The sequence below is a fragment of the Vidua chalybeata genome, chromosome 10 (assembly GCF_026979565.1).
Source record: "Vidua chalybeata isolate OUT-0048 chromosome 10, bVidCha1 merged haplotype, whole genome shotgun sequence".
NCBI classification, from domain to species: Eukaryota; Metazoa; Chordata; class Aves; order Passeriformes; family Viduidae; genus Vidua; species Vidua chalybeata.
This window is the reverse complement of record NC_071539.1, coordinates 17517645-17651759: the sequence shown is the minus strand read 5'-3', so window position 1 is coordinate 17651759 and position 134115 is coordinate 17517645. Positions and strand designations below refer to the sequence as shown.

General features: G+C 43.0%; 3 protein-coding genes across 3 annotated transcripts; 2 read left to right on the top strand and 1 right to left on the bottom strand.

Annotated features, from left to right (window-relative positions):
- The first annotated feature begins 14256 nt into the window (after positions 1–14256).
- On the top strand, positions 14257–46744 carry SGPP2 (sphingosine-1-phosphate phosphatase 2). Its single transcript, XM_053952330.1, has 5 exons — positions 14257–14475; positions 28396–28554; positions 37871–38050; positions 40229–40318; positions 45858–46744. Exons 1-5 carry the CDS (start codon positions 14257–14259, stop codon positions 46398–46400), a joined length of 1191 nt encoding a protein of 396 aa, XP_053808305.1. The 3' UTR covers positions 46401–46744.
- Positions 46745–54037: 7293 nt separating this feature from the next.
- On the bottom strand, positions 54038–90105 carry FARSB (phenylalanyl-tRNA synthetase subunit beta). Its single transcript, XM_053952018.1, has 17 exons — positions 90021–90105; positions 88973–89028; positions 87881–88035; positions 87313–87385; positions 86936–87051; positions 86344–86494; positions 85526–85634; positions 83254–83324; positions 81906–81967; positions 81768–81819; positions 80167–80228; positions 79552–79759; positions 79048–79128; positions 75969–76061; positions 74307–74424; positions 68911–69063; positions 54038–54308 (listed from the first exon to the last, which is right to left on the bottom strand). The coding sequence occupies exons 1-17, from the start codon at positions 90076–90078 to the stop codon at positions 54157–54159; spliced, it is 1770 nt and encodes a 589-aa protein (XP_053807993.1). The 5' UTR covers positions 90079–90105; the 3' UTR covers positions 54038–54156.
- Positions 90106–91100: 995 nt separating this feature from the next.
- MOGAT1 (monoacylglycerol O-acyltransferase 1) lies at positions 91101–113828 on the top strand. The gene is made up of 6 exons (XM_053952029.1): positions 91101–91303; positions 100068–100246; positions 100645–100846; positions 103449–103623; positions 107054–107253; positions 110177–113828. Exons 1-6 carry the CDS (start codon positions 91210–91212, stop codon positions 110329–110331), a joined length of 1005 nt encoding a protein of 334 aa, XP_053808004.1. The 5' UTR covers positions 91101–91209; the 3' UTR covers positions 110332–113828.
- Positions 113829–134115: the final 20287 nt, after the last annotated feature.

Here is a 134115-nt window from a genome sequence, read left to right as displayed (position 1 = left end):
ACAAATATGAATTAATATTTCAAGTACATTTTTTTTGAGGCACTGTATCAAATGCTTTAATAAGGTCCAGATACATCAGCTGCATTTCAGACTGCTTCGCCCCTGCCTTTTGTGTTCTGAGTTTTCTTATCTGATATATATCTGCCTTGAGGTCAACTGAAACTCCATCTAATAAGTATATGAAAGTCAGCACTGGAAAAGCTTCCTGTAATTCAGGCATGAAAACTACACAGAATAGATGGGGAAGTTGAGCATAACTGAAAAAATAATGATCATTAAAAACAGGTAAATGCAAAATTAGAATTATATTTACTCTTTTCTTTGCTAAAACAAAGAATGAGGAAAATTGGTGAGGAGTTACAGAAACATCCTAGTTCACTGTGAACACACTGCTGGATAACTCGGTTCCACACAAGTGATGCTATCCCGTGCTGTGCAGTCCCTAGAGAGCATTATATAGCACAACATGTGAAGTGCATGGGCCTCACTCCTGGTGAGGTGCTGCTTTGTTCTGGAACAGCACAACTCCTCTTCACCTCTTCGTGTCTCTAGTGGCACTTGCAGGTTCTGTCCTTACCCTTCTGCTAGCACAGGAACTCGTGTGATGACACGGTGTGATGCCAGTCAGTTCTTGGGGACAATCCAGCTGAACACTTTTTACTTTTTAAGTGAGTTTTTCTCTGAAGCAGCTCAGGGAAGCAGGTTGTTGCCTGGGTGCATGAGGTCTGCAGCCAGTGCGAGGACAAATGCCAGAGGCTGTGTGGTCAGGAGAGGAAATGAGGTGGGACCACAGCGTGGTTCATTTACGTACATTTACCTTACTATGGAACAAAGCCATCAATGGTTCCAACCCTTCTGTCATAGTCCAGCATCCTGTCATGTGTGTATTACAGCTGTGTCATGGGATGGTACAGACCAGAGCCAGGCTTGGCAGCCCCTGGCAGCCTTATCCTTGTCTCTGCAGGACAGTGTCCCCCCGTGGCTCTCTGGGAGGCTCTGGGTTCACCAGGCAGGGTGTTTGTGCCACATCTGCTCCCTGTGATGTGGTGCTGCCCTGGCTCCTCGGTCACTTGGACAGGGAGGGTGCCCAGCCTGGAATTCAAGGTGGCTTCTTACCTGGATCCTTCTGGTGACTGACCCTGTGATTCTTCACAAGCAGAGGAGCTGCACCAGTTGAAAACACCTCTGTGCTGAATTTAAAGACTTCCTAGGCAGGGATTGAAGAGATGAAATATTTCTTCAGATTTTTGGAAAAGTTACCGCATTTCTAGGGATCCAGATGTATTCTCTCTTTTAGTCACTTTAATGACAATGATTTTTTTTTTGGATTGTCAGGTTGTAGGTACCGTTTTTTAGTGGGAAACATGTATTAGTTATTGTAAGAAAATCCCAAAATGTCGCTGAGCTGATTCTGATTCAGACTTGTGTCTGAAACACTACAGGAGATGTTGGATGTTATTCAGCAGAAGTTGTGTTAGAAATTCAGAGAAAAAGTGGCAAACAACCCTTACAAAAGACACATTTTCCCACTTAATCATTCTGCAGCTGGTAAGAATTGATTTTTAGTGTGGTAAAATTGGGCCTGATTTGTCTTGTGCACTGTGCCAGTTTCATGCTGGTGCAGGACTTGGTCTAAGAAGAGTTGTAACAGTATAAATTAACACATCAGTGAGTCAAGCCCAAAACCTCATAGAAGAATCCTCCTGTTTTTCATAAGGGACATATTGACATACACCCCTGCAGCAATAATGTCATGTTAAGCTAGTTTAATTCCCCAGAAAGTCTGTGTTCTTATACAATAGGTGTTTTTCACTTTTGATGGATGGCGAAAGATTATTTTTATGCCCCATCATTGCATAATAGGATGCTGCATCATCTTGTGCTTTCTTCACGTTCACATTTTATTTCATATAAAGTATTTCTGAATAATTTATAATTGAAGTGCTTTTTTACCTTTTCTGTATTGGAACTTCTGTAAAAGCTATTGCATGTTGGTCTATTGCATTCAGTACTGAAAGGAATGTTCATTTTCAATAATATTTGCAGGCAATTTCAGGGAGCTGAAGAAGAGAAAATGGATTACAATTATGAGCAATTCTACATCAGTCACAGCCATATAAAAATATGTTAATCTCTTACTGTATATAATAGGAAAGATGCAGAAGTCGATGCAGGAATACGTTTGACACCACTCTCCCCCAGAAAAACTTTTTTTTGTGTTGTATCTGCTAAATGCTGCCCTATTTCCATTGCCTCAGGAAATGAGAAATGTCTGAAGGACAGACCTTTGCTGACCACTCACCTCTGCTTGTGAGTCTCTGCTTTCTCTTTTCTCCTGGGTTAAGCTCTAAGCTTCTCTTCCTCACGCAGTGTTGACCTGCAGCCCAAGCACAGACACACTCTCGTTGGCATCAGTCTGATGCCAAATTGTACAACAGGTTTATAGGCAATAAAAGGATAAGGGCTTAAACCTGGGGGTGATGCATAATTTTTGATGGGAATAATTCCTTGTTGTTCCCATCCATGTCTTTTCTGTGTGTTTTCAGCACATCCCAAATAGGTAACTGCATTACAAGCTTTTGTTAAGAAACGATGAGGAACCATGTGAAATTGTGAGGGCATGTCCAGTAGGTGCATCTCCTTCCCCAGCTGCTAAGCTTGAATAGCACAAAGAAATCCCCACAGATGTGCTATCCATAGGAAACCCAGCTCAGAAATGTTTGAGCTGATGGCAGATTTGGGCTGGCTCTGCAGTTTGGGCAGAGGTGGCTCTGGTGTTCCCTGGGCACACCTGGGTTTGATCCAGCCCATGGGAATATCAGGTTGGATGGTTTGGGCTCCAGAGCTGTGCACCCCTTGGTCCCTTGGGCTGCAGAGCAGTGACACACACCAAAGGAGTCCCCATCTCTTGTGGTGTGGCACATTACTAATGGCTCCTCGGAGCAGCAACTGTGTTAGGGCACATCTGCCCTGGGTGTTTGCAGGGATTTTATTAATCTTTTAGAAAACATTATTTAAATTGGTGTAGTCTTCCAGGTTGGCTGCAGCTTTTGAAACAAATGTATTTGTATAAAATTTACATTCTCCTAAACTAATGGCACTTCTTCAAACCATGTGGCGATAATATAACTGAATCAAGAATCCAGGAATTTAATTCTTGGATTTAACTGTTGGTTTTGTAAAGCCTCAGAGAAGTCTTTTGTTTTAGCCAGCACTGTGTTTTCTGCACTTCAGAATAATAGTGAAAATTTAATCCAACACTGAGTGCTGAATTAGGTGTCAGTGTGGGGCTGGCAGAGCCTGTTTGGGCTTGCTTGGAGCAGCAGCCTCTGCAAGGAGAGGGATTTCTGCAGAGCAGGGCATTTTTAGATGCAGAACTACTGTGTCTCAGTGGCACCTTGGGGCTCAAAATTATGGTTATGTTGGCCACAGTAAAGCAGCTGGGTAGGAAAATTTATAAAAACAAGATTAATAATTATTATTAATTGTGATTAGAGTAATTAGCGAATGCCAGCATGGCTATTAGCTCTTGGGCAGTTGCTTTTTGCTACCCAAATTGTCCTTGCATTGCAATGACATAGTCTATGGAATCACTTTAACAGATTATTTAGTCCTTTGGGAGCTCTGTTTAGAAGACACAGTACACATTCCAGTTACTGATTTTATTTCAGGGTATCATTGGTAACCTTGATTTAAAATAGGGATGGTTATTGCTGGAGTGAAATCCCGAGCCAGTGAAGCTGGTTAAGAATTTTTGTCGTCAGCTTTGAAGATGCCAAGTTTTTGTCCTTGATAATGATAGGGACATGTTTTTAAGGACATCTTGGAAACAACTACAATTGCTCAGACCACAATATTATGTATATGTGCTTGAATCAATTCAGAATGAGAAACAGACGAAGAATTTGGGATTTTTTTTTACATTCATACTATTGCATATATGCAGATATTAAAATTGTAATTTGTTTGTTTATTTTGAGCTGAAGTGAACACACGGAAATTGGTTTGTTGGGGCTTTTGGTGGTTTTTTTAATAAACTTTAACATCTTCTCACAAGAAATAGCAAATGGAAACATCACTTGACATGAGCCTAAAACCTACCTGGGTCTTTGCAACTCTGGAGAAGCCCAGCCTCTGCTTTTAAAAGAGGTACTAGTTAGAAAAGCAAAAACCAAGTGTTAGGGGTGAATTGGGAACAATTCTAGATTACAGTAAAAAACACTGTTTTGTTGCCTCATACAACAGCACGTACTGAGAACTGTGTGCACTTTGGAGCCTTCCCTCGAGGAAGGAATTGTTCAGGCAAGAGCAGGAAGCAGCAGGCACGGGGAAGATCTTGTGTATGAAGGAAACCCGACAGAGCAGGACGGCACAGCCTGTGGAAGAGTGGCTTAGAGGGGATGCAAGAGCAGGCTAATGGGCTCTGCTGACCAAGCCAAGTGACTCAGACACAGTGGAGAGATCTCCAGCATTACAGGGGGATGGAGATTGCCAAGGGGGTGCTGCCAGCTTCTGAGCTCGCCCTGCCAGGGGTGACTGTGACTCTAGGAGGAGAGGCATATCGGATTTGTTACTTGGCATGCTCCTGCTGTACTGTTCCTGCTGCTGGCCTACTCATTTCATAGTATTGGTGAGGAAGTTGAGAAGCTTGATTCTAATGGGTTGATTAGATACTAAATATTTTTTAACAAAACCAACTAACAACTGGGATGTCTTTCTGATGGGGGTGAGAACCCAGGATGTAACCTTTGGAGAGAAAACTCTTCAATTAGCTAAAAATGCGGTCCTAGCTGAGCCAAGAAAGAGATTCCTTCATCCCAATTTAAAATCTGAATTACATTAATTGAAGAGTGCATGGTTCCTGAGTTTTATGAGTAAGAATAACTGAAAATTGATTTCTTATTCACAATTGTTTTCCCCACAAAAATGTGGACTAAATTTGTAGACCCAGTAGTAAATGCCAGTTTGGAAGAATTCCACTGGATTCGTTGCAGTTATTCTAGTTGCACCTTCCTTAGCCAGTATAGAATCAGGCCCTGCATGCACAAGTTTTCTACTTTTAGACCTGAGGCTGAAGTTCCATTCCAGATCAAGTCTTTCATATGCAGATTATAAAATCAGTAAAAAACAAGTTTAGTTTGGCAGGGACTTCAAAAGAGACCTTGGGATGATTTTATCAACAACAGAAGAGGCAATTCGTTCTCCCTGCTAGAAATCAACATATATCTCATTTTAGGACATGTGCTCTATACTGACTGGGGGTTTTGTGTAGAGAGAAAAGTACCATATTTGAGAGAAGTTTTCTTAGGACCACTTCAAGTCTGTGTAAACACTTCTGCCTTCAAAAACCTTATCCCCTAATCTCAGAGAAACATTTTTACCCAACATATTTAGATCAATATTTTTGGTTTATTTATTTATGTTATCTTGTCTTTTTCACTGCCTAAGGCTTCAAATAAGATTTTAGAAGTTTATCCCAAGTTTCTGTATCAATTCTGCAGGAAGCTTGAACATTGATTTAAGAGTTGTGGTTTGGATTTGTAGATGCTAATGCAAGAAAGCTCTCAAGGGATGCAACTTCTCTCAACTCTTGCACTGCAAGAGACCTCATAACCACTAAGGAAGGGAGTTAAAACCTGATTTTCTCTTCAGCCATTGCCAGGAAAGCTTCCAGCCAGATGGATGATCTGTGGTGGATGGTCAACAATCACAGTTAAAAGTTCTATGTGCTGCTATTGCTTTTCAAAACTGCATATTCCCTGAAAGAGCACAAATAAATAGAGAGATAATGGGGTGGTCATGGATGTCTTCTCTAAAGCAATCCCTGGATTTCTCAAGTCTCAAGTTGGCTTGGCCAATGTAAGAGTCACGGTAAATGCTGCCCTGACACCCCCCCTCCCAGTCAGAGGGTGCAGCAGCTTCCTTCAGGTGTGATTGAGCACCTCTCAGATGACATCTGACGTTCAAAAGTTTAATGCAGAAGAAAAATTTTACTAAGATAATTAAAAATAATATTAAAATAAACCTCCATGCAGTTGACAGAGTTTGCATTAAAGAGAGGTAACAAAGTATGGCCATATTTCTCTCCTGCAAGAAAAAAAATTCGACCTCCCTCCCCCTGCAGCCAGCCATTTGGTGATATTTAAATACATTTCAACAACAAAATATTTGGTCTGGAATGAGGTATAGTGGAAAATCTCTCCTACTATAAGTTATTAGAGGTGAAGGATCATTTATGATCCTATTCTGAAGGGGGAGGAGGGAGCTGCCCAGGCAAGGCCCTGCTCTATCTGCCTCCCCCAATTCAGTGATGTCTCCACGAGGAGGTCTCTAAATGAAGCTTAGCCCTGTATTTCTGTCTTCCACATGGGCCCCTTTTCCTTTTTTCCTTCCACTGGTCCAAGGATGATCACATTTTTAAGGGTTTGCAAACTGCTTCAGAAAGGAAGGGCAGGACAGGCTCAGGCTCTGGAAACACACTGGTCACACCTGAAAAAAACAGTCAGCTTCATTTATCCACATGTAAGATGGCAGGTCCCCTTCTTCATCAGCAGCTGAGTAGTAGTTTCTAGAATCAGGGCTAATTCACAGGTTATTAAAGGATTTCCTACTGCCCTGTACAGTTCATTTCACAGCTTCCACTGTTTGAAGTGGATAACTTGTATTATTTTTACTGAATCAAGGTGAATGCTGTCAGACCTCCTAATGGTTGTTTGTATCTACTGTACCTTAAAAAATGTACATTCTTGGTTTACTGCCAGTCAATCAATGTTACAGCGTTGACATATGGATGTGGGATTTTTTGCTGTCTTTAAAATAGGATCAATGGCATTAAGGCTTGTCATGTAAATAGTAGAAATAAAGCAGAAAAACCCAAGAGCTATTTATGTTTTTTAGGATGACATCTGTAATGTGGGTGGCACAGGATGAAAAGTAGAAAATTGCAAAGCTGTTCATAGTTGAATGAATTGACTGAGCATATATTTTTTAGCAGTTTAAAAGGCATTAGTTATGCAAAGTTCATGCATGCAAACAAAAGAAATGTATGAACTAAAGATAAACCTATGAACTGGCTGCACAAATCTCAATCCATTTATTTGCTCATTTTCCACTCCCACCCTTTTTTCTCTGGACTGTTCACTCCTGAACAGACTTTTTGCTGAAACTCATAAATTGCCTGAACAAACATAATTTAAGAGATCAGCAGCTCCCAGCAAAAGCCTCTGTTGCCCTTCACAGGATGCTTTTTGTTGTCAGAGTCTCTGCAGGGACCAAACAAGCCTGATGGCCAGGCTGACCTGTCCTGGCAGTGCCCAGCTCCATACTGCAAATAGATTTTAGACGAAAGAAAAGAGCCCTAAGTCTCTTGCATTCCAAACAAGTGTTTGACAGCAGTGACTCATGCTGCCATAATGCAGGGATAAACATTTGGAAGACATAAAGCTGCAGCTTTAGGGATGATGGCAGGAGGTTTGATGCATGTAAGGTGCCACAAAGGAGAAGCTATCAAGGGGCAGGGCAGAGAGGCACCTGGCTCTCAGATCAATCCTCTGCTCTGAACAGGAGGAAGAGCCATGGAGAACTGGCTACACAGGGCATTTGGAAGTGCTCTCTGACATGGCAAGATAAATCACTGCTCCCCAGCACTGGTGGGTATCAATTACTTGTGGCCCAGAGGAGGTGCAGGATTAAACTCAGCAGCTCCTTTCCCTCGGCTTTTGTTCAGTTTCCTGTGTGCTGGCTGTGAGTGCCCATTAGCAGCTGACTGTTCAAAGGCAGCACACTGTGCTCAGGCTTCCTGCTGTGCACGTGGGCTCGCACCAAAACTGGCTTTTCCAGAAAAATGGCTTTCTTGAAGGAAAAGGCAGTTGTAAAAAGCAGGGTATTACTCTGTATTTGATAATAATTACTTGAGAACTGTAATCTTGCCTCCATTTTTACACTTGCTGAATGAGGATCCATTGAAGAGCCCATGCCAGGAGAAGTCTCAGAATAAAGCAAGCAAAAGGAAAGGATGTTTGCCCAGCTGTGCCCCTCCAGCAGTGCTCTTGTCTCTTCAGCAAAGGTGTGCTGCCAGCCTGACCATTTCCAGGGGAGCTGGTTGTAAAGGATCTGGAGCTGGTCACCCTTAGCAAAGACCCTCCCAGGCTCTGTTACAGGAATGATTTACAGAACCTGCTGAATTCCCTTGTCTTTGTGCCATCCCTTCAGTGCAGGCCCTGAGTGCTGTGAGCAGAGATCACCAGACAGCAGCATGGGAGCTGCTGCAGAAAAAAACACTGAAAACCATTTCAACAGTTTCAACTGCATTGAGGCAACACTCAGCCCAGAGAAAGAGAAGTTTTTACCATTTTAAGCCTAGACTGTTGTTGATAAAATCAGATTTTTTTTTCCAGAGAGCTGTATATGGTATTTTAAATAAGATAATCAGACAGGTCAATTCTTACGATAGTTAAGTTTTTAAAAATTCTTAGGGGTTAAGTTCAACATTTCACTACAACATTATTAATTCTTCTTCTGCTGTTGCCTCCTAAAACACTGCAATAGCAAAGGTAGCCTACAAATAACCTGAAACATTGTGAACACCTCTAGGAATTTCACAGTAGATATATGTGCAATTGAAGTGTCCAAGTGATATGGTGCAGAATAATTATTTAAATAACATGCTAATCTTCACTGGAAATTAGCAATACCATTTCAAGCAATGCAAATCATAAGCAATTACATGGAATTTTCTGGTTACTTACACAGCAAACAGAAAAGTTAATTATTTCTACTCAAGACAGCAGCCACAGCTTCAGCACATTCCCTTTCTTGCATTATTTTGGAGCTGCTTTCGTCTCCCCGAGTTCTAAACTTTGCTTTGCTTTTGTGCTTACATTCCCTAAAACTGAAAATACAATTACATATACATAAAATAAAGATATTAAAATAAAATTTTGTGAGAACTATTAACGAATGGGTCTACAGTTCCATTTTCCTCCATGGCTAAAGCCGTAGGACTTGGCGAGCAGTTTGGAGCCCAAACAACCGAGGTATTTAACACATATTGTGTGCTGCAGCTTTACATTTTCTGACCATCTGTGCAATGACAATTGCTGCGTGTTCAGTGCATTGAAGGCTGCAGACGTATCACAGGTTCCAATCTTTCTGTATCACTCAGCTAAACTAAAGAAGATATTGCCATAGAAAAATATTTTCTCTTAGTCAGAAAAGGCCTACAAAATGTGCAGATTTGAGACCCATTACAGCTGTGCAGACTCCTGTTGAGATTCTTTCTTTATTAACCTTTCCTGCAATTTTTTTTTCTCTAAAAACATTTATTCAAACTGGATTTTATTTGACCTTTAATAGGCATTAAATCAAAAGCAAAAGCTCAAGTGCTGTGGAAACCATAGTCTTTCATGTGTTCGTTTCCAAGGGCACTTTCTATAGACTTTTTTCATGTCTTCACCATATTTCAAGATCTTCAGTTCTTCCAGCTAATCTAAGAAAGCTCCATTTTCTTGCCTGCAAGGTTAGTGGGTGGTTGGGTCTGACATTCAGTACTGAAAGTCTCAGATCCAAAATAATGTGTTCAGTAGCTTGTCAACTAAATATAATGAAAAAGCAAAAATTTTATAAAAAGAGTACTTGTAACTTGTGGTATTAAAATATACACATTTTAATGGTTTCTTTCTCAGTATAAAGAGTAAAAAATGCAAATTGCCAAAAAAATGGTGAAGGAAGATGAAATTAAGAGTCGGGCTCTAAGTATGTTGAGAAAATGACTGAGGAAATGAAAACACGTGGGATGGAGCTGAAAAGTTGTTCAAACCTGTTTCAATACAATGCTGTGGTACTTGATGAGTTGCTGGGATTTCTGTCTTCACCTCACGGCCAAAGGCTCTCTGTGTCTAGGATTTCTGAGGGTCACTCCTCGCTGTGGCACAGCCCACATCTCACTGCCAAGTTCAGGGGTCCCAGGCCACAGTGTGCTCTTGTTTGTAGCTCTGCCCTGCCAAATCTTCAGCACCCCTCCAGGTACCAGAGATACTGCCAAGGCCTCTCCCTGGTACCAGACACATCTCATCATGCAGTGGCTCTCTACCTACTGCAACAGTTTTAGCAGGGGCTTCAATTTGTTCATGTTCCTGTCACTTCAGTGCTTTTTTGCTTGGAAAACCACAGTTGTGACAGTTGTGTTTGTAACTCATAAGCCACAGCCTCCTCAGAGGGATCTCAGCTGAGGAAACTCCAGTGTGATCTTCCACAGTGAAATGTGCTTGCTGTCTGTAGAGTGACAATAAAGCTTGTGCTCGTATTTTGCTCCTCCAAAGCCATTCTCTCAGCTTGAGGGAAAACAAGGCTTATCTGGCTGTCAGGACTGCAAACTCAGGCTGACATCTGAAAACTGAGCTGTGCTCTCCTAGCATCATCATCCACCCCCAGCCCTGGAATTTGTACTTCACTCTTAATTTTGTTGATGCTGAAGGCAAAATTATCCACCATCATGACAATGACACCCGTTGTTGTTAAGGAAATGCCTTCAGCACAAGGCACTATTCTCAGCTTTCTCAAAAGTTATCTTTTGTATACTCATCTTTCATGCTTTTCCTCAGCCCAGGGGTGATTTTCTTCCCTTGTGAAAATGTAGCTATTAGTGAGATATTTTGGCTCTGGATGAGGCAGTTTCACTAGATAAAGCTCTAAAAGCTTTTTTTTTTGCTACTGGATATTTTATAAATAACTTCTTTTAAACACTCTCAGAATCCTACTCATCTAGTCTTTTGCAGTGACATTGATTCCACTGGTTTTACAGAAAGTTGCCTTTCTAAAACTCTGGAAATCTGTATGGGCCATGCAAAGTGTGGGACAGTTCTTGAATTCTTTTAATTGTTAAATTTGGGGAGTTTTTTCTACAGCAAGTCTTTCAAGGAGCCAAATCCTGAGTATTTTTCTTGCCCATCAGGAGTAATGGGATTTAAATCTCAGGAAAAGGCCATTAGAACATAGTTTCATAAGGGAAAAGAAGGTGATTGAGTCATACTCTTGCTTTGAGCAAGAGTAAACAAGTCGTTCTGTGAGCAGTAGAAATGGTAAAATAAGGTTCCTATATATTTCTACATTTTCACATCACTGCCCTTGCTTCTCTCCTCAAACGCTCCATCCTTTCCATGGCCCAAACACCTCCCACTCCTGTGCTGTGGTCCTTCCTACGACCCTCTGTTCCATCCTGGAAGCATCTCTATTTCCCTCCTCCTGGTCCCGCCCAGCCAGGCTGATGCATCCTATCTGTTCAGCACTAGATAGACAAGAGGTGGCATTGCCTGGAAATAAGTGTATCCTGACTGGGATCACCAGGCAGCTCAAGCTGTGTCTCTGCTGCACTGTCATTTTCCCCTAAAACCACAGGAGCACAAGTCTGGGGAAAGCTCTGCTCCTGTGATGAATGTGGTTTGTATTTGCTAGTTGGTTAAAAAATTGCTTGAGGGGAGGTGTTAGAGGCAATTTAATTAGATTGATCATTATCTTCCTAAGGAAATGTCCAAAAGCCACTAATGTTTTCTTTGTGTCCTAAACCTACGAAGATGGCGAATGATTTAGCAGGAAAACCACGTGAGAAACAGCTGAGGTCACTTGGCTTATTCAGCCTGGAGAAGAGGAGGAGACTGAGGGGAGTTCTCATCCCAGTCTGCAGCTTCCTCACCAGGGGAAGTGGAGGGGCAGGCACTGATCTCTGCCCTCTGGTGCCCGGTGACAGGACCTGAAGGAACAGCATGGGGCTGAGTCAAGGGAGGACTAGGTAAGATACTGGGAAAACATTTTTCACCCAGAGAGTGGCTGGGCACCAAACAGGCTCTCCAGGGCAGTGGTCACAGCACCAGCCTGACAGAGCTCAAAAAGCCCTTGGACACATCTCTCAGGCACGTGGTGTGACTCTTGGGGCTGTCCTGTGCAGAACCAGGAGCTGGACTTTGATGATCCCTCTGAGTCCCTTCCAAGTCAGGATATTCTATAATTCTATGAAATGGGACCTTAAAAGTTTCCTTCACTCAAGAAATCAGTCTGTATTAGGAACATAACTCCCACAAATTCCTTCACTTTCCACAGCAAGAAAAGGGTCACAGACTTCTGTTACCAGCTCATGTAGTACTTGCTCATGCTGATTTCAGGACATGGACAAGGCATATTAAAATTAACAATAAGTAGAAATTTCCCCCTTATTTTTCTCTCTATTAAGTTTAGAGTGAGTTTGGCTAATAAAACCTGAATTCTCATCAGCTGGATGCTGACATCCTCACTGAGACACATTCCCACTAACCTACATGTGCACCTGAAGAGGAATTAGGGAGAAGCTGGCTATGAATGCTGAGTTCTATTTTAACATCTGGTAAGTATTATAATGACATAACTATGTAGGCAGATCAGATAAATATTGACTTGTGGTTGACAAAGAGATGTTTTAAAATACCCACCAAGTGCTGGCCCCAGCCATGCACTTTCATTTCTGCTTTCCTGCTTTCCACTGTGTCCCTGGATGAGATCCTGTCCCACTGGCATCAGTGGCAAGGCTCCCAGCTGCACCAGCAGGCCTGGAATTTTACTCTTCAAATTAACATGTTACAAATTTTTGTACATTTTTCACATATCCAGGAACAGGAAAAAGAAGACAAATATTTCCCACATACTTATGAGTGCATCTAGTAAATTTCACAGCTATTATAAACAAATCCAGAGGCAAACAATAAATAATTCTCCCAGGTAAAAAAGTACAAACACGTAAGATGCACAGGCTGCCTTCCTCCTCAGTCCCTGTGAGCTGGCTCTGCTGACAGGGGAGCCCTGTCATCATGGCCAGGGCTGAGTGTGTGCACACACCAGCAGTGAGGAAAGCACCTGACACATGATGTCACCTGGAGGTTGGGCAAACCTCCAGTGATAGAAGATTGCATTTGGGGAAGATAAAAGAAAATTAATCACACAAACAATTAGATGAGATCTATGGAGTCTGCCCTGGATTGTGGATGGGGGTGATGAAGAGCTGTCCCTGGGATTTCTCACAGGGGCGGTGTGGCCCATGGCCATGGGCTGGCCTGGCCCCAGCCCAGGCTGGGTGATGACATGATTCTGCCATCTCGAGAGCAATGGTACTCAAGGGGCCTGGGTGAGCATCTCCTACAGGCAGCCCAAACTGCAGCACAGGGACATGCTGACTTGCTAAAAAAGCAAAGGAATGTGGCTTTGGTTTCCAAGTGCTCTGGGAAAAAGAGCCTTGATGCAATCTTGCATAATTTGGGGTATTTAAGAATTAAAAAAAAGGAACAAACTTTAAATGAGTGTATGTTGAGCAAATGAAGATTGTGCAGTCCTTGTACAAAATACATTTCTTGGAATAGAAATGGGGTGTTCTAAAAAGAAAAAGGAATGCATTGGTGGAACTAAGGTGCTAAATGTTTCAAAAATATGAATCAGCAGGGATCACCTGTGGCAAGGTTTGCAGCCCCAGAACTTGAGGGGTATCTTCCAAGTGATAGCTCCTCTTTTTCTGTAGGAAACTCCATAGCTATATTTAAGGGAGAAAGTACTTAGAGATGTATCCTTATAGTTGTATGTGTACATGTGACGTATACAATGTAGGCGTGCAAATGTTTGGGAAAAGAAATAAAAGCTCATTCCAAAACCAGACAAAATGAAACTGGGGACAGCTCAGAGTGTATTTTACACCATGAGATGAATTGACAGAAGATGAGCCCATGTAGCATGGCATCCACGCCTAAGTGTTTTTCCCAAAGATCTTGGTGCTATTTAGGGCATTCTATCTTCACATTAAGATAGCAGGAAAAACATCATAGCAGGAAAAAACCCAAATAAAAGGAACACGCTGAATATCCTGTCCTCACCGAGGGGAGGAACGCGGGCTTGGGTGCCGGGGAAGGGAAGCGCAGGGCCCGGCCGGCAAGGGGCGCTCCCGGGCGGGGCAGCGCACCTGTGCGGGCGGGACATCGCACCTGTGCGGGCGGGACATCGCACCTGTGCGGGGCGGGACATCGCACCTGTGCGGGCGGGACATCGCACCTGTGCGGGGCGGGACATCGCACCTGTGCGGGCGGGACATCGCACCTGTGCGGGGCGGGACATTGCACCTGTGCGGGGCGGGGCAGCGCACCTGTGCGGGCGGGGCGGGGCGGAGCGGGGCGGGGCGGGTGCACCTGCCCGCGGCCCCGCGGCCAGCGGGGCGCGCTGGGGCCGCGCTGCGCGGAGGCTGGCGGCAGCATGGCCCGCCTGCTGGGCACCCTGCGCAGCTCCCAGCCCGTGGCGCGCTTCCAGCGCTCCTGCGGGCTCTTCCCCGCCGCCGAGGAGGGCTGCTGCAGCGGCGACCCCGCGGAGGGGCCCCGGGACCGCGGCGCCTGCAATGGAGCGGGCGCGCTGCGCTGCCCGGCCGGCGCCGGCCGCGCTCCCCGCGGCGGGGTGCGGAGCGGCCGCGGCCCGCAGGTGAGTGCGGCGGGGGGCCCGGCTGTGACTCAGCAGAGCCGCCCCGGCACTGTGCGCGCAGGGACGCCCCGGGAGGGTCCCCCCGCATCCCGCCGCCTGCCCGGGCCGGGAGGAGGGAAAAAGGGTTGGGGTTGCGAGCTCGGCTGCATCCCCGCCGGGGAGACGTCTTTGGGCTCTCGGTGCTTCCCCATCGCTGCCGCCCCGGGACGGGGCGGTCGGTGCGAGCGGGAGTTGCCTGCAGAAGGCCTGGGGGGCAGCGCAGTGTCGCCCCGGGAGGCGGCTGGAAGGAGCGGCTCTGTCTGTCCGTGCGGGGCGCACCCGCCGCGGTGCTGCGCTTCGCCGCGCCCGGCCCTGCCCTCTGCACCGCGTGCGGCTGTGCCCGCAGCCGGCCCCGCCGCTGCCGCTCCGAGCGGCTCTGCCCCGCTGCCTGCAGCCGAGGTGCCCATGGAGACAGGCTCGGCTCCCCGCGCTTCCCGCTGGCCGGGCAGGTCGCGGCGTTTCCCGGCACAGTCTGTAATTCCCCTGTGTATCAGAAGGGAACAGGGAAGGGTATGATGCAACCCATGCGTACAGGTCGGACGACCTGCTTTTTCTCTTACTGTAATGACTTGAATTCATTAGCAGATCGCTTTGTGGTGCCTTTTGGAAAGCAGGTGTGATAATGGGCTCCCAAATTCTACCTGCAACATAAACATGGACTAGCCATGAATGTCACAACTCTACCACTCCTTCCCTTCCGTACTATTTTACTCCTCCCTGTTCCACATCCAGTGCTCAGATTCCCATTTCAAGCATTTAAAATTCTCCCTTAGCTGCCGCTTGACTCTTTCTCAATTAGATGTCTTTCAGTCTGTTCACTTCTGAACTACAGTAAGCTCTATTTTGGGTAAACTATGCAGATAATTCACTAAAAGATTTATTGTCACTGCTTTCTTTTGAACAGTGACATAGTTCATGTAGTGATGTTGATATTAAAATCCTGTCCAAGTTAATGCTCCATGAATGCAGCTGTTCACCTTGAGCAATTGTTTTGGGTTTCATGAAGTAAGGCACAATTACCTTTATGTGAAGGTTGAATGTGTTCTGGGTGAGACTCCATGAAACTTGGAGATAGAAGCAGAAGGGTTTGTTTCCACAGAATTATGACACTCGCTTCTGAAACATGAAAGTTAGGTTCAAACACCCCTAAAATGCAGATGGGAATAATAGATTGAAGAGTGTTTCAATGAAGTGCTACAATTATAAAGACAGTCTCTCTCTGTTCCTTTTTATCAAAGCTGGAAATGAAAAGTCCATTTTTGCAAGGCGGGTTTTCTGCAACTTGACAAGAAATATGAAAAGTGAATCTGGACCTCCCTTTAGGCTAAGGCTCAGACCTCCTGCCTTCTTGCTAAATCACCTGGGGCTACCCTGATGTATCTGCAAATAAGCAGGTTTAGGAGTCTCATTTACATAGCAAATTCCTTGGCTATCAATTCTCTATGGATAGTGGCATTTTCTTGCTACTAGCTGCAGGTGTTTGCAGAAAGGTGCTAAAGTGCTGCTGCTGCATCTCCCTCCTGGAGGCTTGTGTGACTTTGTGTGGCATCCATCCCTTCCTGAAACTTGAGAGTTCCAAAGTCCTTGTCATGAGGACAGTTGATTTCTATAAGGTAGTAACTTCCACACTGCTTTGTCTTTACTGTCACAACTGTCTTAAGGATTCTCAGGTTCTCCTATGTAAGTTCTTGGACAACCACTAGGTTATACCTGTAAAAACAGAGCATATTGCATGCAGTGAAGGAGATGTGAATGGCTTACTGGATGATGGGACTGCCACAGCTCCATGTCTCCAGGACGTCCCCCCTTTCTTCAGTGCCAGCTCTCAGGCCCCTACATCTGATATGGGCTGGATCGTGTGCCAGGGTGGCCCAGCTGCAGAGCTGGGAGGGGCAGCTGAGGGCTGGTAGCTGGTGGCAGTTTGGGAGGGGATGGACACACCTGGTAGGGAAGATGCCATACTGCATGGAGAGGAGAGAGGATGTCTCCAAGGAGCAGAGAGACAGAACAGCTCTTCCTCTGGAAGGAGGAGGCTTTTAATCATTGCATACATTTGTGCCAGGAGTGCTGCTTACAATTCATGATCGTCTTTGTTTATGTATAACCTGGAGATTAAGTGTGTGTTTAAAAAAATTTTTAAAAGACACAAGGCCTGATTACAGTGGCCAGTAGCAGCATGAGTGGCTGTGTTTCTGAATCTTTGTAGATCAGTCCTGCCTGCCCCACAGGAGTTTCCATGAGATGAGACAAGGAGTGAAATGCTTAGATGTGACAGCTGTGGCTGCGTGCATTTCTTAAATATTGAATCAGTCACCTAGCCCATATTCTTGATGTTCCTTGGTTACCAGATCATTTAGAATCACTTTTTAATACCTCAAATGCAAACTCTGCTGTCTGTGGATGATACAGAATGGTGCTAGTCCAACACACTAACTGGATTTATGTCCTGGCTTGGACTAGGTATTGAATCTATGGGCTTTTACAACTTGTCTGGGTTTATTACTACAGAAGACAAGAGAGAAACTTCTTGTAATTATCCTGTCTATGGCTAATACTAGTTTCTTTCCTGTGCTGCTTTCTATTATTAGTTTGTTTCACAAGGAATTTATATCTGGAACAGCTAAAAGGTATCTTTTCCTTGTAGGATTTGTAGGAAATCCTCAAGCTGTATATATACCAATATACCACCTGAACCTGGTGTTCTGTGAGTGGCCAAATAAAGGTCACATATATTTAAAAAGTGGAGCTTTGCTTATCTCTAATTTCCTGATGGACTTTTGCTCCTGAAATTGATAGCCTGAATGAAAGGGCACAAAGGAGAAAAACAACCTTCTATTCAAAGTTCTTTGTAGAGATTTGTTTGTCTTTCTCCACTCTTCCTTTCCCAGATGCTTTATCATTCTAAGATCTGTCTTCCTGCCTTTGGGAGAGTGCAGTTCATGTTTACACTGTAGTTATTCCTTAACTGTCAGAACTGCTCCGAGCTGGCGCAATGCTTACAAACTGCCTGATGATGTTTAGTGACTCTATGGTTCTTGCTCATGCCGTAGGTGAGGAGGATAATAACCAGGATAACAGCCAGGTGATGGTAACAGAAACAGAGAAGGTAGGTACAAACTGCACATCCATCTCAGATGTATTACAGTCCCCAAAAATGTGGTCAAGTACTTGCAAGATATAGATGACAACATTGTTTTTGCTGTGATGGGATGGCTGGTAATTTGAAGCATGTTTGCTCTAGAGCTTGAGTCAAGGTCTCTCTTCTGTGGTGGTCCCTTGCAATAGATTTTTGCATCAGCCCCAGATTATTGCGTTTTCTTTTAAAATGGTTTTTCAAGCTTGCTTTGTTTGGTAGCTGAGGTAGGTTCAGCAGGAGAGGCAAACCCTTGTGAAAAAAAGCCCATGAGCACTGCTATGAGAATAGGCTCAAGTGCTAACACTTTGTGCCCCTAGAGAATACAGCTGAACTTTTGGAAGCTCCTCAGTTTGGAGCTGCAGCTGGGGAAACATGAGCTGCAGTTTCTTGTTTCAATGGGCTGAGCACAAGGCTCACGTTCCCCAGCATCGCTCCGTGCTCTGGCGCTCCGTGTTCAGGTCTCCCCTCCCTGCCGTGGCTGCTGAGGGAGCTTGACCATCCTGCAGGTGTCCAGCTCTTGGTTTGAGGTTTTAGTAGCCAGTGAGGGATAGTGTTCATCTGTATGAACAAGGTGGTTTCATCGGAGGGTTTTGGCCAGTCCTGAGTGACCGTCCTTTGGAAGATGACAGCAGAATCACATCCAAGATTGAGGTGGTGTGTGGCAACCCTGTGAGAATCTGTTAGCACTGGGTTGGCCTCTCCTCAGGGAGCAGCCTTGCATCCCCTCTGGAGAACAGGCTGCAAAGACAGGTGCGTGCTCTTTGTTACCATCTCATCCTCAGGATCTTGCTGCAGAATCACCTGAAGCTAAGAGGAGTTGGTGAAGCTTTGCTGATTGCAATAGATATCCTGTGTGGTGCCTGCTGCTGAGAGAGTGGCTGCTGGCACAGGGGCTCACGAGGGAGGGGCTGTGCTGGCAGCCCAGGTCTTTACACTGATGATGATGATGATGTGCTTCATGACTCAGTGCTTCCTGGCTCACAGCCTGAATCATATTTTTGAAGGCCATTGGACCTCTTAATGAGGAGCTGTCAGGATCCCAGGATTAATTCCAGTACTTGGAGGTGAGCCACTTACTGCTTTAAAATTCTGCTGACTGTCTTGGGCCATTACTTCAGATATCAACCAGAATAATAAAAGTTAATCTGCTGTTATTTTTCTCGTTTGTGTCTCTGGAGAAGAGGAGCAGATTTAACAAACAAGAAGCCAGGGAAAATGTGTTCCGGAAAATTCCTTTGGACAGCCAGTTCTTTCAATTTATCTCATTTTTATGCTCTGCAGAGAATGTGTATGGGTCATCTGGGCAGTGGAAGGTGACTAATGACTGCTATGTCAAGTAAATCTGAGGTCTAGAGGGTACAGGTAGTGTTGTCTAAACCCTGAAATTTTTATTTAAAATGTCTGTTCACTTTCCTGCTTTAAAGGGTGTCATATCAGTCCAGTTTGGTTAGCACCTGTTACTTACTTTCCCAAGGTAAACAGCTATTGGTCTAGATGTAGAGGACTGTGAATGCTTTAATACGGACCTAAATTGCTGATTTATTTATTTTATTACTAAATTTTGGAATATTTATTACTAGCAATAAAAATATATGTTTAATCCTTCCTTTTGATGACAGCTGGCAGTTGCAAACCACTGTTAACAGAGTTCCCTGAGCCTGTGGGTTCTGGCACACAGAAAGTGGTCCCTATCAGCCCTGGTCAGGTCATTTTTATCCCCTTTGCAGTTTGCTCCACTGGATGGAATTGTGACTGCTTACTTAAGTCAGCCAGTTTATGAGGTGTAGTGCCTTTAGTGTTCCCCATTGCCATTTTCCTTTGCAAAGTGAGAGTGCTGGGGTACTTTATTTCACAGGAGGAGTCAGTGTCAGACACCTCAGTTGTGACACAGGAACAAAGCCTGGATGCCTGCAGTGGGCTCAGAGGCATTAGCAGTGAGGAACCTGTTCCCTGACAAATACACAGCCCACCCACCAGGACCTGTGGCATGAAGCAAAGGGCAGAGCAAGCAAAAGACTGAAAGAAAGGTCTAGGGAGGAGAAGGGAGTCCTTATGGAAGGGCAGCTGACACCCGTGTCACCTGCAGGTGTGAGGTGCTGGGGTGAATTTTGAGCTGGGACTGACTGAAGCATTAAAGCTTGCAAGCACCTGCCAAAAAGTGCCACCAGCGCTGTGCCAAGCTCTGGTGGCTGGGGGAGTGCCAAGGGGGCTGCAGCCACAGAGTGGCTCATTCAGAGGGGTAGGAGAGCCAGGCCTTGAAGCAGCACTTGGCAGCATCAGGTTGGTCTCCTTGTGTGTTTCTCCATCAGAAACAGAGCTGACCTCAGCATGGCCTGCACTACATGCAGCTAACAATGAGGTAGCAGTGAATTAAGAACATCTTATCTGCAGCTCTCCCCCCAGGGGCGGGCTGGCTGCTGAGCTGTCCTCCCATGTGCCTCTCCACAGCCACAGCTGCAGTTTGAACACATCCCTTCCTCCTTACAGGGGTCTGTGCCTTTTGGGAGCACAGGGACAAGGCACTTGAATACATGTGATGGTACTTAACCCAAAGCTCTATTTGGCACTGCCTTAGGAAACCGCTCTTTGACTTGAACCCTGGAACTATCTGCTGGCAAAAATGTCATTTCACCCTGTGCTGGTGCCTGATTGTAAGAGATTAAAGCAAATAGTTTAGTTGTCTGAAAATGGTATGGCGTTACTCTGTTTGTTCCTGAAGCCTTGCTGCTCTGTGCCTCTCAGAACAGACCTCTGCCATGGAACTAATCTTTGAGCAAAATTAACTGCCTGGATTAATGATGCTGCTGTGTAGAAAAAAGTGATTAATCTATGGTGTCAAACTTCCAAGTTAAAGTTAATTTCCAAAATAAAATCTGAACATGAGAACAAGCTTTTTGCTCTGAAAACAAATGTAACAGTGAAGTCCTGGTTCTCCATGGTCATTGGCCATTCCTGCAAGCTTGTGTTGGATTGGATTAGGTTAGGTTAAGTTAAGCTTCTCTTGAGGATCTTCTCAGACCTGGTGTGCTGGGGCAAAAGTGAGTGACAGTCTGCCTATTCCTCCTCCTCAGTATCCCTGCAGAGCACCTTGGGTATCCAGCAGCCATGCAGGCCCTAGTAACACTCTGACTCATTTGGTTTTGGCAGAAAGTCAAAACTAAGAGGAGGTGGTGCTTGAGGGAGATGGGTGGGTGTGTGGGCAGGGTGACCATCTTATGCTGTGCTGCTGGAAAACTGCTGTTTTGTGGCACATCCTTCTACTCAAAACAGTTTTAGTAACACTGTACTTTTGGAAATATGAAGTACAGTAAGTTTCAGAGGAATCTGATATCTGTTTTGAAGCTTGAATCACCATCGTTCTGAACTACCTAAAATTTGCTTTCTCTGTTTCTTAACTTGCCTTTTCCTCCCTCTGTCCACAGACACTGATGTTACCTAATCCTTAAAATACCTTCCTCAGGCATTTCCAGGTGCAAGCTCTGTGTTGCACCCCACAAAATTGCAGTCTAATTCTCGTAAATTAAAATGCAATTAAATAAACCCGTTCTTCCACTATAAAATGTGGAAGAAGGAAGCCTTTTCCTTCTGCCCTTCCCTTGCCTGACTCTCTTGCCCTGTTGTTTCCATATTGCACAAATTGGCCAATTCTTCCTGGAATGTGGGAGGATGAAGTGCATGAGAAGCTCACCCACCACATCTGTCAGGGCAGCTGAAAGAGCCGTGTCCAACCTGCCCAACCTCTGCCTGGCAAAGCAGGGCTCAGGGGATGAAGGAGGTGAGCTCATCCAGGAGGACAGGTGCATGGCCCTATTTATGCTGGTGTTGTGCAGCTTTCTTGTCAGAAAAATGCTGCTGGTACACATCAGTGATTCATAACAAAAGTGTCAGAACTGGGCTTCTGGGGAGTTACTCCAGCAATTGGAATGATCATGAGAGGAGCAGCTTTCCATAAAGAGTGGGCAAGGAAATAAATGCAGAGGTGTTACCCTCCATGTCGGACAGGTGCCTTCAGGTGTGTGCTCAAAAGTCTGAAGATCATGGTGGAAGGTAGACCTGTTGGAGTTCCTCAAAATTATACTGCAAGAAAAGGGGTGAAACATAATTCTGATCCCATGACACCACTGTGTGGAGGAATGTCAGACTGCCTTGCCTTTTTAATAGCAACAAGCAAAAGCTCCAAAGTACATGAGCTGGTAGGTTTGACTAGATGATCTTTAAAGGTCCCCTTGCAACCCAAACTGTTCTATGATTCTCTGAATCATGGATGTCAACTCTCCAGGCCTCTGCTAAGAAAGGAATATAGGAAGTTAAATGGCCTGTGAGTCTGAGTGCCACGATGGACACCTTTTGATGGAAAGTGATCAGAGTCTTTTCAGAACAGGCTTCATAGCCATGTGGAAATGTAGGTGTGAGAGGCATGATGTCTGTGAGGTGAATTTAGGAGAAGGTTCAGATAGGCTGGAGGATGAGAACAGAAGTCAAATAGTCTTGTCAAGCTGAAGGTATGGTTGAAAATTGACTTCTATTCAATAGGTGCAGATACTTATTGAAGAAGCAGGTGTAGAATGGAGCAATAGATGTGGTAGAGATTTCATGGAGGAAGAAAAAGTTGTTTGAAATCACAGGTTTGACATGGTTCAGTGGTGACAAACCTCTGAAAGCTGCCCACAAAACGAATGACATTGTGCAGGACTGTTCCTTCAGCATTGCTGAAGTGTCGCATCTGATCTTTGGGCTCTGTAATTCAAGACAGGCATGTTAGGTGCTGTGTCTGGAAAATGCTCAGTACCCCCTGTAAGAATTACCAGGTGTTTAGGGAGTGAAAGAGTTATGTCATTTTTTAGTGCTTATAACAACCTTCTCCTGTGCCAGCCTTCACAGGAAGGAAACAATTTGTTCCTTGTCTGCAGTAGAGAAGAAAATAGCCATAAGCTTCAATTTCAGCAAGAAAGTCTCAGGCTAGGTGGCAGGAGAGCAAAGCTCTTGGAGATGTCCTGGAGCAAGCAGTGGAGTTTCCAACTCTGGTTCAGTAAGGACAGGTTAGACAAACTTCCACCAGAGTGTAAGCCATCCATCCTTGGTGGACAAACTGGACCAGCCTTGGTTTAGGCTGTCTGTCAGGAAATGTGAGGCTGTCCTTCCCAGTGACTGCAGGCATGGTCCTCCACCAGCAACCTCAGCCTCTTTAGCAGCCACTCCCCTTTCCATCTGAAAGAGACGTTGGTTTCTTTAAGACAGCTTTCTTTCAGAAGACAACATAATCAATTTTTCCTTCCTTGATTCTTCCTATTAATTGCCTACACAAATGCTCTGTCAACACTAGTCTTATGTTATTCCACTTTATATTTAAATGACTTGGCAGATTCTGTTACTTCTACGTGTGTTCCTTCAGCACAAGGAAGGAGGCTAATCATGTTACTTCCAGAGCAAGATACAAAAATAAAACCTGTAACTCAGTCTATCTCCCAGCTGCTAACCAGAGTGGAAGGAAAACAATATGAAGATTTAAAAAATGAAATCTTCACACAGAAACTGAAGTGTCTTAACTGTGTTCTGGACCCATTCCAGCTTCAGTGTGCTGCTTGATGTGCAGATGTGTACATCTGTCTCAGCTGACCATCCTTTACAGGCTGAAGGGAAGACTTTGGCTGAACACATACTGATGTAAGGCATGGTGGCTGGATGGGCATTGTGCCCAGGGGGGCAGCGTTGGTGGGAGACCTGCACGTACCTTTCCCAGTGTCTATCTGGGTGGTCTCAGCCTTTGGTCTGGCAGACCACAGCCCCTTTCAGCCTGACTGTTTCCAGCCATCCCTGGTGCTGTTGGCTGTACAGCACTACTCTTCTATTGCACCTTGCTGAGAATTTTATCTAATGTCCTTTTGGAATGAGTTAAGAAATTGCTGAAATACTACCAGGATTCTGCTTGATTTTTAGGCTCCCCGCTGGTCCTTTACCTGAAACCACTGAAAGTGCTGTGACTCTCTGGCTTGAAGGTTGAGCATTGTTATGTCTCATGCAATGATTGTCTTGCTTCTGCATCAGCTGATGGTTCCTGGCCACATCCCTGCTCATTAGGCCAGGAGTGCATGCTGCTGTCTTTGCTTGCACAACAGCTGGGAGCTGCATGTGTCCTCTGTGTGCTGGTCAACAAGGACTTGCTGCCAACAGCAGAGCTGGACAAAATTTTATGACATTTAAGGAGTATTTTCTTGGGATTTCTGTTTGTCTCCATCTCCACGTTTCTGAGGTTTTGGTTGGCTCTAGGTGTCCCTCCAACAACACCCTGTAAACCTGGACAGCTATTGAAAACTGGCTGCCTCATGTTCTGCAGAGACTAAAAAATTAATTACTAGTTTCAAAGTATTTAAACAGAGTGGGAAGCTGCACATATGTATGAGCTTGGTTAGGTGTATTTTTGATGCCTTGGGGCTCCTTGTGTGTGCTTTGTGGGCTCTGGGTGCTGTTGTCCTGCCCCTGCTGTCTCCTGACATCTCTGCAATTCCTCCCATGACTCTGTGCTGCTCTTTGCTGGCTCCCCCTCACCCTACCGTGGGTGCTGTGCACCCAGTGAGGGGCTCATGGCCACACCAGGATTTCCCACTGGGCACAGCCCCTGTCCCCTGGCCACCCCATGCCTTCCTCATGGAGCAATGGGTTGCAGTGCTGCTGCTGCCAGGGAAGGTGAATGCATAGGTGCTGGAGTGTTATTGGCTGCCCTGGCTGCTTGTTGGATCTTCAGGAAGCTCAATGTGTTTGACATGCAGCTGTGCAGTTGGATGAAAGAACTGAAGCTTTTGACAATTATGGGTTTTGCTTTTTCTTATTTTCCAAATCTAATTACCAATATCTAATTTTTTTTTGTTGTTGTTGTGACTTGATAGGTTCCTTTTTAAACTTGGTACAGTTAATAAACATAAAGTGATGTAAAGCTCACTGCTTATGCAGAGTACTCCAGTACAGAAGGCTTTTTCCCAGTGGTTTTACTCTAAACAGTAGAGCCCTGTGGGGCTGATTTGTCTGATTTATATTGTCTGTGTACAGCAACATCTAGACTGGAATTTTTGATTTTTTCTTTTGTGCCTGCTTTTTGGTGGCATCTCTATTTTTTACTGCATTAAAAAACCTTAAAGTGAAAAGTATGTAATGTGTTAATTAGGGACTTTGGGAGGGAAACTCCTAATGTTTTGCAAGGCAATTCTGTTGGAAGGGGAGTAAGGGACTTCAAGAACTTCAATTAAACATGTACATCTTCTGGAAGACCCGAAGTAATTGAGAGCAGAGAACAGAGTGTTGGTTAATGGGATCTCTGGGTCAGACTCTGAGCCTTAGAAGTCTGGTGCTGCACAGCTTGTCTCTAGAGACAGGGCAGGAAAAGCTGGGGCCTGTTTTGCTCTCTGACAAGAAATCTCCCAGAGGAATTGCAAGGAATAGTATCTTTGCACAGCTACTTTTTTTTCCCCCCAAAAAAATATATTTTTAATCTATTATGTTAGTGGCTCAGCTGCTGTTCCTTTGTTTCAGCTTTGAAAGCCAAACACTACACATGTATATAATTTCTAAAATGATGGATTCCTCCTATGCTGTGTCACTGTGTGTTATTGTATCCCCAGAACCACCAGGGTGTTGGTTTGCCCTGCTCTGCTGGCCCTGTAGGAATGTTTTGGGGATGCTCCCATGCTCCAGGGAGGCTGGGTGGGTGCTGTGGCAGCACCTGGTGTGGGTGATCCACCCTGTGCAGAGACTGCAAATGTGGGGTGACCTGCAAGAGCCATTTCTGTGCCAACAGCTGGCTAGTTTATTTATGGACACTCACACATCCATGAGAGTTTCTTGTCGTCTGAGCACTCAAGGTTTTTCAAAACAGACATTCTACACTTGGTGAGAAGGGTCATTTTTGAGAAATTACCTGTCTTCTGTATCTGTGAATGTTGAGGCTTATTACATCTTGCTTCTGAAATGCTCTAAAAATTCTGACTTTATCTACAGCCTTAATTGCTGCCCATTAAGACCTCTCTGATCCAGACTGAATAGCAATGGAGATGGGTGGAAGGGCTGATTTGCTGAAAGGGCTTCAGGCATTGTGGAAGGCATCAGGTCACTGCAGTACATTAAGAATAACCAAGTCTAAAGATAGGGGTTACTTAAAATTAGAGATTGAATAAATTTCTGGGAATGTTAGAAGATGTTAACACAAATAATGGATTTTTCTGCACTGGGGTTAGAATGAGAATAAAAAGGGAAGGCACTTCAAAAAGCACTGCACTCTGCCTTCTGCAGGAATAGTGGCTGTAGATAGTAAATGTGAGCTAACTGCAGTCTGAAGGCGCATGGAGGAGGCTTGCTGTACTTACAGTGCTGTGGGATCACAACAAGTGCAAACATCACTTTATTACCATGCGTGACCAAGCATCAAGTGGAGCAATTCTGAGGCACTCTGTGTGCCTGACATGTGGCTGCTGGCATCGTGTCACAGACAGGCTCTGTTTGTCCCCTGCCACACACTGGCTGTGCTCAACCGCTGGTGTAGAGTTAAAAAAAAGTTGCTAAAAATCCAACCAAAGGTGTGTGTGTGATTTCTGATAGAAAAGGAATGGAAGAAAAAAAAAAGAAAGGTTTTAAGAATCATGTGCAAGGACTTGGACCAGCCTTCAGCCTGGAAATGTTTTTTTAATTCCACATTTCTTTTAGAACCTGATAAACCATACTTTCCCCCACAAAACAGTTACTGGAATTAGAAGGTTTTATCCCTCATCCCATGAGGTTGCAAGTATAAAAACATTACCTTAGGGATGTGTCTGATCCTCTCTGAGCTAAAGCACACAAGCACATAATCCCCAATACCTTGGAGATTAATGCTTAAGTGAGGCGTAAGTGGTGCCAGAAGAGGGCTTTCTGTGGGGCTGTGCTAAGTGTCACCAAATACAGTTTCAGGATCTCAGACAGAAGCATTGGAGCTGCTAATTGCACTGGGGGTGTTTTCTAAGTGGCAGATGAGACTTGAGCCACTCAGACTGATTGCTCTGTCATGCAGCCAGACACAGCATAGGGCTGTTATCCTAAAGGGATGCCAGTAACACCTCTGTGACTGATAGATGGGGGAACACTCCTCTGACCCTGGCATTTTCAAAAAGATGACTTTTTTCTGTTTATTGGTGCAAAAATCAATTCAAGTTGTGGGTTTTTTTTATGATAGTTGAATGGATGCAAGTTCTTTCCATCTTGTTTTTGTCATCTCTGTGCAGTTTGCCTCATTTCTGCATTTAAAGCAGATGAAGAGACTGGAACTTCTAATGGCTTTTGCAGTGAGTCACAAGTGCATGTCTAGACTCCTTAGACAATTTTTATGTTTTTTCACTAACATGTAGGATGAGAGCTTCTCTTTAGTAAACTAGTTACACAACCAGCTCAAGCATAATAGTTTTCCTATTCCGAGAGTTTTACAAGCTTATGTCAAAACTATGTCTTAACTTGGTGTATCTGTGTTGAGACCTTCATGATCCCTTCTCAGTCCTCATCCTTAGGAAGTTCTTTTATCTTGTATTTACATAGCCAACATACATATTTTTAATTTTTGGGGAAGATGGAGTGAGACTAGATTGGCTCCTTAACTCATCCCCTGAATCAAAACTCCTGTCTCTTTGTCTATCTGTTTAGCTCCTTATTTCCCAAAGTGACAGGAGGACCTACAAAATGTGAGTCACTCGCTTGTTGCTCCTGCTAACAGTCTGAGACTTCTTAGTGGTGTCTTAGAACCAAATGGCAGCAGCAGCAGCAAACCTTTTCTAGACACATTCAACAAGTGGCCAAAGTCATGGCCTAAGCAATGTGTGCTCTCGTGTTGCTTCCCAGCTCTGGAGGGCTGGGTGTCACCTTTTGGAAGAGAGAAAACAAGAGAGAAACATGTTAGGTGGGGTACATCTAATGAAATCATCTAGCTATCAAACCCTGGTTTGGATCAAATTTCATGCTAAATAAAATGAATAAATAAAGTGCTAAAGTGTCGCTGTTTGCAATGTATCTACTGGTAACACTTGAAAAGACAAGCTTGTGGTTGTTACTTAGAATGTTGCAGTGAAAATCTGACGGTGACAGGTGCAGCTCTTTTCTCTGCCCACTCAGAGCCTTGTGTTCCCCTGGATCTGCTGGTGCAGCTGTGGTTACTGAGCCCAGTCCCACGCAGGAGCTGAATCTTCCAGCTGTGGCACCTCAGTGTGGGGTGATCCCGTGAGATCCTGCCACTGGGAGCACAGGGCTGGAGGCACGTGCAAGAACTCAGTGCTGAGGGCTGTTGTCAGCAGCACCTGGCAGCAAATTTCAGGGACTAGAATGAGGCAAATTTTAAATGAACTAGTTCAGTAATTACAGCTTTTCACCTCAAAATGCATTTCCAGAGAAAGCAATGGTGGCTTTGTCTACTGACGTAGAAATTTCACCCTTAGCACGTCAATACCTTTTATGAAATACACCTGATTACCCTGGAGGAAAGGCTGCTCCCATCTCTTGAAAGTCTTTGTCCAGGTGACTGCTACCTTAGTTAGTCTGAATAGATTTCTGCTCTGCAGGAAATGTAGCTGTGCTATCACTATAGTCTTCATTCTAGTACAAAAGTTGAACTTCATTTCTTGATGCTTCTTATAACAAACTCTTTGGTTTAAGGACTGGGAACTGAAGCAGTTATAATATTTTCAGTGTTTGTTATATTTTTCTATTTCACTAAAATGATGAAATTCTCTCATTTCCAGGGTTGCACACAGAAGTATATTGTGAAGAACTACTTCTACTACTACTTGTTCAAGTTTTCAGCTGCTTTGGGTGAAGAGATTTTTTATATCACTTTCCTTCCATTTACCTACTGGAATATAGATCACTCTGTGTCTAGAAGAATGATAATTGTTTGGTCTGTAAGTATTTCTATGATTAATTTAAGCTTTAATTCTGTATCTCTAGCAAATGAATATTTAAGAACAAGAACAACCCTTCAAACAAACAAAATCCCTTCAAACTAAAGAAGCACCAACACAATTCATGTGTAACTCGTGTTTAGGCAGAAAAGGCACTGCAATACTGAGAGAGGAGGCGAGAGGCATCATCTGACTCAGGGTTTCTTCATCTCTGCCACATCTTGGGCTGACTTTTTTTTTCAGCACAATCACTGACTGAGCTGCTTTTGATACAGTTTGCACAGAACAGTTGGGAAAACACTTCCTTCCCAGTGCATCATAGTATTTCAGGGATTGCTTTTCATCATTTTAGGAAATCTTTTTCTTATTCTTCTATGTAATTTCATATGGTTCTGGCTTGGTTGAAATCACTATAAACCTGATAGTAAGGGGATATTCCAGGCTGCAGTGGAATAAGCTGGGTGTTTCTGCAGCCACTTGAGGGGGGAGAGATCAGATTGTCGGTGAAGGCTAAATGCATTGATTTTTATTAATAGAGAGCATTCACAAATTAACTGACTTCAGCATTGCTTCAGCATGGATTTGGGGTATCCAGATTAATACATTTCCACTGTAGGACTGAAAAAAAACAGGAGATAACTGGGTTCTTCAGGTCAGGACTGGCTGTTCTGTCGCTGCCATTGCTCATCTTGGTATTGATCAGATATTGCTGCCCAAAAAAACCATTTTAGAACAGAGAAGGGAGGTAGGCAGCACCTCTGCTAGGTGGCAGAGCCTGGAGGCACTATCAATCTACACTGATTTAAGAAACCGAATCTTGGTAAAAAACTTAAATATGATATTCAAGTTTATCTCTTTACAGTGAAGCTTCTCTGTGATGTAGTTGATTCTGGCTAATAATATTTTATCTTTTGACCAAATAATATGATAAGAAACAATAAAACCAACTTGAATTGGGTTGTACACTTCAAATACACCTGGTATTGGACATCAGTTGCTCTGTGCCAGTAACCTTAGTCAATACATTTTATAATGAGAACACGAGAAATAACTTGCAGATGAAATTTAGAAGTAGGTGGACACAGTATAACTAGAGCTGGGTTTTGGCCAGGAGTACACCTACAGCTTCTGGAAATGTGCCACAGAAGATGAAAATTGGTACTCACTGCCTTCTTGGTATGCATATAGCTCAAAAACTAAGCCTTTGGAGTTCTTTACATGCATTTCTGTAGATCTGCCTTGTCTTTTCCTTGCAAGGAGTTCATCTGAATATTGGCCAGATCTGGTCTGACTTAATTAGATTATTCAAGCATCTAATATTATGATAATTAATATTATTTTTCACTTACTGAGTTGTGGAGCTGCACTTTATACTGAAAAGGGGAAACTGTTTTAAATACATGGGCTTGCAACAATCTGTATTTTAAAAACGTTAATTATATGTAACTGTGAAATGGCTAAAAATGTCAGTGCAGGCCATGTGGTAATGTTGTGGCATGCTCAGCTGGGAGCAGGGACTGGCACTCACAGTGCTGGTCTGTCTAACAGTCAGAAAACCATAGAAAGGCTTGGCTTGGAAGGGACCTTAAAAACCACCTGCTCCCATCCCCCCTGCTCTGGACAGCACCTTCCACCAGACCAGGTTGCTCCAAGCCCTGTCCAGCCTGGCCTCAGATGCCTTGGTCCTGGGTGTGACATTTGTCTCAGCTGCAAGGGAAACACCAAGGTGTCAGTGGGACAAAGCTGTGCTTTTAACTAAATTGGAGGTTTTTTGGTGATGGACTTCTGAAGAAATGCTTCTGAATGCACGATGATGATGATGTGTGGCTAAGAGCTGTGTTAGATGACAGTAAAAATCCAGGCAGCCTGATAGTCTCTGACAACAGCTGTGAGTGGAGGGCTGGGAAGAGCATGAAGGGATAATTGCAGGACCCAGGCATGTCCTGCAGAAGGCTCTTATCCATCTGGGGAGAGGAGCTGGTATCAAAGGGAGAGCCTTAAGGCCAAGGTGGGAGTAGTGCCCCTTTAAAGGGGGTGCTCAGGATGAGGAGAGATTGTTAGTGAAGCTCTTCAGCAGGGAGAGAGAGTGGACCAGCAATGACTTTTTCAAGAGCCTGGGACAAAGCACACGGATGTTGGGAACATGGCTGGCAGGGGTGATGGTTACACCACTGGCCAGGAGAAGTGGCTCTGGAGAATGAGGGTGCTGAGGGTGGTACTTCTGGTGTTGTTTCCCACTTAAACCTGTGATTTTCTGCTGCAAGTGGGAAATGACAACGTTGGTGTCTCAGGATGAATCACAGGAGTTTCTTCCCTTAAAAATTAAAGCAGCATTAACGCTGTTTACAAAGACTTCCTGCCATCTTATCTGTAATAGTTTATGTGGAGCCAGTCACCCCCATTTGAGAAAGATAATTTCAAATTGGAGCAGGGCCAGGGATGATTAAAGAACAGACTGTTTTCTGAGCAGAGACTGAAAGCTTAGATAAATCCCTAGCAAAATGAAGTTGGAGAGAGAATGGGGCTAGCTGTAAAAACCATGGGAAGGAAGGAGCTTCTTAAAATAAAACTACAATCACAAGAAGAAATATGCATAAGGCTGTCATAAATAATTTCAGTTGAAGCCAAAGGTTGTGAAATAGCTCTAGAAGGGTGAAGGGCAGAAAGAAAAATTATAAAGAGTTTATTTCAACAGCAGCAGAAGAGTGGACTTGGAACCCTGGAATATCTTCTCCAGCTCTAGGTTCCCAGAGCCAGCCACTTGTGCTTTTCCCTTCAGGTGGAAGGCTGTGGGAAATGCTGACTGTTTTTGTATCCAGATGCTTTGGCAGCATACAGCAGCATGTTGTGCTTCCACAGGGCCTTGCCTCTGAGGATTTAGAGTATATATGCAGGCTTTAGCTTTACCTTTGTGAACAGATGGAGGAAATAACTGTATGAAACCTCTGAGCAAGGTGCTGAGTCAGTAACAAAGGTCCCCTGGTGTCTTTGCTTCTCTTCTCCAGCAATTTGAAGTAAACACTCTTGAAACTGCACAGGCAAGGCTTTGATGCCTGTGACTCTTGCAATTTCAGCCAGGAAGTGCAGAGATGAAAACCAGCTTCACACAGTCCCCATATGTACTTTAAATTTACTGCACATCTCAGCTCAGGAGGTGAAAGCTCGCTTTGTTTGTTTGGTTTTTTTTTTTTTTTTAATTTTTGCACTGCTTCAGGTTTGAAATCTTTATTTTGGTGTGGAATCTCAAAGGCAGAGACCTGGAAAAAATACTTTCTGTTTCAGTTTGCTATTCAGCATGCCTGAAAATCTCTTTTTCTGAGGTTTTTTTTTCCACAGGCTTCTTTATGGCCTATAAAACTTTAATTTATGCAATGTAAATAAGAGCTGGCCAGCATGGACTTTGTTGGGGCAGGTGTGGAAACTTTTGGCATGTGCCAGTGACAAGCTGCTGACTCAGGAGTAGGTGGCACCTCTGAAGGGAGGCAGAGTTTGGGTGTCTGGTGATGCCAGGCTGTGTGTGCCCCTCGGGGCTCCCAGAACAGCACTGGCTGGGGACATCTGCCCCAAGTCTGAGAAGGTTCTGGGTCTGAATCCATAGCAGTTTAGCTTTCCATCTTGCTTTTCAGAGGAACAGTTTCCTACAGGCTGGCAGCACTTAGTTACTCAGCAATGATGAGCTCTGAATGCCCTCGCGGGGTAACCAGGAGTTTCCTAATCAGCTGGAGTTCACCTGCAATTGTGATGCCACTGATACTGCTGTGCAGTGATTGAAAACACACTTGGAAGCAAACTTTGGGTTCAACAATTGTGTGTTTGTTAGTTTTAGTGCATTTGCAACACTTCACTGAAACAAGCCTGGATCTGCTGACAAACAGTCACTTGAAAGCCAAGCTCCAAATATTGCACTGCACAAGAACATGTAAAACTGTATTCAGGCACATAACTAACTACATGCCAGGATACAAAAATAAATGGTGTGTGCAAGTTGATAAAGTGTTGATTGAAAGGGTATTTTGCAAGAGCTGGCAGCTGTACTCCACCCTTGAAGAAAAAGTGCCAATAAGGCTTTCATAACTGAGACAAGCTCTGAATCATTTAAGGTGAAGTTTCAACTGGAAACCTTTTGTATTTCAATAGAACTTCTAGGTGTAACAGTTTACAGTTTTAGATGTCAGATGACAAACCAGATCAACGTGACAGTACTTCTCCCTGCTACCAGGAGCCTGGACTCAAATTTCCTTCTCTAAGCCCACTATAAGACAGTCAACTACCTTATAGATTTTGTCTAAAGGCTTCTTTTAAAGACAGAGTGAATGTGTTAGGGTGTTGGCTGGTTGTGCCTCTGGAGGCTTGAGGTTCTACTAATCTTGTTCTGGTTTTGTGTTTCTGAAGCTTGAATTGAGACAAAGTCCTCCTTCCTTAAATATATATAACTTTTTTAGGAAGCTGCCCAAGCTGTGTCTTCCCTGTCCCCCAGCCCCCTGCTGCCCTGTGCTGTGTTGTGAATGCTTTGCTGCTTGTGGTGGGCTGGAGACCTGCCTGTTGGATTTGATGTTCCCATGGTGGCTAAGACAGCCCTAGGGTTTGAGCATCCCACCAGCTGAATGTAGCCTTGAATGTCCCATGGACCCTGGCCAAGCCCTTGGGAAATGTGAAAAGTTCCTGTGCAGCCAGCACAAGGTGGGTGTATTTTCTGGGAAACGATACCCACGCTGGAAATGGCAGGTGCTGGAGCTCTAGGAGAGCCAGCTACCCTCTCCCACAAGGCGTGTGTGCCTCGAGGAGGATCCCAGCCCTGCTGCTGGGGTCGGCACATGGGGAGCAGCCCGGTGCTTCAGGAGGGGAGGGGGTGCAGGACACAATCTGAGGGTGGCCTAGGGGCCCAGGCTGGCAGTGTCTGGGGCTCCCCTGCTCTGCAGGGCTTCCTCCACCTGGGCTGCTGCCAGGGCAAGGGGCCAACAGTGCTGCTCAGTGACTTTCATGGTGTGCTTTGCCGGAGCCAAGCCTTAGTTCTTGGCATTGACTGGGGGGTAGGAGGAGTACCTCCACAAGAACAAGCTCTTCCTTGCCCTGTTCCTCTTTCACTCTGAACCAGGTGATGCTCGAGGGACAAAGTCACAGCTAGGATCTGCTGCAGTGTTTATTTGGTCACTTCACTTGGGGGATGCTGAGAATAGAACAGTGCAGGCTGGGTGCTTGGCTTAATTTCTGTATGGTAAATCAAAGTCATGCCTGCCTCAGCAACCCCATAGAGTCTTTACTTCTGCTTGACTAATCTGCACATGTTTATTAATAGGGCATCCTTCTTTTTTTTCTTCAATATGCTTGGTCACTCCTATCAGTGCACAGTGCTTGTGAAAGAAACCCAAAGTAACATCATTTTCAAACTGTAAATTTCCTTTCTGGGAAGATGTCATACTACTGCAGGCCAGGGTTTCTAGAGCCAGGTTATAGAGTTTCTATTTTGGAGCTAAACCAGCAGATTCAGAGTCAGGCTGCCACACTGTGAGTCTCAGGGAAGAAATTGCCAATGCTATTTGACAGCGTGTCTTCTCTAGAATTTTGTCTTGTCCTTTTAACAGATCAAAAATGAAGATAAGCACACCTGCAAAATCAGAAGCTGAAAACAAATATGATCTAGTCCCCCTTTGTTAGCTGAAATATTACAGAATAAAAAAAGAACTGCTCCTCCTGACCTTCATATGCCAGTGGGAGAGTCAGGTGTGTCCACCCTGTGCTGAGGTTGTAGAGGGCAGGGATGAAGGAGGATGTCCACACACAGCACACCTGCAGCACTGAGCATGTTTCCTCAATCCTGCCAGCCTCAGGGTCTGGGCAGCTGCCATAGGAACATTCCACAGGGGAAATTGCTCTGTGGCAGTGCTGCCACGCCTCTGCACAGGGAGCAGGCTTAGTTGTGTCTGTCTGCTCCATGTGCATCTGCACTGTGGTGGCAGATCTGCTTCCAGAGCTCTTGCTGCCTGTCATAGAAGTTATGCATGTGAGGGGAAACCATTGCAAATGCCAGACAACGCCTGCAGGTGAGAAAAACCTCCTCTTAGATGGTTGACTTACACACCAGAGGCATGGGAATGTCAGGGAAGCAGGTCGCTTCATGGCACTCAGATGCTTAGAAGGGGGGGAGCAGCCTCTCAGCCCAGAGGGATCTCCTGCAGATGTTGGAACAAATGAATAGCTATCCACACCTGTGTGGATGCTAATGCCTCAAATTTTGTTCTGTAGTTGTTCACTAAAGCAAAATCTTTTAAAATACAAAGATAGGTTTGTCTTATTTATCCTGATGCAAAGGCTCAGATGAAGAAGTATTTTTGGAGATAGACCATATATGTGACTCAGAACAAATTAAGAGGAAGCTCTCAGAAAAAGACTACAGGGCTGTCTTGCTGCTATAGCAACTGCCATTTGCCTTTGTGTAGTAAAATGTAATGCTGTTCACCCAAAGTGGCAATAAAGCCTTGCCTTTCCTTCACCTGGAGTCCTGGCTTACAGTAAAGTGTTGCTATTGCCCTGAGCACAGGCCAGCCCAGCTGTAGTGGTAGGCACCAGAGCTTGAGGAAGGTCTTGCTTTAAGTTGCTTACAGTTTTGGGTTTTTTTGGGGTTTTTTTGGGTTTTTTTTGGTTTTTTTTTGTTTGTTTGTTTGTTTGTTTTTTTTGGTTTTTTTTGGTTTTTTTTTTTGTTTGTTTGTTTGTTTTTGTTGTTTTTTTTTTGTTGTTTTTTTTGTTTGGTTTTTGTTGGGTTTTTTTTCCGTTCATTTGTTTTTTTATTGCTGCTTACATTTGTTGCAAGGATTTAACCCGGAAGAGTTCAGAGTCATTTTCATTGCATTGGGAAAACATGGATGTGCACGAGAGAAGGCGGGCACTACTAGTGCCACTCCTGCCCTGCTCGGTGGCACAGGGCTGTCCCAGGGAGGGCACCCGCTGCCCGGGGCAGGCAGCTCTGGCAGAAGCTCTGTTTGCTTTGCCATGCTGTGAGCAAAGAGCCTGTGGGGAGCCTGGGCAGAGCCGTGCTCCTGCAGCCCGCACAGAGCCCGGGCACAGCCGAGCTGCCCCAGCTCCTGCAGCCCGTGGGGTGCAGGTGACACAGCACCGCCTGTGCGGGGTGGCCTTTAGCAATGCGCACCCGCCGTCATTCTCTCGGGCAGCCTGCAAGTTCAGCTGCTGGGGAGTGTTTTAGCCCACCCACAAGTGCTGCTTCTGCCACATAATTCAGGATAATGTGTGTAAAGTCATGTGCACGGTACCCAAATAAGCTAAAGGCAAAGGTACGGTGCTTCCGAGATCAGTGCTTAGTCTGGGCACATTCTGGAGTCCCCTGCATGTTTTATGAAGGTCATCTCACATCTCCTTAACGTCTATACAATTTATTTCCAAAAAGTAGAAGGGTCAGAATTTAATCCGGGATGCCAGGAAGGGGAGGGTGTTGTGAGGATGCCTGATATTTTCACTTACCCATCCCACCTCCAGCATTCAGTCTGTTTTTCACCATCACAGGAGTCCTAGCATAGCCTTCATTTTTGAGATGACTCATTTCCTTTTCTGCAATGCTCTTATGTTCTAGTGCTAATAATACTTCCACAAGTGGAAGTCATTATTACAGAGGACTGCTGATAAACTGGCTCATCCTACCTTGCCTCTCAGATGGTATCACAAATGGCAGCCTCAATGAAGCCTCAATGTTTTTTGTTCTGCCCGAGAGAGCGATTTTTCTTTCAACCTTGGAATTTAATTAACTTCCAAACATGTGCCTGCATCCATTTGGAAACTGAAGGCATTAACTAAATAAAATCACACAGTAGGTTTTTAAAAGACATTTGTTCCTTGAGCCTTTGTTTACTGTGAACAGTCTGGGGCAGGGTATTCACTGCCTGCCCTGTGCTGTGTGTGTCCACAGGAGCGGCCAGGTGTGTCCCACCTGCTGCTGATAATAAAGCAGTAATGTGATTCATATGGTGAGGGATAAAGGATGCAAAGTCACTTTTCCAGGCCCTGGTGCTGGCTGTAAGTCTGTAACTCTCTGGCATGTGCTTTGCTGTAGAGGGAAGGATGAAGGAATGACTGGCTTTTTCCTGGTCCTGACTTGTGAATCCTGAATCCTGCCATCTTTATTTTAATGTGAAACCAATTTTTAAATGGCTGATGGGAGAGATGCAATGTGCCTGGTGACAAATGTGGCAGTGGGTGATCGTGTTGCTGTTCCAGCATATGGCCAACACCAGTAGAAAGGGAAGGATGTTATTTTAAGCCCCCTCCTTTGCTGGTGGAAGCATGAGAAGCAGAAGAACAAGCTGTCTCACACAGCAACTGAGCTTTCATGGTAGACATCGGTTAACCTGATTTTTGTACTAAAAAAAAAAAAAAAGATTGCTTGGCTTTGTTTTAAAGAGCCTCCTCTGCCTGTGTGTGGCTCCATTATGTAAAGGGAAGAGGGCTACAACAGAAAGCAAATACATCCTACAGGGACAGCCTGGTTAACTTTTCTCAGATGTCCTCACTGTGGATGCTGAGAGCCTGCTGCATTTGGGAAGAGGCTGCTAAGGAGCCAAGGATGCCCTGGGCACGGCTGGATGGGCAGCACCTCTCAGGGATACTGGATAGCATTGCCCCTTGCCTCTGCTTCCCTTGCTGACCTGAGAATGTGACATTTCCTCTAAAAGTACTGTGCTGCTGAGCTAATTAACGCAGCCCTCGCTTAAACCGCTGGTGTCCCAAGCAGGGAATGAGAGCCTTTTACTGGGGAGTTAGGCAGGAGAACTGGTAGCTCATGTTGCCTGTCCAGTTTTCCCTCTGCCGCCTCTGCGAGGATGCCGAGGCTGTCATTTAATAACCACTGGGGTGGTGTGGCCCAGCAGGGCTCCTGCACCAGTGGCTGCTGTGGGTGGAGTGGGAGCTGGTGCTGGACACGGCTGTGATTTGAAGATGGGGTGGAAAATTTTCTCTTATGGCTGCTTTCTTTGCGGGAGAGGGGTTGTAAGGGATAGGGAGGAAACTTAAATTTCTCTGGCATAGGGTAGGAGCCAGCTGTCTGTCTCACACTGTCCTGTATTGCTGAATCTCATCAGCCAACCCTCCTTTTGGTCCCACTTCTGCTCAGGTTACCACAGAGTGCAGCAGAACCGCCACTTCCTTCGCTGGCTGAGCTAATGGAAACCCCTTTAATAATTCAGGAGATAAATTCTCCACTTGGAGGGGTGGATTCTGCAGGAAAAAGCACAGAAATACAGGTGGTTCTTGGGTGGGCTGCATGGGGATTGCCTGTGCTGACTGACAGCCCTGTGGCCTTTCCTGTCCCCAGATAGTGATGTACATAGGCCAGGTCTCCAAGGACATCCTGAAGTGGCCTCGGCCCCTGTCACCACCAGTTGTGAAGCTGGAGATGAGGACGAATGCAGAGTATGGGATGCCGTCCACCCACGCCATGGCAGCCACAGCCATCTCCTTCTCCTTTTTCATTGCAACCATGAACCAGTACAAGGTAGGGGTACAAAAACAAAACAGAAGAAGAAAAAGAAAATACATTAAGAAAAGCCTGTGTCTGCTTCCAGCAAGCCACATAAAGCTTGCAAATCCAAAGGTGTTGCTACTTCCAGAGGAGTTCTTTATTTATTTTCACAGATGTGTATTCTTCCCTGTGCTTACCTGTAGCTGATCAATAATAGACACAAAAAGAAATTTAGTGGAAATGTCCTTTCTTATGCATGGACTCCTCTCAGAGCTGCTGGCAGGCTGCACTGCCCTGCTGTAGTTTGGTGGGGTCACTGTGTTTTTGCACGTGGGGTGGCCATGCAGGGAAGGTGCCTGGTTGCCAGCATCTTGTGTTCAGCCCATGCCCACCAAGTCAGTGCTGCACATTGGGACATGCTGGCTCCCAGGGAAACCAAAGGAGCTCTGTGTCACGTGGTTTCTGTATGAAAGGAAAAGCGTTCCTGGAAATCCCCTGGCTCCAACCTGTGTTAGGCTAACAGCACACAACATGATTGGGAAGCCTGCTTGTCAGAGCAGTTACAGCAACTTCACTGTAGGAGCTGTAGACTGCTTGGGGAAGTCTCATAATTTTTCCTCATCATCTTCCTGAAAGGTTTATTTCCTGGAAGCTCATTTCTCCATGATTATTATTTTCATTCTGTTTAATGAATCCAAGCCTGTGTTTCCTGTACTCCAGCAATAATAACTTCCTGGCTGTATTGTATTTAAGAATGTTTCTCAGCCCTCTCAAGGGATAAACCCATGTAATCAAGAGGGCTCCTGCTCCCTGTGTGGTAACTGGTCAGAGCAGCTTGACAGTGGCATGGGGACAAGGAGCCAAAAGAGGGAATATTTGTCAGTCCTGGAAGCCAGATCCATCCCATGTGTCAGGGCTGCCAAGATGACGTGGTCAGCATCACCTTCTCCTCAATCCACAAGTGACCAGAGGGACATGCAGTTCTTCACAGGCTGTCTTGTGCTTCTTGGAAACCGCCATGAAACGATAAAGCTGCTGTCAAATAATTAAATGGTTTAATTGCCTCTATTAAGATAGAAAAATCTCCCAGTACATTATGCTGCTATCTTCTCAAGATGCCCTAATCATCAATTAATGATCTGGACTGGCTCGAAGGCTGCCTGCTGAGGGAGGAGTCAAGTGGCTGCAAATGCTCCAAAGGCTTAGAGAAATGAGGAAAAATAGTATTTTATGAACTGGGAGTGACATCTGCAGCTGGGTCTGAGCTCTCTATTCAGGAGGCTGGAGTATGGCAGGGGAAAGGGTCAGAAGAGAGCTGCTATGCCTAGAATTTCCACAGAGGCATTTTTGTGCTGACCTGTGGCCACCCATGTCAGCCGTCAGCCTCTGGCAGAAGATGGAAACTTTGTGTCAAATTGGATTAATTAACTGCATTTATTTATATTTTGAGTTGGTTTATTTTTTACAGAAAAATCTCCCTTATGGACTGAAAAGAGTCCAGCAGCCCACTCAGTTTCAGGGTTTGAATGAGTGGATTAAGGGCTAATATGTTAAGCTTATTCTTTACCAAATGTGATTTTTTTTTTAATTTTTAAATGTTTTATGTTTAATGATTTATTTAAATGGTTCTTTCCATGTTTTTAGGCTACTCAGAGAGGGTATTAGGCAAAAATAGCTTCATAAGAAGATGATTAAACCTTTAAGTGTCACGGGGAAGAGCAGTTCTCACTGCTCTAATAGCTGGATTGTGGTTTCAGCCCAGACATTGATTCTCCCCACTCAGCCCACTGCTCGAGGACTATCGATCACACTTCTGGTCAGACTCTGCAGCTGTCACAATCCCCTTGGCTGAGCTGAGACTGCAGTGCTACCTCAGGCATGGCTTGTACAGTATGCCATGCCTTTTTCCTTAAGCTCTTTAACACTAACATGGGTTTTGCAGATAGATATTGTAGAGAACAATTCTGCAAATACCATCTATTACCCAGATGTCTCCACAGTGAGACCAGATGTTGCAGAAGCAGGCACCACAGGTAATGAAATGACCTTCCAGCAGGGTTCTGTGTTGATTGAGGGGGACCTTGTCTCAGGTCACATTCATCTCTTGGGGAAAGCACAGCTCAGAAGCCTCTTCCCAGCACAAGATCCTTATGTCAGCCCAGCTGCTTGGTTTAATGGTGTATTTAATTTTTTTTTTTTCCCTTTTCACAGTATCCATTCGAGCTCGGCCTCATAGCAGCGTTCGTGTTTTCGACGTTGGTGTGTCTGAGCAGGCTCTACACAGGGATGCACACAGTCCTGGTAAGGATGTGCCTCCAGCTCTGCTTTCCGACAGCTCTTCGAGGTGGCAGCACAGGAGCAGACGAGTTGTGCCGCTGAGTTTCGGGCTGGGCGCTCAGAGGAGCCGCGAGGAAGCCCCCGGGCTGTTGCAATGGGGTCCGCAGGGGGATTTACAGCGCGGGGAGGCTGCGGCGCGCCTGGGCCGAGCCGCTGAGCTCAGCGTGGCTTCTCCATCGGAGCTCTCCGTTTCGAAATTGTAATTGCCAGGAATGCGCTTGGGCAACCGACGCTGCTCCTTAGCTCAGCCCTTTGTGCAATAGTATCACTGTTTTCAGCGAGAAATAGCCGGGGCTGGTTCAGCCTGGGAGTGCCGGGAGGAATTGCGGCTCGGTGAGTCACGAGGGTAAAGCGTGGCCACCGAGCTGCCCTGCGGGGCCCGGCCGACAGCAGGGCTCTTGTCAGCTTGTCAGCGGGGCACAAGGCACTCAAAAATGACAGGTTTCTTGTTTTCATCTGGAAGGAAATGCTTCTTAAGGGATTGAGATGCACAAATAGTTCGTCTGAAAATAATTGTAAAATAGCTGTGAGTTTATATGACAGACTTGCTGGGCACAGTTGCTTAGAGACATCAGCGCTGCTTTAGGAACTAATTTCAGTGTGCCTGTGATAGCTGGTTCATTCCTGACAAGATGAAACTTTATTGATCTGTTATATACTTTGGACAGAGGGGCGGTCCAGCTTCCCAAATATGGATAAAAACTTTGGGCTATTTCCTCACAGGAGTTTGATATGCGCTGTTGGTTGCATATGCATAAATAATTGAATCTTTTTTACTAAGTAATGATTATGTTTGTAATGAGACTTGATGGCTGTAAGAAAGGGAGCCCTCATGAGATTAAGGTTAGCTATAAAATATAGCTTGACCTTCCCTTTCAGGCCCAGTGGATCAAAACAATATCTTACATCGAGGCTGCAGCCACCCTTTCTGGGCTACTGACCTTAAGTCAATCAGTAAAAATTCTTTGCATACTTCTCTTGCTAGCCCATCATAATGAAAGACCCCTCTAAATTTAGATGGATTTTAGGGTAAAGAAGAAAAAGTCCTTTGTGCTTTTGACATGATAGAAAAGGGCTGTAAAATAAAATTTTTAGAAAAAGCTTCTTTGCTGAAGAGTGAGCAATGGTGCCTTTCAAAAGGGCAAATGTGCTTGGCTGGGGTTTTTATCTGGTGTGTGCCAGGGTGGGGATGGAGCTGGGAAAGGCCCAGTGGTCACAGTTTCCACATGCAACCTCTGTCTCAGCAGCAGCCTGTCACCACTGACTGGCTCTGCTGTGCCACCTGCAGTGATGGCTCTTTGGGGAAGAAGTGCAGGTCAGAGCTGTGTCTGACCTTGGTGGGACAGCTCCTGCCCTGAGCTGACATCACTGGGCTGAGGCACAGCAGTGCCCAGCCCAGCCATCGCCTGAAAGAGCCTCTGGGTTTTTTAACTGAGGCCAGGAGAGAAAGGATGTAATAATGTATTACGTGGTCATAGCATTTTAGTAAAGCAAAGGAATGGGTAACAAATATCCATGGACTTGGTGTAACTGAATTTTTCCTGTTTGAGGAACCAGAGGAGGAGTGACAAGGGCAGTTGCATCGTGCTTTCCTGCAGCTCCTCATCAGTGCAAAATCTCATCTTCTGTAGTCTCAGCCCTACAAATCTGTTTGTATTTTAGCACTGCTGGCCTTGTTTTTGAATGAGGAGGGGTATCAGAAAGCACAGTGATGTCATTAGAAGAGTTATTACCATCAAAGACCTCCTGGAGAGGCAGTCAGCTGGTATGGGAGCTGTCTGCATCCTTCCAGCTGTACCAGAATGAATGCTATGCTCAGGGAAAAGGGAACAAACACCCATGGCAAGGGCTGTTACCAGGAGAGCATCACCCAGCCAGAGAATGGGGTGGCAGCAATGCACTCACTCTGCTGATGGGTAATTGAGTTACAACCACCCATCCCCATCACCTCAACATCAGAGTGTCCTGTGTGTGTGCAAAAACAGGGGAAATGCAGTCTTGTAGGTCTTAAATGATGGAGTCCGAGGACCTGGTAAAGAGGTAATCTGGAGTTACCTGGAAAAGGCAAAGTAAAAAAAAAAAAAAAAAAAAAAAAATTTGGACACACTTTCACACTTTGAAGCAGTGACTCTGTAAGTTTTTAGGGGTTATTTTTGAGAAACAAGAAGCAACTGGAGATGATATGAGTGATAATTGTTGTTGTATGCCCTTTTTCTCCAGAGAGTTGTATTCTAGAAAATATTACTTTGCTTTCCCTCTTAAAACACTGGCCCAATTTTTCATCCCTGCCTCAATGCAGTGAAAAATTTTCCTGTCTCATATCTGCTGAAGCCATTCCCTCCAGAGCCACAGCTGATGTGGGGAGAACCTCGCTGGCACTGCCACTGCCCTGAGTTACAAGCAATAATGTCCTGTGCTAAGCAGCATGGTCACTTTTTATAACCAAGAAATCCTGAAGGGTTTTTCCCCCTGAGATATACCCATTTAGTGTTGATGCATTTATTTCTGATTATGCTTCCCACAGGGGGGTGGGGATGTGTGTTCTGAAGCTCCCACCCTGCCCCTTTGCTGGGCTGTATTTCAGGTTTTTTCATACTACCATTAATCCTGAAATTCTCTTAGATATTTTAAAGCTGATGAACACCCAACATAGTCACAGTACTCCACACACTGTGCAGTACAGTCCTTAGGAGTGGAGTTTAGGAGAGTGAGTAGTGTCTCACACTAAATGAGTATAAGGGAGCTCAGGCAGTAAGTGACCGTGTACCAGACAGAACAGGAAAAGTGCTCTTTATGCTTGGATTGGCAATACCAGGGAAGCAGGGCAGATGTTTGGGGCTGTGTGGGAGCAGGGCTGAGCTGCATGGCCATAGAGGGGCTTCAGGGGAGGTAGATGGAACCTGGGGAGGACTTGTCTGTGCCGAGGGAGCTGGAGCATCCCAGCAGGATGGATGAACCTCCCAGCAACTGGAGGTTTTAAATTCTGCAGGTAGTACTGCACCTTGAGCAAAATCCCTGCCTGCCCTTATTTAAAAATTCCTTTATAATTGCGGGCTTGGCGAGAGGCTAATCTGTTTACACGGGCAGACAGGCAGGAATGTGCTTCCTGGGCGTGCTAACAGCAGCTCCACTCCCGGGAAAAACTCAGGTCCTGCTCCGGGGGGCACAGCAGGGAGAATCCGCAAAGCAGTTGTTCTCACAGAAATCAGAGCATCCCTCCTCTTCCCATCTTGTCCTTAGTTTAACAGGCAAGGGGAGGCATCATTAGTTCTGCATTGCTAAATGTAAGTGTTGCTCTGGATCTTGCCCACCTCTTCTGGGTGTTCAAAAAATCAAACCTGCCCGTGCACACCAGGACCGAAGGGACCACCACAGACAGCCACGGCATGTCCTGAGCTCTCCAGCAGCTTCTAGTGAGGAGTCTCAAAATGAGAAGCCTGGATATTGGTGGATGGGGGGAAAAACAGAATAAACCACTGGCCTCCTCTCTCTCTCTCTCTCTCTCTCTCTCTCTATATATATATATATATATACTTACAAATTGTATACATGTACTGTACTGATACATATATATTTATATATATACTTACAAATTGCATGTAGGTACTACTGTACTGATACATGCATTATAAACCACACAAAATTAACAAATATAACGATGAAATAAGCATTACTTCATAAAAATGCACATTTTATTTTACTTATGAGCAGTGCAAAAAGCATGTTCTCCCCCCAGCCCCATGGGTTGCTTTGTGCACCCAGTTTGGAGACCACTGGTACAATGCCACTGGTCAGGGGCAGAGCTGATTGCCTGGGTCCTGCTTGAAACTTCCAAGAGCCATGTTACTGTACTGGGGCTGAATGGGAGGATAACAAAATTCAGAAAACTTTAATCAGGTTTGTAAATAGGGACTGTTTGCAACTGGGTTGGGAACTGCTGGAGTCAGCTGGGTAAATCTGAGCAAAGTTTTTGTGAGGAAATGTTAATGTTTGGTTACATTTCCTTAACTGAACAGAAAAGCATGTGAACAGCTTTTGAGTTTTGCTCCTTGATCACCCACAGAGGGGTATTGAGGACTTTTTCTTCTAACATGAGGTGGACAAGCATGTGTGTGGGAAATTGATGTACAGAGTGGGGATGGGATTTCTGAGCATCAGTGCTGGGAGCAGCCCCCAGCTCTTTTGTGTTGAGGCAGTTGCTTAGTGTTGGGCCAAACCATGCTGTATGTGTAAGAGTCGACATCAAAACGTGATTTACTGTGAAGTAAAGGTATATAATATAATGGTATTTCACATACTAGATATCTGTGATCAAGTTTGTGTATTTCCATGGCTAGCCTCATGTTTTGGATGAGAGAATAAATGGAAATTTGTATTAGGGATATGCAAAATGGCTGTAGGAGTTGTTTAAAACTAAATGTGCTGTGAATCTAATGGAAGTTGTAAACGGCTGAAGTTCAGCCATACAGGAGTAATGCATTTACCAGAATATCATTAAATATTTCTGTTGTGAGAAAGTCCCCTCATTCCTGCCTAACTCGAAGTGAAGCTCACATAAATAATTTTCAGACTGTGACCAAGCATGGTAGTAATCAGCTGTCATGGCTCGTGAAAAAGATACAATCTTAGAAGAGGACATTTCTGTCTGTGGCTAACTTCAGCTTTTGCAGAGCTTTTTGTGGCTGTACTAACACTGCTGCCTCTACATGACACTAGAAGGGTGGCACAGGGAAACTTATTTTATTGCTTTTTACCTGGCTGCTCCCATACAGAGAGCTTTTGTTAGGGGCTACCTCCTGTCTCAGCTTTGTGGCTGACAACAATCAAGTTCTCAAAACACCTTATTTGCCTCTGTTAATAAATTAGGGTTTAACTATATGCTTGCTTCAGGCAGTGTACTGAAAGCCAGATTTCAGAGACTTGGGCAACAAATTTCTCCTTGCTGTATCCCTGCCTGGAGGTGCCTCCTTCCCACTGCTGGCAGAAACCATGGCACACACACCACGTCCCACAGCTCTGCACTTTCCATCCCTGGAGCTTGTGTTTGTGGGATGGGAGCCTGTCTCTGACAAAGGACAGCATCTCCCCCTTTATGTAAAACAAGCAAGGGATAAGGCACAGTGATGTGATGAAATTGCTTGTAGGCTACAGGAGGGAAAGGGTTTGTGTGAAGGCAGCTCACTGCAACGTCATCCCTGAGACGGAGTTGTGCATGTGCCTTTTCCGAGGTCGTAGGTGGAGAATGTCCTCGAATCATGAGAGCAGGTGAGGAGGATGTGTGTCCACAGACATATACATATGTATAAGCTAAATTGTGGATTGTCATGTTTTGTTTAGCACATGCTTCAGGTTTTCCCTGCACGTGGATAATGCCATCACTGGATTCAGGGTGTTCCTCCACTGTTGGGCCCCACCAATGCAGATACTGGTCTTTTATCATTGCCCAAATACCTGGTTTACCTTCCAGGTCTCACAAAGCCTCTTAAATGTGATTTCTTTACAGGATGTGATCGGAGGAGCACTGATTTCGGCTGTGCTGCTCGTGCTCTTGTATCCTGCGTGGGACACAATAGATCACTTGCTGTTAACCAGCCCCTTCTGCCCATTGTTTTCCATAGTTGTGCCTCTTGTCTTATGTTACAACTACCCCAAACTAGACTATTACAGCCCTACCAGGGGAGACACCACTACGATCTTAGGAGCAGCAGCTGGAGCAACTGTGGGATTTTGGTTAAACAACCAGTACGCTGCTTCAGCCTACACCGGCAAAAACGTTCAGGCTGGACCTCCTCTGATCACCAGTACAATGGTGTTTGTGCTAGCCAGGTTCTTCGTGGGGATCTTGGTTGTCCTGCTGACACGCTGGGTCATGAAGAGCGCGGTCCTTGGCATGCTGGGCTATCGGTACAAGTTCCCCGTCGGTGACCTGGAAGCCCGGAGACGCCTGGAAGTTGAGGTGCCCTACAAGTTTGTGACGTACTCCTCCGTTGGCTTCACGGCCACGGTGATCGTGCCGCTGCTGCACGAGCTGCTGGGACTGATGTGAGCACAGCTCCTCCTCACCGAGCCACCTGCGGCGCCACCGCTTCGGGGACGCGACAGTGCAGGCTGGTGACTTGACCAAAAAGTGTTTTGTGCCTTTCTGCACTGGCATGGTGGGTTTGGCTCTGGCTGGATGCCAGGGGCTCACCAAAGCTGCTCTATCACTCCTCTCTCTCCAGGGAGAGAAAATATAATGACAGGATCACGGCTCAAGACAAGGGCAGGGAGAGATCACTCAGCAGTTTTACTGTCACAGGCAAAACAGACTCGACTTGGGGAAATAGGTTTAATTTATTATCAAACTAATCAGAATAGAATAACAAGAAATAAAACCAAACATTACAACCACCTTCCACCTACCCCTCCCTTCTTTCTAGGCTCAACTTCCCTCCTGAAGTCTCTAGCTCCTCCTGCCCACCATCACAGGAGGATGGGAATGGAGGTTACAGTCAGTTCATCACAGGTTGCTGCTGCTGCTCCTTCCTCCTCAGGGGTCGAACCCCTCACACTCCTCCCCTGCTCCAGCATGGGGTCCTTCCCACAGAAGACAGCTCTCCAAAACGTCTCCAATATGAATTTTTCCATGGGGTGCACTTCTCCATCCAGCAAGGGTCCCCTGACGGATCAGAAGTCCTGCCAGGATCCTGTTTCAGTGGTGGTCTTCAAACCCTTCTCAGGGCATCACCCTGCTCCAATGTGGAGTCATCCACTGATTGCAGGTGGATCTCTGCTCCCCATGGACCTTCATGGGCTGCAAGGGCACAGCTGCCTCACCATGGGCTGCAGGGGAGTCTCTGCTCTGGCACCCAGAGCTCCTCTTCCTCTTCCTCTTCCTCTTCCTCTTCCTCTTCCTCTTCCTCTTCCTCTTCCTCTTCCTCTTCCTCTTCCTCTTCCTCTTCCTCTTCCTCTTCTTCTTCTTCTTCCTCTTCCTTCTGTGATCTTGGTGTCTGCAGAGTTGTTTCTCTCCCATATCTTCGCTCCTCTGTCTGCCTGCACCTGTGCAAGTTTTTCCTCCCTTCTTAACTCTGTTACCCCAGAGGTGCTGCTACTGTCACTGATGGGTTCAGCCTTGGATCTGTCTGGAAGCCAGCTGGCATCGGTTCTGTTGGACACAGGGGAAGCTTCTGGCACCTTCTGAGAGAAGTCACCCTTGTAGCCACCCCCCTGCCCCTTCACATGCCCTTGCCACAGAAACACAAAACAACTGGCCTAAAATATCTGACTTGGAGGAGTCATGGGAATTGCTGTGCACAGATAACTTTGGGTTAGAAATCACTGACCCCACTGTGACCCCACCGTGTCCCATAATTAGACACCCTTCACCCAGGCAACTAAATATGACAAGCACACAGCCAAAATCACTGCCAGAGCAGCAGCAATGGCTGTTTTGCTGTGGGGTTGGGGTTGTTGGGGAGCAGGACTGTGCCTCTGCCTGTCTGGCTGTGGGGCTGCTCCTGAAGCAGCAGAGCAAGCCAAGGCAGGGCTCAGGTTTGGGGCATCAGGGAAAAACTGGCTGGTGGGGTGGGGGGAGATGTGACCAGCCAAAATCAAAATTGGGCAGAGCTCATAGTGTCTTCTGATGGCACTGCCAGACCAGGCTAGTTCTGTGTGGATGGTTTTACTCATTATTACAATCTAAAATAGAAAAAACAACCCAAAACGTAAAAGAGAAGGAAAAGCTAACACAGAATGTTTAATGTGATTTGCAGCAAATTTCCTTGGATATTAATTAAAAAAAACCCACTAAAAGATCCTTTGCCTACAAATGACTGAGCAGAGTTATTATCACAGCACTGAGGCTTGAGTTCAAACTGTTTAACTCCGATTTAGTTCCCCTGGCTAGAGGAAAGGAAAAAATCCTTCCTGTCATGCAGGGGTGACAAGTAGAGTCCATAAACTGCGTTGTGGAAGGAGCTGAGTAGTGAGTCTGGTGACTACAGCGCGTGACAATTATAAGATGCCATCATCTTCTGCTGCTGCACAGCATCACAGTTGGTCTTCCGTGCATCCTGCAACACCGTGTACACTTGTAGAATAGCAGGGAGGCGTGTCCATAGGAAGGGCATCCCTGTAACTCAGGCTGCTTCTTTAAAACAGTATATCTCAGCTGTTGGACCAATGAGCTGTTGAGAAATACAGCAGTGAACGTGGTCTGCTTGGCTAGGAAAATGTACCGTGCTATTGCTGCAGAGCTTCAAGCATGGCCCCTGTGCCTTGCCTGGCAGAATGCACAGTGAGAGCCAGCTTTCTAACCATGTCCACTTGTCTTCCTGGCTGCGAGAAAAGTGAACCTGAAGAATGTAAAGGAGGTGCTTTGCCATCCATTGACTGCCTGGATAAACATAGTCAGTTCCAAAACTGTAGCTGGGGGTTCTGTCTGAGGAGGGCGAGGCATGCAGGTGAAAGAGCTGTGCCACTCTAAACCCAGGTTGCCAATCTCCAGAAGAAATGCAGGCAGAAATTTTAACCATTTTTAGATTTTCTCAGGCTGTGGATAAATTGTTTTATATCAGGTTGTGTGGACTTTACACGTGCATGCAAACAGCTCCAGTGAGCCTTTCAGCAGCCACTCACACCTGCCCCTGAGTGAGTGCTGGACGTGGGCCACCGCAGCCATGGGGTTCCATCCTCAGCCTCTCTCCCTCCCATACACACCACAGAAGCTCTACCATCAAGTTTAAAACACCTTTAAACCCCTTGTATTAAGAGTACTGCATGACACACAGGTGCAGTGCACAACTGGAGCCCTGTGGAGGGGCCACATCACAAAATTGGGAAAAAACTTGGCAGCAAGATGAGCGTTTAAGCTGGGGATTGGAATTACTCCCAAGAAAGGCATTGCTTGACAGGGACTTTCATGCAGCTTTATGTGTAAAATTTCTGTTCTGATTCACAGCTATTTTATGCTATGAAGATTTTGTAAATTATATAGAAATGCTGCACAGGTATTTTTATAGTATTCACCTGCATGTGATTCATGCAATAAATGCAAACTCTATTTGGTTCAAATTTTAAAATAAACCTATTTTGCAGAGTTTGTTGTCTGTTTGTTTTGCATCCTCTACTGGTACTTGTAAATGGCTGACGTAAAGGCAATGAGTCTCAGCTAAAAGAGCTTCCCAAGTGCAAGTACCCACTTCTCTTCCCAAGCTGTCCTGCTTGTCTCCTGCTCAGTCTAGCTCCATGCTTTGGCTCCTCCAGAAGGATCCTGCTTTTTAAAAAACATTTTAAAAGGAGATTACTAGTCTACTAATGACTATTTGTTACAACATTCACAAATGTAAATGAGTGAGTTGCATGCAATTAGTGCTGGGGGACTTTTGGGCACTGGAATCTCCTTCGCCTACAATATCTGCTTCTAATCAGCTAAACAGTTAACTGGAAGCCAATTTAACATGTGCAATGATAGCATGACAACCCATTAACTGCAGACTATTTTGCATTAGTTAAGGAGCCTAACAAGGTTTTGTGGTCAAAAAGTGTATTTGAAACTAGACAGGGCCTCATTCTCCTCTCAGCATCACATCCTGCCTGGAAGTGGTGTCACTCCAAGCGCCCACAGCTGATCAGGACAAGCCCAAATGCTGCAGCATCCCGGGGCCAGCTGGGTTAGGCAGGGCTTACAGCTGGGCTCTGTGCTGAGGCTGTGCTCCTGAGATGCTCATGGGACCATAGGCACTCCTGCAGGGCCAGGCTTGGAGAGGCAAGTCTTCTGACAAGGTGAGACACATCTGTACAGACCTTTCTGTATTTCATTAAGCTGAAGCACCAGCTTCTCATTGCAAATCCGTGTCTTTGCTGTCTTTGGAAATGCTCCTCATCCCTGCAGTGCAGATGCCTCTGCATTTCCAGGGTGGTGGTAGAGAATGAGGTTTTGTGGTTGGTTTACTGGCCATGTCCTTTACTTTGTGAGACAAAGGCACCAGCTGAATCCTCTCGAGTAGGCACACTAGTGTTTTAGAGTAAAACACTGCTTTTGATGTGAATGGAGTGGGAGGTAACTTCCAGAGTATCACAGCCTGGGCTGTTGTGTTCTCAGTCTGTGCTGTCTGCTCTGGTCCAGTGCTACAGCTCTCCCTCCTGTGCCTGCCAACAGCTGGAGGGGTGATGCAAGACAATCCAAGCTGCCTTTGTTATGCTCTCAAGAGGGATGTAGCAGGCACCTCACCCATAGCTTAGTCCACTCTGTCCTGCCTGGAGGCTGTCTTCTCCTGACCAGCTTACTTTGCAAATTGCTTTCTGGGCACGTGGTGCTGACCCAGGCTTCCTCCTCTCTGGGGGCATCCCTGTGTGCTGCTGCTCCAGTGCAGAACCAGCTACTCTGTCAGAAGTCAAATGGATACTGTACCTTTTGGCAGGGTTAAAGCAGCAAGAACTGAATTTCCCTGCTTTAATTTTCCAGCAGTAACTCTGTCATGACCCCAGTTTCCTAATCCATCCAAGTTCCTATGTAAAATTGCAAGCCAAGCTCATCATGTAGTTGATGTAATTTAGGGAACAGAAGAAAACAGTCTCAGTTTTGTGAAACTGAAACTGAGACTGCACCTTCTCAACTGTGCTACAAGGAGAAGTCAGAAAACACAGGTACCTCTCTGAACAGGGTGGAAGCGTGGCTGGGCAGTGGCTGGGATCTTGCACATTTGCTGAGCCACGAGTAAAGCAAGGCCCTCGCTGGCTTCCTGCTCCTGTCAGAGCTTCCCTGCTGCCTCGCTGTCTTCCCACCTGCCCACTGTCCCACAGCCACCCTGCTGTCACCCCGCTGCCACCCCGCCCTGGCAGCAGGCTCGGTTTCAAGGTCACTGGGCGGTCAGAGGTGTCACCTGTGCCAGGCCATGACCCCCTGACAGCCTCCTGGCAGCGCTTTTGCCCAGCCTATTCCATACTCACCTGCCAAACCAAGGCTGATTTAAATTTCAAGCGAGCACAGTGCCAGCCTGGAGATGGAAACAGTCCCAGGCATCACCTTTACATAAACACCCTTGTGCAACAGCAAGGGTAACCTGCAGGCAGCGGGGCCTGGGAGCTGCAACCAGGCTGTCTCAGGGTTCTGCTCTTTGCAAAATCACCACCAAAGCACAGCGAGGACAATCCCAGAACTCAGAGCACATGTCCAGCAGAATGGAACCCAGCAACTGCTCAGACAGCTCACTAAACCAGCTCTGATCTCTCTGTCACCAGCTCCCTAGCCTTTTCTGCTTGTGTTCAGATCCCCAGCAATGACCCAGTACCTACAGGGAGCAAGAGCAGGCCAAAAGTAATCCATAACTGAGGAGCAGTAGTTAAAAATCCCTCTTCCAACTGTTGTTTAAAAAGAAGACCCAAGTTCAAAAGATGTTTAAAAACTGCTCAGAAGTCCTCACCAGCAGCAAAGGTTTCCTTTGCCAGAGCCCATGGCTACAGCAAAGGGTAAAAGCAAATTTCAGTGCTCACAGTGGCTGGCTCCAGCATGCTCAAGTACTGCACACAGCTATGAGCAGGCTGTAAATACCAGATAATTGCTTTGGAGCTATGAAAGATAAAGCCTCGCAATAAATACACCAGACTTATATGAAGTGTCCCACTCATCAGGAATCACAGTTAATCCTGAGCTCAGCACTACAGCAGAGCTTGAATTTCATTGCAAGGCTGCTGGCACCATAGTTAACTGGAGGGGTCAGGGACTCTGAAGAGGCTTTTCAACCTTCCTCTCAAGTCTCATCCTCTACTTTTAGCAAGTAATGGTACTTACCTGGGACAAAGCTCATGGTTTTGGAGCATTTATCTGCCAATGCATGAGCAAATGGTATGAAAAAGAAGCAATCCCTAAAAGCCTCACAACACATGCCACTGCAGCTCAGGCCCTCAGTCTCAGCTTAATCTAGTCTTTACATTCAAAGGACAGCTAAATTCACAGGAGAATTGGGACACCCAAAGAGTCAGAAAATCATGTGTAGAGAAATATATTTAGTGCACGCAAATATGCCCGCACTCTGCTGCAATGCAAATCTGCCTTATTGTCGTCCTAATCCCCGTGCATGACACACCAATAAACAAGGGGGGGTTAATACTTTCCATCTGTGTTACACATTGCTTCCCACACTGCGAGCCTGCCTGGCTGCAGTTGTGGAGGCATCGTGGAGAGAGGGATCCTGCAAACGCCAAGCTGCCGAATCCCCTGGGAGGTTTAAAATGTGAGCTGCAGTTTTCTCACTCTCCGTGGGCACCGGAGTCAGCCGTGCAACGTATGGCAATAGCTCTATTCTCATTTCACGTCTGTCATGCAGAGATAATTAAAATCTACACTTCCCTCTGAGGGGAACCGTAGGGTTTCCAGATGGGTAACTGTAGTGCATATTTCATACTGGATTATCACTTGCACCAAAAAGCCTTGCCTGTTGCCTTCCCACCTGTTGAGATTATTGATGGGGCTGCCATTGAAAAGCCCTCGTGGGCCCAGTGATAGGGGTCTGTGCAGCTCGTAGAACTACAAGCTTACCTCACACTGCACATCTCTGCTTGTGGCAGTCACTGTAACACCCTTCCCAGATGTCCACTCTTGGACAGGCCACTCCTGGCTCTCACAGCAGAAAGGAGCCGCAGTGCATCGGCCTCACACAAAATACTGGCTGTTGTTGCCCTACAGCATTAGCAATGGTTATAATATTGCAAAGGAGGGACAGCCAGCCCCACAAGGCTGCCAGGCAAGAGCTGCTTCAGTGTACTGAGCTGACCACCCACTTGGAAAGGATTGGGCATCACTATGCTGGATGGAGCTTCTCAGTTTCAGAGAGAGCAAAGGCACAATGCACCGAGCTGTGACACAACTGCTGCCAGAAAGCCACGTAGAAGGAAAAGCCTGACCCATGAGAGGTTCTCATGTACTGGCAGGGGTAGAACTGCCAGAAGAGTAACCCTGCCCAAAAGCTGCATGGTCCTGCTGCACAGCTGGGGTCCAGAAAGCCCTGGTGGGGCTGTGCAGCGGGCCCACGCTCACTTCTGCAGACAAACATGCCAGCCTCAGGCAGACAAAGGCTTTGATAGTTCTCTGCTACTCGTGCAAAACACCACTGGCATATGCTCTTAAATGCACTTCCCCATTTGGTTTGGAGCTTCAAAAACCTCTAGGCTGACATCAACAATGAAAAAAATTTAATTCCACCCCCTCCCCTTTCTGAATTTAGAATGATAAAGGACCAACAGTTATGTCTGGAGCAGGCAAGCAGATATTACACACATCTTGCTTACAAAATAGCTCTGGTTTTCATGAAACAAGTTTATTTTCCTCCCCCAGCCATTGATGAGCACATGACAACCGTATAGAATAAAAGCTCAACTCCTTAGTTCTGCTCACATTCACTCAACATTTGCTCTAATCAATTATCTTATTTCATGCAGTAAGAAAAGAATGAGATTCCTGTTATGCAGCCATAATCAGTTACAGTATGAAGCTGTGTCTGTGGAACATTTCTGATTTTGAAAACTAATCATGTGCTCTGCCATTACATTTCTCTTGTAAAACACTGGGCTTTGACCCAACTTATTTCTTCCCCCCTGCCCTTTGAAAACATTGAGGGCACAGCCTCGTCTGAGATCCCACATTCCTTCCCTGCAGAAGCCAGCCAGATTGCACTGCAAAGAACACATTTACTCAGGGAGACAGGATCTGTTTTTCTGTTTATTGGAACATAAAAGCAGAAGCGAGTGTCCCCTGGGAGGCAGACAAAAGAGGAGAGGGTGCTGCATGTGACAGTGGATAAAAGTCACAGATAAAAGTCACGTCTTCACACGAAGGGCTCAATGTTGATCTCTAGGACAGAGCAAGGCATGGTGAGCTCAAACTTGGTGATAACATCAGGATGTATGACTCCAAGTTTCCCAATGCTTTGACCTTTGGCAAAGACCTCAGCACAGCGACCAGGAAAGAAAGCAGTGCCTGTAAAGAAAGTGAGAGAAAAATCAATATTTCTTTGGGCCGGAGGAGTCAATAGGCATTTAACGTGCAGAACAAAGCTCTCAGTATTAAATGGTTCTCTGTGCTGAGATGCTCAGAAGGGGCTCTCACATTCTTGCATTAAGAGTTGTCATGATTGATAGAGAATGAGAAAACAGTGAGTTAAAAATAAAATGTAAAGCCCAAAGCGTGGGCATTTTTCACACTCCAATTGTTTTGACTAAGTTCCTCCTGCAATAGAAATTAGCACAGTTGAGTCAGAGGGCTACTGAAATGAAGAACTTTTGCAGCCTTTAGGCTATTTAACATCTGAATGTCTCCCACCTTAGTCTGTTTAAAGAAATAAAGCTTGCTGTCATCTAAAGGGTAAAGCAGGCATGTCACCCTTGTTTGCCTGTCCCATAATTAAAAACAACCTGCATTCCTCATCTGGGGAAGAACTTTTTAAGCAGTTTTCTGTACACCATAAAACTGTGAAACAATGAACACTCAAAGAAAGCCAAAGTTCATCTTCCTCTTACCTCCAAACAGGTCCCAATTTTAAAATGTTACATGGAAGTTTTTTTCCTAAAAAAGTAGTTAGATTTGCCATGAAGAACTTGGAGCAGCTGTGCAGACTTTTTCATGGAAAGCCTTTCCTACCCAGGAACTTCCCTGTGTGCAGTGGCTCTACCAGCACTATGTTCAAGCTTGTATATTGCAACTAAACTTGCATTTTTTTGGCTTCTGTGCTGAGGTGAGTGGCATTTTTATCTGATAGCCCTTCTAAAGAAAAACCCAAACCACACCAGCCAGTTGCTCCTTCTGAAAGCACCTTTCCAAACGAGTGTGAGGAAGCAAGGCACGGTGTGTGGGACATCCCGTGAGCAGTGCTGCTGGCAATGCTGTGCCATGACGGGGAAGGGGAGAGGATGAAACAAGGCCACTGAATCCTACAGATTCTGAATCCTCAGAAAGCTCCTCCACCCTGTTTTTAATGCTGTTGCCTTCAGTGTCCTCTGCAAAAGGATCACAAGAATTTCCCCACAGCAACTTACTCTCTGGTTCCACCAAATGCTACTTAAGGTTCAGGATCAGCCCAGGACATTTTACTGTGTGTACAAGGAGCTACTTAAAAAGGCAATAATGTCCAAATGAACATTTTCATGATACTCTGATCACTGGTGGTCAAGCCCAGAGATATTCTCTGTTAGCTCCCCAGCGAAATAATTCATTTAAGAAGCGTCTCCTATGAGGTTTGTAGTTGTAACTTGCAGCTACAAGAACAGCAATCAGGTCTTTTTCCTGCCAGAGTTACTGGCAGGTGCAGTGCAAGTGCAAATTAACTTCAAGGTCCACTTCAGTTTTGGCCACCTTGTGAAATCTGACCACAGTAGTAAATGACCACAGTAACATTGCTTAAAGGCTGTTTTAAAAATATCCAGAAGCAGAATCTTTTAAATCATCCAGTTCCAGTCTTAGCTACAAGCACAAATTGACTACTTACACTGGATGTACAACAGTGAAATTACCTCACCCTGGATGCTACTGGCACATGACTCCAGCCAAAGAGACACTTGCCACTGCCAGGCTGCACTATTCAAAACAAGATGAAACAAATTTAGAAGAGAGTCAAATGTCACACATACAGATCACTCTGCAGATTGTGGGTGAAAACATAACCTAAAAATAAAGTTGTTTTTTACTTAGTGGTAAAGGCTTTCCTATTTGTAAATAAAGCTGGTATTGTACCAAAGATGTGAGCAGCACACAGAGACTTTCTTTTAGACACTTGACCGTAAGCTTGAACTGGCACAAGAACAAGAGACAAGCAGAAGTTCTTAATGTTGGTGTGGTACCCCTCTATAAATCTATAGGAAAAAAAGAGCTTTGACAATAGGGTCAGTTAAAAAGCTGTGAGTCTGACTTGTCTGCTCTTCTGAGCTTCCTTCTGTGTAGTCTTGGGAAAATTATTTTATCTTCTTGCACATCTATGTCATGAGACATAATTGTTTTTAAACTTGTTGTAGCTATCTGATGGTGTCTAAAATAATACTGTACTCAGTCAATCTAACAAGGGCAGTTTCCCAGATCTGTGCCACTTCCCATTGTGTGAAACAATGCTGTTTTCATACACAACAAATGCTCTGCTATCCACCACCAGTTGTTGGTCTCCCAGCCCCAGTGAGTTCCAAATATGCTGCTCCAGGCTATGGGTTAGACACTGAGCAGAATTTTCCATCTCATGCAGCAACTGATGGTGGACCATGATGTTACTTTTCTTTGCACTTCCTTGCAGCAAAGAGGGAAATATATAATTAATATCAAGGGGGAACATTTAGCTCCCCAAAGTACAGGAAATGGGATCTTCAAACATCATCTCAATTTCTAGTTAAGCTGACCCTGAAATGTTGGCTGCTTCACAGGGCAGTGACCAGTGTGTCCCATGCTCTGCAGACATGGCAATTGCAGGGTACAATTCTGCGGCTGGAAAAGATCAGACAATAAGCAAATGAAAATGAAAGAACCTGTTAAAAACTTTAGAGCCCCCATCTGTCCAGCCAACACATGGCTCTTGCACCAAAGAAACATGAGCTGAGAAACAGGTTTACAGAGAGTTTATGAACTCTGGTTCATAATGGAACCATTATTATGGTAATTGGCTGCACTACAGAACGCTTCAAAGTATATTCCTGCCTGCCAAAAGGGCCTCCAGACTGCATCCCTCAGGGGGGGATCTAAAGCCTTCCTCATCTTAGTGATTCTTCCTTTGACCACACAGGTGGTAAGGAAAGGAGGTTGGCTCATGCATTGGACTGGATGGTGTTGCTCTATGTGCCTCTGCCATGGAACCAGAATTTGGAGCAAATGGAAACTCCAGGTTAAAAAATTCAGACATTGAAAGGGAAGCAAAGAAGGAAAAAAAATCTCAGAAGAAACATGAAAAACCTGAGTAGAAAGGGAGGAAAGAGAAACAACCATTTGCAGCTGGGGAAGAGCTTTGACCAACCACAAGCACAAAAGGACACCTGAGCTAGAGCAACCTGCTGTGCTGAGGCAAGACAGAGGCTGCAGGAGGACCTGAGAAACCCATGGAGCAGGGCAGCAAATCAGGAGGGTCATCAAAATAACCAAGAAACAAAGGTAGGGACTCTTTCCATCCTAATTTGTGTGTTTCTGGTATTATCAAGTAAATAGCAACGGTGGTTAGGATTTCTAACAAAGCTTGTGTTATGGACTGGGCAGTGTTATGTGACTTCAGCTCTTGAAGTAAAGTAGATGCTTCAGAGTGAGAGTCAAGGTTGTATGAAAGACATGTGCTGAAGCTACTAGCACACATGGGAAATCAGCAAAAAGTGCACACACTGTTACTTTGTTTAAGTCACACCAGAAGCTGAAGCCCAGCTCTCTAAAGCTTCATCAAAGCATGCCAAAAGGAGGCTTTCCAGAGTCACTGGCAGCTGTGACCTGCAGCTTTTGAGCAGGAGTTCACCATAGTTTGTCCTGCCTGTATCATCATGCAGTATCATCCAAGAATAGCATGGTTGTCCCCAAGAAACTGGCCATGGTCAGGGAGGCACAAAAACACACCTGGAGGCCCCACTCTGAGCAGGTGTGTTAGGAAGAGATTGTGTTTGCTGCTGGTGCAATTATCCTGACAGGCTGCTCCTGGTAGGTGCAACTGGTTGGTTGTACCATCAACTACACCGAGAGTCAAAATTCATTTAAAAATTGTAGTTTCCTGTAGTTTTCTGTTTTAAGGGTAACAGATTTATCCCTCTTGACATAGTAAATCCTTTCTGCTCTGCACACAAATAAACTTCACCTTGAAATCTAGTCAGAGATTGTATTGTCCTTGCTGATAGAGACCCAGACAATGCCAGAGGAAGCCTGAAGGTGTAGTAATGGAAATCCACCTCTTAATATGTCAGGTGTATAAGTGGTAGTTAGGAGAAGGGGTGGGGTGAAATCCAATACACCTTCCTAAAGAAGGGATGCCAAAGCCAGCCCTGTCTTATGCTGACACACTACATGCAAGGGGAAGACAAAAGCTACTTCTCATGGCTGCAAGTAAGAATTTAATTTCTAATGTTCAGTGATGTAGAAGTAATACCTTTAATTAAAGCTTCTGTAGCATGTCCTCAAAATCCGTAATTGCCTTTCTGTATTCAGGCAACAGGGTCACTTTGATTGCTTTGGGGTAATTATTTGGCCAATAATCCAACAGAGCATGTAGTCTTTAGCACATTTTCTGGCTAATTGACCCTCAAAGAGCTCTGAGTTCCCTGCACTCTTTGTTGTCAAACACCTTGGACAGTTTCTTTTCTCTACCTTACTCTCCCTTCCTTTCAAAAAGAAATAGATTAAAGCTGCATTATAGACCTGCAGTTGCACTAAGCCTTCAAGCCCACTTGTTTGTTCCTGTAATTTGAAGGAACACTGGAAGCTGAAGCTTAAGAAGGTAACAGAGCAGAGCTTATCTGGCCTCAGTAGTCTTTCATCTTAATTCTCCTCCCTTTAGTGACTCCAGCTGCCCTTTCACTACCTCACCCCGACTCACCTGGGGAAGTATTTTGCCTGTGCTACACTGGATGGAATTTAGTTTTGTGAGGTTAGATTGGTTTTAGGATCAAGTTCTTCACACTTTTGACCGATTTCCTTCTTTTGGCAGATAATGTAAATCAAATGCAGAGTCAGGGGGCACAGTCAGCCCAGGCAGTGTGCTAAAAGGCAGCCCCCTCCTTCTGCCCATAAACACAGCACAGAAAGGCTCCCAGAACCTTATGCGAAACAACAGCAACCTCAAAATCAGATCTTGTCATTGGAATGATTTACCTTCAGCTAATTCTTAAAATCACAGACATCTCAAATCTTCCATGATCTTTGGAACATACTGAGAGACCAGCTGTTCTCATAAGTTGCACATTGTCAGCAGTTCTTCTCCCTTATATTCCCAAGCCCAGAAAACCCACGCTTTGGGATCAGTGGGATATTTGTCAACTTTAGTCTCTTGATTTGTAAATCCCAACTAAAGCTGTGCCAGAACAATTGCCATTTCCCCCAGATCACACCTAATTGTAGTGACACAGCAGGAAATTCAAATTAGTACAATTAAATGTAAGGCATGTGCCTTAATTACCTCTCTCAAGAAAACAAGTAACACTTGACAAAAATCACAGAATCAATATCTGTGTGATGTGAATGAATGTGTCCTTGTCTAAAGGGCATCTTCCATTCTGATCCCTTCCTCTGTTTTTCCAAAAGCCTCCTCATACAGGGCAGAGCAGAACAGGGTAAAGTGACAATCAATTATTTACCTGGACTGCTACACTGGATATCCAAAAATAGAGTTCAGGATTAGAGTCCTTGTGCAGACAATAAGGCTGGGAACACGGACAATCATCCACAGGTTTGCAGTGGTCAGTCAGTAAATCATCTTCTCCTATTACAACTAAGTCAATGGCTGAGTTCCTATTAATTTGTATTTCAGGGAGGGTGTGAGGAAACCTAACTCTTCTATCTCATAAAAACCCTCATATACAACCCTATAAGCTGGATTTGTTTTTCCATCTTGCTGTGGAATGTCCCAGGAGCTTGAACAGAGGTTGTTTGGTGTTGCTGGATGTCAGAAAGTGGTTCAAGAATGCAGTAGGTTTGAGGCACCTCTTTATTCACATCTTTATTCTGTGTTAGCCTCAGACACTTAAAATTATCTGGGTAAATTCATTGTGTTCCTGCCTTTCCTAATGGAAGGTAATACTTGGGTGGATGCTGAGGCTAAGGAATGCAGATATTTGTGGTTCTCTTATTAAATGCTGCACGCAGAAAAAAAGTAAAAAATCTAGAAAGAAATCTATCAAATTCCATGTATTTCTCTAGAAATCAGTATTTGTGTATAAAACTCAAAAATTTGCCTTTGTGGGCAGTTGTGAGAAACAGCAACTCCCCACTGGAGTTTAGTTGCTTTGCAGAGTTACCATTACACAGCTAATTTTGCTATTAGGCTGGTTTATCTGATTTATCCACATTTATCTGAAACGTTATACTTTGTCTAAAAGCTACAACCTAAGCTGATATAATGTTACAGCTATTTTGTCTATAAAACGAAGAAATTCCTAATCCCAAATAAAGCTCACTTTTTTTGAAAAAAGTAAGTCTTGCTATCTCACTTGAGTTAGATAACACAAAGCTTTGAATATTAAAAAACTTAATTTATTTGTGTCCTGTGAGTGTTTTTACCACTCTTTGGATATCTAAAGGAATGATTCATCCTTGCAAACAACAGAATCTGTCAGAAACTAGGAAACAATCAACCATATGCTTTCTGGCAGGGGGTATAACATTCTCTGTGTGCACAGCAAGGCAGCAGGTTTTAGCTTGTTAGGCTCTGCTTTCATACAGGCACTAGAGAATAACAAGAACCAGCACTAAGCCAGGCTGCAAGTCTACTTTAGTGTGTCACAATTGGTTTGCATGTTGTTTAATCACTCCTGTCCTAGACCAAGCTGCCCTCCTCTCCCAGTGACTTGACTGAGATAACCAAGAGCCACCTCATGTTCTGCTTTCACAGCTCCTCCATTTCATGCTTTTCAGAAAACAACTTGACAAACTGTCATGGAATAATACATCCTTCAACAATGAATCTCAGCAGTCACTGGAACTGTTCATCTTTTAGTTTTAGCAACTAAGGCTTGTGTTGCAAAGGAATGCCTCGTGGCTGAAGCACACAGTGGCTCCAGCAGGAAGAGAAATGCCTGAGCTGAGGGTGAGCTCAGCATTTCTCTGTGTCTGTTCTTTTCTAACACATGCACCACAAGCAAAGATAAAGTCAGTTCCTGCACCATGGGCAACAGGTATCTTTGAAGCCTGCATTCACACTGATGTAAACATTTGAGCCAGTATCTTGTAAATTCACATTTAAAATGTTACTGCAGAAATAAAAAGAAAAAAAAGGCAGATTAAATTTGAAGCACCACCCCTCTGCCTTCATATCAAAGTTGAAAAATCACACCAGAGTGGAGAACTGCTAAACCATAAAGTATAAAATTGACATGCTCACATTTGGTGGCATTAGTATCAGTATGGTAGTGAAAATGAAAGGAGATGCATGCTCAGTCTGCCTCCAGCCACAGCAGGCTGAGCAGATGAGAGTGGAATTGAAAGATGGAGCTGTAATGATGGGCAAATGTAGCATTTCCTCAGAGAAGCCAGAACTTCACCCTGAGAAAGAGCAGCAATAGCACAGCTCCTTTCTGCTACTGCTTTGGATGAATAATTTATTTTATAAAGAAGGCTTTGCAATACTGAAAATATAGTTGATGATTAAGAAATAATTTTCTATTTAAAAATGTAAAAAGTTGGAAATTACCTAAATCTATAATTATACAATGCAAAGCTCTGCCAGACATTTAAAATTCTTGATGCAAGGAAGACTTTTATCTTTTAAGACTTATGATGTATGATTAAAAAAGATAATTGCCTTTGGGGGGCAAAACCAAAGGAATTAAACTCTGAAGAGGCCTCTCCAACAAAGGAATAGCAGAAGAGCAGAGTTGTCAGGGAGAAGAAATTGCCATCTTGAGCTCAAGGAACACAAATGCCAGTGATTTATATAGTTCTGGTTGGCAAAAACTGATAGAAAATGAAAACCCTAAACTGTCAGGAGAAATGCTACTACTCCTTGGAGCATGCCTAACCTGTCAGAATAAAATGCAATGGGAAGAAAAATATTGTAATCTTTAATAGTTAATGCTTGCAAAAAGAGGCACTAGAAGACAGCTTGGCAGTAGAAGATAGCTTCTGTCTCTTTCCAAACTGACTTGACACCTTTCCTCACAGTATTTTTGCAGTTTCCCCCTCCCACTGCAGGACACACAGTTCTAAATGAGTCAATTAAAAAAGAGTTTATCTTCTAAAATAATCTTCTGGATTTGAGAGACTAATACTTTCTTTGTTCTGTAATTGAATTTCTTTTATTTCATATGTGGGGGGAAAAAAGTGTGTCAACACAATTTGGTGATGAAAGTTGAAAAGACAAAGAAGTCTAAGCCTGTCAAACCTTTTATTATCCCCTGCTGTGCTAAAATAAGGTACTTTAACTCACACACCTTTTTGGGGATACGGGTTGATACTTGAAGGGACATTCAAGAAGTTTCAGAGAGGAGCTGAAATGACCACAGGAAAGGAAAAAGCCCTTTCTAAACTCATCTCTGAGAGCCTCTTTTTCATACTAAAAATCAACAGTAGAACACAAAGCTAAAGAAATGAGACCTATTTCTAAAATCAAACTCTGAGTTTTGCCAAAAACTCTGTGCTGCTTGGCCTACCAGCATCACTTCCAACAGCAGGACACCTCTGAGGTGTCCAGTGCCAGAGTGTGCTGCCAAATTTTGGTAAACCAGTTTTATCTGGAGATACTCCAAATACTGTAGACTGTCACTTTGGCTACATCAATAATATCAGCAACCCTCCTGTTTCATATCTTTCCTGGGTACCTCCTTGGGTATTAATGCAGTTAAATCAAATTTGAGGCATTAGCACCAGAGTGGGAAGATACCTGATGGAACAGAAATAAGCTTGGCACAAATTTCTAGGGATTTAGTTCCTATAAATCTGAAGACCTGTATTACAGAAAGGAGAGGGACACCAGAGATAATAGACAATTAAAGGGATATTAAGAGAGCAGCCACACCCACTTTATTAGATAATTTAATGCAGTACTGAGTGGTTAGAACTGTCATTCTTCCTGTAACCAAGTTCCCTTGATACTACAGAAAAATCAAGAGAAAAGGATGAGAAATTAATCAGATCTCAGAGTAGGGGCCAACACTGGAAAAGCAACAAGAGCTTGTGACAAATATCCAAGTTTGTGAGATGATTTATAATTAAGCCATTTTAATGATCACTGCTGGTACTTCTGAAACCTCTTGCACAATTAGGGTACTATATTTAAAAGTTATAAAATTAGTCAGTTTTTTTAAAAAAAGCACCTGTTCTTACCTCTCACTATTAGTTCATTAAGCTGTCTGGGAGGTAGGGAGGGGACTAAACAGAGAAACAGTGGAAGATCTTCAAGAACAATTTATTTTATAAAGGAGTACTAGCAGTTTCATAATAAAAAAGAATAATGTTTTTGTCCAAAACCCTATCCATATTTAGTGCTGAAATGAATGTGGTCAAAAATCAGAAATTTCCTTAGAGACAAAAATGAGAGAAATAATTTGCACTTCAGAAAATGTGATTAATAACAGTGGTTGAAATTCATCAAGGAACTGAAAAAAATAGAAAAGATTAATTACTGGCTGCAGTAAAGACAGCATTTACAAAAGACTTAAGGATATTGGAAACAAATTGTAGGTAGAGTACTTTCATTTACTAATAAGACTGGCTAAAGATACAGAAGTGTAATAAGTTTTTAACGTATGTTTCTTTTCATCTAGGGTTGGGGGGAGGTGTTGTCCAGTCCACTGAAAAAATGAGGAATATGTCTGGTTACATCTACCAGGATTAGGATGCTTCTAAAGCACCAGGAGTCTCAGGCATCAGAATTGTGGTGCAATTCTCAGAGCAAATATCCTGCCTGCTCCTGTTAACTTGGAGTTCCAATATTGGAAATTCAGCAGTACTAGGAAAATGTTAATGTGGTGCCAGTATTCCAAGGTGGAATATCTAAGTTGATCCTTGGTGTTAAAAAAAAATTGTGGAGAATTGGCAAAAGTGAAACTAGCTGGAGTGGAATACAGTGAATTACCAGCTGATGTGTTTTATTAAGAATGGATGTTTTCAAACAAATGTGATTATCTACAAACTTGTAATTTGAAAGACTATGCAATGGCACCTATAAGAATGCCAGTTAAGTGGACTAAGAATTGTCTGATACCTCCCAGTATGTCAGAAATGATATTTGGAGGCCTGGTAAAATTGGCACATTTCCTTTAGTTATCTATGAGTAAATAGACAATTATTGACATTTGTGACCAATGCAATGGCTGCCAAGACAGGAAGCTGAAAGGCCAGGATTGCCATTAAGAGCAATCAAGCTACAATTTCTTAAAAGAAGGCAGTATTAATAATGCCAAGCACAATATAGGGACCAAACATCTGCATATAGCTCAGTCTCCCAATTTAAGCTGATCACTAGAGATAGAAGCTGCAGTTCAATTCCATACCTCTAACTTGGAATTAGTCCCAGACTTCCCTCCTCTTGTCTTGTGAATTGAGGTTCATGGTCTAAATCATCTTTTAAAGTTGTTTATTGTGTAATTATTATTATAAAAGCCAATGTTTATTGATGTTCTTATTTATGGAGACAACTATTACACCTCTAATTTCACAGCTGAACCTTACTAAATGGGACACTATTACTATGATTTACTGTGGAATTAAAATTTTCTACACTTCACCACACCTTTCATTTAATTAAATAAGGGCAGTAAAAAGGAGTACAACTTCTGTTTTGTTTTTTTTTTTTTTAAAGACAACTGTCAGTTACTGAAAGAAGCAAGAGTTAGTATGTGTTTATTATGTACACATTTCACGTTGGCTGACTTGCCAACAGGCTGACTTGCCAGCTTTGCTAAGCTGATCATTACCTTAAAAGAATGAATGGCATGAAATTTAGTTAAAAATTAAATTAATAAATTCAAGAGGTAGCTGAAATCCCTGAGAATCAATACTGTAGAAGAAGGAAGCTCCTGTCACAAGCTGATTCTCTTTAGGGGTTGCTTGTTTTTATGAGATTGCTATTTCAATTTTGTCATGGAGGACACTGGGGCAGACAGGGGAGCAGCAGCCAGGCACAGATTCTCTGTAACAGTTTCTGTGAACCTGTCAAGTTGTTTCATTTTGATAAAGTAGGGATATTATCTTCTCTTTTCAAACAGTTTGTGCTCACTTAAATTCCACGGGCAAAGTATGGAGACTCCTGAAAGGTACTGCCAAACCAGGGGCTTCTTCCTTAAATAAGGGACTCTTAAATGTTACATTAGGAGTGAAGATAATTACACCTTCCACTTCACACCACTCCTTTGAAGACTGTGATATTTAATCCACTGTCAGGATTTCCTAAGCCCTTCTTTATTCTTTTCAGCCTAAGTAAGGCTTTACTATGGACTCAAACCCCATGATTAACATCACCTCCTGTGATTGTTATCCTGATCTCTGGAAGAAAATTGTCACTTCAGATGGTCTTGCAAAAGCACAAGATCACTAAAATATTGCAGAAAACACACCCATTCCTGAATAAAACTTGAAATTAAGAGTATCTTCCAATATAATAATGCCTCTAGTTTTCAGTTCAAGGGAACTGAAACCAATGAAAGTGAACTAAAAAATAAATATTTTTATGAAATTACCTGAAAACATAACTAAATTTGTTTTCTCTTTCTACCTGTATTTTTATATTTTAAAAATTATTGTTTACCTTCTAATCATACACATACATACTTATATTTTATTAATGGTATGGAATGGTTAAATCTCAAAAATTTAATTTTTTTTTTTTATTATGGAGCACATACAAGTTTGAGGATTGATCATATTTTTTCCATCTATATTTGATTATGGATGCCTATGCCATAAAACAAAAAGAAAAACCAGAATGCTTTTCTAGGCCAGTAGGATTCACTGTCAAAAAGTTAATTCTGCGCATTTTAAAGCAATGGGGAGCATTTCAGACTTCTGCCCTTAGAACTTTAATTTTGTATGTTTAGTGGCAATAAGAAGGTTCCATTAGTAACTTTGTTAAAAAGTGGAAGGCATTGAGTGTCAAATGTATGTTGAAATCCTGAAATTCAGTCAGTCAAAAGCCTCTCTTCCTTAAGGCTGCTCTAAACAGCTCTTCTGCATTTATTACCTAGCTCAGATTACACCAAAGCACACTGCAAAGGCCAGGGGAACATCACAATTTCACCCATATTTTCTAGCATCTGTACTTTTTTTCCCAGGTGTTGCCAGAGAGGCAAAACCACTCTGACCTTAAGGTCAAATCACAGGGCACTGAGGTGTTGGCAGAACAGAAGGAGCTCAAATAACCATCACTGCACATATGGACCAAGCAGGACTGGAGCACAGGCATTTCATTTTCCAGAGGGAACTTTGGAAAAGTGTCAAATATGTGCCCAACACATCTCTATCTGCTCTCTGCTGCTCACTTAAGCTAGATTTTATTCCCTGTATTGTTTTTCAATAATCAGTGGAACTATTTTAATCTATCTACTATTTTTAAAGTTACACAAGGAGTAAAAACAACTGGCCTAAACCCTACCGTTACACTGTGTTGCTTACTGGTCTCAAGCTTTGTATAAAATTATGGATAGAGACAATACCTCTAAATCTCTCTAAATCAGAGCCCTATGAAAAATCTATTTCTCACTGTACAAATTTGTAATTTGGCACAGGCAATAAAACAGCTTCGTGCAGATGCCTCTAAAAATCTGTGCCATGTGTATTGTCGTGATTTCAAACCTCTGAAGTAACTGGCACTGCTCTTATGAATTATTTCAGTATCCTGAGGTCTCCTGGAGATGTTACAGGGTATCTTTGTTTCACTGAGCAGTTACCTTTCTCCATCATCTGCTGGCATCTCTCTCACACATGCTTAATTGACAAATTGTGAAGCAACTTTAAGAAAATCAAAAATAACAAACAAATAAGCAAACCAACCACTAAAAAACCAAAACAAAATTCTCCAAGTTACCCTGACTTCCAACCATCTCTGCAGTGAAGGTCTCAAGCTAGGTTGGTGCAGTGACACTGCATTTGCTATGGCACCAGAGTATCTGCCATCTGCATTGATAGCAAAGTTAAATTCCAATGTCAAGACAACTGCAAGGAATCCATGTGCCATCCCAGGAGAGTTTCTGAATCACTGGTGAAACAGAAAGTAGTAGATGCTTTTTTTTTTTTTTTTTAAACCAAAAGCCACAAACTGCTTGTAATATATTGCACATGACAAGGCATAATCCACCCTCTGCACTAAATGTGTCGTGGAGTAATGTCATGGGAATGCAGGGATTTTGAGTGAGCATTGTAAATCTCACAGCATCAGGAATAGTGAGCAGCACTAATATCTAGAAATAACTTCTTCCCTGTGTTAGGATTATTTTTGAGGCCTTTTTCCAGTTTCTTGAAATCAGCTGTCACGTTACAACACAGAATATAAAACACTTGCCAATATTTTTCAGTACTAAAGTAAATGCTTGATATGTCTGTTCAAAAACCAGCTACAGAAGAGTTTGGACTAGGAATAGAATATTTCAGTTTGACTTCCATGGCAGCTGAGTACCCAACTCCCAAGGGCTCTTCCTAACTCCCCACTACCACACCCCCCTTCCAAACAAGAGGCTTTGCTATTACATGTTCTGTGCTTGATAGAATTAGAACCAGAAGTAAAATTGTATTAAACATTCTTCTGCTCAACCTGGGCATCCTATTAGCAATATTCTAACAAACCCATTGAGAGTCTGCCCAAATAATACTGAGCAAAACAGTACTTTCTCAAAAAAAGCATCAATATGTCTGACAAGTGTGCACTGAAGTGCCAGAAGACCACTTAGCTCAGGTGTTCTGTTTGGCATCCTGGCAGCACACTGCAGAACAGGGAGACACCTAACATACTTTCAATGAAGTTCTATGAACAGCAGAGTTAGGTCAGGCTGCCAGGGACCCTGTGCCAGTGCCACTGTTCCAGGAAGTGCAGCATGGAGGCACTTCTTCAAGCTGAGTCAGTTTGAGTCAGTGTCTCATATCTCTGAACACCACTGCATGACAGGTAAGTGGAATCATAGCTGCCATCCCTGCGGCTGTGATTTTCTGTTCTGTATTTTCTACACTGTTATTTTAGGTAGCAGAATAGATGAGTTGCTGGTACTGCTCTCTTCCATCAACCTGTGTTCTGGCAATGAAGGAATCAGGTCAGCCTGCTTGCTTTCTCTCTTACATGCCCAGGCACATACACAGAGGAGATTCTGCATTTAAGGATGTTATTTTTAATTCATGTGCAGCTCACCCTGTATGGAGAAGGAAGAGGGCTGTTATACAACTAATATAATCTAAGCAGCAGGGTCAGTCTCAAAGACAGCAGCTCTTTGAATCAAAGATATATAAGGCATATATCTTCACATGAATGTATAAATAAAAGGTACCTATTAAAAAAAAACCCTATAGATAAAGCTAGAAACCAAAAGATAGTGTAAAAGTTGCCTTTTCCAGGCTCTGTTAGCCAAGGAGAATACAGTGGGTGTCTGGCATATTCATCACTTCAGTGAATTCCTATGTACCCTATTGCCATCAGCAGATTAAATCATATGAAACAGCTCATGGCATATGCTGTATTATAAGTGCCCTTAAAAAACTGTAAACTCACAAAGTACATTAAGCTACTCAGGGCAGCTCACAGAAAGATAGCAATCCCATTTTACACTCAGTGAATGCAGACAATGCCTTTTCACTATCATTCCATCATGCTGCAATATGACAGCACATATAATGATATTAATCCTTAGTTTCTACTGCTGAGAACAACCAAAAATTCTCCTCAGATTGTAGGGGAACATTTAAGTTCCACAACAACCTCTGCTGTACACTGTAGTTCTTTCTTCCTTACCTTCAGCTGCCTTGATGGTGTAGCCATTCTCTTCGTTTGGTGGTACTTCCAGGACCTGCATGACTCTGTCCAGTAAACCATGGATGATCTCAAAGCCTGGGCTTTTGTTGTAATAAATAGCACATAAATGTCTGTAGTTTCTTGCCCCTACATCTGCAGAAGAAGGAAGCAATTATGTTACCTGAGAAACTTTATCACACTTCTAACTAACCTTGCCTTTTGTATCACTTTTCTTCTGCTGTCCTGTGAGGCAGTTGTGGCCGAAATGAGAAATAAGTATGTAAAATGGCTTCTCTGACAGACTGCCATGTAGCTGAGGAAATAATGGAATTTCTTTAACCCGCTGGACTCTCAGAGTCAGAAATGTAAAGAAAGATTTAAAGTACCCTATGCCTTGAGCAGGAAAGAGGGTTACTACATTGCATACAAGGATCTTGTATGCAATGACAGGTACCAGGTGTAAAGCTAAGTGTTAAAGAAATTTAAAACAGACAAGCCAAAATGCAAATACCCAGTAGGCATGAAGAAGCTTGTGATGCTTGTGGGAAAGCCAAATATTTGTAGAACTCGGCTGTAGAACAACTGCCAACACAAAACAACCAGCCCACAACCTGAAATTAGTGTAATAATGTTAGCATGGTGATCTGTGAAAAGATCTCAATTCACAGAGGTTCCCAAATCACAGCTGATGCTTTCTAGGATCATCTTGGGCATCCCTGCAACCAAGTAATTATGATAAAAGTGCTACACTGCACAAACCCAAGACAGTGACATAAGTATCTCCCACTCTGGACAATTCCTTAAGTCAAACCCCTGCCTTATGCCTTCTGACACTATTGATTTCAGCAAAATGTGTTTCCCTTTTTATTACATTTTCAGAATGAGTATGTAGTAGCATGTTGTTACACTTGTTCCTTGAGGCTACCCTACTGCAATGCACACTGTCGAGGATTAGTGGGGCTTGTGAGGATTTCCTAATTCAGCATTTTGATCAAGTCAACAGGAACCAAGTTCAAAGAAACAAGAAAAAGAAAGAGTTTTCCAGGTAGCATAGAGTTAAGCAGTGAAACTTCTTCACTACAGGATTTTGTGGATGCCAGGAGTTTGCATAGCTCTGAGGAGGCAGATGGAGTCTATAGCTGATAAATCCACTGCTTCTTACTACAAAGAATCACATTTATGCTGGGAAATCCCTGAGCTACTCCTGGCCATAGAGCAGGGGAGCCCTCTGGCAGCATTACCCACTTCTACCTCAGAAGCTCTCCTGCTTCTACCCTGGCAAGCACTTTTAGCTGGATTTACAGCTAGGGCATTAATCTACCACATGAGAAATTAGAGATTAAATGAAATTTACATCTTGTCTATTTGCTCCAGCTAAACATTTAGTGACAAAAAAATCTGTCAGGAACTAAACAGGAAAACACTTACTGAGTGACCAGAAATATACAGGTCAAACCAAACAGTAAAACAGAGGAGCAGAGCCTATACACAAGATAAAAGCTCAGCCTTTTTGAGACAGAAGTCATTCAAAACTTCTAGGATAGCTACTCAGTACCACAGCTGCAAGTTCTCTCATCAGTCACTGAAAGCTGAACTTAGTGTGGCAGTAAGTCTGCAATTTGTCACTCAATGTTTTTTTCCTGTCAATGTAATAATGTGCAGTGTTAAATAATGCTGAAGAATCCAATCTTGAAGTTAAAATGGCAGCACAGGAAAGTAAAGGCTACAGGGGAAAAAATATCAATAAATGCAGTGTCTGTTTTTGGGTCTGAGCACTCTGGCTGTTCTGTGTGGGTGTCACATGTGTCTGTTTCCCAGCTCTACTAAGACACCAACAAGTAGTGCAGTCATAGATGGTCAACAATTTATTTTCATGTTATTATGAGCAACAGAATAGAAAAAAATTATTTTTCCTTCCCTAAGACAGCATGTTCTTTGGACTAGAGGTTCAGTAGAATGGTTTCTTTTTTTTTTTTTAATGAGTAATTATGGTAGCAGATTTTGTGACAACTATCTGAATTTTAATTTCATTATTATTAAGATAGTCAGTGGTGCCTTCAGACCAGAGTTCTTAACTAAGGCATCAGAAACAAACATACACAACATTTTTTATACCTCATGTTTTCAATTTTAGGAATCTTTGGTAAAGGAAAGGTTGTTTTTTTTTCAAGTGTTATAAAACTTACTCCTTTACAGAGTTCTATCACAACAGAGGAAGTTCATTCGCCACAAGTGATAGGAAGGAAAAAAAGATATTGGGAATTGTAGGCAAAAAACTGGCAGATGTTAGAAATGCTTCAGCTCTTTATAAGTCACTTAAGAGCTCCCATGTCATGCCATGAAACATTTCTATTTCTCAAGTGAGCTTGCCAAGTATGTCAACCCAAATCATAAATAAATATATATATGTGTGTATATATTGCTGAGACTTCAAAGCACTTCCTGGGGATGCTGCTGAAAAACAATCCAAAGGATGGGCAGCTGCTTGGGAATATGTGAGCCAAAAGAGCGCGAGGAACATAAAGCAACGTTGTACACTGTTCCCTTGCAAATTAGAGCTGCTTCAGAAAAATGACCTAGTGATCTGAAAAGGGACACCTGCTCGTGCAAACTTGTCTTTTAGTCTCCCAAACTATTTTCTGCAGATAACCAACACTTCCAGACAGTTGGAAATATGCTTCAAAAGGTGGCAGCAGCTGTATTCACAGATGATGTAAATTGTGCTAAATGTGTGCAACCATAAGCTTGCCAGATTCTCCAAGATCACTGGTCAGAAGTGATTTTCTAATGGACTAACTTCTTTTGTTGTGGTGAGAAAAAGGGTATATTCTCTCTTAGGCCTGGTGGTAAAGGTGCTGATTTACACCCTAACCTAGTGTAACCATCCTACAGAAGTGATTACCTAGTGCTACAAATTACTCACACAAATGCTGTGCAACACATTCAAAATCAGCACGTTTCCTTCTGCCCTGAGAAAAAAACATTTTTGCTCAGATTTGGTTCCAATTAGTTATATTAGATCTGTCACAAACTTTGCTAATTTAATACATCAAAACTTTCTGTCAGGTAAGTCTGAAGAGAAATATATTCAGCTCACCTTGGTAAGCACAAGTTCTGTGTACTTTATTAAAACCCAGCATGTTTTAAAGAGCTAGGTTCATTCACACATGGATGACTGCAAGATGCCATTTCAAATACAGTTAATGTCAGTACTCTTTTGACCCATACTTTTGAAATTATTAATTGGGAATTCTGCATGCCAAAATCATGAAATAATAAAATTAAATTAAGTCAGTCTGATGACATAAGCCTTGTGCAAGAAATCTCATTCCATATGTGAGAGGACAACCCTACATTTTTCAGTATTTGCCTTTCTCCACCACCTCCCCTCTCCAAACTTTTTATTAAGCAAGTTTAATTTTGGAAGTCAATTTGGGGAAGACAGTAATGATTCTAAACACAAGATTAAAACCCATTTCAGATACTGTTCACAGTCTGTAAGTGCTCAGTCCATGAGAGGGCTGCCCAAGAGCAGCACAAAAGTGCACAAAGCTGCTGCCTCAGAAGTCTTTGTCTGTTGCAATGATTCCCATCAAAATTAAGTACACCACAAAATCATTCTTTATAAAACTGTTAAGCAGCCATCCACATAAATGAAAGCTTTCAAAAGCTGCACTTGACAAACCTGAAATAAAAGTAACAATTTAACTCATAAACTTTATAATGCCAGAGTAAATGTGCTCCTTAGTCCAAGATAAACAGCCCTAGTCTTGGCTCTAAAGAATGCTGATGCTATTCTGCCATCTGTCCCATGTTTTTTGCATTCTAGCTAACTGCATGCCCAACAAGGAATGAGCCGCACCACCAAACTGTCTGTATTTAATAAAAAAGAGCCTACATGGTTTGCTAAAACTGCTTGTTTTGCTTGGCAAGGCTCTTTTTTCCTTCAAAAAGGAAAAAAGGTAATCTACCAATTAAATTCATCACCAAAGCAATTTACTTGCCATTTTGTTTAGGCCTTATATAAAACTTTGGTTTGCAGATTCCAGACACTTTAAACATCACCACTAAAATCTGAAACCAGATAATGAAGCAACAGAACCATTGCTACCACTGAATTTAAAGTAATGTCAGCCTTTTTACTGAGGCAAAGCTCCATTCAACTCCTCCCAAAACTTGTAGCTTGGGCACTCCTTTTCTCTCAATAGACCATAGATAAAGACTTGAATCAGTAAAATTTAGGCAATTTTGAACATTTAAAAATCCGTTTTTGCAGTTCATTTTACTGTGATATATTTTTCCAGATAAAGGTAATTTGAAATTTTGATCATATACAGTGAAATCAATGAAAGAGGCCCCAAAACACAGGAAGGATTTCACTGAAGCTTTTGGAAAGTGAAGAGAGCTGCTTTGCCTGATTCACTTACAACAATTAAGATTACATGGCCAAGGCAGCCATGCTTTCTTAGCATAGTTGGATGAAGTGGAAAGATAAGGACAATATTTTTATTAATTCTCATTAAATTTCATACTGTGGAGCTTTTTATTTATGGATACAGTTTTTTACACAGACTTTTCCATTCTCTACCCTGTATCTCTGCTACCAATCCCATTCTTCACATCAGTTATCAGCTTCTCAGAAAATAATTTGGGAGAACAAATACAAGCAAACCTGTTTAAAGATGATGGAAATGGGATTCATGTTGAGACACATTGACCCCAAAATCTTCCTCTGAGTAACTGCTCTCTGGGATAGAATCTGCCTGTAAATAGAACCTGCTCTTGCCAGGCTTCTGCTTTCCAGCTGGCACAGCCCTGCACATCACTGAAACTGCAGTGGCCTGAACAGGCTCTAGAACTGCAACAGCAGCATGCCTTTGGTATTTCTGCTTTCCAGGGTTTGTGCCACTTGCAAACACTACCAGCAGGTTGTTTCTTTCATGAGATACATCCCTGATAAGAATATCAATTACAGTCCTGATAAGAATACAAAGGAACACTAGATTAAGAGCAAGAAAAATAGGCACATCAACACAGGCAATTTAGAGCAGATTATTTTTTGGTGCAAAATTGTCTTTGTGTTTGCAGTTTTTCAGTATCTGTGACAGATTTTAAGGAATATTTAGATGCCTAAAAATAGTTGCAGTGTACCTCCTTACACTTTTGAGAGAGCATCTAAAATGAACAATATTTCCTGCCACTCTAAAATCCAGCCTGTAAACCAAGCTCTTACATCTTGTGCTGTGCACATTAATACAAAACCCCACTGTAGTATGGAATTGCTATTATTATGGAAATGCCTATTTTAAAGGAAATACAGATTTACTTACCATTACCATTTGGTATGTAAATGTATTTCTATTATCAAAGATTCTGAGGAACTTTTTTCTTCTTACCTGTACTAGGATCTTTTACTACAATGTCAGAAATCTCAAAGAGTTTGAGAGGCAAGGGCATCTTTCTGTTGGCAGCAATAGTTTTCAGCAGCCCAGGAAGGAGGGTTGTACGTGCCACCTGCAGGACAAACAGAGATGCTGCAAGTCAAATACCTTCCAAAATATCTCGTTTTCTTCATTTTTTTTGTTTTGTCCATTCATAACAAGAATTTAAAAGTAGTCAAGTGCAAATACTGCACTCATCTCTTACATTTAAGCAACTTTGATTTATAATTTTTAAACCTGAAAATGTACATTCTCTCCATATTCTTTATGCTGCATTTTCTCAAAGAGTTCATATGTGAGCTTAAGAACTGGTACCATTTTACAGGTGGCTGAGTTGCAGTGCAGCATAGAAAAAATACAGAAATTGAAAAAAAAATCCCATTAATTTACTCTCACTTATACAAAAGGCAAATTCTAAGTGCAGTTTTGGAAATATCAAGTGTTATTTAAAATGTTATCTTTACAGTATAGGAAAATGCTATGTAACCCTGCTTAGCAGCACTGCTACTGCAAAGGCCTGCAGTCTTGAAAGAACAGGAGTCTGAAATTGTATCTGGCTAGAGAGGCTGCCATATTTTCTCTTTTTGTTCACACTTGATTGTTTGTTGGGGGTACATTCTATATTTCTCACTGTAATCACCATGCTAAATGATAGAAATGAACAGGTGGTAATGGTCTGAACAGGTTCCAACAGTGTCTTGCACGACTGCTGATTTGTGGTACCAAATAGAAGGTGTGCAAAAATTCTGTTCTTGAATCTCAGAGCAGCAGAAGACTGTCATCAATATTAGAGATAATATCTAGGAAGGTATTTCAGAAACTCAGAGAAATTAGATGTACTGAAGGTCTTAAGGGAAAAAAAACACAAATCACAAAATATTAATACCTCACAGACTCCTGAAACTTTTCAAAACCTTTCTAAAGTGAGTTTATCTTTGTATTTCTTAGGCTAGAAAGAAAAAAAAGGGCCTCTAAATTTAAGTTCCTTGTAAAATAAAGAAAGCATCTTAAAAAAACCAACAACATTCTTGAAAAGAAATATAAAACCTATGGGAACACTCTTTGGTATTTTCAGAATTGTTAAGAATACCATACTTGAGCTCTCACTTTCTGCTCTATATAAGATCAAATTATCTAGAAAGAAATATTAAAATACTACAAGAGCATGACAGAATTTAAAAAAAAAAAAACAACAAACCAAGAATAATAATGATCAATATTTAAAAAAAAAAACAACCCAAATGTTCCCTACCCAAAGCTCAGGATGTTTAGAGATTGCCAAGTCTAATAGTTCCTTCTATGCTGAATAGGTTTTCTAGATAAGGGAGTTGATCAACCATCTGGGATTTTCTGCAGTAAGACTGCTCAGTTTTGCCATATTCTGACACAGAGTATGGTACTTTGCTTTCTTGAAAAGCTGATAGTATTTCACAGCAGAAGAGAGATTTCTCAGTGGAGTAACAGAAGATGACACGTTCAGCACGTAAATATACACAAGCTCTTTAATGCAGGAAATGTAGCCTACAGTTTATAAATTTCATTTCCTGTAGGTCCCTTTCTCTCCTTTTAAATACAGAACCCATGAGAATAGTGCTTTCAAAATGTGAATGACCTCACCTGAAATTCTGCTGTTTTGGGGTTTGCTATGCGCACGGCCTTTGTTGCAGAGATGTCCGTGCGAAGCTTATCTGCAATATCTTCTTGAGAACACTGAAAATGAGACAAAAACCTGTCAAGGTCAAGTAGTTAAAACAGACAGTAAGCCAATGATGAAATCTGATATCAAGAATGAACAATGGAATTGTAGCACTGCCCCATAATATAGCCTCTCACACGTAACACTCATAATACAAATTAAGCCCTAGTCTTAAGACTAAGTAGGCAAACTGGTTTATTTACAAATGTTAATTACTAAATAAAATAAAGCTGGGTTAAAAAAAAAAAAAGGCAAGTGCTTATTTAGGCTTCTGTCATGGATTGTTGCCATTTATTTTAAAAACAGGCTCAGATTCTGCAGCCTGACTTGCAGTGGTTGAAGTATTTTATTCTGAAAATAGCTCTTGTAGAGAGACTGGTATCTGTTCTTTCACACAAAGTAAAATAATCCCTTGAGGGACACTTACATAAAGTACAGTGCTGTCTATGAAAAACAGCTCATATGGCCCAGCCTTCAACTTTCAGAGCTGCATAAGATTCTTGTAGTTTGTTCAATTTTTGGGGTTGAAGTGTTTTTAAAGCCTGTATACTAAAGGTGTATTTTTAAGCTGGTCAGTAAACAATATGCATTCACTTTATCAGGCTCAGCCAATGTCTCTGCACATACTGCAACAGATGATACTTCTAAGATCCACACTTCAGATTTCCAGAATTTATAGCTTTATTAGAGTAATAAAGAATCCAGAAGCAGATTAGGCATGTAATTGAGGATTTGCTTGTGTACTGCAGTCTCCCAGAAGTGCTCCCTTTGCACTGGCAGCACACACAAAGTGTTTTGATAGACCAACTGTGAGAAAAATGAGCAGATGATACCATCTGAAAAAGTGGATTATTGAATAACCATGAAAAAAATCCCAAACAACACAAGGAATGCTGAACTTAGGAGGAGAGAACTGTGTTAAACAGTTTTCAGATGTTTATCTAAATTACAGTATGTTACTGTGATTTAACTACATGGATTCTTGCTAAACTAGAGCTCCTCACAGAAGGCAATGTTATTGTGTGCAAGTGTAATCTGGGGCTCTACCCAAGAAACTGACTGAGTGCACAAATACACAAGGAGTGTTTGTCATGTAACACTGGGGTACAGAATCTTGTAGCATAAATTATATCAGAGTTATCAAAGTCATAAGCCTCAATTAATAAAGTGCTGGGGACACAGCAGACTGTGAGTTTCATCCTGCCACAGCAGAAATACAAATATGAAATGTGATACCATGGCACACTGCATGACCTTCAAAAATTCTGCTGTTGCAGTTCCTAAAGGCTCTCAGTTGTAGCAATATATTAAATATTCCAGACATATTACCTATTTAGTGCTGAAAAAAATGAACTATGTGTTCAAAGAATCAAGCAAGAGTGCAGCACTCAAAAATGAATAATGAATTAGGAAATATTAATTTTGGATAATAATATTATTGAATAAAGAAAAACTTTAAAAGCTTGACTATATGTACTGTTTCCTCAACATGGTAGTAACCACAGGCCTGAATACCTCTGTCAGATATTAGCACTGCAGCACAATACTACTTTATTGTCCTGGTTACTTGACTTAATAACCAAATATTAAAACTGGAATATATTTTTTAGAATGAGACCAAATTTTGCTTTTGAAGCTCTGCGAAATCTGAAGGTGTTAAAGTTTTATTCAGTCCACTCAAATTACTAAATCTGGTTGCAATACCTGAACTTTCCAACTATCAGAAGTGTTTTAGGAGCCTGAAATGCTGCATCTTAAAATATTTGAGTAAATTAGTAAAAAACAGTCTGTGAGCAGACCACTCTCTCTTATATTAAGAGGTTGTGTATTTTCAAGGATTTATACCTCTGGCCATCTAGTAAGTTTTAGGTTCAGGAAGCAGTTGACAAGTTCCACAGAGACTTTAACAGAACATGTGATGATAGCTCCCCATATGCTAAAATGTGCACAAACTGGACATTCAGGCAAAGGCTCTGAGCAGATCTTGCAACAGAAAGGATTTTTTAAAATGTATAGTATATTTTCAATAGCAGCCTATGCCAGTCTCCATATATGGACGGTTCCATATACATTTGGAGGGCATAGGAGCATATTTAACTTCTTTGTTTTTAATAGCAGATCAGGTTCTCTGATCCAGTTCACAGCTAAGGGGCATGAGCAAGTGGCCACGACAGAGATGTTGTTTCCTACTGTACATTCTATTTTAGCATAACAATCCTGCTGTGTAATTTCCATAGTACAAATTATGGCATCAGTTAGTACCACAGTGGCACTTGCTGCTTCAGAGTCCTAATTCTTGGTGAAAGACTACTGGCGTGGCTGTAACAAATAATACCTTAAACCCAGTGATAACAATGCTATATTTTTTATCTATATTTGTTATCGATATACTATATATCTATTTGTTATCTATATTCAAAACCCTACCTGTAGTGAAATTTACAAAGGATGTCCCTTTAGTGTCTGTGTGTTGTAACTTTTTTATGGGTATTCTTAAAATAAGCTCTTTGCAGACTGAAATTATCTAATGCAAGGAATCGTGGGCAAATGACAATACTAAAGAAAAATATAGAAACAGGTAAATCTCAATACATTGTAGGAATACCCACCACAAAGTACTAAATTTTCATGTTGTTTTTCCAGATTATTGAATTATGATGAATTTCACATCTGGTGACCAAAGTCTTGAGAGAGATTTGCTGTCTTACAATTTCATCCTATCAAGTTAAACTAAAACCAGTCCTTCAGCAGCTCTTTCCCTCTCTATACTTAGAACTACATACCACATTAAGAGTGACTCATTTAACTTCTCTGACCTACAAACTCACCAAATATTATATTGTGGTTCCAAAGCCCTAGTAAACAATTAGCTGCCAAAACAGTACTGGATGATACTGGTACATTTATACAATAACATATCCTCAGACCACCCTCTGCAGTTCTGATTGCATCACTGTTCAAACGTGCAATTAAGAAAAATATGAAATCAATGTAATATACCAGGGCAAAAGTGAGTGCTTCAGTGAATCCAGCAGCTGCCAAGTCCACTCTCAGAAGTTCTGTGAACTTATTGAGGGGGAGCTAAAATGAAACAAAACAGTTTTCAGCTTCCATCTAAAAGCATTTTGCTATTCTTTCCCGAGGTGATTCTGCCTGTTACACGATGGTGAATTCACTAGGGAGGGACTATGCTTGTGTGCTTAAAATTTTTGAAAGCATTAGCCAGCTGCCTTTAGGCTTGCCTGAGGAAATGAATCTCCCAATTAGAGATTTAATATGGGCTCCCTACTTAAACCCTGTCTTTTTTCAAGTACCAGCAACCACTGGTCTTAGACTTATTCAAATCAGTGGGGCATCTGTTTTGTATCCCATCCATGGTAAATACTTCTCAAGGCAAAGCATGTCAAAATATTTAATTCCTAGGTTCTGTTTTCCCCAAAGCCCTTCTGGCATGCAGCAGTCATTTACTGACAACAGAGCATTCATTTGAAGGGGCAATCTTACTTGATTAGCTATGGTGTACGTTTTCGGAATCACCATCTGAATGTTGTTATAACCATAAGCTATTGCTGCATCTTCTACGATATCACAGGCATGGATAATGTCTGCTCTGGTAGGAGGGATTTCAATCTCTATATGGTTCCCATTCCCTGTGACGTGTGACTTCAAACACATCCTAGTCAGCAGCTTTGCCAGGCTTGATGGAGTTTCACTGAAACAAAACAAGAGAGTGGTCATTTATGGATTTTGCACTGTATTGACTGGCTTTGTAAAGTAATCAGTGAGTTTTTTCTGCATTGCCTCATATCCTGAACAATCTGCAAGTGCTTTATGCACTGTACACAGACTTACCATTCAAACAGAACTAGCTCAGATTCTCACTCATGATGGTCATTTTCCTTTACTTCATAACTTTTGTGTAAAGCCATAAATAATCATTTACTTTCTCTGAAAGCAGACTCTCTGTTACAGAGTCAATCTAATTACCCAAGATGACCCCTGAATTTTTGATAAAAAAAATACACAAAGTCTAAACATTTTTAAAACAATGCAATAATCAATGTCTTCTAGTACCTTTGTCATGGCTAATAAAAACTGTTTTCATTTGCAGTAACACACCTGATTCCTACTTTCTTGTTAATGTATTCAGGTTTCACCTTCTCTGTTCGATAAGCCAGCTCCTAAAAAAGAAAGACAAAGATTTTAAGCACATACAGTGCCTGCCATTCCTACCTAAGAGGATTCAATCTCAGTCATATAGCTTCTAATTGCTATACTAAAATGACACCCACAGAAGACAAATGTGGAATATTAGGCTATATTTAACATTCTGAAGTTAACAGGATTGTTGAAAATATACTCTACTATGAGATGCAAAAGCTGTTCTTGGTTAAGCTGGAAGGGTGAATGCAGCATGAAATCCCTGCTATTGAAATTTCCGATAATTTCTGATACATGCAAGTAACGGAGTCACTGAAAGTTTCTGGTGAGTTTCTAGTGAGTTCATCCTAAGTCAAAGCCCTAAAGCACAGAATGGTCATGCATAAGATCTCATGGTCTTGTACAGATCAAATGACTTTTAGGAGGAAAAGGAAGGAAAACTTTCTATTTCTTTATTGGCACACAAATACCTACCAGTGTTTTACTTAGCAAGTGTGCAATGTATTTAAGGAAGATATTTTATATGTGTTTATGTACTTCATGTCTTTCTAAACTTCTTGATATAAAAATCCTTAAAAACCATAGCATCTGAAACTTGGGGGCTTTTTCTCTATTTTATCTAGGGAAGCTCCTTTGGTTACTGCAGAGATTTCTGTTTTGTTGGATATCTTTTCAGGATTCTACATCTTACCTCTCGTGATTAAAACTGACATTGTGAAAAGAACAAGCTAAAATGACACTAGAAAACCTCTCAGCAAAAATAAGTTTCTTTCCCTCTGAACAGTTTGTACTCCCTTGGTATATCTGATTTTATGAACTCAACCAGATCTGTCTTCAGTTACTTTCAGGAAAAAGGAGGAATTGCTTTCTTTATACTTATTAAGAGAATAAAAATGTGAGACTCCATTACTGTGAACAGATCTATCTGGGGTCTGAAATGAACTTGAAGTCAACATTCTGCCTTTTAGACCTCTACGTAGTTGGTGTCTGTAAAGTGAGAGACTGAAAAACGCAGTGTTACAAGGTTATTTTAACTGAAGGGCATTAAAGCTTCCAGATCTGATAAGTACATTATGCTGAGGCTGATTTCAGTTGTCCATAGGCTTAAGGCTGAAGGACCTCTTCCTGCATTCATTTTTCCTGATTTGGAACGTGTAGGTTTTAAAAGCTTTAGACACAGATGATGACCTTTGATTGCAATCTTTACTTGTTCCTGAAAAGGTTCCTATCACAGGCACTCTAAACTATAATAGTGTATTTTTAACCTCATCATAATTCAATGGAGCTTCAGAATTACTTTCCTTGACAAGGAAAAGCTAGAGCTGGAGTTATTTTTTGTGGGGTTAGAGGAGGTTCTGACTCACTAATATAGAGAAAGTCCAAGCTGGGATTTTACACTACACTTCAGAACCAGCACATGCTGCCACTGCAGGAAAAGGAAACAATGTCACTCTTACCAGATTATTGAATTATGATGAATTTCACATCTGGTGAAATTCACATCTGGTGAATCAAGCCCTCTCTCTGAGGACACAGAGATACCCTAATGCTGTGCTTACCGGATAGATGTGGGTCTTCCCATTGGGATAAACCACTTCTACTGCTTCAACACTGAGAGAGACAGAAAAATATAAGTACAACTGTTTTTAACACATGGCCCAAATGTAATGTCCCTCTGCCTGGAGATTTATACTCACGTGAATGGCTTCTCACAATATTCACTGAACATCGTGACTATAATATCAAGAACAATTTTTGCCTACAAAGCAAACATAAAAATCACATTGAAATCTGTCATATACATGCGTTGAAGTAGACAAAATATCTTAACAAAAAACAGGGGAAAATATCTCATCTCACACCCTCTTAATTCTATTCTAATTTCCTAACAGTCTGGAATACTAGACTGAATTTTAAAAAATATTTTCCTTCTGATGCAGACATTTGTGCAAAAGCTTGAAAATCTTTGGTTTTCAAGGTTCTAAAGTATTTGTATATCTTTTTTAGACTCTATTCTTTAGAAACACAGGGTTTTTATTACCATTTGGAACTGGTCTTCCTAACCTGTCTAATTAGACATTTTACTGAAGTTCAAGAGAGAAGGGAGAGGCTGAAGGACTGCATTGCTTAGCAATACATTATCAAATAACCTCGTTTGCAATTTTTTTTTTGTTTTACAGTTAATATTTTAAGAGGTTAGTATAATGGAACATAATAATGAGATTCAGATGAACTTCTTAATCCACAAAGGGATTTTTTTGATGCCTGACAGTGTAATTTCCTTCACATAAACAGCCCAACACTATATTTATTTTCACTATCAAGACAAGCAGTAGCAAGAAATAGTTATTTATTAGCTTGCTTAAAAGCCACTCCCCAACATGCAAATTTATTTGTGTTGTTAACATACCATTTTGTAGTAGAGTAAGTTAAATGCAGTTTTGCTCTTAAGCATCAAGTTACACACTTTAAGAAATTATCAATGAATGCACAACCTAGATTCAAGAACTTGGCTTTCATGCTTCAGCTTTGAGTTACAGAATTTGCATATGGAAAGACTTGAATTTAGCAATTATTTGCATAGTATCCCTGCTTGATAAAGACAACTACGTGGAAAAATTCTCGTCATTCTTCCCTCAGACCAAATTTTCAGTAGGAGACAAAATGAATCTTTACAAATAGTGTTCTGCCAAAACAGGAAGTCTTAGTAAATTTTACTCTTTTCTAAGCCTTTCAGATTTGGAAAAAGTGCTCAAAAAGAACAAACAGTCTCTAATTTACTTGAATTATTTTCTCATACAAGCTGAACACTTAGTGTCAACATAAAGATACAGTAAAATCAAAATTCACTGAAAACACAATGCTATCTATAGAGCAAGCCTGAAATTGTTCCCAGGGAATTCCATAGTCCTACAACTTTTGTATGGGAAGGTTGGCTCCATACAAGAAATGCTTTGTTGATTTAGCTCTTTGTATTGGAGCTCTATTATCCAAAGGGAAAACAATTATGTTAAAGCATATCAAAAGCAGGAAAGATTAATTTACCTTTGTAATATCTGTGCCTGTACATTCAATAAACACATTTCTGGTATTTAGCCTTATTTTTGTATGATCTCCTAAAACATGTGAAAACAAAAACATGTTAAGAAATATTAGTCTTATTGCAATAGCACTGATACTGATTTTGTGTCAGAAAGATCAAAAAAGCCACTGTCTAACTGCACCAACATTCACAGTTGTTGGCAGAATAGCAGCTCTTTTAATATTTGAATTTATGAATCAAAGAAAAGGAAAAAGGCAGATCAGACACACTGACTGGGTTATGCTTTACACTGCAAGACACAGGGATCTTCAGTATCCTGGCACCCAGCTGGAAAAGCCAGCTAACAGAACAGTGGCCATCTGCTGTTAGCAAAGGGCTCTGCACTGCCACAGCATCCCATCTTCCCTGGGTTCAGTGATGTATGTAATTTCCTTGGGCAGGAACAAATGAAATGGATTTTAAAAAGTGATTTAGACTAATGACTATCAATAGTCATTCTGTGGTCTCCTGACACTGCTGATACCCTATAGGTTGCTCTACAGTAGTGATTTAGGTCCTAGTATGGGTCCCTTCTAGGCATGAATTTGCTTTGTCTATACTGGGAGTTATGATGTGTGCACTGAAGCACATCCCTGTTGCACTCAAATTTTTTCTTATCTGGAAGAAGCACCTGAAGTGTCTCTTTTGCAAACTGGATGTGAAAGCCCTCAGTAGCTGGTTCCTTACAAAAGTGGGGTCTGTTAGTAAAGCACAAGTAATCTGGAGCAGCTGTACAGAGATCTCAATCTGCCTGTTAGGTACAGATGGGCAGTGCACACCTGGGGTGAATTCCATGGCTGGGAACCATGCAGGAATGGGCACACACCGTGCTAGAACCTTGTGGGATCATTTCAAATCCAGCCTCTTTGTCCTTCTTGCCTTTCCTTGAGCCATTCATTAATGCAGATGCACCCCACCAGAGCCAAAGAAAGCATTAGGATATACATGGGGAATTCCTGCTTCCTTTGTTTGACCCTGACTTAGCTTCTCTGTTTTAGTTTCCTATCTGAGAAATGAGGTCATAGCCAGACTGAAGGGACTGAGGGACTTAGGACTGAGGGATCTTGTACTCCCTAACAGCTGTGCTGTATCTCTTTGCAGATGGAATGTAGTCAGCATCTCTGGATTTGCTTCAAAGCAAATACACGCCTTCACTTCAGTGCTTGTAGATAATCCAAACAACCAATACAGATGTTTACTTGCATTATCTGTTTAAAAAGCACCTCTGACCTGGAAGCCTCTCTTTGATACTATTCTCTAAAGCAGAGGCAGGTGTTAAATTTAGCTCAACCTTTTTAATTGATAAAATATAAACACTATGGAGTGCTTATACAGGGAATGCCCCTAAATTGGAATGAAACTAACAAAGAAGGATCAGGCACAGTGGTTGACAGCATCTTCAATTCAGAACAGTTACTGTTACTAGTCCCTGCCAGGGAGTTTGAGCTGCCTTTTAAGAAGATTTGGGTTAGCTGGATAAGGTCTATTAGGAAGCATACATCCAAAGAGATTATCACTGCAGATTTATTGGTCAGTGTAGGGAAATCTACTGATTTCTGACCTATATTTCAGTATAAAGGTATACTGAATTATCTTTATTTAAGGAGTAATTCTTGTCATGCCATTAAATGGCTTCAGTTAATTTGGTTCTCAAAAATCACCCATGGTTTCTTTTGCATTCAGAGGAAACCCATATTTAGAAACAATGCAAAAAATAGTCTAGACCAATTTATTCTTTTAATGCAATTAAAGTCTCCTGAAATCACTTCATGAGACAGCAATAGGATCCATAGAGAAATAGGTCCCATGGCTGGTAAGTTCCCTGCTGTGACCTCATAAAATGGAGTACAAAGTTGCAGTTACCAGTTACCCTTACCACTTTACAAAATAACTTCTTGCTGGCCTCTTTTAGCTAAACAATTTTTTTTACTAACAGAAGCTCCTGTCAAAGGGAACTTTATTGAGCTGGGGAAGAGTATGAGAAGCTCAATGCAGAGGTTTGCAGTAGGACTTTTAACCCTTCTGATGAAGATGAGAAAAAGGAACACTAGCAGCCTAGGGGGAGAGCAAAAAAAAAAAAAAACTGACTACCTTTAAACTGAAAGAAGACTTATGAAACTGTCAGTGAAACAATTTTAAGAAAACATAATAATCCCTATGACAGCATTTCTGTCAGACACTAATTCACACAAAAACCAGCATTAACAGTACACAGCAGTCACAAATTAATCTTACCATTGATGATTGGTGGCATGGACAGAACAACCCCATTGCTGTCATAAATGACAGGATAACGTGGCTTGTTTTCAATCAGGTGCAAATAGTGCCGAAGGTGGCTGTCAGTCTGGAGAAACAAAGCACAAACTGAACTTCACTTCAGCTCACAGGTGGACTTCCATAGAGCCACAATCCTTTGGTGAGTGATTAAGGGGAATTCTGAAGGTGGGAAGGATTGGGTTAGACTTAGGTACTTTACTAGTAAAGTGTGTTTGCTCCCAGCAGCAGGAAAAGTCTGAAATTAAAGAACTGGATTTTTGGTTTCCTTCAGAAGTGCTGCAGATTATTTAAGGATTCTTTCAAACATGTAGGCCATTCTGTCCAAATGATACCCTTGTTCACCACAGCACACAAACATTGCCAAATATCCTTAGTCTATTATAGGAACTCTTCTTAAAAGTGATAAAAATTAGCACTGTAATGTTGTAGTTATACATTCCTGGATACTGACACATACCTAAATTTGATTCAAAATTTACATTTGTTCTAATGACATAAGTATGTGCTGTACCAAAAACCTAATTTCCTTTTAGTCTCTCTTGTTTCTGAGCTCTCTTACGTTTTAGTCAGAGATACTTGAGGATTTGTCTTCAGGGCCAGTATATGTTTACCAACGTGATAAGCAAAATATGGAATGTTCAATGGCTGTTAAGCTACAGAAGACAGCTGTGTTTTATTTGTAAGAACAACTGCTAATAACAAGGATATGAGAGATATTTAACCTTGGAAATTCATCTCCCTCATTTAGTGCAACGAGTCTGAAAAATTCCACTTACCCTATACAGATCCATAATTTGTGAGGCCGTGTACTCCTGGGATTGACTCAGGGGCTTAAATTTAATTTCAGAAGGTGCTTTGGCTGTAAAAGTAAATGGACCAGTGATGGTGTCCAAGTCATGGGTACCTATTGCTACTAATGCTCTTTTCCTAGAAATAAAGAAGGCAAAAGAATGTTTTTACTAATAATACTTGGAGTTTCTTAGAGTATTATGCTCTATATTTCTATGCATTCGCAGAGCTTACTGAAAAAGCAGAAGGATAATTCTGAGAAGCCTAGAAATTATTTGATGAATAACATTTTAATAAATATTATTATGAATAGCAACACAACTGTCAAGGCAAACCCAGTGGGAATGTTGCTAAACACTTCTGCCTCAACTGCTGAATGAACTGTAACAGCTATTTATGTTGAACAATATTGGCAGCAGACAAGAACAGGCAAGGAAATGAGAAGGATCAAGAGAGATCCTATAGAAAATTTCCCCTGGCATAACCATAACACTTCTCTGCAATAAGGATGTGCAGTTTTAACATGTGATAAAGTCATACACACAGACACTATACATTACTTTAAAATTAAGCACGAACCTGCAAATATTTTGGTGTAGTTTCTCTTGGAGGTCGATGAAACTGTCATACCGGTCCTTGGTAAAAGTTATATTTCGGAGGACAGCAGCTACAGCGTGAGGCCGGATCTGGGCAGTCTGCAATTTACAACAGCAGCACGCAGATTTCAAGAGATTTGTTCTGAGCTGCATCTGAAACTTTGATTTGATCTGCTACTAGGTTCTATTGTTCCTCCCCCTCCTCATTCCAAAGAATAGATCACAACTAGTAGAGATATTTAAATATCTTTAGCTCTTGTTCTGCAAATAAGATTTCCAGTCTCACTGCTTTTACTGATATGGATCTTTCTGCTTCAGCAACTCTCAATGCATTTACAGAGGTGCAGTAAACACTTTTACCTGTTCAGTGATAATCAGCCTCTGACCTTCACCCTCAGCTGGTATTATCTTTTCAAACCTAGGGAGATTTATCCTAAAAACAAAACCAGAAGTAAGTTTGTAGCTGAAATGCAGCAAACTCTAGAAATGTAGCAGGAATTATACGTAGAAAACTTTCTTGGTAACGTTTCTTGGCATATATTTAGCTAAATGTGCAAAACCTGTTTTTTATGGGATCATCACCAGATTACTGAACTAGAAAGGAAGAACTCAGCAAGATAAAGTCATTGCAGAAAAGGGAAATAAATTATTTGGTTTGGTATTTATTACAAAGGATCACAAAGAAGTGTCTCTACAGGAGTTCTTTACAGAGGATAAGTCTCAAATGGAACAGCAATTTAAAACGTTTTAGAACAGATACAAAACCCAATAACATGCTGGTCTATCCTCTCCAGAGGAACATGTAGATGAATCTCATCTACATATGTAATCATACTCCAAATGCAAGCAAGTAGGAAGTTCTGTTTACTGACCAGAAATTGACCCATATTTCAACAAACAACACAGAAATCTCACAGCTCTGCCTGACCTTTCCTTAAAGACCTGCAGTCCTCGGACCAACCCTTCCAGGCAAAGCAGATCATAGCGGTTGGCAGGAACATCAATTTTATAGAGAACCACATCAGATGCACCTTTGGCCTTTTCTTCACCCTTTTCTTTACTTATAATGTCCTTCTCAGATGTCTGAAATTAAGCAAAAATGTGGCTTTAACCTGATATATCTTATCATTGACAGCAGTATGATAGTGATATGACAGGAGAAACTGTATTAATTAGAAGTTTAACACTGTAATTTGCATTTATACAGCAAATGGACACACCAAACAAAAGAAATGACATAAAACCTTAAATTCAGAAATCGTATGGCAGTGTACCAAAAGAAAAATTCAGTATTAAAATTTTAATTGTAAGAAAAAAATATTATAGAAGCAAGAACCTTCAGGATGTTAGATCCCAGTAGAGATCTGAGACCTTATATTTGGCAATAGATTGGCAAATAACTTGTCATAATCAAATTTATTCTGAAATAAAGCATAACATGATGTTCAGATGTCTTTTGATAAATGTCATTAAAAAGCCAATGAATTAAAATTAAATGGCAAAACCAAAACAGGTCTACTTGAACAAGATTTGCACAGACAGAGTTATCAGGACCAGCAAATTTCCACAAGTACAGAATCTAAATCAAAACATTAAGTATAAATTAGTTACAACTCAGGTAAAAAGGTCCAAGACAAATGTAATTTTTGTGGATATTGCACAGATGACTGCTTATCAAACAAAACCAAACAGATCTTGTAAAACATGATCAATACATGTTCTGTGGCCATATTAACGCTGCTAAATAAAATGGTGCCTGAGACTGAAGATCAAGGGGCACAGAGTGCTGACCTCCAGGAAGTATTGCAATATGCCATCTTGGAGTCTTTTGCTTCCAAATCAGTAACTTTTGTAAATCTGAGGGTTTTTTTCCAGATTCAAAACATCTGTGTTAATACAGTCCATTACAACATTGTAACAGGGGATATGCTGGAAACAATGCCATATGAACTCTTACCAAAAATCAGTGCTGTCAGTATGCTACACCTACTCAAAAGCAACAAATAAAAACATTACTTACAATTTCATCAAGCTCCAAACCAAACTCAAAGCAAAGCTCATCAAATTCTTCATCCGCTGTGAAGGAAGAGGGTGAATTTTGGTTAATAAGCAGGCCTCAGACCTAATTTTTGTGTGTGTGTTTAGAATGTTTTCAAACATGATAAAAATGCTAATTTGGAAAAAAAAGAATATGGTAAAAGTAATTTAAAGACTTTTCATTATATTTGTATCTGAACAGCAGCTTCTTCAGTACATATTTGATTTATTGCCGTGGTATTCTGACAGTCACAAGGGAGAGCTTTTGATCTTTGGAGCTCAGCTCCTCAGCCAGGTCTGTCAGAGCAACTCTCCTTGGACAGATAATGAAATCAGAAGGGAATAACTGGGCAGCTTCTGCCAAGTGCTCCTATTCTGATCAGACAGGCTCTTCTACAGAGGTTGCATCAACTGTGTGGTAACTGTGAGTAACACAGCCCTGTTCTGACAATGCAGATCTGCGCCGGGCTGTCTGAAGAGCCACAGCTTCCGTCTGGTCTAAACCACTGCATGTCCTGAATGCTCCTTCAGCCGAGCAGTTCTGCTTCCTGAGCCGGGAAGAAAGGACTGAATAAACCCACACTATTCACTGTCCTCTTTGCCTGCTCCCCCCTCTTCTCTCTCCTTCTTCGTTTAACCAGATCCCAAAACAGACAGTGACATTCCAACCAGAAACCGCCATGCGCAGACACGTGGTTGCACTTTCCCGAGAGATTTGGGTTCAAGCAGTGCGTGTCGGGGCAATGTGCTGAAGGGGCCGGGGATAACACACGGCTGTGCCTGGCGTGCCGTGGGCTGGCGAGGAGCAGGCGGCAGGGGAGCCATCCGCGCTCTGAGGCCTGAGCTCTCCCGAGAGCCCCGGAGCAGCCCCGGCACACGGGACACGCGGAGCTCGGCCGGCGGCACCGGGGGAGCTCAGGGCTCCGCCCCGGCCGGGCGGGCAGCGGCGGAGGGGCCGCGGCGACGGCACCCGGCGAGCGCGGTGCTGGGCGGGCGCGTCCCGCGGCACGGCGGGGACGGCGGGCACTCACTGTAGCTCCTGCCCAGCGCCTGGAACAGCAGCTCCCGCTTCACGCTGACGGTCGGCATGGCGGCCCCGGCCCGCGCTGCGCCTGCGCCGCGCGCCCGCCAGGCCCCGCCGCGCTGCCGGCGGGCCGCCCCCAGACCTCCGCCCGCGCCCGCCGCGCCCCGCGCTGCCCGGGGCCGTGACACCGCGCCCGGGCGCCCGTGGGGCTGCTCCCAGCCCGTCCTGCGCCTGGGGAGGGGGCGGGCGGCGCACCGAGCCCCGGCAGCGCGGCGGGCAGCTACGGCGGTGACATCAGCCCGCGGCGAGGCCCCGCGCTGTCGCCGGCGATGGGCGGGAGGAGCGGCCCGTGTGGGACCGCGAGTCCCGGCGGTGCCGCTGTCCCCGTGCCCGCGTGGGGACCGCACGTCCCAGCGTTATCCCGGTCCCCGCGGGGGACGGTGAATCCCGGCGCTGCCGCCGTCCCCATGGAGAATGGGGGTCAGCTGGAGCAACGCTGTGCAAGTTTCGGGGTCTGGTTTCTTTTTCACGCCGAAGTTTTATTTTGACGATCCCTGTCACGGACGCCACGGGCGAAGCGCCACGGGCGGGAGGAGGCTGTGCCTGTGCTGGTGTAATTAAAACCGAAACACTTGACGCCAAACACTGCAGGAACTCTAAGTTCTGGGTCAGCTCCATAAGCTCTTTAATGGTAAGAGCCTTAAGCACGCCCCGGAGTGCCAGGTCTCCGGGCGCTCCGAGGGGAAAAGCCCGCCCGGGCCGGCAGGGCAGCGCAGGTGCGGGGTGTGCGGGCGCACCTGGGTCCGCAGGCGCGGGGCTCGCTCCGACAGAGCCGCGGTGCCTCGGCCCGGTGCCCTCCTGCGGAGCGGTCGCCGGCGCGGCGCTCCGGGCGGGGGGAGCCGCGCCGGCCGCCTGTGGGCGGAGGGGGTGTAGCAGCCGCCAGTCCCCGCAGCCGTGCCCGGCCTCTGCCCGCTCCCGCTCCAGGATCAGGTTTCCCGCGGCCGGGGCGGGCGGCACCGCCTCCCCGTCCCCGCCTGCCGGACTCGCGGCCGTGGGCAGCGCCGGCGGCGGGAGGGGCGCGTCCTGCTCGGCCGGAGCCGCGGCAGAGCGGCGCGCAGCGGGCAGGTGCGGCGGCTGGGGCTGCGGCTGGAGCCGGAGCCGGCAGGTCCGTGCCTCCCGCGCTGCTGTCCGTCAGCATGAAGGTCGAGTTTGCCCCCATCAATATCCCCTTAAAGAGGAGGATCCAGACAGTCGCCGTTCTGCAGTGGATCTTCTCCTTCCTCCTGCTGGGTAACAGCCTTCCTCCTTCCTACCCCTGCCCCAGAGAGAAAAGGGCGAGAAGCGGCTTTTTCCGTGACCGGCGTTACCCGTGGGCATCGCTCGGTGCCAGCCGTGGCGCCACGTGGGTGCAGAAGCGGCCGGGGGCGAGCAGCTCCCCGGGGATCCCCGGGCGGGCAAGAGCATCACACTTCTTTCTTCCCTGAAAGCTTTGGATGGCTCTTTCTCTTTTATGGGGGTCTATTTCTCTCTTTGGGTTCTGCTTCAAATATGAGCCTAAAAAGCTGGTGTCTGTGGCTCCTCATTGAGACGCCCAGTAGGTTTCTGACAGCAACTTTTTTTATCGAAAATGAGCATAAAGTCTGGTACATGCTGTTTCCATTCGTAATTTTGTAAAATAACTTTATATGTTGTAGTTCAATAAAATTCTCATTTAACAAGGTAATGAAAAATAATGGGCATTGTCAGTGAATTGATTCAAATGCAGACACTTCTGTAAATAATATGAAAGATGTCCTCACTGGCTTTAAGCAAGTGTTGCTAATTCTACTTGGTAATCTTTTTCTACTGATTGTTCCTCTATAATTAATGTTCCTAATATCTTAATAGACACCTATCGTTAAGCACCTATTCACAGCAGCAAATCTTATTCACATGGGCAGGTATCTTGAATTTGATGAAATGAATCACTTGATAAGGTAAGCTTTAACTCTATGAGACCAAATCCATGGATTGTATAAATTGGGCAGTGGTTATTGAATAGTCTGTTCTGAGGTACAGAGCCACCTGTGTATGACTGGAAATGCTGGAACACTTCAAGATCATCCATGCTCTAGGATTTACAAGGAGAAAAGTAGTGTGCACTTATCTTCCTTGTATGTCTTACAAATATATTATCCTACAGATGGTCTGATGTCTTTCAGGGCTTTTTTTTTTTTTAGGTTGTTAATCCACACGTGAAATATTTGGGGGAAGTATGGAGGCTATGAAGTATCTTCACAGATTAATCAGCAGATGTTCTGTTACCTCGAAATTATATGCAGTTAAATGATAAACAGTTTCAGTTTGTGGCTACATTGTAAGTAGTCTGTGCTTTTAATTTTCTGTTATTGAATTAGGCCTTGGCATGAGCCATTATTTAAGTCTCATAAAGCAGTGGAAGTTCAGGGGCAGTGGAAGAAAACTTTTTTTTTTTCCCTAATGTAGCAATACTGGTGCAGATAACCACACCTTCCTGTGCTGACTAGAAGGGATCGGGATGCAGAAAATCCCCTCTCTGTAGTTTAGCGGGTGAAGTAGGGAGCTGTCATCTGCAGCTGGCACTGCCTGGGAATGTCAAGGAAAATCAACTCGAATGATCTTATGGCTGGTTATGTTGAGTATAGTGAGTTCATGTAATCATGAATAAATGGATTTTCTAGAATGCTTGATTAACAATTTGATTCTAATAATACTTATCTGCTTGTGCACCATGGGGATGTTTATCTTTAGAGCTGAGCAATGTGACCTTGTCATTTCATAGGCAGATGCTTTCAAGTGAAAGGGCAGCCAGTGATCTGGCCAAAAAGTTTCACTTAGCTGCAGGAAAATTCAGGTGGCTGAATCCTAAATTACTTAAATGAGCTGGTTTCTGATGTTCTGGACTGCCCCTATGTCTGGATTTTTCAGCAGGTTTTTTTGTTTTTTTTTTTTCCTGAACAGATGTTGTTTGTTTGTAAGCTGTGGATTCAATAGTGACACTTCCAAATCAGGAAGGGGATGCCTCAGGACCAGTGAAATACTGTGTGAGTTCATCACAGAATAGGTTGGAGGTTTAGGTGTTCTTTGGGGATTTGTATGTGGCTGGAACTACTTTATGCCAACCACAATCTTGATTGTCTGTCTTGTGTTACATATCTGCATGTGAAAACTTGAACAGACAATGCCCTATGACAACTAATGATTCATTAAATAGATAGAGGGATTCTGTTTAGAGCAGTGAATAAATGGTGTACTGGCTTAGCTGCTGAAGTTGTCCATCTAGGTATGTTGTAATGTGCCATGGCTTAGTAAAATGAACTGTAGGACTAACAGATGAAGTAAGATAACTCTGAAAATTAGTGCCCTGGATGACAAAAGCTGAATTGGTCAATGATATGCTTCAAATCTGGGGAGTGACATGTGAAAAAGTGATTTTGCACACCAAGTAAGCTGTAAGGGGAATGTGAGCCTATTACAACTCAGAATTCACAATGTGACTTGGATAAAAGACTCTTGGATTTATCTTCCTGGCTGAGAAATGTAAAAAGCCCTTGCTCTCCAGGCTTGCTTTGTTGTAATGCTGCATGGTTTTCTGAGATTGTAGAATTGATGTCTGAAAATGCCCTCTTACTTGTTCAACTCACAAGCTGGCCTGAAATACAGACATGCAGTAGTTGTTGAAGCCTAAATCTCATCTCCACTGTAGAAAGAGTGAATCAGTCTGCAAACACTGAAAAAACAGCAGCAGCAGCCTGGTACAAGCAAAGTTCTGCTTCTTCATGCAGTGTACCAGCTTGGGCTGGATCTGCACTAGAGATGCATTGCATCTGTTGTGCAGCGTAGGCAGAGTAAACATGCCTCTGTCTCAAAAAAGCTGTACAGATGTGCACAGAATTTCATTATATACAAAAGGAACCTCTTTAAAATTCTGTCTGTAAGTTCCTGTGCTTCCTTGTTCTGTGCTGCAAGCTGCCAAAGTTCACCCTCAAGGGGGAAAGACAAGTTTTCATTGTAACAGTGATTTGCCTGTTTGTTATCCAGGGTCATGACACCAAAAGCAAAAATAAGTTCTGAAATACTGGGATGTGTATGTAAGAGTTTCTGGATTAGATGAGAGGCATGACCATTAACAGTTTCCCACTGTGTGTTGGCTGAAAATGCCATGTAGTTTTTTATCTTACATTCTCCAAGTCAGCAGACCAGAAAAGTTTGGATATAAGTTCCATGAAAGAGAGAAGTGTTTAAATTTGGCTTCTGTCTTTTGAAAGACAAGTGTTACCGGTCTTGAGTCCAGAAAACTAAAGCTGTTACAACTGAAAACTGGCAAATGTTAAAATCCTGCTATTTCTCATTATATTAAGCACAAATCCAAACGAGCTTCAGGCTGAAGCATAATGTCAAGCTATTAGTGTTTTACTGCTGAAACAGCAGATACATGAAATTTTGCAATCTCATAGTATCTACTTTGGATAAAAGGCCAAAGCAGACAATTTTTACAGATGGTAGTTTTATGCTGGTAATTACAGTTATTTGAGATTCGTTCTCTTGGCTGGGGGCTGACAGTTCTGGGGCAGGTCTGGCCCTGTTCCGAGCTCGTGCAACAGCCACACCATGTCTGCCTGTGTGCTGGCTGCTCTTGATTGCTCTGTGCCACTGTCCAACCTAACCCCAGGCAGAAAGTCACCTGGAGAAATAAAATCTCCAAGCCTGTAAGTGCTGCTGGACTGGCAAAGCAAAGAGGTTACATAACCCCCATTTTTGTATCATAGATTCATTGTGCATATGCACTAAAGAAATTATCACTGTATGCAGTGGATGTGCCCAGTCTTTGCAGGAAATCTTTGTTTTTAAGCTTGAAAATGTTTTTCTAAAGAACTTTGAATTAATTTTGCTGCATTTACCAGTATGCCTGATATCCTCTTATTGGGAACAGGTATAGGTTTTCTGTGTCTCACACAGCAGTTGGGCATTTATCCTTGGTGTGTGCTGTGAGCTGTGTGCCTCAGTACTGCACATCTGTCAGTGAGGTTCACTTTGTATCAGGAGGTAGATCAAAGGGTTCATTTAAAGGCAAAACCATTAAAACAAAGAAAAATCAGTCAGGTTTGGTTGAAGTGCTGCTTTCCCAGTGCTTTAGCCTTTTGTTTTCCTTTCTCTCTAATGTACAGAAAGTACATTTACTTTTTGAAGAAAGTAAAGCTAGAAGCTGAGTTGGTGAGCTATGTGCTCCTGCTAACTTCTGTGCCCTGATGTGAAAATGGACAGTGGAGTTTGAACATGTACAAAATCAAATGCAAAACTGAGTAACTTGGGTGGAGTGGTGATGTCTTGGGCCAGACAATGAGAGAGGGAAATGAGAGTTTAACTCTCCAGCAGGGATACCAGGGTTTTTCTCTGCGAAAAGGTGACGGTAGGGCAGAATGGTGCATCTTCTAAGGCCCACCTTTGGGGCCCAGCAGTGTCTCTGGTCTCCTCACTGGAGATTTAGGACGTGACTGTTGTGAAGGCACCCCTGTATTTATTTGCAAAACCATTTATAATGTAAAATCAGTATATAATATAAGGTATACTTTAATATGCACAAAGCCACAAAATAATATGCTGAAGACGTTAGTATATATTAAACTACATCCTGTTCTCTAGTAATTAAACTTCTCTGCATGTAGGATGAAGCAGTCTCTTAATTGAACTTGCTGGAGACAGTTTTGAGTTGTGGATCTGGCTTCCCCAAAAGAATAGAAATGATGAAACATTTGCCACAGTGTGAGATATTGCTGCTGGAATAATAAGTGGTTTCTGTGTTGAGAAAGAAGGTGTCAGTGTAATGTGCTAAAACAAATATTAACCTTTTCTGCAAACATACCATGATGGTTTAATTCATCAGCTATAGCTGGATAACTAATATAGTTTTGTTCTTCCTCAAAGTCTTTTTTTAAAAAAACCCTCTTCTGGTGCTTAAGAAAACTCAGCTAATCTCCATGAGCCTTTCATAGCAAGCAGGGTGGTATTGCTACATGTTTTTGTCACTTTGCACTCATCTATCCGTGAAGTTTATTGGTGGCCTATGGGTAGGGACTGAAGTGTGATCACAGAGAATAACAGGGTGCTTACTGACTAGTATTTCTAGGAATGCTGCCTCTGTTACCTATGTTTTAGGGAGGGGATTTACCCAGGTGTCTGTGTGTATTTGTTTGTATCTCTCAAAAATACTAAGAAAAAATGGCTCTGCTCTGTCAGGCCAGAAGACCCTAGCTTGACAACCCCTATGTGAACATATATGACAGTGAATGCCTAAGGAGAAAGAAAGGAAATGGGGAACATGCACACTAAATTTGGCATGCTGTCTTGGGATTTGGCAATTAGTAACTTGGGGGTTTATGGTATCCAGGCCACTCTACCTCCAAGTCACTTGTGTGTAATGCTCTGTATCTCTAGTTTATCAGTATTTGCCAGTGGAAGGTCTTGGGAACTTGGAACCAAATTTCAGCATAAACAGACCTCTAAAGCTTGGCATTGAGGATTTGTGTTTGCTATCATAGCACTGCTGAGATACAGCTTCCTTGGCAGGAGTGCTCAGATATCTTTGTGGCTCCCAGTTGTAACCAATAACCTGACAAAGGCCCTCACAGGAGACTGATCCACATCCAACTAATACTGGCTGCCAGTTTCAGAGTGAGCTCCTTTGCATGGTTTTTGGAACACTGCAAAGAGCCTGTAGTGCTGCTTGGGGTGACACCAGCACCCCTGGCACCAGGGACACACCTGCACTGCCCATGCTGTCCATGACTGCTCTGAGCATAATGGGAGCTTTCTCTTCTAGGGACAATCTTGCATTTGGTGGCTATCAAAACAGATATTAATTAAACATTTTTGATGCCTTAATAACTCCAAATGCATTTGAAGCTTCCAATTTCCAGATTTAACCTGTGCTGTTTTCCTGCTTCCTATCTCTGGTATTTAACTATTTTATAAATTTGGTGCCCCCAGTTGCAAACTCAGAGCCTGATTAATGTTTGAAGGATCAAGTGTGCAAACATCTTTGGGCAGGATGGCTGCCAGGCTGGCAGCTAACACTACATAGAGTGGCTTTCATCATTTGTTGCAAAATATGAGTATCCATGTGTTGTAAATGGGAAGTGGAGGAGAAGTGACACACCAACATTGGTTCACAAACCCAATGTTCAGAGTTCCATGGCAGTGATTTGTCTTTTAATCTATATTTCCTCCTCCCCCCTCACCTACATCCAAAATCCAATATATCACAGAGATATTTTTCAAAGCTCTAATATGAGTTCAACCAAAAAATTACACCTAGAATGTACTCTGGGACTATATCCAAGGACACAATTATGCAGTAGAGTGATAAATCCCAAGTTATTCACCTTTTGCCTGGAATTTGTTATGAATTTAGTTAAAATGGTTGTTATTTATTTACTCACTGTCTTGTCTGAAGGAGAAAACATCAGGTTTGTGTTTACAGGCTCATTGGTTTTGAGTCATCAGTGTTTAGCTCATCTTGCAGGCTGCTAATTCGTTTAAATAATGAGGAGGTATGGTAAAAGGAATTTGCCTCACATGTCTCATTGGGAATGCAGTAATCAACTTTGTCCTACAAGATGCTGAGCTCCCCTGAGGAAGTGCTAACAGCATACTTATCTCCCCATACCTTGCCTGCACTCAGGAAGGTGTCCCAGCTAAAGCAAAGCAGCCAGCTTGTTGATCTGGTGGATGTTTGTCTGCATAGGATTAAGTACTGCTATCTGGGCCGTCTCACTGCTGATGTAATTAGCTCTCACAGCAAGGATGCTTGGCTACAAAGCACTTTTCAGCTGTTTGCTAGCAAACTGATAGTAAAAAACCATGTGATTCCGTGTTAAAAGAACCATATGATTGATTCTGTGTTAAGTCTAAAGTGTTTCTGAAAGGAAGGGTAGGAAATAGAAATACTTGCTAAATTTTGCGTAACAAATGAATTTATTTATAGCCGCTAGAAAAACTTCTCATACTTGTTCAAACTTAAACCAAGAACCTTGGTGTCCTGTCCAGATTAGCATTCCTAGAAATTTCTATAGTTTCAGGATCTCTTCTCCAAGGAACAGGTAATGACTTTTCCTCAATAGACTTCTATGGCCTATTTTGGAGTGATGCTGTTGTGGGATTCCCTGTGAAATTCCCTGTGGGATTTGGGTGTTATATTTCACCCATGTTACTTGTCCTGCATTAATGATGTTCCTTAGAACTGGTTTCAGTTCTTGTGAGTTTTCCACATTGACTTTGGGGGTCTGTGGGCTTCAGTTAGCTGTGGTGTTTTTCAAGAGCTTTTGCTCAAGTGCTTTTCTGTGCAAGACCAGGGTTATTTGATTGAGGAGGAAGCAGTGAGCTTCTGTACTGAATAATGGAGTATCCTTGAAAATGGTAGGTTTTGTCCTGCTCCTGCTTTTGTTTATGGTAATTTCCATCTCCCTTCCTCAGAGAAAATGCAATTCCTTATTTTTCTGCTCATATTCCTGCTGGAAATGTGAATGTTCATCCCCATCTAGACAAGATATCCAATTCTATTCTGAAAGCACAGTCAAACTAGGCACAGGAACAAGATGATTGAAATTCAGAAAAAGTAAATATTCAGGTTGAGGAAATGCAAGTCTGCCTGTAGACCAAGCTGAGATCTCAGCTCGAAACCTGCGTAGTCTAGGGAATCTGTTGACTTTTCAACACCCAAGAAATATCTCTTCTGAATGAAGGTGATCTGAACTAGGATGAGTGGGTTTTGCTCTTGATTCATCTACTTATTCTAAAGTTTTCAGTTCTGGTGATACTTTACATTGTGTGAGCCAAATTATTGCCTGAAGTACTTCTGTTGTTTTTTACGTCTGCTTTATTTAGTGGTGTATTTAGTGTATTTAGTTTCACTGGTGCGACTTTTAGGACTCCACAGGATATTGCCCTTATGAAAGCCAGTCAATTTTGAGACATAAAGTACTGCTTCTGCATTGTAAAATATCTCTGAAAAACACTGGGCTCCTGCAACTCTGCCCATTGAGTCTTCCAGTGAGAACTAGGTCCTGTTTTGTTTGCCATGGTAAAATTTATGATGTTAAAGCCCTGACTCCCTTGCAACCTGGACTTCAGCATCTGATCCATGAGCCTAATGGGGTTTGTTCAGGAGGTGTCAAAGCAAGCAGGCTGCTGCAGGGGTACCACAGGGCAGAGAGCAGCAGCTCCTACTCCTCAGACATCTCAAAACAGAGCTGTTCAACACACTCTAAGACTAAAACTTTGCAAGTTCTACAAAGATAAAATTTCCATAGGATTTCCCTGAGTAATTATTTCAAGGCTGAGCCCCAAGAAACACATTATATTTAACCAAACAACTTTTTCATTATCTTTGAATTATGTATAATACAATTCTTATGTATCACTATTGTAGCAGGATGTTACAATTCTTAGTTAATTGGGTTTGAAAGTATCAGGACTTACCTGCTGTTGTATTCCTATAGCAGCACTGAACTTCTCCTTTGACTAATGTGTTTAGTGGCTGAAGTGGAGCCTCTTTATGTTTTGGTCTTGCCTAGTGCATCTCCTTGGCCAGTGACAGCACTTTTGGCTGCAAGTAGAACTACCAGCCCCATATTATAGGTAGAGAAGCTGAGAAGGAGAATAGAAAATGATTGCCCAACATCCCTGTAATTAGAAAAGAGATGTTGCTATGGCTCCCTTTCTCTTCTTTCCTTCCCCAGCTTTCCTTTCTTCTCCCTAAAGTATCCTTGTTAGCTCTTGTTGTCTTTTATTTTGCCTTATAGGTAAACCAGATGCTCTCTACCAAACATCCAGTTGTGCAGTAGAGGGAGAAATAATAGACTGAGATAATATACCCTTGTAAGTTTCACCCTCACTGTAACAGCACCATGTAGAATGAGCTGAGTTCAATTTGTGTGCACTTTGAGTAAATCTGTAAAACCATATCAGGGCTGGACATTCTTAAAAGGACACAGATGTGATTAATGCTTGCTCTGCTTTCACTTTTTGTCTCTTGTAGCAGAGTTTTGCTGTGGATTCTTCGTGCTCCTGATCCTGGGCAACTTCTGGTTCCTTGCTGTTCTGTACCTGCTCTGGCTCTACCTCGACTGGGAAACTCCATGCGCTGGGGGCAGACGGTCCCAGTGGGTCAGAAGCTGGACTGTCTGGAAGTACTTCAGGGAATACTTTCCCATTCATGTGAGTAAAAGGTTTCTCTCACAAACAGCTTAAATGGCCATAACCATGGACAAACAACTAAGACTCATCTTTGCTAAAATTCTAATACTCAACTACAGGGTGAACTTAACTTCTTTTTAAAACATGGGAAATCTGAGATTTAGTGACAAAAGGGGACAGGGCCTGGTTTTCTGGTTGGACTATTGGGTGACAAGATAGCACTTCAGCACAGTAAATGCTAGACATGGTATCCTGACACATCTATTTAAGCTTTGTTTATCTGTAAAGCAGGACAGTAATTCTAAGTGCTCAGAAGGAAATTCATTGTCATTGCTTCTAAGTCCTGCCAATGTGCACTCTCCATACCTAGTATTTTTGAGGTAAATATTATAATGCCCGCCACTGACTCTATTTTTCAGCTTATAAAAACGTCAGAACTGAACCCAAATCACAACTACTTACTTGGCTTTCACCCTCACGGGGTCCTGGTAGCTGGAGCCTTCGGAAACTTTTGCACCGATCCTCCTTTCAAAAATTTATTTCCTGGGCTTACTCCATATCTCCATATCATGCCCATCTGGTTTGGCTGTCCCTTCTTCAGAGAATACATAATGAGTGCTGGTAGGTAAAAGCAGAATATCTCAGCTGTTGCTTCATATTTTAGCTTCTGTTACAAATGTAGAGTCTATTCCTCTACTTATATATGGTAAGTAATTTCAGAAGGATCAGTGTTGGTGCTAAATTTAACCTCTATTTTATGATGAACTGTTGTGGCAAAAAATTTTGGAAGGTTTTATTAATAGCTTTGTAAACTATAACACTAAGTTGTTTTTTCTTTCTGAAAAGAAATTGCTAATTTTCCTTTGAACTATCAGACAGCAGTCCTGAGTACCCATTATATACAAGAGGAGAAGGGCATAATAATTTGTAATTTTATTTAGTAATTAGCAGGCACTTGTAAAACAAATTCAGGCTCATCTCTTACCTGAAGGGCTTGGTATTATATATTATAAATATCTTTATACTCAGAAATTAATTACTTGCTTATGATTGAAGTCCCATGTTGCAAATTTGTGTAATTCTAATTGAGATGTGAACTCTAAAGAGAGAGACTTTTTTCTCTGCTCTGAGAAGCATTTGTCATAAAGGGGTGATATTCATGACTGGTACTATAGTAATAAAAGATAAAAATAAAAACCAATCAAGTTGGGGGAACTGAAAAATGAGAAGAATGAAATAAGAACTAGTGCTCCCCCACAATGGTTTAATACAATAGTTATTTTATTTAAATTCACTCAACTACAGCATTTAAGCATGCTTTGATGCACAAGACTAAGTTTGGGAGATAGAGATCTAACTTTATTCATGACTGCAGCATGATCTCAGAGAAGCTGTTCCACTGCTCCATGCACAGAAACATGCCTGGGATGTTGCCCAGATTAATATTAGAATTACTTATCTATGTATACTTCAACATATCAGAGAATGCCTTTCCATGCAAATGTAATTTCTGAGGGCGTTCTTTGAGGCTTGCTAAGTGAGGGATTGGCAGTGGTAGATCATTGCAATTTTAAACACTGTCATTTAATCATAGTCTGGAAGTCAGATTTACATGCTTTTTGGCATCTTGACCCATGGGAACAAATATTTACCTGCAGAATGAGAAATAACTGCAGTAAAAAGCACACTAAAGAAGAGCCAGCATTGGAGCTCGGTTTTCACAGGTATGCAGCTGATAAATGAGAGGGGACCTTTGGTGTAATACAGGTCAACAGTCCAATCATAAAACACTTGCAAAATTGTCCATGTCCTGAAAGCTCCTGGCACAATGTTTCATTTCCCAGTCTTTTCCTGCCTGTGTCTAACAGGTGCAGTTGTTGCCTCTGGCAGCGCAGCTGCGACACCCCCGAGCTGCGGTGTGAGCACGGAGCAGTGCCCTGCATGCAGGGCAGCTCTGCTTCAGCAGGAGACACACTTGTCCTGGGGAAAGGCAGTGGCTTCTACTTTCCTTTCCAGGGAAAATGCATGCTGACTTGAATGAGCATGACTTGAATTATTTGTGAGTCCCAGGTCAGCTGCATTTTCAGAGTAACAGTGACTGTGAAGGTGTATGTGGCAAACGGATGTAACTTTTTACTGAGGTCTGGACTTGCTCCAGTTGCAAGCTATTCCTCTTGGTGGCCAGCTCTCAAAAGTAGATCATAGTCATCTTCCTTCTCTTACAAAATTTTTATAATCCACATTGTAATGTCCCTATTGGAAAAAAGACCAAGCAGGGAGCAGGACATCCAAAAGTGTGTTTTGATACCAGCTCTGTAAAACCAACAATGTAAACTAGACTTGATCTCTAAATTGTCACTTAGATTATATGAATTCAACACAGTTTAATTGAACATAGCTTCTGGGTAAATGGAAACACTTATAAGCCTTTGAAATAAAACTTAGGGCAAGAAGGAAAAGGAACCTTTGAAAGATTAGGTGTGTATCTGTTGGAAAAGGGATTTTTCAAAGCACCAAGTCCAGAGCAAGACCTAAGGAGATGATAAAGTCTTGTAAAGCAGTGTGCCTCTGATTAGAAGTATCTGTATCAGCAGGAGTACCAGAAAAGCTTCATATAATCTGCTATTTTAGCCTAAATATTCATGAGTGCCTGGGCCTGGTTACTAGAGAATGAGCTGATGCAGTTATTGGGAATGGTAGAAGTGAGTCTTTCTGCTTCTCCTAATACTACCATGCCATTGCTTTCGATGGAGCTGCTGCTTTGTAGCTGTGAAAAGAGTGGGAGGATCTGTGTGGCACTGTAGCTCCATGTTTGCATTAACAAGTGCTCTATACATTCTGTTAACCCCTCTGTGCCTGTGTTTGTATGCACCTGCTGTACAGCTTTAGCTGCTGCCTCTCAGCACTATCTGCTGCCATTCACCTCCTCTGTTCTTGGGCACTGAGTCTCTCTGAGAGGGAGTTAAGTTGCCAGAAGAGCACACCCTGAAGAACTCAAAACTCTTGCAATAGGCAACAGCATTTAACTCATCAGTGTGAAATCAAAGCATGTGCCCAAAACCAAATCTGTTCCAGAGTGAGGAGCTTGAACCCAAACCTTCGAAATCTGTTCTGTGCTGTTATAATTTTGAAAAATCATTTATATATTTAAAAATATTCTTAAATTCTACTGTACTTGTACATGAAGATCCAGTGGTCACTCTGAAAATGTTTCCTCCTGAAGGAATGGTTTCTGCATCCAAGGAAAGTGTCTCACATGTGCTGAGCAATGAAGGAGGTGGCCATGCATCTGTCATTGTGATTGGAGGAGCAGAGGAATCTCTGAATGCACATCCTGGAAGTCTAACCCTGAACATCCTCAAGAGGAAGGGCTTTATTAAAATGGCCCTGAAACATGGGTAGGTCTTCCATGACGCATGCTTTGAATGTAGATTGATTCTGAAATATAGTTCATATTATATAAAATTAGAGAATTTGAAAGAGTCTTAAGTGTCTAAGAACATCTGGCACAGGAGCCAATCTGTCCACCTAGATCCAATCTGGGAGTGTTGAAAGCTCCCTTTGACTTTCATAATTTGTAACAGTAGGTGTTATTAGCATATCTTGTTTTATTTCAGTTGTTTCTTGTGCTAACAAAGAGTAAGAATTATGAAACAATATTAGTAAATCTTGGCTGCTTTTGCTGAGTAGGGCAAACATTCTCCTTTCTGTTCTGTAAATTGAAAACACATCAAGGTAGAATTTTCTTATCATTTTAAGCAAACAAACAAACAACTTAGATAGCCAGGCCCTGTTTCATTAAATCACTGAGAATTATGGTCTAGGAAGATTTGTTTTCACTATTATTTTAAAGACTTTCTTTTGAAGACTGCCTTTTGCAAAAATGAATTCCTGGGAATTTTTGGTGAAAATCTCAAGAAAAACTAGATAACTTCAGTGTGTTATTAAATAGAGATGGTATCAATATCTTTTGAGTGCTTTACACAGTGCAAGATATTGTGTCTGTTCTGGACTGGTCTAGATGGTTTGTGTATTAGAAATATTGAAACCAATTATTGTTCTGGCTGCACTTTCTGAACAGCTTCCAGGATTATACATTGACATGTGTAGCAATGAGAAAAAATACTAGTCTTGAGAAATCTGTAAGAGCTTTTTAAGTTATTAACTGGAGAAAAGGTGATCTCTGAGAAGAGGGGGTCTCTGCTTTTATACAGAGTGCAAAAAACTAGAAACTGTTCTGTGCCAAAATTCCAAGGGTATTTCTTACATGTATCACTAGGATTCTCATAAAGAATTTTTTGTGCCAATAAAATGTAACATTCTAGTCTAATTTGTATCCAGAAAAAATACTTGTGTATTTGAATTAAGAGTTTACTGCCTAAACGAGTCCTTACTCAATTTTAGCTCAGCTGTTGATTAATTCAGTGGGATTCTCAACACTCACTAGCTTTTATTTGTTTTAACCATAAAGATTAGAAGAATATTTAGATACTGTTTCTTTCTTCTTAGTATGTTGATAGATGTCTGGTCTGTCATATCACAAAGGCTGGTGGTAGTTATCTCTCATCTAAATTGATTTGGATTGAGAAATCAGATACGCCTGTGCCTCTCATGACATTGATTTCAAAAGTATCTCCAACACATAACAGCAGGAGTGGGACACTTACAAAACACAGGAATGGCCCCTTTACCCCTTCACTTACTTAGATTCCAGTGATGGTCCTCATCTTTCTAAAAGGGTCATGGCTGTCTAGAGCCCTCCCCTGGGTGGCAGTGCCTGTCTCTGCCCGAGTGGCTAAGGGCTACACTCACATGGTCACTGTAACCAGCAGGCTCCAAGTCATTCCTACAAACACCAGCACAAAAAGCTGCTTCTGTGTGAAGCACTGGAATTCTGACTTCTCATCTGTCCAGCAGGGCTGTGGGACAGTGTGAGTCTAACAGAGGTCTTGCCCAAAGACTCAGCATCCAGTAATTGCTTCTGCTTTTGATGTCTTGTTTTTAACAATTACCAAAATGAGAAGAAAATTTCCAACTCAAGTGAAAATGAAAGGGCCAGGGAGGCCTGTGGGACACAGATGAGGAGACCCCTCTGCCACCAGTGCCTGCACACATTCCTGATGCTCATGGTTTGCAGCAGCAAATAACAACAGAGGAAGGAAGGGGCAATGCAGAGGGTTGTGCCCTCTGGCCCTGGCTGCTGTGCTGCCAGCACAGAGAAGCTGTGTTCCTCAGCTAGGAGCTTGTGGCCTGAATATGTCAGCAAAAGTCCTCTGCACTTCTGCAAAAGACATTTTGGTCCAAGGTAGTACAAATATCTGATACAAAGTGAAGAAATCCAAAGACACAAAACAAATGATGAATCAGATAACTTATCTTTAATTTCACAATCGTAAGTTACTTATTTCTCTGTCTTAGCCTCCTACATAGCATCTTGCAAAAGTCTTCACTAGATTAAAACACAGTGTCGGGGCACCACAGCTATTGCACCACAAGATGTTCCTGTTTGTCTTAGTGTTGTAGTAAAAAGTCGAGTGTTTACACAGCCACAGTAAGTACCAAGCTTTCTGATATTTCTTTTACAGGTGGCAGGGTGATAAATCCACTGGAGAAAGAAACTTTGAGCAGACACTAGTCAGAATAGTATGTGGGAATGATAGTCTGTGTGAGTCCTCAGGCTAAAGAAACAGTTGAAGCAGTTGTTTTTTACTGTGCAGGTGGATTTTGACAGTCCACAGTGCTTTCCAGCCAGCTCTGTCCTCAGTGCATCCTCCTCAAGCATTCACAACTCTGCAGATTCTCATTCCTACAATGTTCTAGCAATACTGCTATTTTACAGTAAGGTTTTTCTCAAAGGTAGTGGGGACAGAATAGAGCTAAGATACAGAAACTAAGATTTAAATAAAGAAAATATCCCTGAATCCTTCACAGACTGCTTAGGATTACCCTGCTTTTTTTTTCTCTAAACTTTGTAGGATAGTTAATGAAACTAAGCATTAATCAAAAACCGTACTGCAGCCAAGGTTTTAAATACAATGGTGAGTTTACCTGCACTGATTCTATTCAGTCACGTTGTTTGTCCAGGAGCTAGTCAGTGCCTTTCCTCCCAGGCCAATTCATGCCCTGAATGAGCATTTATTAGGCTGTGCAAGAGCCAAAGTGGGTTCACATAGTTTCTGTGGGTAAGATGTGACTCTGGTAAAAATGGATTAAAGCTACTGTTTTTGAAGAAGTCCAGAGGAAGCAGGGTTTGGCTAGGAATTGGACAGCAGAGAAGGAATTTGGCATTGCATTTGTGTCTGTGAGGGTGTCTGGTTTTTATCAAGGTTTTTGTGCTGAAATCAAGGGCAAGCATTACTCCGGTCAAAAGACAAGGGAAAGCCAAGATCTGGTTTTGATGCCACCCTGCTGGGAGCATTATAAAGTTAGCAATGAGGCTCCTTTGCTTGCCAAGAGAAAAAATGTAGTGGAACAAGGGTGGACTTGCTGAAATAGTGGTGGATAAATACATACTTATGATATATGCAATTACTCATTTTCATAATTCCAAACAGTCACAAATTGCAATAGGTACCAACCAACTAAATACTGCCAAAAGCAAGTTGCTAGTTGTGTGCCAATCACTTTTTTTTTTTTTTAAACACCAACCACCCAAGGCATCCAAAAAGCTGCTGCACATGAGAAGGGTTGAATGCCTGTTGCTGATGAAATCCAAAGCTGCTGAAACTCTCTGTCTGGTTATTGTGAAATTATTTCTGTGCTGCTGATGTGAACTGCAGTGCAAGTGCAGGCTGATGTAGAATTCTCAGTGTCCTCTTTGTTTTACAGGGCTCATCTGGTCCCAGTGTTTTCCTTTGGTGAAAATGAACTATTCAAGCAAGTTGCAAATCCCAAAGGTTCATGGCTCAGGAATGTACAGGAGAAGTTGCAAAAGATAATGGGCTTTGCTTTACCACTATTTCATGCTAGAGGAGTCTTCCAATACAGTTTTGGTTTGATACCTTACAGGCAACCTATTAATACTGTTGGTAAGTTCCCTGCACCTTTTCTAATGTGTTTGCAAATGTTTAGAAATTCATCAGTGTGCTGCTAATATCTGTAAATTTATAAATCTGTTCTTATAAATCTGAATTCATTACTGTGCATCTAAAATAAGTATGTGAGGTTTACTGTCCTTCCCACTTAAAGGGGACAATTCCTTTCTCCCTTTCCCTTTTCTGGCCAAATCTTACTCTTCATTCTCAGTTATCCATAGGCTCCTCTCCTTGGCAATCCATAAAGAAATCCAAGAGTTGTCCAGTTTTTACGAGATGGCTTCTACAGCTCAGCAGCTGTTGCTGTGGTTTTGGATGCTGTAGCTGTTTTGTGAGAAGCCCAGAACCTTCATTTCTTAGCTCTGCAGAGGAGTAGCAGCTGGATGTTCCAGCTGATGCACAGCCACCCCAGCAGAGCTCTGGAGCAGGGCTGCTGGAAGGAGCTTGTGTGGTGCTGACCTGGTGCTCATCAGGACAGAGGGAGAGATGCAGGAGGAAGGGAGAGGACGCGTGGTGCCACAGCCCTTGGGCAGACTGCCAGTTAGATGGCCTTGCAGGTCTTTAGGGTGTTTCCTTCCCTCTTGGCTTTTTCCCTTGGAAAGATCCTGTCATGTTTAATTGTGAGTGTGCATGCCACATCAACAGGCAGTTTGGGAGAGTGTTTTTCCCCAAAAGCCTTCATTACTGCTCATCTATTCTCACTGGAGTGTGGAACTGAACATATTTTTCATGGTTCTTCTAGTGCTATTGACAACTACACCTTTACAAAATAGGTGATGCTGGGTCTCATGCAAAGGCAATAGCTGTCTGTCTGTAAATTTTGTGATAAATCATTTTTAGCTAGATTCTGACCTGAGCGAACTAAAGAAAATTGAGCTTTTCTGGTGTTCCACACGGGACTTTGAAGGTGGCTCTCCTTCTTTATGGGATTGATTTGATTACAGTATGAAACAAAAATGTTTAAGACAAAAACATATCTGCTTGAAATTTAACATAAAAAGAGCTCTGTGTTTTATCACTTCACGCAATTGAATATTTTGAAAATATTTGATTTTTAATGCCTGCATTGTACACAGGCAGGCTAAAAATGCCACTCCTTTTATAGCCAAAAAGTTATCAAAGCTTTGGAATGAGATGTATTGGATGAGATCTATAATCTGTGCGGGTTTTTTTGGGCTGATGACACCAGGGTTGTTCTGAGGCTTAAAATGTGTTATTTGTTGAGGCATTTCTTCATCATGACAAAAGCACAGGAGTGCTACAAATCAGCAAGACCAGAGTCTTGCAACAGAACTTGTAAGATCTCACAAGGTCCTTTGCCTATTGTATCTCTTTTCCCATGTTTGAGAACTATCAAAATGTGCCTGTGTCCTTGGAAGTGTGTGGGGTGTTCTTGGTGTGCCTCAACAAGGCTTTGAAAGCATTGGCTCAGCTCCTGAGAGCTGCAGTGACCTCACCTGAGGTGATGGGCTGTGCTGCCAGCGTGGCAAGGTATGGGTGATTCCAGTCCTGGTTCAGAAGCCATGGATCCAAGAGCCATTCAGCTAAGCCAAGATCTGTGGAATTTGAGTGTTGGGCCTGATAAGTGTTTTTGTTTTCCCTTTAATTTTTTTTTTTATTACTGCTTTACAGAAATAGAAGCAACTCTAAAATATCAAATTAAGCAAGTTCCTTAAAGCTGCACATAATATTAGAGAGATGAGTGTAGTTTTCCATCCCACAAGAAATCTTCACTCTTGCAGAAAGGCTTGGGGGCTGTTCGCTGTTTCCAGTCCTGCCTCTGGAAATCCTGTATTGTATGTATATTGATTTCACACCCCTCTAAGGTATTGCTCAATCCAGGGCTGGGTTCCCACCCCAGCTATGTAAAGTCTGAGTTGCAGCACCACACAGGACTGAGAGCTGGTGGCAGCTGGAGCTGCAGCAGGAAAATGCAGGCTCAGCTCTTTGTGGTTCTGGCTAGGCTTGCCTTTAGTCATCACCATCCAATCTGAAGTGGCAGCATCTCTTAACAGGCATTTTTAGGTGTGTTTGGAAAAGTCCTGAGGGTGCTTTTAGCTCTCTGTTTTTCTAGGCTTTTTCTGTAATCCCAGTTGGATCTGTTAAGGTGTTGGTGCTTCCAATGCAAGAATAGCTGTCAAAATGTGGCTGAACAACACAGGAGAGACTGAGATCATGGGAAGCTTCTCTTAGCAATCCACTTTTTAGCCATAGCCTTTTGTGGAAGTGAAGGCTGCCCTCTGGATTTCCATGGAGTCACCTCCCACAGAGCAGGTAGCAGGCTTTGCACAGTGCCTGGAGAACATTTTGCTTCCAGTGACATTTGTGGGCAATGGATGGTTCAGAGACACCTCACAGGGTTTAGGGGATTTACATGCTACCCCTCCATAGGCTGAGGTCACATTTCTGGTGCAGTGATATCCATTTTGAATAAATTGGAAGACAAATATTTCCTCCAGTCCTGTTCATGTGACAGTGTGGTTGAGGGCAACCACTGTCCTCTTAAGCACGCTTCACACTGAGTGGTTTTACTATTCAGATCAGAAGACAGTGAGAAAGTACATTTTATTAAATACTGTGTTGAACTTGTAGACAGCACATAACCCATAGGATTGTATCTTGAAGTGTAAACTGCTCCTTCAAGTTAGAGCTTATCACTCTTCTCATTTGCTCTTTTGCCGCCAAACTGAAATGGTGAAGAGGGGGGTCCTTAATTCATTTTACCTGAACTTGAGCAAAAGGAAGTGAAAAACAAGACCCAGGACTGAGGCTTGTGAAAGGCAGGATCAGGCCCCAGGGTAAGAAAATTGCGCTGTGATTCTGGCATCTGAATGTGGTGGAGCTCTTACAGAAGGGACAGCAATTCTGCTTAAAAGGAGATGTTAACAAAGCTAATGCTGTTGTGTTTGATTTACAGTGGGAAGCCCCATCCCTGTAAAACAGAACTTGAACCCCACCACTGAAGAGATTGATCAGCTACATGCATTGTATCTACAGAAACTAAAGAAATTATTTGAAGAACACAAAAGCAATTACGGCATTCCTGCACATAGATCTCTCATCTTCGAGTAGCAAATTACAATTTGTAATTCTGAATCTCATGCAAAGAAACACTGTCTGCTCAAAGATGTCTTTCTTGCAATCTATATTTTGCAATCTATAATTATCCTTATGTAAGGAATACTTTTAAGAAGGGATTATTAGATGATTTATTGATTTTTATCTTATTCTTGGGCAGTGGGGGGAGGGATCACTGGGATGTAAGCTTCGAAGCCCATGCTGTTTTGAGTTTGTTTTGAGTTCTCCTTTTAGGTTCATGTGTGCCAGAAATGTGAGTGAGAGACTCCACACAGATGTTCTTACCACAGCTTGAGCACAGGAAATTGCCCCAGCATGAAATCAGTAGCAGAAGTATAAACCCAAGAAGTCTTTGATTAGAGGTTGAGAGATTTACCAGCATTTATCAAACATGGCATCAGGTTGTTCTCTGAATGTCAGAAACCTCTGCTGCTCTTCCACAGGAATGAAGGTGTATGTTTTCAGCAGATGGCTACTGTAACCACTTACATGAGAATTCAAGAATAAATAGGAGCCTTCAGCCCTGAATTGGATATTGGCAAAAATGGTTTGTCCAAGTCATGGAGCAGAGCAAACCTTCTGTTTGGAGAACAGTGTGTTGAGATTTCTGTGTGCATGTGTGTGCTGGGTGGTGGGAAGCACTGAATGATGTGACTTTTCTGGACAGTCTCTGCTTTGGATCATAAGTTTGGAAGATGAAGCAGCTTTGGTGATTTCAGCCTCAGAAGAGATGGCAGCACAGGACAGGAGAAGGAGGGAATCGTGTGAACTCTTCATCCTGTGCAAATTAAAAATAATCCGATGTCAAACACTTGCAGAGAAGGAAGGGGAGCCCAATGTGTTCAGTCAGTTCTGAAATTTCACCAAGGAAAGTGTACTTGATAATGCTTTTTTTTTTTTCCCCACTGACAAATGTGTGGGGAAGCATGTGTTAAGCTGGTGCTGCAGTGCCAAGGCAGTGTGAGCATAGTTCTAGGGTGCAGCAGGTTAAGAGGATGCATTGTATATAAACCAGGTGCCTGAATTTCAGAAAAGGTTTATCCTAAATGTGGATATCCACTTCAGAAAAGAAAAGAAAAAGCTCTTAACTGAACTCTTTTTCAGGGAAAATGCCTAGGTCTTGGAGATAATTGTGTATGGGAAAAATTGGAATATATTACTGAATTTTTATGAGATAAATTCTTGTATTTGTACATGCTTTCTGACTGCCTGCAGACTTTGCAGTCTGATGTTAGTGAAGAGTTTGCTCTGCTTTAAGCAGTTTTGGTGCCTGAATATTAGATCAGTTAGGTGCTCTGACAGGTCGTGCATGGGCCTATCAGGCAGCGTGGGCATCTTCAGCTGGCTCAGCTGAGCACTGGGGGGCTCCAGGAGCAGCAGTACTGGACACATTGTGTATTCAGTGGGCTGCAGGCTCTTAGAAACACAGCAGGGGCTTTGAGAACAAGGTAGAGCTCTGGAGGGAAAGTATCTTAGCAAGATGAAGGTGTTTAAAGAGAAGCGTGGAAATGACTTCTGTGGAGTGAACTCTGACTGAACCAACGCCCCAAAGCCAAACAAGTATTTGCCAGACAGAGCAGATGTATGTGTTCTAAAAACCCTCCAGCAACAAGCTGGTTTCCTTAAGAGAGCTCTTCCTCTGTGCCTATTTGTCATCCGGATGTAAACAACACTGAGCCAACACTGAGTCGTGCTCTCATTTTCTCTACAATGATACAAACATTCTGGAACCAGGGCTGGAATTTGCAGTGCCTGAGGAAGCCCCTCTTCCCTGACAGACTGCTGTCAATGTGCCCACAATTCACCTCTACCCGAGCTTTCTTGGTGCCATATGTGCTTGCCCTCCCTTCCCATGCCTTTGCTGATCACTGATGATCACTGTGGTGCAGGCATCTTGCTTCCTCACCTCTGCCCACCTTTCCCTGAGTTGAGATCTCTGGTCTCTAAGCATGGAAAATACTGAGTGGTGTCTTGTCATTCAGCAAAAATGGGGTTTAGGAGCAGGGTTTGAGAAGAGGAAGCACTGTGGCTGTGCATGTTTGACACCAGCTTAAGATCAGGACTGTTTCAGCTATGGAAAGGGCATGTTTCTAGGGAGGTCACACATGGCAGGTTTGTTCCCTGGGAAGAGGTCTCGGTCCTGAGGATTGTACAAAGTGATGATCCCTGAGCAGCTGCTCTTTCTTAGCCAGCTATGTGAAATTTCCTTTGGATTTGACTCTTTATTGCCTGCCCTGATGAGTAGTGAGGATTATTCATGAAAGAAGAATTTGGAGTCTGTCAGACTGTACTCTCTTAGATCATCTGCTCTAATGAGATATTTCCTCTCATTCTCAGTCTGTTGGTTTTCTGTTACCTTAATGATACAAAAGGTCAGACTGTAAATTTAAAAATATTAGCATTGAATTGAGGGTGGAAAGTAACAATGTTTTTTTGTTGATTAAATTAATCAAAACTTCTAGGGATTATGTGGATACTGATTTTGGGACAATATCTGGTCCAAAGGGTACCCTATAAACAGGCTTTCCTCTGAATTCCATGAGGAAATTATCTGTGGGCTCTCTGTACCATCCATAACTGGCTCAGGTAGAACAAGTAGGGATTGTGTTGCTATGGCTACTGATATTGTCATTGCTTTGTAACAATGGAGATGGTAAAAAAACCAAAAATTAAAAAACCCAACAAAAAATAACAAACCAAAAAAATCTCCAAGCAATTCAAATATTTATTGTTGCTCAGTTACCACTGCATATTGCTTATGATGGTCCTTCCAAACTACCTTTTATTAACCAATTATCTAATGTACCCAGGACTATTTTAAAATAGAACTTCTGTCTCTAAAAGTGATAGACATGGTGTCATCTGAAATATTTACCTCTGTAAATATTAGCGTGTGGATCTGTAAAGCAGCCCTGCAATCCTGAGCCTAAAGGCCAGAGCCCTGGCAGCCATAGACCCATTTTGGCTACCACAGGCACCAATTCCAGCGCTGCTGCAGGCACAAGGAAGCTGCCCATGTTTGTTGGAGCAAGAGTCTCCAGTTGCAGTTCATGCTGGACAAAGCAAGAGCAAGGAGCTGGTAGGAATGGTGACACAACGTGCCCCAGCTGCACCTGCAAGAGCTGGGTAGAGCTCAGATTCCTGGTGGGATGTCACACTGCCTGGGGCCTCTTCCTGGGGTGTTTGTGCCTTTCAATGGCACAGGTGATCCCAGGGAAGCCAGCCATCCAGGAGAAGCTCTGCCTCTAAACCATGGAAACACTGCCTGCCTGATGTGCTCAGGATGAAGTTCCTGCCTGTTCCCTTGTGTGTGAACACCTCTGTGCCAAATTCCATTGACAGAAACTCAATCCTCGAGTATTTTTACTTTGTGAACTACACAGCATAATTTACACTTTGTAACTTTTTATGGTACCTGTAAAATATGAATGTCAGTTGTTTCAATGATAGCTGTGGCAAGGAGGTGTGAGATAATAAAGGTTTGTACCAAAGTGGGCTTGTGCTGACTGGAATTCACTGCTGTTGGGTGAGGATCCTGGCTGAACTCGAGGGGTCACATTAACGTGGCTGTCAGGCTGTGCTCATATCACACTGAGAAATCTGGATGGATTGCTTGCTGCAGTCTCCTGAGGAGAACCTGAAGCCAGGTTCCCGATGAAGTTCCAAAGGATCTGAGAGAGAAGTGACCCACAGCAGGGGAGGGCTGGGCTACAGCAGCCCTCAATCAGTGCCAAGGGGGCACAAGGGATGCTGGAGCACGGAAGGGTGGGCAATCTTCTCAAGAACTGGTGAAATAACAGCTTTTGGAGATTAATTCAACTTCAGTTTGAAGAAAGGTTTGAATTTTAAGTGAAAGTTGCATGGAGTCCAAATCTTAGTAATTGTACCCTAGAACAGAGGCTCTGATTCACTCTAGGAACTGGGGAGCTAAACAGCTGCTTGGAGTAAAAAACGGGTTCCATTTGTCTGTTGGGAAGAGGAAAACCACCCACCTGACAACAGTGATGTATTTAATGGGATTTGTTTGTTTGTTTTAAAGTACAGCAGCTTAATGCAGCACTAACAGCTGTAGTGACAGCTATCAATTCCAAAGACTGGCAAAGGCTAATTGTATTTTGTTACTAGCTAAATACTTTTTTTTATGGAATGATGCCACCTTGCATCTCAGAGGAGTATAAAGAGGAAAAATGGGTTAAAACTGGCCTTGGATTGTTTTGAAGTAGCCCCATTATGTGTGCACATGTGTAAATTGGAGGTGTGTCATGGTTCATCAATGGATCAACATCACATCCTGGTTTTGCTGAAGTACAAAAAAGGAAGCAAGTTATACCTGTAAAACAAGAAATGCAGAAAAACAAGGAATGGAGAGGAACTAGACATTCATGCTTCCCAAGTGCTGCAGCAACACTCATCACCATTGCTTGTGATAGGTCAGTGATGTTACCTCCTCAGCCAGGTTCTGGATTCTGAAGGCAGTTGGGTGGTCTGAGGGATGTAGATGGTGTTTCAGCTGAGGTTTCTTAAGGTTGGCATCAGTTTCATGTCAGCTGAACTGCTCAAGCAGTGCCTACCTACAGTGCAGATCCTAGAATTCCCTTGTATTTTCCCAGTTTAATAGACAGAATAGAGCTGCAGAAAGAATGAGGAGAGGGAAAAAAAAAAGAGGAAATAGAATTGCTTAATGTATTCATATGCTGAGAAATATATCCATTTTTAAAAGTACCTAAGAACCATTGGTGAGGAACCACATCCTTTATGGTTGCTTTTCATACCCTAACATTAAATTTCACAAATAGCACAAAAGGGAAAAGCCTTTTCCAGTGCAAAGAGGAAGAAACACCCTTAAAACATTCTGGGATCAAGAAATACTTGTTGCCTAATTGGGTAGATATCTAGCCTGGATCCTCTTCCATCTTGAACAGTAGTTACACTAAAACTGTTGGCCAGCTGACACCTGTTTGTCCAATTTATTTTCAGTTAAATTTCCCACTGGCACAAATGGAGCCCCGTTGCTTTTTTGAATGGCTATGATGAAATGTAATGAATAGTCCAAGAGCCTGTCACATTGGCTGTGAGCTTTCCTTGGCTAACATGAATCAGCAGTGGGCTCATCTTTCCCTTCTGCAGTCAGCAAGGAGTATTTAATCCTAGGGAATTGTTGCCCTGATTTTTAAGAGTTTTCTAAAGCATTCTGAGTTTACATTCTTGTAGAAAACTTTCTCACACAACTTTCTGTAAGCAACCTATTGTTTTGCATTCTTTCATAGAGGCAGAGAAATTTGATGTACTGGTATTTTGTCCAGTGTCATTGAAGAGGTGGCACGTTCACCCTCCAATCCACTGGCACCTTTTGAGAACTATAAATGATTGGAGTCAGAGGAAATAAATTAGTCTCTTCATCGTGACCATAGCTGTGGTGCATCGTTTTTCCTTGTGTCATCTGGTGACAGGGAATAGGTGTGTTACCTGGAAATCTGGCATTCTCCTTATTTACAGAACAGAGACAATCCTCTAGAGAGGTGAATTATAGTGTTTTGCAAGGGAAATTGTTTAGGACTAAGTCTTACACTTAATAATATGGATATGTATGTGCTTGAAAACTCACTGAGGTCCACGTTGAAACGGAAGCCAGGTGATAGATTTATTGCTAACATTTATGCTGTTTCTCATTTCAGTGGTGCTTCTGGTAGGTGACACAGCACCGGCTTTTAAAGTTCCAAAAACCTCGGGCGGCGTGGGGTGCTCGGGTGGAGCTGCGCGGTCAGGACAGAGCTGCACGGGTCAGGATAGAACTGCGGGGTCAGGACAGAGCTGCGCGGTCAGGACAGAGCTGCGGGGTCAGGACAGAGCTGCGGGATCAGGACAGAGCTGCGGGATCAGGACAGAGCTGCGGGGTCAGGACAGAGCTGCGGGGTCAGGACAGAGCTGCACGGGTCAGGACAGAGCTGCGGGATCAGGATAGAGCTGCGGGGTCAGGACAGAGCTGCGGGGTCAGGACAGAGCTGCACGGGTCAGGACAGAGCTGCGGGATCAGGACAGAGCTGCGGGATCAGGATAGAGCTGCGGGGTCAGGACAGAGCTGCGGGATCAGGACAGAGCTGCGGGGTCAGGACAGAGCTGCGGGATCAGGACAGAGCTGCGGGATCAGGATAGAGCTGCGGGATCAGGACAGAGCTGCGGGGTCAGGACAGAGCTGCGGGGTCAGGATAGAGCTGCGGGGTCAGGACAGAGCTGCGCGGTCAGGACAGAGCTGCGGGATCAGGATAGAGCTGCGGGATCAGGACAGAGCTGCGGGGTCAGGACAGAGCTGCGGGGTCAGGATAGAGCTGCGGGGTCAGGACAGAGCTGCGGGATCAGGACAGAGCTGCGGGATCAGGACAGAGCTGCACGGGTCAGGACAGAGCTGCGGGATCAGGATAGAGCTGCGGGGTCAGGATAGAGCTGCGGGGTCAGGACAGAGCTGCGGGATCAGGACAGAGCTGCGGGATCAGGACAGAGCTGCGGGATCAGGATAGAGCTGCGGGGTCAGGACAGAGCTGCGGGGTCAGGATAGAGCTGCGGGGTCAGGACAGAGCTGCGGGATCAGGACAGAGCTGCGCGGGTCAGGACAGAGCTGCGCGGGGTCAGGACAGAGCTGCGGGGTCAGGACAGAGCTGCGCGGGGTCAGGACAGAGCTGCGCGGGGTCAGGACAGAGCTGCGGGGTCAGGATAGAGCTGCGCGGGGTCAGGACAGAGCTGCGGGGTCAGGACAGAGCTGCGCGGGGTCAGGACAGAGCTGCGGGGTCAGGACAGAGCTGCGCGGGGTCAGGACAGAGCTGCGGGGTCAGGACAGAGCTGCGCGGGTGCGCGGCCGGAGCTGCGCGGCCCGGGCGCGGGCCAGCGCAAGGAGCGCGGTGGCCGCCAGGTGGCGCCGTCGCGCCGCGGCCCCGTGTCGGGAGGGCCGTGGCCGGCCGCAGCCGCGGGGAACGGGGCCGGGATGCGGGGAACGGGGCCGGGATGGCGGGAACGGGGCCGGGATGGGGGGAACGGGGCCGGGATGCGGGGAACGGGGCCGGGATGGGGGGAACGGAGCCGGGATGGCGAGAACGGAGCCGGGATGGCGGGAACGGGGCCGGGATGGGGGGAACGGGGCCGGGATGGGCGGAACGGGGCCGGGATGCGGGGAACGGGGCCGGGATAGCGAGAACGGGGCTGGGATGCAGGGAACGGCCGGTGCTCGGCTCCAGGGGACGGGAGAGGGTGCGATGCTCTTGAACTCGCGTCCCTGAGTGTCAGGGTTTAGGCACGCGTTTCGCTAAGGCGGAGGGACGAAGTCGTGCCCGACAGTGCGCGGCCTCAGAGCGCTTCCCTGTGTCCCTCCGGCCCCGAGCAGGACGGGCAGGCAGGAGGGATGAGAGGGACAGCGGAGGAAACGAGCTCGTTCTCCCTCCCCTGCTGCTGCCGGGCGGAGCTCCGGCTCTGCCTCCCGGCTGCCCGGCCTCGCCCGCTCGGGCTCCGCGCTGCGGACCGCGCTGCTGCTCGAATGCCTGTATTCGCTGCCTGCTTTCCTTCCCATTCAGCGCCTCACCTGAAAAATATTCTGTCTACGTATGATTTTGTAGCCTGACATTTTAATTCCTGAGGCTGGGAGGAAGAAGGAAAGCACAGAAAAAGTAACACAACCATTGCTGCTTTGGAAGCTATTGAAATATGTAACTGCTTTTTGATCTTCAACAAAAAGGGGAAAAAAAATCTTTGAAAGAAATGTTTAATCTTTTAATGTATCCTATTTTTTTTCTTGCAAAATCTAATTTTTCAAAATACAAATGACTTAGATTTCTAATGTAAAAAAAGGATTTATGTGATTTAGACTTGATTATACTATTTTAAAAATAATGATTAAATTTTACTGCATCTGTAAGTCATGTGGAATAAAAAGGGCTTTTGAAGGAAGTTTAGTGTCCTATGCCCTTACTCTCAGCCAGTGGCAGACCACCTTATCACATATTCTGTCATTATTACTTCCATCAGTCAAAGTTTTATCAGCCATGAACCAGAAAGAGAAAAATCTCTAATTCGACTGTAAAACCTGCTGAGGTGGAAAATATTTGCTTAACTGTCATTTAATGTGTGGGTTGAGAAAATGGATGTCATTACTGTAGCTGGGTTACCAATGGTGTCATGTGAAATGCTGTACTCCCGGCTACCTCTTACAAATCAAGACAACCCATACTATTTCACTCTTTAGAACAGGAAAAGCTGAAATCCTGAAATACAACATGCCGTTAATTTTTGGGATGAGCCATCTGAACACAGTGTATTTGCACTCTTTCGGGGAATAAGCAAGCCCTATGTAAACACACCTGGCTGCCAAAGGGCATTTCACCTGAGTAATGGCTGTAAATGAATCCTGTGAGATTGGGCTCAAGTTGAGAGAAGTGCAAGTTCCCAGGAAGGTCTCCCTCCACCTTTCCATCTTCTCCTGCCCAGAGGGACAACAGGCCTTTCAAACTGGATGGTTTTCTGTGACCTCTTGGTGTTGATTTTGAAGGAAACATGAAGGAAACACGTATTAGGATTTTTTGTTTGATATGTAAGTAGGGTCTAGTGGCTTGAGTTCACCATGGCTCATGCCTTGATGTAAGGGTGTCTTTTGTGTATCTGTCTTTTAGAACATAAAATTTTTCATCACAAGGTGCAGAAGTAGGGCACAGGGTCAAAGCTGACAATTTCCTCTTGAAATGAGGGGGGTGATACCATTTCTAAACTTGCCTGGTTTTCATATCCAGCTTTTGTGCCCAACTCCTCCATTCTGACAGCAGCTGGGGAGCAGCACAAGAGGTTTCTGTTCCCAGCACTGGTCAGCATCTCCTCAGCATCAGCATCTCCTCTGGTTTCCCTGTGGAAGGGCCAGCCCTGTTACATCAACTGCTCTCCAGCAGTAGCTGACAGCACTAATCTGCATTACATGGGATTAAACAGGCACAGTAATTAACTTGCATAAGCGCTTTAGCAACTTTCAGCCTTTGAATTGCAGCCTGTCCTGTATATGTGGTTATGGCCTCTGTGGGCTGGGCACAGCACGGGGAGAAGGTGGGGAGAAGCAAAGAAAGATGGAATTTCAGCTGGAAACAGTGAGCAGGGGAGAGGAAGCACACAGGGTCACAATGAAATAGCTGATGTCATTTTTTCAGGAGTCAAGCTGTGCTGAAAATCATACAGGTGTTGAAAAGGCAGGATGGGCACTGGTATCCACAGCTCTCATTGAGCCCACACAACTGTGGAAGAAATATCTCTATTTCTAGTCCTATGTTGTGTTATTCCTATGTGAGAAGTGAAGCTGTACCTAGGAATGTATTCCTTCAGTTTTATAGTTTTTACTCACCAGGAATCATACCTTTAACTAATTCTTGCTGCTATGCTTGGGAGATTCAGTTCAAATGTGCAACCCTAAGCTGAACCACAATGTAGATCATCTCCATAATCTCCACTGTCCTGAGTGCTGGATTCTGGTCAGTGGCCAAATGTCTGTTGACTTTAAGGTGTCCATCCCAAGAAGCACTATAGAAATAAATCCAAAGCATTGTGCCTTTTCTCTTCACTCTTAAATATATCTGATGCAGCCAATTCAGATCTGCTTTGAATCAGAGGAACAGCAGGGAAGGCTGAAATGCATTGGCCTGTAGCAATTTCTTTCTTTGGAAACATATGGTGCCAGGGGAAGGGTCTCAAAGTCAGCAGGAAAACTTGAGATTTCACTTTCCCACTATACAGTGTGTTATCCTGGGTCTTGTGTGGAACTTGTTTTACTTTTACATGAGACAAAAGTGAGGAGTCACTAGCAGGTCAGCTGAAATTTCTACACCTTGAGGAAAAGGGGTTGATCCAGTCTGTCTCGAAGACCATGTGGGTTTCTTGTTTGTTGAATTGCAGACTCAGGGTCCTCCTGCAAACCTCACAGGAATGTGTTCTCAAGACCTTTTTGCCTTTCTGGGTGTGTTATCTTCAGACATTTCAGAGCAAAGCACTGCAAATTTTCTCATCACCCAAATAGTCCCATAGCATGCAGATGCCTTAGGAACTATTGAGAAATGTGCACTGCTGAGGTAAGCAGAACCCTTAGGTATGAAGGGCCTCAGAGCAGTGTCACAAACCCTGTGGGCATGAAGCACATCAGAGAGGCATTCAGTCTAGAAAACCTGTAGTGACCTTGGGAGAAGTTACTGACGATTAATAATCAGCTCAAGAGGATTCTGCTTACAGGTGCTGATGGTGCAACAATTTGCCTGAAGCACGTGAAAGCAAATACAAAAGGGAAAATTGTCCTCAATCCTTTTAACCAGCTACCAGTGGGTCTGGCCCAGTAGTCTAAACATGTCCCAGAAGTCAGGACAGTGGGTTGGCAAACAGGCTGACAAAGGACTAACCATTTTGTAATAAACAAATCAGAGTTCATTAACTGATTGCCTTGGGATTGGGAACTGGCCCTCATCCTCTGCCTGGGTTAAATTCTATGGCACAGCATGATTACTGCTTCCCGGGTATCTACTGTTGCAAAGTGGAAGTTTATGTAGCCAGATCCCAAATCCTGCTGGCACTCACTGGCAGGAAGAGCTGTGTCATGGCTGCTTCCCCCGTGGCACCTGGAACTAGTCTGTACAAACACTAGTGAAAAATCTAGAAGAGAATAAGGTATTTCAGTAGCTGAATTTGCTTGTCTCACAAAATCCAGTGCTGAAACCCTGACCCTCACTGCAGGGTGAGCGGCCCAACCTGGAGTATCTTGAGAAGCTCATTCCCCTCTGATGAAAACTGCTCATGGGTGTGAAGTGCTCTGATTCTTATCTCAGTCTGAGCATGCTGTCAGTGGAGGTAAAACTAGTAAGTGATACTGTCATCAACTTGGATCTTCTTTTCTGAGTGCTGAAATTTACTTTCATAGAAGGGAGAGTTCCTAGATATCTCTTTTAGACAATAATTTTTGTTTTAAAATCTGGTATCAACTCCATATATGCTCTTTTCTGTAACAGATGGAAAAATTAAGTGGATACATTATTTACATTAGTAAAATAAAATAGTACAAGAAAATGATCCCCACTTAAAAGAACAAAACCAAAAGTATGAAAGTAATAATATGAAATTACTTTGAAGTTCAACTAATTGTTTTATAACTGGAATACTAACCCCCATGTCTTGTTTCGACAAGAATCTCTTGACCTGATTTTGTTTGATGATAGCCTGGCACTCTGAACCTTTGGGAAAAAACCTAACTGGTTTGGATACCTGCATGGAAATTACCAGTTATAAAACTGTTTATTACACTATTTGTTTTAAGTCCTTCATGGTGGCAGTTGAATAATAATGATGACCTGCTTGGTATTTGTATGGCACTATAACAGATTTTGCTAACATATGTGATGTATCCTTGTCAGTATTGGAAGGATATTCTTCTAATATATCTCGACTGTATTGCTGTTTACTGTCTAGGATTTCACAGTGCAGGATGGTAAGAGCTAGAAAATATAGAGAAGAGCATGAAATTGATCCTTTCCCTATGAAATTGCTAATCACATGCTATTACAGTTTTTACACAGTTGCATCAAAAATACCTGATATTACTTCCAATGAAGAATCATATTGCAGGACCCTGTGACACTTTCTGATATAAATACAACCTCTTTGCTTAAGGCAGAGTGGTATTTGTGGAAGGATGTCCTTTTAGCTGTGTGCTGAGATTTAAGGTGCTTCTCAAAGGCCAACTTGAGTATGATGTTCTCTGCTTCATTCACAGTTCCTGTTCAGCCTGCTGCCACTCCTGACCCATCTACGCCATGGAAGGGCTGCTCTGCCCTGTGGTGGTTGAGAGGCCAGGCACAGCCTCCTCAGCTTGGCCTATCTTACAAAGGCCTCTGGATTGCCCTTGCCATGGTGGTGTCCCACTGGAGTCACCTGCTGCTCCCAGTCAGAGGGTGGAGTGGGAGTGGGGCCGAGCCAGGCACTGACATCAATGGGAAGTGGTCTCAGTGGGCTCGGGAGACTGATTGGCTTTACTTAATCTGGGAGAAGGCAAAACCAGCTGTCATTGGGCAGTGCAGAGGGACAGCTATGCTTTTAATCACTTGCATTAAAAAATGTATGAAAATTAATTGGAGTATAGTGTACAACTGGCTCCCGTTGTGGCTCCTGGGCTCCACTGTGGCCACCTGCTGGCTTGTCCCCTCTCCAGCCCTGGCTGCAAAGGAGGACTGGATTCCTTCTCTGTTTTAAGCTATACTCTTGATTGCACATGAAAACTGCACTCTTGGCCACTGTCCAGAGTTGTATCCTTGTTGCCAGAATTTATTTAAAAAGCTCCAGCTGGCCCTTTGTATCACTTAATCTTTTCTCTGATCATCAACAGTACAGAGGTGCCTTTGTAATGCACCAGCAATGTTTGATGTAATGCCAGTGCTGCTGTGGGCTTTCATTACTACTTGGGATAACTTTCAATTACATTTTCAACGGAAAAAATAGCTTTCTATTATGTGTTCACTGGCAATATATTTGAATTTATCGGGTATTGAAATAAACAATTGTTTAAAAAACAGTCCGAACTTAGGTAAAACATGATTTTTCTACAACAGTCAGCTACATCTCCTATTTCAACAATTTATGAACATTTGAGATACAAAGAATTAGAACATAATTCCCAGGTCCAGATAATGTTTGAAAAGGGATGTACAGCCACTCTAATTTTGGATTAGGGGATTGCAGGAAATGAGCTACAATGGATGGGAGATACAAAAACTTAATTAATGAGTAAATAAGTAGTTCTACATGTATGTGTGTGCATACATGTAATAAAATGACAGAACCTTCTGTAGCTGATATCTGCTCCTAACAACTCCTAGAAATTTTGAATGATACTTTTCATATCTTGAGTTTTCTTAATTCTCTCATGAAGCACTTAAGTCTAACTTACTGGAGTATAAAGCAACCTGAGGGCTGTGATTGCTCTACAATAGCTCAGATCAAATTCATACTGAAGGCAAGGTTCTTTTTAAGTGTGCATTAGTTCCATCAGCACTCTCATCATCAGTCACAGGCTTGTTCCATTTTTTTACATGAAGTGCAAATCTAGATTCTCAAAACTATTGCATTTAGTACAGCAATATTGATGACATTAAATGGAGCATTCAACATTTTTGTATACACAGAATTCATCTAGATTTCTGTTCTGCTCAGATACCTCAAACATTTCCTGATTTCTCAGTAATTTCAAAAAAATCTTTGCAACAGAAGAAATAGGCACAAAGAACTGGAGAGGGGTCTGACAGAGGTTTTCTGATTTTAAGTTTCAAGAATACATACCCTGAGTCTGACTTCACAGCTGAAACCCATGTGTAGTTAGGTGACCCAATGCCATGATTTCAGCTGCTTTCAAAAGCTTCCCCTCCGCTAAAAGCAAGTGAATGAGGACTGAACAAATGAGTTCAGTGTGACTGATTTGTGGCTTTAATTACATGTGGTGTGAGGTAATGACAGTCTTGGGCTGTGACAGCAGGGTGCTGGTATGCTCACTGCTCACCTGCTGCTCATGCCTCTTCCCTGGGAGGAAACTCCATTTTGTTTATTCCCTGAGCTGAATCATTCCAGAAGTCTGGCTGGGAAGGCAGTCACAGCCAGAGGAGCTGGAGGAGCTGAGAGGGCTGACCAGAGCTGAGGGCACTGCAGCTGAGCAGGGTCTCTTGGGAGCCCCACACACCACAGGAGAAGCTTGGTGGAGCTGCAGCCTCAGATGTGGGCCAGGAATGCTGCCAGGAAGCTGAGGAGCAATGTCATGGATTTCAGCAAGACACGAGAGCCAGCCCTGGATCTGCACCCACCTCAGCTCCAGAGGTATTTGGATATAGAGTGAAGTCTTCATCCAACAGATGTTAACAGAGATGCCAGACTTGTGGGGGCAGGGGGTTTACTCATGCTGGTTTTAATGCAGCAGTGGGAAAAGGAGTGAGTGCCTAGCTTCACTCTGGAGCTGGCCATCACTGCCCAGGTGTGCCTCTAATGTCTGTCAGCACCCAGCTGGTGCTTAGCCCTACAGCCCAGAAAGAAGTTTCCTGAGCTAGGTCTGGAAACCTATAACGGTGTTGGGATTTGGTTGTTAGTAAATACAGTACATCTTTCTGGTTTGGTATGTAAATCTTTTTATTTAATGGGCAATAATATTGCATAGGGACCTAGCAATGACTTAAGAAAACCCAACCTCATAAAAACAGTTTCACAGAAAAAAACCCCATAGATGTGTTAAGAGCATTTTTGTTTTGTTTCCCTTATTGAAAGCCTCTTCATGTTTCTAAGACCTGGTCTGCAATGGGTTTTTAGTCTCTGCTTGCATTATAGCAGTGGTGCAGACTGCTGGTGCAGGTGTGCTGCCACCAAGTACACAATGGCTGGAGTAGCAAATACCCACTGCAAATGCAGAGTATGGAGGGAAGAAGGGAAAGGAGCATGCATGGGGCAGGCTGTGAAGTGTAGAGTCCAGTGGTAGTTTCTGGTGGTGTGTTGGTTTAATTTTGCTCAGCAGATGAGTAAAAGAGAAGGCAAACAGCCACCACCGTGGTGGTGCCAGGCAGGTGGTACAAGAAATGGTGCAGTCACCTGCCCTCCCACAGGCAGGGATGTCAGGCACTGGCATGCAGGGAAGTGTCTGAAATGAGGCTGCTGTGCCTCTGCTGAAGTAAACAGGCACACAGGGCATGTCAGCCTCCCAGGTATTTACCCACATACCTCTGGCCAGGCTGGGAATTCTTCAGTTCAGCAGCAGCCAACACCCACTGAAGGCAAGAGCAGTCTGGCTCAAGTGAGAGGAGGGTGATTTTGCCTTTCAGTTACCAAGTATTGCATCTAATTGAACCTGCAGGGGAGAAAGGCTGATCTTAAGCTGATAATTCCTTGTTTAGATGTGACTTAAAATAACTGGCTTTGGGGAGCAGCAGTGCCTCCAGTGATCCCAGTGAGAACTGTCATCCTGCCAACACTGGCTGCAGGTCCCAGAATTACCACTGCCAAGGACATCAAAGGCCCACTGTCCTGTGTTCCTCATCACCCACTGAAGGACTGACTGAAAATCAAGAGCAAGAGCTGCTCAGAGCCACCAAGCCCTGAAGAAGCTGGCTCAGTTTTAACTCCCCTCCTTGTCTCATTTGAGCAGAAGCTGTCAGCTACCTCCTGGCCAGGCTAAGGGGCCTGGAATGCAGCTGGAGAGGGGTGATCACCAAACCTGTCATGCAGAGGGGCTGTTACCACAAGTAGTGCTGACAAAACAGGATACACATGCATGAACTACCCATTTTTTACATATATATCTGGCTTTCTGTGAATAACTTGTCAGTTCAGGACATCCATAACTACCTTGTACTGCCACATTCTGAAATTTTAGCTCATGATAGATAAATAAAAGGGGGAGATGTCACTAAAAGGAAGTCATGAATCCTGGCACTGTCAGCATTTTGGATGATGTGAACACATTTCTATGCACTCAAGAGCCAGTGATCTGTATCCTTGTTACTCATCATCACGTATCTAACCATAACTATGTTTTCTATGGCAGTTCTTCTAGCTGATCCTCTCCTGAATGTATCCAGATTTCACACATTGATTCATTATTCCACAATATACTTTCAACAACAACACTCATTATTCACCACGACCTTTATATCACAGTAAATACAGTGTTAGCTAAGTAGTCTACTTGATTAATGCTGACTTAATATCTTGAAAAAATTGTGCTCCATTATATTCTAAGAATACTGGACATAGCCCTATGGTTTGCAGACATTTCTAACACATGCACATACTACAACACTATTGCTTTATTCTTTAAACATAAGAGATGAAATAGAACTTCAAATGTATAATGACAATATTTATCAGGCCTGAGATTTTACATCCATACATCTTTGCAAATAATTAACAAGACTTTTATCTAGGTCTCCATAAAACACCATTCATTTCTGCTTGTTTACATAAGAAGCAACTGTTGCCAAACCCTCCCCTGGTGAACAGCAATACCTTACTTGAAGCGAAAACAATGCTGTTGCTGTGTTAAGATCCTATTCTGGAAGGAAAGGGAGCTGACTCAGTGCATGCAGTCGAGCCCTCAGAGCTGTCTTTCAGGAGCAAAACAGGTTATGTGAGATTATGGCCTTGGTGAGCTGTGCTAATGACTGTGATTTAGAATTCCAGGCTTTTGTCTCAAATAAAGAATTAGATGAGACAAAATGCGTTTAAAACAACCCAAATTGCACAAAGCAAAGTGCAGATACAATTTAAAAAATTTTACAGTGAGTAACTGGGTGATCTGCAGCTAAAGTATGCTCAGTTTTCCCCAAGCTGGTGTGTGTGGGAACTTACTGTACTAAACCCACAGAATGTGTGTTTGCAGGAGGTCCCTTGAGTGCCCGTGCTGCGGGGGTGCCGGCTGACAGCACAGGAGCACAACGCTCCTGGCCCACGCCCACTACGGAGCATACTGGCCCAGTAAGTTAACTGGCTGGCAAAGACCAGCCCCAAGAGTATTTTGAGAGTGATTTGTAGTGTGTGAGGATCAAATCATGTTCTTTGTCTTCCTGCCAAAGGTAACAGCTATTTAGATTGGCGTTAGAACTTCTTGGAGTGGGCTGTCTCCAGAAAGGTCCAGCGTCAGTATTCAGGAGCAAATGCTGCTTGTGTTCAAGCTGGACCACCATTCAGAATAAAAGACTTCTTTGAATTGTGGTGTTCTCCTGTGAATGTAGCAGGGTTTTGGTCTCATATGTGAAACATTTAGGAGATATCCCTTAAAAACCATTCACAGCACATACAAAGCTTTTGTTGTTTCCAATTTTTAAGCATTTCTGTGTATTCTACCTTCATTTCTTGGAAAAGTTCATGTCTTTGAAATATCAGGGGAGTGAAGAGGTACAGAATGCAGTGTCTTGAGGGACACACATATGTTCCATTAGCTGAGAAGTGAACATTTTGCAGCGATGCAGATCATGGTCTGTGTGTTGTCAAGCAAGCATGGTTGTAGTCTTCCTCCTGCATAAACTGTCTCCCTTAATCTTAATCCTTCTAATCCATAGAACTTTCCTGCATCAGGTGAGGATGAATGCTCCATGTGCTCCCAGCTATCACTGGCCTAGTTTCCCTAAACCCAGACCACCCTAGATCTGAACTCAGTGTTGGATCACTTTAATCAGCAAAGAGATCACACTGCCTTCACTTACTTAGGCCTTCATAGATTTACTTCAGAATAATGCCAAGATGTAGGAGGATTATACAATCATACTTTCATTATTGCACCTTCAGCTCTGAAATCCTGAATGAGACCTTACTCTTAAATCCTCGTGCCTTTATCCTATGCATATTCTCTTTTTATTTTCTGTGTATTTTCTGATTGTACTTGTTACTGTGAGTTCTCAGTTATGTAAGTTTCTAATACTTTCTAATATGTTTTAATATGTTTTCATGGTATAGAATGAAATGTTAGTGTATGAAAGTATATTAGTATTTAATTTTAGATTTTTTAAAATCAGTGATCTCTTTCTCTAGTGTTTCAGTGGGATAGCCTTAAAATGTATTGAATTTTGCAAGTACTATTAGTGAATTACTGAATTTGGCAATTACTTTATTTAACACACAATTATTTTCTTATGCATATAAAACCTATCTGCTAGGGAAGTTCTGTTTCATAGTCTGTTGTTTCTGATATCAGATTTTGAATCACTAAGGAATTGCTATGAAGCACAGGAGTATGTCCATCAGCCAAAACTTAAATGAGCCTCATTTTATCATTACTGAGGAGTGATTTGGAGAGTGAAGGTTCCCTTAAGCTGTAGGTTGTGTGGACTGTCTGGTACAATCAATAAGGATCACTGAAAATGTAAAATTGAGCAGATCTGACATTCAGCTCAGCATTTCCCAGAAGAACCCATGGACATGCAGGTCCCTGAATAATCCCTGTTTTAGGACATGTACAAATGTCCTAAGTGAGGCTTTAAGGAAATAGTTCACTTTTTTCTCCGCTCTGCTTGGCACACGTCTGCTACTCCACTCCTGCGTAGCTGCAGTGTCTCCAAAGCGCTCTGCAGAAGGGTGATGGGCAAATGGCACTAAACAGAACAAGCCCCAAAGCATTGCCTTGCAGGGGCCAAGCAGGAGACAGCCTGGCCCTGATCAGCTCAGCCTGCCAAATCAGACACCGCTGCTACTGCCCTGATTCTTTGAAGAATTCCCTAGTTAAGCTTACTGAAACTGAGATGGCTTTGGCTTCCTTTCCATATCTCTGCCAGAAGAAAGATGTTCCTTCCTTTATAAAACACACTGAAAGCTAATGTTTTGAAGTTTGACAATTTTATGGAAGCACTGGTGTACTGCACTACAAAGGAAATCCAAGTGTGTTCAATGATCTTAAGTTTTGCTGACTAAATTTCACGTGACTGATTTGTTATCCCAAAGCGAAATCAGATGCAACTATTAGGATGCAGGCAATCCCAAATTCAAAATCAGCTGTATGTATGAATCATAATGCAGTTTGAATAGTCATTCCCTGAGTGTACTAACAGCACCTTAGAATCTGTGAGTCACAAAACATCAACACTTGGCTTTTGCACAACAGATCTGGAACTTACTGCAGTATCTTTCTTTTTAAAGTGTATACTCTAGTTTTGGCTTTTACACTCCCCAGCTGTGGGGAGAAGTTCCAGCATGAATGTGGTTTGCACAGAAGACAGGATAATTGAAGAATGTTCTCCCAGAACGTGTCTTGGGTACATTTGGGCACCCACCTAAGCCATGGCATTTCTCAAGCTGCCAAAGATGTGGTAGTTTACCTCAATTTTCTCAAATAACCCCAAACATCCCACCTGTACAAGAACCCAAATTTCAGCTTCTGTTTTGGAAACCCTTGGCCAAATTTGTTTTCTGGTTGAAGCCTTAGACAGCAAAGTACTTTTGTTTTATGAAAACACTGTACAGTAGTTGACTAAAGCCCATTGAATAAAAGCAAACTATTGGAAGCCTTTGCAGCCTTCACCTGGTAGACCAGGAAAGCACTCTTGGATTTGTTTTGGCCACTCACTGTCATGTTACAGAGTTTATAATGTGCCATCTCCATCTGTAACAGTACATGTTTATTTAGTTTAACAATTACTGTTATTGTATAACAGTACAATGTTTATTTATTCAGAATCTCAGAAGAAAGCAAGTCTGTCCTGAGAAGGGGCTTTTCTGCACCCATCTCAAATACCAGGTGCACGCAGGGTAATCCAGACAAACCTGGTGAGTCTTACTAGGGTGGCCTAAAAAGCAAAAGGGCTCTGTGCCAGTGCTGCTTGAATGAAGAAACACTCTTAAACCAGTGCTGCTTAAATGAAGAAACACTCTTAAAACTGTGCTGGGGTACAGTGTGGAATGCTCAAACATGGACTTAGGACTGGGTTTGAATGTTTTTATGGTCTATTTGATGATTAAATTGTATTGTCAGATTCTCAGGATACCACTGTCTTTGGAGCCCACAGGGATGAATGTTTTTCTGCAGGTTTGAGACACCATTTGATGATTTGATTCCTCTTGGCTGCCTTTGACACTCAGCTCCACTGTTCCGTTTCACTGGCCTAGAAAATGACAGGCAGCTTTTGAGCAAGAAAGTTCAGGAGCAGAAACAAATTCTATTTTTAATCCTTCCCCTGATTTTCCGTGGGTGACACAGTTTCTCATGGCATGGCAGTTCCAGGGTGTGGCAGTGTTGCCGAGTGTGCCTTGCAGCTTGTTTTACAGATTTAACCCGTTTACATGCTTTCCCCTAATTAGAAATTTCAGGTTTGTGGGGTTATCCTACTATTAATACCTGAATGACACTCTGATTTATCACAGTGGGTTGGTAACAGAGCTGTAGGATGAGAAAATACAAGCTAGGAATTTAAAGAAGCACTTTAAGCATTAACAAAGCTGAGCCTGTGTCAAGTGGTGATAAATTTTCCACTATACCCTCGATCACCTTATTATTAATGTCATTAATCTCTCTGTTGAAAAGTGGCTCTGGGCATGCCCATATGACCAAGTGTTCTACTAAATAATTAATCACTGGAGCATGTTGCCAGAGTTTGCTGCTTTCCAATTTAATCTTAGCAATTTACTCATTTGTTTCTTTATTTGGAAACAAAAAAAAACTTCACAGATAAAAATGAGTCAAATGTACTGATATATACATGAGGACTAATTAGCATTGAAACATCATGTTGTTTGGTCTAGAAATGTTTTTCCATCTTTTAAAGCAACACCCCAAAATTAACAGCTGTGAGAATGAACACTTCAGGAACATAGGCTGTTTTTGCTGTCAGAACCTGCATCCCAGCTGGCTCTCCCTGCCCCTTCAGTAGTAGCTCAGCCCTCTCTATGCTTAAAAGGGCATTCAAAATGCCACACTAACAGGATATCTTTCGATATAAATTATTACAACATCAGTTTGAGTGTTTAATTAAAAATTACCATGGATATGAATCTCTTTGTTGAACAGGCTATTGTTTGTAACTAAAGCAAAATAAGTTCTAAGCAAATTGTTTAAAAATGTTATCTTTAGGTACAATTAATTTAATTTAGACTAACACTGCATTAAGTTGTAGTATTCAATTATTTAATGAGTCATGAAGACAGTTTTGTAATTTTAGGGTCATTCATTTTTCACAGTTTTGAAGGCATACACTGAAATATATTCTGTTGAGACCATGAGCTTTGTCCCACTCAAGCCCTTCTTTAATGGTTTCTGTTATTTCACATAAGAAGTCAGTTTGGTTTTAGTTTAAACATTTATACTGTCCTATACTCCTTGATTTTGTGTCCCTCCAAGGATTTTTAGTTAAAAGCTCCCACATCTATTATATCTGTGACACTGTTGGGTTTTCCCCCTCTAGCTTCTTCCCAAGAATAGGTGGGCAGCAGCCTGTTCATGAAAGATTAACGCAAACCTTCCACACATATTTACCCATTCATAGACTCTCCTCTTTCAGTGTGGCTCGTGGTTTTGTTTTTATTAATTCCCCCTGGATATTAGCTAGAATTGGCCAAATATAACATTGGCTTGCTGTTCTCTTTCCTGATGAGTCTGTTGGCTGTACTTCCAAATCAGTATTTTCATAAGATCACTTGCAATCTTCCCTGCTATTTACCACTTGCTATTCATTCTCTGTTGTTGAACAAAACATATGGCAATGTTTTTTTTTCCCTTGACTGCATGCCTGAAACTTTTTAAAAGGGAACGTTAAGAATAGTTAATGAGCTTGTCCTTCTGGAAATCAAAAAGAACCAAGCCAAACAAGAGTCTGTGAATACATGAATGTGGTTAGGAACAGCCATGCATGTTTTCCCAGATACTCCTTCCCTGCCTGAATGCTCTAGGGTGATACAACTACTTCTTTCCTGCCTTTAATTGTGCTGTTGTGCCTTTTTAATGAAAATATAAACAAGCTACTATTTCAATTTCCTATCATTATGCACAACTTGTGTGGTAAAGGCCAGTGTCCCCCACAGTCACTAGTGTAGTGCCTTGTGCAGGTTACATTTCCAATTATAAACATATGTTATTCCCTCATTTTATTGGTGACTCTTGTGTGTACTATCTATCCCCACATTCTTTGGTTTCCCCATGGGATACTCAGCACAGACTTATGCAAGAAAAGTGCTAAGGTAACACATGACACCAGTATCTTCCAGAGCCCTGCCCTGTAAAATCTACATTTAAGCAAAAGGTGTGGTAATATCTCTGATACCATGAAAAGCTTTACTTCTGCTGTATGTAAACATCAGGAATCTATGAAAAACCTTGTGAAAATACTGTATACATGTAGGAATCTTTAAATCAGCATGTTGTTGTTCGTGTATATATATATAATTTCTTAGGCCTTAGGTGTTGGTAATGTTGAAGTTGCTTTATCATTGTAGGCTGCAGCTGTTGTTTCTCTTCTGATGCTGAGCTGAATTAGGAGCCATCAAGTCTTCATTTACCCTGAGAACTGTTAGGAATACAGCCAATAGTCTATTTGGAATAAATATAGCCAGTTACACAGTTAGTGTTTGGATTTCAAATGACTTTTCAATTTGAAAATTTGAAAACTTAAATTGATGCACCCTGTAATAAAGGTGAGGCTGAAGTTCAAAGTTTACAACAAATCTCTATTTGAAGCTAAAGTTTCTTTGACATCTCCTTCTCATAAAACTTGACAGTATTCAGATCTAGCAGTTTAATAAGGATAATATTTAATTTCAAGTTACAGATTCCAAGCATTTCTCAAAGTGAGGCTTTTGACAAGGTGTTTTATGGCTCAGTCGCTGGTGATAACCCAGAAATAAATAAGACCAGAGGGTTCAACATGAGACCTGATGCTGAGCAGACGAGCTCTGTGTTGTCCAGTGCTTTATCTCCCATTTTCCTTTACATCAAATCACTTTTGTAGTTTTATCCTGAACCTTCCTTGCCTTGAAAGAAATGGTGTAAGATGGGTGTAACACAAATCTAGGACTTCTCCCTGTGCTAATGTCCACAACATATTTATTAACTTTTCTCTGTCGCTACCAACATTAGTAAATCTTTTGGCAGACAATGTCTGAATTCCCTTCTGTTGCACAAATGTCTGCTTTTTTCATCTTTGAAAACTGAGTTTCTTCTCCTTCCGTGTCTGCTTACCCTTTTTCACTTTTTTTTCCAGTGAGTGTGCAACTGTTTTAAGTATGTCTCCACATTCCTACCCATAATTCAGGTAGCATCCCTTTTGCTCAAGCAGCTCATGACCTTTATAGTTCAGATAAATCCTGTGGATACTGTTTTCCTGCTTTTCAGAACAGTCAGCAGCCATCTCCTGTGTTCCAGTTCTAAACACTTGGAGTGTTTTTTCCAGTAACTGAAGTGACTGACTTAGTTGGTCTTTGGACTACAAGTGTATACCCTGTTAATCTGCTTGTAGCAAGAGTGAACACATTCGCTGCCACTCCAGTAACTCTGCAGATGACTGGAGATGCAAACAGTGTTTCTGCCGCTGCAACATGGTGTCTGTGAGGGGAAGGAGGAACGGGACCCAGCCATGGGCGGTGGCAGCTCCACAGTTCATAAATGGCTCGAAGTGATCACCGCTGATGGTCAGCAGGCACGGCAGTGTCCCGGCTCGAAGTGATCACCGCTGATGGTCAGCAGGCACGGCAGTGTCCCGGCTCGAAGTGATCACCGCTGATGGTCAGCAGGCACGGCAATCCTGCTCTCCCTGTGCCGTGTGCTGTGCCCTCACACGCCTGAGCTGCTGTGCCAGGGGCTTGACCTGCACCAACTGAGCCAAACAAACTCACCCTTGTGACAATGGTGGCTGTCACCACCGCAGAGGCCACCCCAGCACCCGCAGTAACTAAAGCTTTCCCTTGGGCTTTTGTTTTTATTTCGCTTCTCTTTGGCAGGTGCTCATTTGTTTTGTTTCAGTATTGTATTACACCGGTTAAATTAAAACCTTTAATTCTGAAGGAACATTTGCAGGGCCTGCATGAGTCAATATTGAGGAGAGATCCTCAGGAACTGTTAAGGAGGAACCCAGCCTTGAGCAGCACCGACCGAAACCTTTCCAGGTGACGCCAGCTCTGGTCGGGAGGGATGTGCCACGAGCGATCTCTGTCAGCGCTGCCAGCAGAGATGCAGGCCAGGAACCCCCTCCTGTAGACCCTCAGAGCCGGCAAAGCCCGAACGGCGGCCTCAGGCTCTGCCGCGGCCCCGGCTCTTACAGCGACTCGCGCCGGGCGGCTCCG

Coding starts and splice junctions, on each gene's coding strand:
- FARSB (XM_053952018.1), bottom strand. CDS start 90,078: ATGCCGACCGTCAGCGTGAAGCGGGAGCTGCTGTTCCAGGCGCTGGGC. Junction 88,036..88,972: donor GTTTGGAGCTTGATGAAATT/GTAAGTAATGTT, acceptor GCTTAATTTCAG/ACATCTGAGAAGGACATTAT. Junction 83,325..85,525: donor CATGCCACCAATCATCAATG/GTAAGATTAATT, acceptor CACATGTTTTAG/GAGATCATACAAAAATAAGG.
- MOGAT1 (XM_053952029.1), top strand. CDS start 91,210: ATGAAGGTCGAGTTTGCCCCCATCAATATCCCCTTAAAGAGGAGGATC. Junction 103,624..107,053: donor AAAATGGCCCTGAAACATGG/GTAGGTCTTCCA, acceptor TTTGTTTTACAG/GGCTCATCTGGTCCCAGTGT. Junction 107,254..110,176: donor GCAACCTATTAATACTGTTG/GTAAGTTCCCTG, acceptor TTTGATTTACAG/TGGGAAGCCCCATCCCTGTA.
- SGPP2 (XM_053952330.1), top strand. CDS start 14,257: ATGGCCCGCCTGCTGGGCACCCTGCGCAGCTCCCAGCCCGTGGCGCGC. Junction 14,476..28,395: donor GGAGCGGCCGCGGCCCGCAG/GTGAGTGCGGCG, acceptor TCTCATTTCCAG/GGTTGCACACAGAAGTATAT. Junction 38,051..40,228: donor CAACCATGAACCAGTACAAG/GTAGGGGTACAA, acceptor CCCTTTTCACAG/TATCCATTCGAGCTCGGCCT.